The 144,179-nt window shown below is 42.2% G+C and overlaps 2 protein-coding genes across 2 annotated transcripts; both read left to right on the plus strand.

The window, feature by feature from the left end:
- Positions 1–20,654: 20,654 nt before the first annotated feature.
- LOC122897994 (small ubiquitin-related modifier 1-like) lies at positions 20,655–20,925 on the plus strand (the record flags this gene model as incomplete). Its single annotated transcript, XM_044236182.1, is given in 2 exon segments — positions 20,655–20,839; positions 20,841–20,925. Coding segments are annotated over 2 exon segments (270 nt in total), but the record flags the coding sequence as incomplete, so codon positions are not given.
- Positions 20,926–44,286: 23,361 nt separating this feature from the next.
- On the plus strand, positions 44,287–93,469 carry LOC122897995 (X antigen family member 3-like). Its single transcript, XM_044236183.1, has 6 exons — positions 44,287–44,323; positions 47,734–47,813; positions 87,607–87,688; positions 88,333–88,441; positions 90,099–90,224; positions 93,393–93,469. Exons 2-6 carry the CDS (start codon positions 47,806–47,808, stop codon positions 93,413–93,415), a joined length of 348 nt encoding a protein of 115 aa, XP_044092118.1. The 5' UTR covers positions 44,287–44,323; positions 47,734–47,805; the 3' UTR covers positions 93,416–93,469.
- The last annotated feature ends 50,710 nt before the right edge of the window (positions 93,470–144,179 follow it).

The raw sequence follows: 144,179 nt of genomic DNA on the forward strand, positions 1-144,179 counted from the left end.
AGTGAAAAGCAAATGAGATGATCCCAGCAAGAGTTTTCACAGGACCTGACACAGAATAAATATGAGGAAAATACTAGCCAGTATTATTATTGTTTTTGTCATTATTACTGTTTCCAGGGATGCCCTATTTTGACCATCAGTTAACTCTGGTAGTAGTCGTAACATCCTTCGGAGGTGGTTATTATTAATCACCGTTTTACAGGTAAGTAACTGATGTACTATATATTAGCCAACTATCTTACTCAAGTTTACCAGAGGCAGGAGAGGAGATGTCAACACTCACTCCCAGAAATGTCTGACCCCAGAGTTCCTGCCTGTAACCCCTGGCTGTGCCTCTTCCCACAGCAGTGTCAGGGACAGCAGTAGCTGTTGACATTATAGAGGTAGCCAAAGCCGAGCAAAGACCCTGAAACAAATATGGTCCCCATAACCTCAAGTCCCCATAACCTGAACTAGATAAGCAGAGTACTCTCAGTCTCAGTCCATCACTCCTCCCTGTACATGTCCCATGGGCTGGAGAATTCATCTTGTGGGTCTTGTTTTCCAGGGACCTCTTAGCCACTTGCAGGATTATGTCCAAGGCTGATCCAAGGAACACCCGCCACTCCCTCCTATGCTGGGTGGGACATGCTGATGTCCCATGTTCTAGAGAACCTCTGCTCCTGGACCCAGAAGAACCTTCACAATCTACTTCCTGGCACTCTCCCCTCTAAGTGGGTGCAACAGCCACATTCACCCCTGATTCTGTTAATAGACCAGTGGATGAGGAGACTGATGTACCAAGGCATTAGACACGTTGACCAGGGTCCCCCTGCTAGTCCACAGCAAAGCCTGGATTCACACACTGCACATTGTGACGCTAGGTTTACTGACCTAAAACATATTCCCTTCTGCCCTTAGTAATAGCAGATGCTCTTTAATGATGCCCACATGCCATGTTCTTTACACACAATTTTATGACATCCTCATTATCCTAAATAGTGGTCATTGTTAGGAAAGCAACAACTGTTATGCCCTTATACTGACAAAAGTTCAGGAGTTTCCTTGAACTTCTTCATCACAGGTCATGCATGTGCCATATGAAAAAGATAGCCGATCATCTTAACACGGCATCCGAGGATTAAGTCAAGACTGACAGGATTTGGATCTGGCCATGATGGAAAAACAGGTCTGTTTTTATCCTCCCACTTTAAATAATTTTAAAAATTGGAACAGATGGTTCCTAGAGATGGTACAACAGGCAGTTTAGGACCCTGATGCCTGAGAGAAAGGGAGAAATGAGGTAAGTAGTATAATTTCCCACATCTTACTGCCCAGAGAACGTTTTCAGGCATCAGTGCAGGGAGAGGAAACCCAGAGGTCCATGGTCTCCAAGAGTTGAGGAAACAGTTGAAATTTCAGGGAGGCCAAGACAAGCAAAAGTCCTAGAGTCGGGGCACCTGGGTGGCTCAGTGGGTTAAGCCTCTGCCTTCACTCCGGTCATGCTCTCAGGGTCCTGAGATGGAGCCTCGCAGCAGGCTCTCTGCTCGGCAGGGAGCCTGCTTCCCCCTCTTTCTGCTTGCCTCTCTGCCTACTTGTGATCTCTCTCTGTGTGTGTGTCAAATAAATAAATAAAAATCTTTAAAATAAAAGCAAAGTCCTAGAGTAGAAGACCAGAGAAAAGAGCTGCTTAGAGGGCAGAGAAATGCAAAGAGAGAGAGAGCACACGTGCTCTGGAGATCTGCATAGCGTTCCCCTGAAGTCTCCAGCTGAATTCTGATTAGTGCACCTGTGTGAAGAAATTACCCAAGTCAGGGAGAAGTACCACCTAAAAAGAATGGGTGGGACAACTCCAGAGTTCAGAGAGGGATGGAATTCATTCATCTTCTCACCTACTAGAGGTGAGAAAACCTCAAAATATGCAGGGAACTGGGTAGAGCTAATTACCTCAGTCATCAAGAAATTTTACCCTGGACTATAGACTGTTCTGGTTATATCTAACAATGCTAGAAAGCAAGCCTCAAAAGGATAAAACTGTTTCCAAGTAACTTAGCTGCATCCCAGCACATAGCTCAAAATTGCTTAAAGAAATTATTACTATTATAAAAACCAGAACCCAACAGGTAAAATTCAAAATGTCTGGCATCTAATAAAAAACTAAATTATGCAGGGGTTCCTGAGTAACTCAGTCATTTAAATATCCAACTCTTGATTTCTGCACAAGTCATGATGTCATGACGAGCCCCACGTCGGGCTCCATAATCAGCAAGGTGTCTGCGTGAGATTCTCTCTCTCCCTCTGTCCCTCCCCCTCGTAAAATAAACAAATAAATCTTAATAAAAACATTAGTCATTCACAGAAGCAGAAAATGCAACCAACAATGAGTGTAAAAAAAAAAAAAACAATCAATAGAAACGCATCCAGAAATAACACAGGTGATACAGTGAACAGATTAAATCAGCTATTACAAATGTATTCTGTATGTTGAAAAAAATAGAGGAAAGAGTGAGTATGTTAATAGGATACATAAAGTTATTTTTTAAGACTGTATTTGAGAGAGAGAGCTAGGGAGAGCAGGAGTGGGGAGGAGAGGGAGAAGCAGACTCCCCATCTAGCAGGGAGCCTGATGCAGGACTCAGTCCCAGGACCTTGGGATCATGACCTGAACTGAAGACCACGCAGGTGCCCCTAAAGTTATTTTTTTATAAGACTTTATTTATTTATTTGACACAGAGAGAGATCACAAGTAGGCAGAGAGGCAGGCAGAGAGAGAGGAAGCAGGCTCCCCACGGAGCAGAGAGCCCGATGCAGGGCTCGGTCCCAGGACCCTGGGATCATGACCTGAGCCGAAGGCAGAGGCCTTAACCCACTGAGCCACCCAGCACCCCCTAAAGTTATTTTTTTAAAAGGCTCCCATTGAACTGCTAGAAATTAAAAATACATGGACTGAGGTGAAAATTACATTGTATGAGATTAACAGACTAGATATTTCTGATTAGCATTTCAGAAGAAAAAAATTGGTGAACTTGAAGACATAATAAGATAAAAAAAAACTTCCTATGAAGTTTTGTTAAAAATGAATGGAGCAGGGCGCCTGGGTGGCTCAGTGGGTTAAGCCGCTGCCTTCGGCTCAGGTCATGATCTCAGGGTCCTGGGATTGAGTCCTGCATCGGGCTCTCTGCTCAGCAGGGAGCCTGCTTCCCTCTCTCTCTCTCTACCTGCCTCTCTGTCTACTGTGGTCTCTCTCTGTCAAATAAATAAATAAAATCTTTAAAAAAAATGAATGGAGCAATAATGAGCTGTAGAACAACTTCTAGCTGCTTAATATACATATTATTGTAGCTGCCAAAGGGAAGTGGACAGAAAAAATATTTTTAGAAGTAATAGCTGAAAAATTTCCAAATTTAATGCAAACCATAAACCCACACCCAAGATGCTCAAGGAATCCCAAGCACAAGAAACATAAAGAAAACTACACTGAGCTACATTATAATCAAAATGTTTAAAAGCTGTAAGAAAGAGAAAATATTAAAAGATGACAAAGGGGAAAAAAGAGACTCATTATGTAACATGGAACAAAGATGAAATGTAACAGCACATTTCTCTTCAGAAACAATGGGAACCAGAAAAAAGTGGAGCAACATCATTAATGTAGTGAAAGAAAAGAATTGTCAAACTAAAATTGAAAACACACAAAATGATTTTCAATAATGAAGATGAAATAATGCCCTTTTTTAGAGATAAAAATTCTCAAAGAATTCATCAGCAAATATGCAAGATTATAAAAAAAGATTTTAGGGGCACCAGGATGGCTTAGATAGTTAAACATTTGACTCTTGATTTTGGCTCAGGTCATGATCTCAGGGTTGTGAGATCAAACCCGACATCGGGCTCTACCCCAGGCATAGGGTCTGCTTAAGATTATCTCTCTCCCTCTCCCTCTGCCCTCCTCCCCACTCACCCTCTCTCTCTGGGAAAAAAAGGGTTTTAAAGGTCCTTCAGAAATAGCATCAGAAATGAAATATGTGTATAAATATAAGCCACCCATTTAAAAAATTCTATTTTTTTAAAGATTTTATTTATTTGTTTGACAGAGGGAGAGAGATCACAAGTAGGCAGAGAGGCAGGCAGAGAGAGAGGAGGAAGCAGGCTCCCTGCCGAGCAGAGAGCCTGACGTGGGGCTCCATCCCAGGACCCTGGAATCATGACCTGAGCTGAAGGCAGAGGCTTAACCCACTGAGCCACCCAGGTGCCCCCATTTTTTAAATTTTAAAAATAACTTTAAAAATGGACAGTTTATGGCAAGAATAATATTATTTTGGGGGGTTATAACATAAATAAAACCAAAATATATGCCAACAAATGCAAAAAAAAAAGGCTGGAAGAAATAAAACAGGATTATACTGTTATAAAATTCCTATACTCTATTCAAAGTGGGATAATATTACTTGAATACATTGTGGTAAATTGTAGATATATACTATAAACCCTGAACTGACTACCAAAATAAAAGTCTGGCAAATAAGCCAAGAAATTAGCAAAGGAGATAAAATGGAATAAAAAAAAAGCTACTGTGTTTGTCTAAAACAAAGCATAAAAAGGGAATACTGGGAATGAAGAACAGATTGGACAAATAGTAACCAAATAATAATATGCACTATGTAAACCCAAACCAATAATCATTTTAAATGTAAAGAATCTAAATGACTCCATTAAAAGACAATGATTATGGGGTTAAATAAAAGCAGGACTCAGTTATATACTGCTTGAAAGAAACCCAATTTGAATGTAAAGGTACAAATAGGTTAAAAGTGAAAGGACAGGCCATTCAAAGGATTCCACTTCCAGAATAGCAATACAAGGAGTTCTGTGGACTAATAAAACATTTATTAGTCAAAACATTTAAAGTCTCCAGAAATTGTCCTAAGGGAATACAACAAATAAGGACACATTTATTCAAGAAAAGCTATTAAATCTTACAATGATAGTCTGTGGCACTTGAGCCATTCCATCCTCCACCCCCCAACTCAGCTAGATGGAAGGTCCACTTTGGGAGGATGTGGCCACAAAAATGGAGCTCCCTCTCCATTCAGCTCCCAATCAAGGGACACAGTATCACTAGAAGGGGCAGGATACCAACATTTCTCATTCACTCCCACTCCATTGCAGAGGCCAAATTCCTAGTGAGTGTCTAAAAGGTCTGGTATTCCCTTCCTCTATCCATCCCCCCACTCATAGGGTGGAAACCTTGCCCCAGGCACAACAGGCCAAAAATACTAGAGTCTCTGTAGCCTTTGCCCCAGCTCACTCATGAGAAGACGTTTCAGTTGGGAAAGGCAGAAGCTACCACCCCTCACCCAGTGCCTGGAGCAGTGGATCAGAGATTTTGCCCAAGGAGAGAGGCAGTTCACAAGGGAGAACTCCATGTTGTCTTCAAAGGAACTGATTTTAATTGAAACAGAATGTGTAGAAGTTCAAACTTAAGTATTCTCTCAAAAACAATGGAGATCCTGCTGGTGAGCAATTAAGAGAAGGCTGGTAGTTCTCTGAGAGCAACAAGCTAAACTGTCTAGAGGCTCTAGCCAGGGCAGTTAGGGTGGGCCCTAAATTCAGTGACAGGTGTTCTTATAAAAGTAAGGTGGAGAGAGTTTGAGACAAGGAGGGGAAGGCAATGTGAAGACAGAGGCAGAGATTGGAGTAATGGATCTATAAGCCAAGGAATGCCAAGGATTGCTGGCAGCCACCAGAAGCCAATGAAGAGAGGCATGGAATAGATTATTCCTCAGAGTCTCTACAAGGAAACAACCCTGCCTATACCTTGATTTCAGACTTCTGCCCTCCGGAATGTGAGAGAATAAATTTCTATTGTTTTAAGCTATTAAGTTTGTGGTAATTTATTAGGGCAGCCTTAGGAATCTAATACAACCATATTGTGGACCATAAAACAAATCTCCATAAACTTAAAAGATTGAAATCATACAAAGTATTTTCTCTCAGCACAATGGAATTTAATTGGGGGCACCTGGTAGTTCAGTGGGTTAAGCCTCTGCCTTTGGCTTGGATCATGATCCCAGGGTCCTGGGATCGAGCCCCACGTCGGGCTCTCTGCTTAGCGGGGAGCCTGCTTCCCCATCTTTCTCTCTGCCTGCCTCTCTGCCTACCTGTGATATCTCTTTCTCTCAAATAAATAAATAAAATCTTTAAACAAAACAATGGAATTTAATTAGAGATACCTTTTTAAAAGGTGTTTGGGAAATATGCAAATATTTTGAAGCAAAATAACACTTCTAAATATTGTGTCAAGGAAGAAATAAAAAGGGGCAACAGAAAAAAATTCTTCAGCTTTATTGAGGTATGATTGATTGACAAATGGAATTGGGGGAAGATGGGTGGGAGGATGGGTGAAATAGGTGAAAGGAATTAAGCGCAGACTTACTGTGATGAGCACTGAGTAACGTATAGAATTGTTGAATCATTACATTATACACCTGAAACTATGTATGTTAATTATACTTGAATTTAAAAATACGTAAAATTTAAAAAATAAAAATAAAAGAAAAAGTGTACAACATGATAGTTTGATATAAGTTTGCATTGTGGAGGTATTCCGACCATCATGTCCACTGCCTCACATATTAACTTGTGTTTTTTTTGTGTGTGTTTTTTTGTGAGAACATTTAAGTTTCACTCTCTTAGCAGATTTCAATTATATAAAATAGTATTATCAAGTAGAGTAATCACCATGTTTATATATATATATCCTCAGACATTATTTATCTTATAAGTGAACGTTTGTATCCTTTTACCTGCCTCTCCCTATTTTCCCCTGTCACCATTCTACTTTCTATTTCTGTAACTTCAACTTTTTTTTACTAGATTCCACATTTAAGTGATATCCTGCATAATGCCCTTCAAGGTCATCCATGCTGTTGCAAATGGCAAGATTTCCATCTTTTTATAAAGTAGTTTTCTAGAGCATCTAGGGATGAACCTTGGAAGAGGAGGATGGCAGAGCCAGAGCCAGGGGCTGAGGCTGTGACCATTTTGGTGGGAGACAGAAGGCTCCAGGCCCAACATGGAACCCAATGTGGAACTTGAACTCATGATTGTGAAATCAAGACCTGAGCTGAGATCAAGGCTCAGACACTTGACTGACTGAGCCACTCATGCACCCAAAGGGACCACGTTTCAAACTCCTTTACCAATTTGGGACAACCGAAGATTAAGTCTGTAAGATCATTCCCCGACTGGTTAAGCCCTGTCACTAGAAGTAACAGTTGTTCTCATGTGCTACGAAATCCAGACAGGTGAAGTCCTGTTTGTAGTTTTGATTGCTGAAGGACAACAACAAGAGCAACAAAAGTGAGGCGAATAGTACTTGCTGGTATATGCTAAATGAGCCTACTGGAAAGACGAAACTACTTTAAATCAAGTTGGTTTCTGTGTCCGGCTGTGACTACATTCTAACCATAAAAGCTTCTTACTTTGGAAGCTGAAGTTTCAGCAGGCTGCCCTGCTACCATCCTAGTGGCTTGAACTTCTACCCTTTCATAAAGTCCACTTCTTGTTTATCCCTTAACTGAAAGAACTTCAGTTTAAAGTATGTATATACATCTTCACAGCTACTGAAACTCCCTTTCACCTGAACACCTTGTTGAGAACTATTTAGGAGCCTGGCTTCATACTTCCTTTACAATAAAGAACAAAATGCTCCCGGCATAGTTTTCTTTCTTTCTTTCTTTCTTTTTTAAAGATTAATTCACCCATTTTTTAGAGAGAGGAGGAGGGGCAGAGAGAGAGGGAGAGAAAATCTCAAGCAGACTCTGTGCTGAGCATGGAGCCCAGTGTGGGGCTTGATCCCACAGCCTGAGATCACGACCTGATCTGGAACCAAGGGTGGGACACTCAACCGCCTGCACCACCCAAGTGCCCCAAGATTTCCTTCTTCTTTAAGGCTGAATAATGTTCTTTTTTGTGTGTATGTATATATGTTATATATGCATAAATATGCACATATAAAAATATAGATAACCTTTGTATATATGTATGTGTATATATGTATACGTATGATATATGTACATATAACACGCACACACACACACAAACCACATTTCCTTTACTCATTCATCTGTTGATGGACACAGGTTTTTTCTGTGCATTGTCTATTGTGAATAATGCTGTAGTGAACATGGAAGTACAGATATCTTTCTGAGATAGTGGTTTCATTTCCTTTTGATATATACCCAGAAGTGGATTGCTGGATCATATGGTATTTCTATTTTTCATTTCTTGAGAAACCTCCATACTGTTTTCCATAATGGTTGCACCAGTTTACATTCCCACCAACAGTGCACAAGGGTTCCTCTTTCTACACATCCTCACCAGCATGTTACCCCTTGTCTTTTTAAATAACAGACATCAAAACAGGTGTGTGATGATATCTTATTGTGATTTTGATTTGCATTTCCCTGATGATAAATGATGTTGAGCAGCTTTAAAAATCCTACAGCTAAGATCATACTCTATGGAGGAAAGACTGAATGCTTTCTCTTTAAGATCAGCAATAAGGCAAGAATGTCTGACCCTGCTTCTATTCAACATTGTACTGGAGGTTCAAGCCCTTGCAGTATGGTAAGAAAAAGAAGTAAAAAGTATCCAAATGCAAAGAAAGAAGTAAAACAGTCCTTTTCTCATATAACAACACTGTCTATAGAAAATCCTAAAAAGCAGGGGAGGTGAACCATGAGAGACTATGGACTCTGAAAAACAATCTGAGGGGTTTGAAGTGGCGGGGGGGCGGGAGGTTGGGGTACCAGGTGGTGGGTATTATAGAGGGCACAACTTGCATGGAGCACTGGGTGTGGTGAAAAAATAATGAATACTGTTTTTCTGAAAATAAATAAATTGGAAAAAAAATAATTAAAAAATTAAAAAAAAGAAAATCCTAAAAAGCTACAAACAAAAACTAAAAACCTCTACCAAATGAGTTTAGCAAGATTGTAGGATAAAAGCTCAATATTCAAAATAAACTACATGTCTATATACTAGCAATTAACAATTGGAATTTGAAATAAAAATACCATTTATGATAGCATTATAATATACAAAATACTTAGAGATAAATTTGACAAAAATGTGCAAGGCCTATAAGCCAAAAATTACAAAACATTACTAGGAGCAATTAAAGAAGATCTAAATAAATAGAAAGGTATCTTGTGTTCACAGACTGGAAGACCCAATATTACAAAGATGCATAAGTTGACAACCCAATTATAAAATTCATATGAAAATGCAAAGGATCTAGAATAGCCAAAAAAAAATTTTTTAAGGAACAAAGTTAGAGCACTTACACTACCTGATTTCAAGCTGTAGTGATTAAGACAATGTGGTACTGGTGTAAAGATCAGTGAAAAGGAAGAGAGTCAAGAAGTAAATCCATTTCTTATAAATATATATACATATATAAAAATATATACTATATATATGTGTGTGTATATATATATATATATATATATATGGTTAATTAATTTTCCACTAGAGTATGTGATTCAATGAGGATAAGAATATTTTCAGTAAGTGGTGCTGGAACGATTGGACAGAAATATGCAAAAAAAAATGAACTTTGACAGTTATCTCACAACATATAGAAAAATTAATGCAACATAGATCATATAACTTAATGTCAAACCAAAAACTACAAGAAATTATTAAAGAAAACATAGAAGGAAATCTTAGTCACCTTTGGTTTGGCAAATATTTCCTAATTAGGACTCAAAAAGCATAGGTGTAAAATAAACACTGATAACTTGAGTTCATCAAAACTAGAAATTTTTCTTCAAAAAGAGATTGTTAAGAAATTCAAAAGCAGAAAATAAAAAAAAAGAGAGAAAGAGAGAAGAAAAGAATTCAAAAGCAAGCCACAGACTGGGAAAATTTTTTTTTTTTGCAAAGTATGTATGTAATAAAGAACTTGTATCCAGGATATGTAAAGAACTCTGAAAACTCAGTAATAAGAAATCGAACAACCCAATTTTTTAAGTGGACAAAAGATCTGAATAGATACTTATCTAAAGAAAATATACAGATGACAAACATGCATGTGAAAAAATGCTCCTCATCATCAGTCATGAGTCAAATGCAAGTCAAAACCATGATTAAGTAAAACTACACACTTATTAAGATGACTAAAATTTGAAAGACTGATGATAGCAAGTTTTGGCAAAGAACGAAGGAACTGGAAATCTCATACACTGATGATGGGAATGAAATGGTACAGCTGCTTTGGAAAATGGTTTAACTGTTTCTTACAAAATTAAACATACATGTACTATACAATCCAGTCTACTCATTCTTATGTATTTACCCAGGAGAAATGAAATCATATGTCCATACAAAGGTGTGTGCACTAATCTTCATAGCAGCTTTATTTGTAGTAGAGAGAAACTAGAAACAACCCAGATGTCCATCAACAGGTGAATGGATAAAGAAATTGTAGTATATACGTATAATGATATACTACTCAGCACGAAAAGGAATGAACTATTGACACATGCAACCTCAAGTTTGAATGGCAAACTAATTATGCTGAGTGAAAGAAGGAAGGCAGAAAAGAAGAAAATAGATTGTATGATTTCATTTATATGGAATCTAGGAAATGCAAATGAATATGTTAGTAGACTTCAGGATGGACTGGATGTGAGGCGTGAAGGAGAGAGGAGTGAAAAAGAACTCTTAAGAATGTGGCCTGAGCACTGGAAGGGCTGGAATTGCCAACACAGTAAGAAAGGCTGTGAGAGGAACCGGTTTTTAGGGTAAGGTCAGGAGTTCATTGTTGGTTGTGTTGAGTTTGAGAATGCCTATTAAATATTCAAGTGGAGATGTTGAGTGGAAAGTTGGATATGAGAGTCTAGAGATCAAGAGAGAACTGGGCTGAACAAACTCTGGAAGCCTGACTCCAGGACTTTCACTCTTAACAACCAATATGTCTCCTAGCCTCCTGCTCCTCCAATCCTTCATTCCTGCCACGGCCAGAGGGACCCTTCAAAACTGCAAAATAGTCCATATGATGACGCTGCATTAAAAATAATGGGAAAAACATGGGGGCACCTGGCTGGCTCGGTTGGTTAAGCATCTGTCTTCGGCCTGGGTATGATTTCAGGGTCTTGGGATCAAGCCCCATGTGGGGCTCCCTGCTCAGCTCAGAGTCTTCTTTTCCCTCTTCTTCTGTCCCTCCACCCTCTCGTGCTCTCTTTCTCAAATAAATGAATAGAATCTTTTTAAAAATAAAAATAAAAAAATAAATATAAGGAAAAAAATCAATGAGGAGGAGAGAAAACAATCTTTCGGTAGCGTTCAAATCCCCTAAGAGATAAAGTCTCATCTTTATCCTAACACCCTAGAACTTTCATGACACATCTTTTGCCTTACCAACCTTCCCTGCAACTTCAATTCTCCCCTCCACCTCTAAAAGCAGCTCCCTCTGACTCAGACTTCCCCAAAATGCTACCAGGTCCCAGATCTTCACCACGCTCTCCCTCTGTCTGGAAGCTCCCTGTCTCTTTCTGTCTCTTTCTTCCTGTATCTTCTTAGAGAGATCCTATCTTCTCATCCTTTAAAACTTACCTCTGACATCTCAAAGTCCATTTATCCATAACTCCACATGTATAACCCTCATGGAGAGCTTGTTCTGCAACTCTGCCTCACTTGCCTGTCTTACCTTTGGGGCTATGATCTGCAGGTTATTTTTTCTTTCTTTTACAAGCCATGTACACACAACTCAAGTTCCCAACAATGCCAGTGAAGCAGATATTTTAAATTGTGATGTGTTTATACACTGGGATGCTATTCAGCAATAAGAATGAACTATCTTCAGACAACAGAGTGGATAAATCTCACAAACATAATTAAGTAAAAGAAGCACATACTCTTTTAGCTTTCCACTTAAATAGAGAGAAAAGTAAACCATGGTCTTAGAAATCAGACTAGTGGCTGGGAGGGGACAAGGTTGGGGCTTCTGAGGTGCTGGTCATGATCTGTTTCTTGACTTGGGTATATTGGCTTTGTGAAAACTCATCAAGTTGTCAATAATTTTTGTGCACTTTTATGTGTGTGTTATCCTTGAGTAAAGGCAAAACTAAACTAAGGTGGCTAACCATAAAGAAAAGCCAAGAAATTACATGTCAGTTGTAGTTAAACAAAAAAAAAAAAAAAGAAAGAAAAAAGAAAAGCAAGGAAGTACATGCCATAACACTCAGGATGAGAGAGAGGGAGCTGTGATTGACAAAAGTTGCCCAGAGGACTTTTAGGGTGCTGACAATGTCTATTTCTTAACCTATGTGGTGGTTATATAATTATTACTTTAAAAGAATGTATGTTCACTCATATGTGAAATATAAGAAATAGTGCAAGTAAGGGAGGGAAAACTGACTGGAAGTCATTGGAGAGAGAGAAAAACCACGAGACACTCTTAACTATGGGAAACAAACTGAAGCTTACTGGAGGGGAGGTAGGAGGGGGTATGGGGTAATTGGGTATTATGTAACCATCAAAAAATAAAATCTTGTTATTTGCAATCACATGGTTGGAACCAGAGGGTATTATGCTAAGTGAAATAAGTCAATCAGAGAAAGACAATTATGATCGTGCTGATATGTGGCATTTGAGAAACAAAGCAGAAGATTATTATGGAGGAAGAGAGGAAAAAATGAAACAGGACAAAACCAGAGAGGGAGACCCACCATACGAGACTCAATCTCAGGAAACAAACTAAGCGTTGCTGGAGGGGAGGCGGTGGGAGGGATGGGGTGGCTGGGTCATGGACATTGTAGGGGGGGATGTCCTAAGGTGAAGGCTGTGAATTAAGACTGATGAATTACAGACCTGTACCCCTGAGACAAGTAATTCATTATATGTTAATAAAATTAAAAATAAATTAATTGAAAAAAGGAAAATAATAAAAGGACAAATCAGAAAAAAAAGAAAGAAAAGAAATGCTCAGCAAAGTAGGTATAGATGGAAAACCCCTCAGCATCACAAAAGCCATACACAAAAGCCCCACAGCCAATATCATCCTCAATGGGGAAAAACTGAGAGCCTTTCCTCTAGTGTTAGGAATAAGACAGGGATGTCCATTCTCACCATTATTAATTAATACATTACTAGAAGTCTTAGCCTTAGCAATGAGACAACAAAAAGCAATAAAAGGTATCCAAATTCGCATGGAAGAAGTTGAACTTACACCATTTGTAGATAGATGACATGATATTCTGCAGAAAACCTGGGGGTTACCTGGGTGGCTTAGTTGGTTAAACATCTGCCTTTGGATCAGGTCATGATCCCAGGGTCCTGGGATTGAGCACCATATTGTGCTTCTTGCTCAGGAGGGAGCCTGTTTCTCCCTCTGCTTCTGCCTGCCAGTCCCTCTCCTTGTACTCTGTCAAATGAATAAATAAAATAAAAAAATAAAACCTGAAAGACTCTAACAAAAAATTTCTAGAACTAATAAATGAATTCAGCAAATTGCAGGATATAAAGTTGAAAATAGAGCTACCCTACAACCCAGCAATTACACTACTAGGTCTTTACCCCAAATACAGAAATGTAGTGATCTGAAGGGCACCTGTGCCCCAGTTTATAGCAGCAGTGCCTACAATAGCCAAAGTATGGGAAAAGCTCAGATATCCATAGACAGATGAATGGGTAAAGAAGAGTGGTATATATGTACAATAGAATCAAAAAGTGAAATCTTGCATTCACAACAACATGGATGGAACTAGATGGTATTATACTAAGCAAAATAAGTCAATCAGAGAAAGAAAATTATCATATGGTCTCACTCATATGTGGAATTTAAGAAACAAAACTGAGGATCATAGGGAAAGAGGGGAACAATAAAATGACAAAAATCAAAGGAGACAAACCATAAGAGACTCTTATATGTAGGAAATAAGTGAGGGTTGCTGGAGGGGAAAAGCGTGAGGAGATGGGGTAACTGGGTGATGAACATTAAGGAGGGCACGTGATGTGATGAGTCCTGGGTATTATATGAGACTGATGGATCACTGAACTCTACCTCTGAAACTAATACAATATATGTTAATTAATTAAACCTTAAAAAAAGAAAAAAAGAAATATGTTGCATTTCTATATACTAATAATGAAGTAGCAGAAATCAAGGAATCAACCTATTTACAATTGTACAACAAAAAAAGATACCTAGGAATAAGCCTAACCAAAGAGGTAAAATATCTGTACTCTGAAAACTACAGAGCACTTATAAATGAAATTGAAGGGGACACAAAGAAATGGAAAAAATTCCATGTGCATGGATTCGAAGAACACACATTGTTAAAATGTACTACCAAAAGCAATCCCTATCAAAATAACACCAGCAACAACTTGCATTCCCACCAACAGTGTAAGAGGGTTCCCCTTTCTCCACATCCTCTCCAACACATGTTGTTTCCTGTTTTGTTAATTTTGGCCATTCTAACTGGTGTAAGGTGATATTTCAATGTGTTTTTTTTTACATTATTTTTTTTTCCAATTTATTTATTTTCAGAAAAACATTATTCCTTATTTTTTCACCACACCCAGTGCTCCATGCAAGCCGTGCCCTCTATAATACCCACCACCTGGTACCCCAACCTCCCACCCCCCCCAACTTCAAACCCCTCAGATTGTTTTTCAGATGAATGGATAAGGAAGATGTGGTCCATATACACTATGGAGTATTATGCCTCCATCAGAAAGGATGAATACCCACCTTTTGTAGCAACATGGACGGGACTGGAAGAGATTATGCTGAGTGAAATAAGTCAAGCAGAGAGAGTCAATTATCATATGGTTTCACTTATTTGTGGAGCATAACAAATAGCATGGAGGACAAGGGGCATTAGAGAGGAGAAGGGAATTTGGGTAAATAGGAAGGGGAGGTGAACCATGAGAGACTATGGACTCTCAATGTGGTTTTAATTTGAATCTCTCTGAGGGCTAGTGATGATGAACATTTTTTCATGTGTCTGATAGCCATTTGTATGTCTTGATTGGAGAAGTGTCTGTTCATATCTTCTTCCCATTTTTTGATATGTTTGCCTGTTTCGTGTGTGTTGAGTTTGAGGAGTTCAATATAGATCCTGGATATCAACCTTTTGTCTGTACTGTCATTTGCAAATATCTTCTCCCATTCCGTGGGTTGCCTCTTTGTTTTTTTGACTGTTTCCTTTGCTGTGCAGAAGCTTTTGATTTTGATGAAGTTCCAAAAGTTTATTTTTGCTTTTCTTTCATTTGCCTTTGGAGACATATCTTGAGCATTTTTCAGAGAGCTAGTACAAATAATCCTAGAATTTGTATGGAACCACAAAAGACCCTGAAGAGCCAAAGTAATCCTGAAAAAGAGCAAAGCTGGAGGCATCATGATTCGGGACTTCAAGCTATACTTCAAAGCTGTAGTTATCAAGACAGTATAGTAGTGGCACAGAAACAGACCCATAGATCAATGGAACAGGATAGAAAACCCAGAAATGGATCCACAGCTATAGTCAACTAATCTTCAACAAAGCAGGGAAGAATATCCAACAGAAAAAAAAAAAAACAGTCTCTTCAACAAATGGTGTTGGGAAAACACCACAAAAACACACACACACAAAAATCAAAATGGATGAAAGAACTAAATGTGAGACAGGAATCCATCAAAATCCTCAAGGAGAACACACGCAGCAACCTCTTTGACCTTGGCTGTAGTAGCTTCTTACTAGACGCCTCTCTGGAGGCAAGGGAAACAAAAGCAAAAATGAACTATTGGGCATTCATTAAGATAAAAATCTTCTGCACAGCAAAGGAAACAATGAACAAAGTGAAAAGCCAGTCTAAAGAAGGTGGCTGATTCTTGCAGAAGGGAGAAGATTCTTGCAAATGACCTATGTGAGAAAGGGTTAGTGTTCAGAATTTATGAAGGACTTATGAAACTCAACACCCCAAAGATAAATAATCCAGTTAAGAAATGGGTAGAAGACATGAATAGACATTTCTTTTTCCAACCAAGATATCCAGGTGGTTAACAGACACGTGAAAAGATGCTTAACATCATTCATCACCAGGGAAATACAAATCAAAACCACGATGAGATACCACCTCACACCTTTCAGAACGGGTGAAATTAACAACACAAGAAAAAACAGGCGTTGGTGAGGATGTGGAGAAAGGGGAATCCTTTTGCACTGTTGGTGGGAATGCAAACTGGTATAGCCACTCTGGAGAACAGTATGGAGGTTCACAAAAATTTAAAAAGTTGGGATGCAGCAATTGCACTACTAGGTATTTACTGAAAGGATACAAAAATATAGATTTGAAGAGGTATTTGCACTCCAATGTTTTTTTTCCAATTTATTTATTTTCAGAAAAACATTATTCATTATTTTTTCACCACACCCAGTGCTCCATGCAAGCCGTGCCCTCTATAATACCCACCACCTGGTACCCCAACCTCCCACCCCCCCGCCACTTCAAACCCCTCAGACTGTTTTTCAGAGTCCATAGTCTCTCATGGTTCACCTCCCCTTCCAATTTACCCAAATTCCCTACTCCTCTCTAACGCCCCTTGTCTTCTGTTTATATCAGCATTATCAATAGCCAAACTATGGAAAGAGCCAAAATGTCCATCAAGAGATATATGGATAAAGATGATGTGGTATATGTAATTATAATGGAATATGACTCAGCCATCAGAATGAATGAAATCTTTTCATTTGCAATGGTGTGGATGGAGCTAAAGCATTTGATGCTAAGCGAAATAAGTAATTTGGAAAAAGACAAATACTGTATGATTTCACTCATATGTGGAATTTAAGAAACAAAACAGATGAACATATGGGAAGGGTGAAAAAAGAGGGAAACCATAAAAGACTCTTTACTACTGAGAACAAATAGAGTTGACAGAAGGAAGTGGGTGGGGGGTAGGCCAAATGGGTGACAGGTGTTAAGGAGTGTAGTTGTTAGGATGAGCATTATATGTAATTGATGGATCACTAAACTCTACTCCTAAAACCAATATTATACTAAATGCTAACTAACAAAGATTCAAATAAAAATTTGAAAAAGAAAAGCATACTACATCAACCCTTCACAGCAAAAATTAAAAAAAAAATTAACCAAAGTGGCAAAAGACTTTACATTGCAAATCATATCACTGATTAAGGAACTTATAAAGACTAATGTGTTGGCCTTGAATAAGATACTTTCTTTTATTCTGTTATTTCCTTAATAAAATGGAAATAACAGATTGGATAGATTTTTTTTTAATGAAAAGGGGCTATTCTGATTACAGCTGACCTGAGAACATGGGTTTGAACTATGTGGGTTCACTTATATAGCAGATTTTTAAAAAGCATTTATTTATTTGAGAGAGAAAGAGAGAGAGAGAGAGAGCATGAGCAGGAGGCAGAGAGCAGAGGGAGAATCAGACTCCCTGCAGAGCAGGGAGCCCAATGAAGGGTGCAATCCCAGGAAACCTGGGATCATGACCTGAGCCAAATGAAGGGAGAGGCTTAACAAACTGAGCCACCCAGGGACCCCGATTTTTTTTTTAATATTTTTTATTTATTTATTTGACAGAGAGAGATCACAAATAGGCAGAGAGGCAGGCAGAGAGAAAGAGGAGGAAGCAGGCTCCCTGCTGAGCAGGGACCCCGATGTGGGACTCGATCCCAGGACCCTGAGATCATGACCTGAGCCGAAGGCAGCGGCCTAACCCACTGAGCCACCCAGGTGCCCCCCGATTTTTTTGATAATACAGTAATGTGAATATATTTTCTTTACTTTATGATTTCCTTAATAACATTTTCCCTCTAGATTACTTTATTCTAAGAATACAGTATATAATACATAAGAATAAAAAATATGTGTTGACTGTTTTACTAGTTAGGATTCCATAATAATTGACTCTCTCTGCTTGACTGATTTCACTCAGCATAATCTCAGATTCCAGCCAGAGGTAGTCTATTAATAGCTTAACTTTTTAAAATTTCTTTTCAGTGTAACAGTATTCATTGAATAGCTTAATTTTTGAAATAAAAAACAATCTAGAGAAAACTTGTAGAATTAAGTCATATTTAGCAAGGTTGCTGGAAATAATATCAATATACAGATATATTTGTGTTTACTAGTTCAACAGAATATAGAATTTCAAAAAGTAATATTAATTTTAATAGCATCAAGTATTTATAAGTTCAATACAAGATTTACACAATTTTTTTGATGACAGTTTAAAACTTTATTAAGAGAATTTAATTGTCACATATCTAACAAAGAACAGTTTGCAGGGTTTCAGCTTGTCTTTGGTTAAACCTTTGGTGCGCTTCACCTGTAAGACAAAGTAACAGTTGGGAACATTACTTAGTAGAATTTTACTCATATGACATTAATCTTATGCAAAAGACATGACAGTTTTTGTTTTATAAGGTAGACTTCCAAACATATTTTACTGATGTATTTTAAACACACCACTCTTTCTATTGGTATAAGGAAACAAAAATGTTGCTCATGTTCAGAACATATTAAATGAAATGAATCTATCAAAAGGTAGTTATAAATTAGGAGAAGGGAGTTGGGGGAAATTGGAAGGGGAGGTGAACCACGAGAGACTATGGACTCCGAAAAACATTCTGAGGGGTTTGAAGTGGTGGGAGGGTGGGAGGTTGGGGGAACCAGGTGGTGGGTATTGGAGAGGGCACGGATTGCATGGAGCACTGGGTGTGGTACAAAAACAATGAATACTGTTATGCTGAAAATAAATTAAAAAATGATTTAAAAAATGAAGGCAAAAACTGTGTGCACTTTTACTTACAAATCCAAATAACACACAAATCAACTTTGAAATAAAAGAAATTTATAAATCAGTATTATTTAAATAGAACAACTTGAAAAATATTCTGAATATAAGATATTAACACAGTAATGTCACATTTGTTACTGCTTGAGTAAATAGAAATTCCAGTACTATGATTGTTTTTTCTTTATTATGCAGAAGTGTAAAAATATTTCTTTGGTTTACTGTAGTGCTAATGTGAATGGTTAATATAGACCACATTTTCTCTATGCATTTGTCTGTTGAAGGACATCTCAGCTCCTTCCACAATTTGGCTCTTATGGACACTGCTGCTATGAACATTTATATACAATAGAATATCACTCAGCCATCAGAAAGGATGAATACCCATGTTTTGCATCAACATGGTTGGGACTGGAGGAGATATTGCTGAGTGAAGTAAGTCAAGCAGAGAAAGTAAATTATCATGTGGTTTCACTTACTTGTGGAACATAAGAAATAACATGGAGGACAACAGGAGAAGAAAAGGAAAAGTGAATTGAGGCAAATTGGAGGGGGAGATGAACCATGAAAGACTACAGACCCTGAGAAACAATCTGAGGGTTTTAGAGGTGGGGGGGGTAGGGGGATGGGCGAGCCTGGTGGTGGGTATTAAGGAGGGCACGTATTGCATGGAGCACTGGGTGTTGTACATAAACAATGGATCTTGGAACACTGCATCAAAAACTAATGATGCATTTTATGGTGACTAACAACACAATAAAAAAAAAGAAAAAAATAATGTGAGTGGTTAAATAGGATAACCATTTGTCCCCATTTCCACCTATAGCCCTAGTGTGATTATGAATGTCTTTTCTCACACTTGACAGTGTGGTTTGTATAATAAATAATATAATCACACTAGTTTTGAGTCATTGCCTTCATTTCTGATAGGAAAATGTGACACTCATATATACTGTGTCTTAGAACATGGTAAAAAAAAAAAGAAAGGAAGAAATGAACAGAGACAGGGAGGGAGAAGAAAAAGAGAATAAGGGGGATAAAAAGATACCTAGAAAAGTCAGACATTTTTTTCTAAAAGTCCTTTTCAAACCTTTATTAAGGAATAATTCACAAATATGATTGTATATATTTGAAGTGTACAACATGATGATATTTCCACATTTACATTATAGTGTGACTAACAGATAAATGTAAGTAGTTAACACATCTATCACTTCATGTAGTTAATTTTTTTTGTGGTAAGAATTCTTAAGATGTATTCTGATCACCTTTCAAGTACACAATAAAAGTAAATAATTTTGAGGAACAACTCAGACAAATTTCACAACTTTTCCTATGGTCTTTGTGATGTTTACATAATTAGGTGCCACTGGGAATTATTAAATATGTTTTCCTAGTATATCAACCATTTCATCCATATTTTGAAAACATTAGAGTTCAAAAATGTGTTCACTTTCAATTACATAAAATACTCAATATCAATGTCTTGTTCATTTTTAATATTATGTACACTTCAGTGTATATGTTTGGGCTTTTTCCATTTTCCTCAAGATTATGTACACTAGTGGATACTCTTCATAAGTATTTTTAAAAAGAGCAATCTTTCCAATTTATTAGTTGTATTTTTTATTTACTAATGATTCACACCTTTTATTAAGTACCTCTTTCTTTTTCCATTAGGATTATTGTGTTGCTCTTTCTTCCCTTACCTTTTACATTGGATGGTTATGCAATGTATTGTCTATTTAAAAACATGCATTTAGAGAGACGGATTTTTAAACCTTGGAGTGAGGTTCTGACTACCTAAGGCTGCTGCTGTGCAGAGACCCTGAGTGAAGCCACCGTCACCATGTTTGACCAGGAAGCAATACCTAAAACTGAGCACTTGGGGCATAAGAAGGAAGGAGAATACATTAAACTCAAAGTCACTGGACAGGATAGCAGTGAGATTCACTTCAAGGTGAAAATGACAACACATCTCAAGAAACTCAAAGAATCATACTGTTAAAGACGGGGAGTGCCAATGAATATAATATGATAATCACACTCTAAAAGAGGTGGGAATGGAGGAAGAAGATGTGATTGAAGTTTATCAGGAACAAACTGGGGGCCATTCAACGACTGAGATATTACTTTTATTTTTTTTTCTTTACCTTCAATCCTTTTTTATTTTTAAAAATAGATTGGAAAAAAAACTATTAAAATACTCAAAAAAAAAAGGAAAGGACAATATGAAGGGGGCTGAGATTTGATCACCAGAAATCAGCACAATGAAAACAAGTGAAATGAATAATAGGCAGATGTTTTAAAGAGATGGGGTGCCAGTTTTCTTTTTTTTTCAATTTATTTATTTTCAGAAAAACATTATTCATTATTTTTTCACCACACCCAGTGCTCCATGCAAGCCCTCTATAATACCCACCACCTGGTACCCCAACCTCCCAACCCCCGGCATTTCAAACCCCTCAGACTGTTCTTTAGAGTCCATAGTCTCTCATGATTCACCTCCCCTTCCAATTTCCCCCAACTCCCTTCTCCTCTCTAACTCCCCATGTCCTCTATGCTATTTGTTATGCTCCACAAATAAGTGAAACCGTATGATAATTGACTCTCTCTGCTTGACTTATTTCACTCAGCATAATCTCTTCCAGTCCCGTCCATGTTGCTACAAAAGTTGGGTATTCATCCTTTCTGATGGAGGCATAATACTCCATAGTGTATATGGACCACATCTTCCTTATCCATTCATCTGTTGAAGGGCGTCTTGGTTCTTCCACAGTATGGCGACCGTGGAATGGTTTTTTTTCTCATTTATTTATTTTCAGCATAACAGTATCATTATTTTTTCACCACACCCAGTGCTCCATGCAATCCATGCCCTCTATAATACCCACCACCTGGTACCCTGACCTCTTACCCCCCGCCACTTCAAACCCCTCAGATTGTTTTTCAGAGTCCATAGTCTCTTATGATTCACCTCCCCTTCCAATTTACCCCAGCCCCCTTCTCTCTAACTCCCCATGTCCTCCATGCTTTTTGTTATGCTCCACAAATAAGTGAAACCATATAATTGACTCTCTCTGTTTGACTGATTTCACTCAGCATAATCTCTTCCAGTTCCATCCATGTTGTTACAAAAGTTGGGTATTCATCCTTTCTGATGGAGGCATAATACTCCATAGTGTATATGGACCACATCTTCCTTATCCATTCATCTGTTGAAGGACATCTTGGTTCTTTCCACAGTTTGGCGACCGTGGCCATAGCTGCTATAAACATTGGGGTACAGATGGCCCTTCTTTTCACGACATCTGTGTCTTTGGGGTAAATACCCAGGAGTGCAATGGCAGGGTCATAGGGAAGTTCTGTTTTTAATTTCTTGAGGAATCTCCACACTGTTCTCCAAAGAGGCTGCACCAACTTGCATTCCCACCAACAGTGTAAGAGGGTTCCCCTTTCTCCACATCCTCTCCAACACATGTTGTTTCCTGTCTTGCTAATTTTGGCCATTCTAACTGGCGTAAGGTGATATCTCAATGTGGTTTTAATTTGAATTTCCCTGATGGCTAGTGGTGATGAACATTTTTTCATGTGTCTGATAGACATATGTATGTCTTTATTGGAGAAGTGTCTGTTTATATCTTCTGCCCATTTTTTTGTTTTTTTTTTTTGTTTTTTTTCCAATTTATTTATTTTCAGAAAAACAGTATTCATTATTTTTTCACCACACCCAGTGCTCCATGCAAGCTGTGCCCTCTATAATACCCACCACCTGGTACTTTTGATATGATTATCTGTTTTGTGTGTGTTGAGTTTGTAGAGTTCTTTATAGATCCTGGATATCAACCTTTTGTCTGTACTGTCATTTGCAAAAATCTTCTCCCATTCCGTGGGTTGCCTCTTTGTTTTGTTGACTGTTTCCTTTGCTGTACGGAAGCTTTTGATTTTGATGAAGTCCCAAAAGTTTATTTTCTCTTTTGTTTCCTATGCCTTCGGAGATATATCTTGAAAGAAGTTGCTGTGGCTGATATCGTAGAGATTACTGCCTATGTTCTCCTCTAGGATTCTGATGGATTCCTCTCTCATGTTGAGGTCTTTTATCCATTTTGAGTTGATCTTTGTGTACCGTGTAAGAGAATAGTCGAGTTTCATTCTTCTACATATAGCTGCCCAGTTTTCCCAGCACCATTTATTGAAGAGACTGTCTTTTTTCCACTGTATATTTTTTCCCGTTTTGTCGAGGATTATTTGACCATAGAGTTGAGGGTCCATATCTGGGCTCTCTACTCTGTTCCACGGGTCTATGTGTCTGTTTTTATGCCAGTACCATGCTGTCTTGGTGATCACACCAAGGAAGTAGAAACAATCATCAGAAGTTATTATCAACAGTTATATGCCAATAAGCTAAGCAACCTAGATGAAATGGATGCATTCCTGGAAAACTATAAACTCCCAAATTTGAATCAGGAAGAAATTGACCACCTGAATAGACCAATATCTAGTAACGAGATTGAAACGGTGATCAAAAACCTCCCAAAAAACCAGAGCCCAGGACCTGATGGATTCCCCGGAGAATTCTACCAAACTTTCAAAGAAGAAATAACACCTATTCTCCTGAAGCTGTTTCAAAAAATTGAAGCAGAAGGAAAACTGCCAGACTCTTTCTATGAAGCCAGCATTACCCTGATCCCCAAACCAGGCAAAGACCCTACCAAAAAGGAGAATTTCAGACCAGTATCACTGATGAATATGAGTGCTAAGGTTCTCAACAAGATCCTAGCAAACAGGATCCAACAGCACATTATAAAGATTATCCACCATGACCAGATGGGATTCATCCCTGGGCTACAAGGATGGTTCAACATTCGCAAATCAATCAATGTGATAGAACAAATTAATAAGAGAAGAGAGAAGAACCACGTGGAATTGGTTTTAAATGGACATTGTACCAGCTTCTCTAAACGAAACAAAATATTTGTAAAAACCATGAACACACACACACACACACACACACACACATTTAAAGGCTGTGATCCGGCAGGATACAAAATCAATGTACAGAAATCAGTTGCTTTCTTATATACTAACAATGAAAATATAGAAAGGGAAATTAGAGAATCGATTCCATTTACTATAGCACCAAGAACTATGAGATACCTGGGAATAAACCTAACCAAAGAGGTAAAGGATCTTTACTTGAGGAACTGCAGAACACTCATGAAAGAAATTGAAGAAAGCACAAAAAGATGGAAGAACATTCCATGCTCATGGATTGGAAGAATAAACATTGTTAAAATGTCTATGCTGAGTTGGTGCAGCCTCTTTGGAGAACAGTGTGGAGATTCCTCAAGAAATTAAAAATAGAACTTCCCTATGACCCTACAATTTCACTTTTGGCTATTTACCCCAAAGATACAGATGTCGTGAAAAGAAGGGCCATCTGTACCCCAATGTTTATAGCAGCAATGGCCATGGTCGCCAAACTGTAGAAAGAACCAAGATGCCCTTCAATGGACGAATGGATAAGGAAGATGTGGTCCATATACACTATGGAGTATTATGCCTCCATCAGAAAGGACGAATACCCAACTTTTGCAGCAACATGGACAGGACTGGAAGAGATTATGCTGAGTGAAATAAGTCTAGCAGAGAGAGTCAACTATCATATGGTTTCACTTATTTGTGGAGCATAACAAATATCATGGAGGACAAGGGATGTTAGAGAGGAGAAAAGAGTTGGGGTAAATTGGAAGGGGAGGTTAATCATAAGAGACTATGGACTCTGAAAAACAATCTGAGGGGTTTGAAGTGGTGGGGGTGTGGGAGGTTGCGGTACCAGGTGGTGGGTATTATAGAGGGCACGGCTTGCATGGAGCACTGGGTGTGGTGAAAAAATAATGAATACTGTTTTTCTGAAAATAAATAAATTGGGAAAAAAAAGACAACAAACTCATAATTTACAAAAATCAGAAAAAAAAACAAAATAAACTCAAAATGGATAAAAGACCTCAACGTGAGACAGGAATCCATCAGAATCCTAGAGGAGAACATAGGCAGTAATCTCTTTGATATCAGCCACAGCAACTTCTTTCAAGCTATGTCTCCAAAGGCAAAGGAAACAAAAGCGAAGATAAACTTTTGGGACTTCATCAAAATCAAAAGCTTCTGCACAGCAAAGGAAACAGTCAACAAAACAAAGAGGCAACCTACGGAATGGGAGAAGATATTTGCAAATGACAGTACAGACAAAAGGTTGATATCAAGGATCTATAATGAATGAACTCTTCAAACTCAACACACACAAAACATACAATCTATCAAAAAATGGGCAGAAGATAAGGACAGACACTTCTCCAATAAAGACATACAAATGGTTGTCAGACACATGAAAAAATGTTCATCATCACTAGCCATCAGGGAGATTCAAATTTAAACTGAATAGGAGTTTTAATACTACCTCTTCTTATTAAAAAAGCTCAACAAATGGACCGATTGTCAGCACTGTAGACAAGTCATGGTTGGCCAGCAATTCACAATCATACAGCACAGATCAAAACTGTGTAGTTAACAGAGCCATGACCTTTAGCTTTCTGGGTACAGAAGATTAGTAAGAGTTCAATAAGAGTGGAGCAGGTAGCTTTTGGAGTGACAGCATCATTAGAGGTGTCTTGCAGGGAAGATGGGTGGGCACTGCACAGTATTTGAAAGGATGGGAACCTGGAGGGTCTGATTGCAACAGAGATGCAATCCCAACACAGCTGAACATGGCAAGTCTAATTCTATATTACTCACAGCCATTCAGAGCCTTTGGTTCCAGAGAATAGAAAAAGAGGTTTTACAAAATATTACAGGAAAACAATCAGACCTGCGAGAAATCAAGTGAACACTCAGAGAAGTAGGAGAACTCAGATTTATTTTGCACCGGCGGACCCAGATGAGCTCATGCTCAAAGTTCTGGGCCCTGGGTAGTAGGGTTACAGGGTTTTTATAGGGCGTGCAGGGGGCCAGGTCCCAAGGGCTATGCTGGCTGATGGTAGGTGGATTTAAAGTGGGGGAGCTGGGGGGTTGCTTTAGTCTGTTAGGGCAGGGCAGTGGGCTTTTGGTGGGAAGCCTGTTTACAGAAGCAGAAGCGGCTGGTCATCTCTTGCTCCCTAGCAGGCCTTCTGGTTATCTCTTGCTCTTCCTATCTACTGTGGTCTGCTGGTCCAGGCTTACTCTAGGTTAGCCTGCTCTGGGTGATCTTCCTCTTCAAAAACACCTCATTTTATGAAGCTAGTATTGCCCTGATACCAAAATCCAAGACAGTATATAAAAGTGTATGCTAATGACACTCATGGGGATAGCCATTAAAATTATAAGCAAATTATTAATATGTAGATTATTCAGAAAGATAATATATCATGACCATTCCCTCCCCGTAGTGTATGGTTGGTTTAAACATAGGGCAATATGCAATATATCTCATTAACCAATTAATGAAGGGAAAAATCCTATAATCATCAGAATAAAGGCACTCCAAGTATTTGATGGAAGTAAACATATTTTCAATACAAATATTCGTAGTAAAGGAGAATAAAAATGGAAGTTCTGTTACTTCACAGAAATACATTAAAATGTTAAAGATTTTCTAATTTATTAGTAATAAGGCAAGGCTGTCCATTGGGACCAGGTCTTTGCAACATGGTACTGGGTAGGTACGTCCTATGTAAAATGGGGGGGGAGGGAAAATGTTTAAAATGGCAGAAACATTTTCCTTTCACCCCCCATTTTACAAACGTTCCCCAAACTACTAGAACTCATACAGCAATTCAGCAACGTGGCAGGATACAAAGTCAATGTACAGAAATCAGTGGCTTTCTTATACACTAACAATGAAAATACAGAAAGGGAAATTAGAGAATAGATTCCATTTACTATAGCTCCAAGAACCATAAGATACCTGGGAATAAACCTAACCAAAGAGGTAAAGGATCTGTACTCAGGGAACTACAGAAGACTCATGAAAAAAACTGAAGAAGACACAAATAGATGGAAGACCATTCCATGCTCTTGGATCGGAAGAATAAATATTGTTAAAATGTCTATACTGCCGAGAACAATCTATACTTTTAATCCTATTCCGATCAAAATTCCACCGGTATTCTTCAAAGAGCTGGAGCAAATAATCCAAAAATTTGTATGGAATCAGAAGATACCCCGAATCGCTAAGGAAATGTTGAAAAACAAAAATAAAACTGGGGGCATCACGTTACCTGATTTCAAGCTTTACTACAAAGCTGTGATCACCAAGACAGCATGGTACTGGCATGAAAACAGACACATAGACCAGTGGAATAGAGTAGAGAACCCAGATATGGACCCTCAACTCTATGGTCAATTAATCTTCGACAAAGCAGAAAAAAAAATACAGTGGAAAAAAGACAGTCTCTTCAATAAATGGTGCTGGGAAAACTGGACAGCTATATGTAGAAGAATGAAACTCGACCATTCTCTTACACCGTACACAAAGATCAACTCAAAATGGATAAAAGACCTCAACGTGAGACAGGAATCCATCAGAATCCTAGAGGAGAGCATAGGCAGTAATCTCATCGATATCAGCCACAGCAAATTCTTTCAAGCTGTGTCTCCAAAGGCAAAGGAAACAAAAGCGAAGATAAACTTTTGGGACTTCATCAAAATCAAAAGCTTCTGCACAGCCAAGAAACAGTCAACAAAACAAAGAGGCAACCCACGGAATGGGAGAAGATATTTGCAAATGACAGTACAGACAAGAGGTTGATATCCAGGATCTATAATGAACTCCTCAAACTGAACACACACGAAACAGGCAAACATATAAAAAAAATGGGCAGAAGATATGAAGAGACACTTCTCCAATGAAGACATACAAATAGCTATCAGACACATGAAAAAATGTTCATCATCACTAGCCCTCAGGGAGATTCAAATTAAGACCACATTGAGATATCACCTTACACCAGTTTGAATGGCCAAAATGAACAAAACAGGAAACAACATGTGTTGGAGAGGATGTGAAGAAAGGGGAACCCTCTTCCACTGTTGGTGGGAATGCAAGTTGGTGCAGCCTCTTTGGAGAACAGTGTGGAGATTCCTCAAGAAATTAAAAACAGAGCTTCCCTATGACCCTGCCATTGCACTCCTGGGTATTTACCCCAAAGATACAGATGTCGTGAAAAGAAGGGCCATCTGTACCCCAATGTTTATAGCAGCAATGGCCACGGTCGCCAAACTGTGGAAAGAACCAAGATGCCCTTCAATGGACGAATGGATAAGGAAGATGTGGTCCATATACACTATGGAGTATTATGCCTCCAACAGAAAGGACGAATACCCAACTTTTGTAGCAACATGGATGGGACTGGAAGTGATTATGCTGAGTGAAATCAGTCAAGCAGAGAGAGTCAATTATCATATGGTTTCACTTATTTGTGGAGCATACAAATACATAGAGGACAGGGGGTGTTAGGAAAATGGAGTTGGGGTAAATTGGAAGGGGAGGTGAACCATGAGAGACTATGGACTCCGAAAAACAATCTGTGGGGTTTGATGTGGCGGGGGGGTGGGAGGTTTGGGTACCGGGTGGTGGGTATTATGGTGGGCACGGATTGCGTGGAGCACTGGGTGTGGTGAAAAAATAATGAATACTATTTTTCTGAAAATAAATTAATTAATTTATATAAAAAAAAGAAAACAAAGAGGAAACCCACAGAATGGGAGAATATATTCGCAAGTGACAGTACAGACAAAAGGTTGATACCCAGGATCTATAAAGAACTCCACAAACTCAACACACACAAAACAGACAATCATATCAAAAAATGGGCAGAAGATACAAAAAGACACTTCTCCAATGAAGACATACAAATGGCTATCAGACACATGAAAAAATGTTCATCATCACTAGCTCTCAGTGAGATTCAAATTAAAACTACATTGAGATATCACCTTACACCAGTTAGAATGGCCAAAATTAGCAAGACAGGAAACAACATGTTGTGGAGGGGATGTGGAGAAAGGGGAACCCTCTTCCACTGTTTTTGGGAATGCAAGTTGGTGCAGCCTCTTTGGAGAACAGTGTGGAGATTTGTCAAGAAATTAAAAATAGAACTTCCCTATGACCCTGCCATTGCACTCCTGGGTATTTACCTCAAAGATACAGATGTCGTGAAAAGAAGGGCCATCTGTACCCCAATGTTTATAGCAGCAATGGCCACGGTCGCCAAACTCTGGAAAGAACCAAGATGCTCTTCAATGGACGAATGGATAAGGAAGATGTGGTCCATATACACTATGGAGTATTATGCCTCCATCAGAAAGGACGAATACCCCCAACTTTTGCAGCAACATGGACGGGACTGGAAGAGATTATGCTGAGTGAAATAAGTCAAGCAGAGAGAGTCAATTATCACATGGTCTCACTTATTTGTGGAGCATAACAAATAGCATGGAAGACATGGGGAGTTAGAGAGGACAAGGGAGTTGGGGTAAATTGGAAGGGGAGGTGAACCACGAGAGACTATGGACTCTGAAAAACAATCTGAGGGGTTTGAAGTGGCGGGGGGTGGGAGGTTGGGGTACCAGGTGGTGGGTATTAGAGAGGGCATGGATTGCATGGAGCACTGGGTGTGGTGCAAAAATAATGAATACCGTTATGATGAAAATAATAAAAAAAATTAAAAAAAGATGGAATCTAAAAAAAAAAAATAATAAGATGGCCGAAACATGGACTTCTGGAAGGCTTAGTTGGTTAAGTGTCTGCCTTTGACAGTGTCAAAGTGTCTAACAGAAGTTGTAAGTGTCAAAGTTAAGTGTCTTCCTCAGCAGGGAGCCTGCCTCTCCCTCTGCCCGCCACTTCCTTGTTCCTACTCTGTATTTCTTTGAAAAATGAATACAATCTTTAAAACAAATAAAATAAAATAAAGAGGAAGAAACAAACTGATAGCATTCCAAGATCATATAATTGTGCATGTTGAATCTCAAAATGGATGTTTTCGTACGCTTATTAAATCATACGTAGCAAGGATGTTGGCTAGAAATTCAAGTTACAAGTATATCTGCGTATATCATCTGCATCAGAATATAAATTTTCACAAAATGACATAATTTTTGGCAGCACCTACTAGTTAGACTAAGTTTTTCTTTAAAGATTTATTTGTTCATTTTAGAGAGAGAGAGAGGCAGGGAGGGAACAGGGGCAGGGGCAGAATCTTTAAAGCTGACTCCCTGCGGAGCATAGGGCCCATCTTGGGATCCATCCCATGACCAATGGATTATGACCTGAGCTGAAGCCAAGAATCAGTGGCTTAAGTGACTGAGCCACTCAGGCGCCCACTATGTGGAATACGTTTAACAAAGATTTTAAAAGATTTGTTAGACAAAGTTCATAAAACTTTATTGAGAGAATTTCAACAATGAAGTACCCCCACATAAGAGTAGTTTGCATGTTCCAGCTTGTCCTTGTTTAAATCTGGGGCTGCCCTTCACCTGTAAGATAGAACAGTTGGAAACTTTACTCAGGAGACTTGTATTTCCAGTAAATTAATGGTACAGGAAGGACGCCATAGTTTCCCCTTTTTAAAGATAGAAGTCCAAGCATATATTTCACCAAACCTTTTTGAACTTACCACACTTTCTACTGGCACAACAAAACAAAAAGACAGTTCACTTTCACAACACACAAAAGGAAATGAGCCTTTACAGATGTAGTGAAAAAAGGGCCATCTGTACCCCAATGTTCATAGAAGCAATGGCCACGGTCGCCAAACTGTGGAACGAACCAAGATGCCCTTCAACGGACGAATGGATAACGAAGATGTGGTCCATATACACTATGGAGTATTATGCCTCCATCAGAAAGGACGAATACCCAACTTTTGTAGCAACATGGATGGGACTGGAAGAGATTATGCTGAGTGAAATAAGTCAAGCAGAGAGAGTCAATTATCATATGGTTTCACTTATTTGTGGAGCATAACAAATAGCATGGAGGACAAGGGGTGTTAGAGAGGAGTAGGGAATTTGGGTAAATTGGAAGGGGAGGTGAACCATGAGAGACTATGGACTCTGAAAAACAATCTGAGGGGTTTGAAGTGGCGGGGGGGGTGGGAGGTTGGGGTACCAGGTGGTGGATATTATAGAGGGCACGGCTTGCATGGAGCACTGGGTGTGGTGAAAAAATAATGAATACTGTTTTTCTGAAAATAAATAAATTGAAAAAAAAAGAATTATATTTATATTTTAAAATTGTAAAAAAAATAATGAATACTGTTATGCTGAAAATAAATAAATAAATAAATAAATATTTTTAAAAAAAGATCGTTTCAAATAGAAAGCAGAAACTGCATGCAGTTTCACAAAAACTCCTAACAGCTTGCAAGGAATTGAAAAACACAAGAAATTTACATGTAAGTCTCATTTAAAGGCTTCAACTTGAAATAATATTCTAATATATGATGTTGAAGGAATAATGCCAATTTGGTTACTGCTTCAGTGATGTTAGTAGAGAAAGGAGTACCACATGTAGTTTATACTTGGTTATGGTTACGTGGAAAACTGTTTTTGTCAGCTAGTTTATCCCTTATGTCCTGTGTTAAGCAGGGTAATCATTTGCCTTAATGGTGTTTGCCTTAATGGTGTTCCATTTGGTGAAATAGATTATATGGTCACACACTTCACACGTGTCAGAATGGGTGATGTTAACAACACAGGAAACAAGAGATGTAGGCGAGGAGCTGGAGAAAAGGGAACCCTCTTATGCTGTTGATAGGAATGCAAACTGGTACAGACACTGTGGAAATGAGGCTCCTCAAGAAGTTAAAAATAGAAATACAGTGTGACCCAGGAGTTATACCAGGAGGTTTTTACCCAAGGGACCCAACAGATACAGGTCGAAAGGGTACAAGCACCCCAATGCTTATAGCAACATTATCAATAATGGCCAAACTATGGAAAAAGCCCAAATGTCCATCGACTGATGAATGGATAAAGAACAGGTGGGGTGTGTGTGTGTGTGCCGCACACACATACAGTGGAATATGACTCAGGCATCAAAATGAATGAAATCTTGCCATTTGCAATGATACGCATAATCCTAGAGTGTGTTATGCTAACAGAAGTTGTAAGCCTGTCAGAGAAAAAACAAGTAACATGATTTCACTCATATGTAGAATTTAAGAAACAAAACAGATGAACATATGGGACAGGAGAAAAAAAGAGAAAGACAGAAGCAGACCATGGGACTTAGCTGTAGGCCACAAACTGAGTGTCGATGGAGGAAGATGGGTCGACAATGGGCTAAAAGGTTGATGGGTATTAAGGAGGGCACTTGTGGTGATGAGCACTGAGTGTTGTATGTATGTGATGAATTTCTGAATTCTACTCCTGAAACCAATATTACACTATCTGTAAATTAACCAGAATTTAAATAAACATTGGGGGAAAAAAAACGAGAATAGAGATCCAGGTCTCCACAGAAAAACACAAACAGCCACCATTGTGCATTTTTTGTTCAAAGTGGCAAAGGAATCTCAATTCACATGTTAAAATTAGACCAAAGATGTTACCAGATTAAAAAACTCATGCAAAATGGAACATCTCTGTATTCTATGTATGGTACCAACAGACTCACACAATACAAATATCAGGATTAAAAATGATATCTGAAAAAAAATTATATATACATACATACTTACACATACATACACACACTTCTGAATACCCACACACATATGTAAAGACAGGTTCAGAAGTTAAGGGATTCTCAGAGTGTCACACAAGTTACCTTAGAGCGGGTAGTAGAACCTCCCTCAGTGCCTCAGCATATTTCATACTAACTGATATTGAATCCATATATATTTTGTGTTTGATAAAAGCAGAACTTATAGCAGGATCTGAATATTATTAGCTATTCGTTGAAGTATTTACATGCAAAACAAGAAAAACTTTTCATATTTTATGGTATAATAAGGCTTTGACCCAATTTGTATCTCTGTATACTAGGGTATAAGTCAGGCCATCAGGATGTTCGGGTCTTAACTACTTGGGAAAGTATCTTCATATGTAAAGTCTGTTCTTAATTTATCATTAAAGTTATTACAGATAAATATAGGATACTCAGGAAAAGACCCTCATACTTTGCACTGTCCACGGATAACACACGGGCTTCTGGCATTTTAATGGGCTCTAAAAATGGCAGATTTCTCCCCTTGACATCAGGGTGATATCCAGTTACATGCCCAGCCTCTGCCTGAGGCAGCTTCTGGAGATCAGCTTTCAGGTCCAGTCCTTGAAACACAAAGGTACTCAATTGAAGCAGTAAATATGAAATACAAATGAAGCTTATGGTGTAGTGTGATAAAAAAAAATAATGTGATGGAAAAATGCATTTCACACCCTTGTTTTCCACAAGTGTGTTATGCTTTATTTCAAGAGATATTGTAAAGATTAAACCCACTGCACTTCGTTTCCTTTCTATTACCATAGTGTTCTAGGAATAGAGAGCATCAACTAGCTAAGAAATCAAGTCTATGTCATGCGTAAGATTTTATTTAAAAGTACAATGGGGTTTTCTGAAGGATGAGCTGCATGTATTTGTGGGCCTCTAACAAATCCCATCCTGGTGACATCCATTCCCTACTAGAGCAACCTGCAAGGTATTTTGTCAAATTTCCCTAGTCAGATTTCAGGGCAAAGTCCCTCTGTATACCTTAGGATAAAGGAGTCACATATAGAACAAAGTTCCAAAAGTAACAGCAAAACATTAGTGATTAACAGTCCAAATTGTGTCTTACAGTAAGAATAAAAGAAGGAGGGTGGAAAGACTCAATAGACTTTGTTGTCCGTCGCATTGTGGAAACATCTTAATAGTGAATCCCTAAAATAATCCATGCCTGAATGGTGTCAATAATTTACGATGAGTACTTGATGAAAATGCTCTATTTGGAAGACATTCATTTCTTCTTTCACGATCATTGTAAGATACATTTCATTTTCCTAATCATAAAACTATTTACACACCTATCAAAGCAGCTTAATAATCATACTAATATAGTGACCCCAATGCCAGTTTGTTGAATTATACAGCTCTTATGAAACATACCATATCAAATGATGAACGACACAGTGGTTTCCATTCATTGAGCTCTTTTCTGGAGTTCCTGTCTTGCTCCACTGAACTGCATTAATTCCTGAGCCAGTAGTAAGCTACTTTACCTTACAGACACATTTGAGTAGTAAGCATTCTATAGAGAACCACACTCCCTTGTTTGTATAGCAACACAGACAGTAGGAAGAACACAAACCTCTTTTAAAATTCTTCTGTTAAGTAATCTCTACACTAGTATGGGCCTTGAATACTCCACCCCAACATCAAGACTCACATGTTCTACAGACTGAGCCAGCCAGGTTCCCCAAGAATACAAACCTTGTAATGAAATATGCACTGAGTCTCCATGTGTCAAGCAGTCTTTGGGAAGCCACAAACCCTGAGCCTTAGTTTTCTCATTTCTAAAATGCAGCTCCCATCCCTAGGCAAATCGGCATTCTTCCTCATGTTGTAGGGTATGCTGACTTGGCACTCTGCCTGTGCTGCTGAAAACTGCTTGTGCTTTCCATGAAATGAGTGAAAAGGCCCCACAAAAATGTGCTAAGAAGATCAAATTAAACTAGGTAAATGATGTATAGTTTGTAGTTAAACATTTTCCTCCCCTTTAGAAAAGACTGCATTTTCAGGCACACCAATTAATTCCTGAGGGAAAAAGGGAAAGTCATTATGGTGAAGGACTACATGAAACTGCACAATGTACACTCTTCACATTTGCAACCAATCTTCAAGAAATGACTGAGATTCCCTTCACATGTTTTCTTTCCTCCTGTCATGGTTTGTCATAATGCACGATGCACACATATACTCCCTTGCTCCAACATACATCCTTCTTCCCTTTCCCTTCACCTTGAGCCCCAGGTGCTCCTTCCAATTCCTTCCCTGGTTCAGGTTTCATATCTCAGCTCTCAGGCGGTGCCTCCTTTTGTTTTGGTTTCTCTTCCCTGGGTTGTTGTGCCTAGGGGTATGTGTGTATAAGGGCCAATAAAAAGTTGTGTGGTTAAGGGGAGATGAACCGTGAGAGACTATGGACTCTGAAAAATAATCTGAGGGGTTTGCAGTGGCGGGGGGGTGGGAGGTTGGGGTACCAGGTGGTGGGTATTATAGAGGGCACAGCTTGCATGGAGCACTGGGTGTGGTGAAAAAATAATGAATACTGTTTTTCTGAAAATAAATAAATTGGAAAAAAAGAGTAGATATAGCTATGATCTGGAACAGAGACACAGGGAAAAAATAAAATTATGTTCTGTTTGTAAAAAAAATAAATAAAAAAATAAAAGGAGGCATAAAAAAAAAGAAAATGATTAAAGATACACAGCAAAGAATACTACACAGCAATAAAAAGGAACAAACTACCGATACATCCACTAATTTAGATATGTCTCCAATTATGTTGAATTTTAAAAAGAGAGCCAATTTTCCAAAAGTTACGTATTATATAGTCCTATTCCTATATAATATTTTTGGAATCACAGAATTTTAGAAATGGAAGACAGATTAGTGGTTGCCAGTACTTAGGAAGGGGTTGGAGGTAGGAGGGTAGAAGGCGGGGGCTAGTTATAAAAAAGCAACACAAGGGGTCTTTGTGGTGTTGAAACAGATCACTATCTTAACTGTGGTGGTGGATACATGAACCTACACAAGCAATAAAATTGTACAGAACTTACACACACACAAACATGCAGAGACAAATATACAAATAAAACAAGGTATGTACTAAAAAAAAAGTTGTGTGGTTAATACATGCTAACAGTGTAAACAGACATCAGACATTTGGATATCAAATAATAAATAAGCATAAAGACACTCCCACTTCATGATTCTATGTGCTTGTTCTGAAAAATGACTCTTACCGCAGAGAGGCTACTGCAACAGGAGGTAGCCACCAGCACTTTGGAGTCTACTGTAAACTCTGCTGGGATGGATATGCACAATCGGTACTTAATAAGCATGGCAAAGAAGACACAGACTGTATTTCCACAGGCACCAGAAATTTGGAATCCTCCTGGTTCATTGTTTCCCTCCCTTAATCAGCAGAGAAACTTTTATCACTGTATCTGTTTTCGGCTGGTAGCTCAACAAAACGTCCAGAGCAATAAAAGTATGGTAGCCTAAATCATCCAATATGGAAATACACCTGCACGCTGCTTAGACCCTGGGTCATCTTTTCTGTTTAGATTTGGATCTTGATCTGACTCGGCCACTCATAGTTCACGCTGAAAGTAGAATACTGGTATTTGAAAAATGTAATCCAAAGGAGAGGTATATAACTTCCAAGGCCTCGGGTTTAATCTGTCTTATTTTGAGAATATGTCATATTATTGTTATGTCTGCACTAGAAAGGTTCAGGTGTCTGGTCACAAAACAGATTCAGTGGCCGGGTCCTCCTTGACACTGTGCACTGTGCACTGCAAATCTTGGGGACCCAGTTACAAGCCCCCAGTGTTCCGCTCTTCCTTGTTTTCTCTATACCACCTGCTCTACCACCTCGCAGGGTCCGAAAGAGGATCCTGGCCTCTGTGTTCTTCAGGCAGGTGCTCCCGGAGGCAGACACCTCAACTAACACCCCAGCTACCCAGTCCTTGCCCTGTCTTCACCTCCCCTCCTCGGCCCACCTTCCCTGCTTGCCCAGTCCCTACTACAAGGACGAGCCCAATGGCGGCAGAGATGCCTGTAAGGAGAAGGGCTCTAACTCCTTGGTACTTACACCTAGGATGCCACAGTTACACTGTCCCCACCTACCCCAAGGCCACTAACTCCCTCCGTATCCTCGCTCACACTTAAACTCCTGGAAGGACTGACGTGGGGACTTAACAGTTGAATCAGGTAGCGAGAACGCTCATAGCACAGAGAACACGACCACCTCCACCGAACTCAGCTCTGCTCACAAAAAGTGGGCAGCAATGCGCATGTCCAGCAATAGTTGTGCACAGCATTGAGCATGGGCACTCTTTGCTCACAGCAATGAGCATACTCACAGAGTCGGGGGCGTGCAGGGTGGGTTGAGCTTTTCCTGCCTGTGCTGCTGCAGACACTCGCAATCACGGGGTCCACCGAGGAGAAGAAAAGAGGCTTGAGCAGTCTCTTTTTCAAACCACCCAGTCTCTACTATGCATCCAGATACTTTGGGGACACACAGCCCCAGCTTACCCTGAGTGGACAAGGTGTCTCAGAAAAAGTGCTGAGCCGGAAATCAATAGGAAGCATTTTAATCCGAGATTGATGCAGGCTTCAGTAAGTCATTTCCTTCTTTGCTTTTGGGCGTTGTGTCACTTGAACGAACTGGCTCACCTCTGTATGATAAATCATTAACACCGGTTTTCCTTAGGTTTTGTTTGCACTACAGCACCTTGACATCTCTGCACTGGTAGCTCCTTTCTCCCCTTGAAACTGTATTCATTTGGTCCGTGTATGTTTCAGAAATACCCAGATATTGGTCCTGGGATTTAGCCTCAGTCCATGGTCACATGATATACAGCAGTCGTGTCTATGCTCCTCAAATTCTGTACTTCCCAAATCACAGCTTTGCTGAAGAGGGAAACATGTCCCTATAACTGCTGGGTTTTACTCAGATTATTGCCACCTTAAAATGGGAAACAATATAAAAGGATGGCAATATACACCCTTTTATATTGGATATATAAATTTATATTGGATAAATAAATTGGTGTTAAAATGTGGGGTTTTAAAAGCAGTTGTGAGTTGCTCATGAACTCTTGTAAGATCAGATATCTCATGCATACAAAGTCACGATTTGTCAGCCAGGTGTGCATATTGTCGAGTGGGGGCGATTGGATTTCACAAGTGAGAAGATACATGGGGCTCAGGATTGCCTTGCTTGTTTCTTGGACTTGAGGCAGGGTTGTCCATCTTGAAGACTTTTTTGCCCTGCTGCTGCTGCCAAAGAAAAACCTCTGGCTTCTTTGGAGCCCTATGTGCAGAGATCCTAATTCCCTGATGTGACTCTGTGCTGAAGCCTCATGTGCCTGCTGTGGGCGCTCTCAGTCTCAGAAGGAGCAATGCTACACTGAAAGCAGGCACAGGCTGAGTGAACAGGACTGAGGCTCTGGGTCGGTTGCGGATTGAAGACATCCATGCCTGACCCCAAGAACTGGGGGTACATCATGGAAGCTGCTTGGATTGTCCAAGTCACTGCACCAGGAAAAGGGCTGGTTCTCTGAGGGGACCACCTAAAACCGACCTTTACATTAGGCCTACATTTCTGAGGCAGAGGCTAGTTACATTCCTAATTTTTGGTTCCGGCCACAACTACAAGATGAGGGGGGACACATCACTGTGTGGATGACCCTCCATCCACTCGTGACAGATCGGGATATCGCACTGCTCTTTCCACTTTCTAGAGTAATAGAAGTATGCAACAATGGACTGATTAGCCTGACACTACTTCCCTCACCTTTTTTTTTTTTTTTTTGGTGTACACACCTTATAAAGGAAGCTTGTTTATTCAAGGCACATGTTTCCAGCAATGGATTCATCTTTTACAGCCTAATCACTAAGTAAATGCAAGAGACAAGAGGGTCATGAAGTTATGTAACTCGTTCCAATGTGGATTTTTATCTTTATCCATCCCAGAACATGATAGGCCTTTCTAGTTGAATTATAGAAAAAGAATTTTAGGAAAACATTTTTGTCCTCTTTTCCACAACTCTTTCCTTCAAAATGTAGGAGATACTTGAAGAGATGTTGAATATTGATTTCAGGAGAAGACACACCGATTTTCTAACAATAAAGCAAACATAAAGCATGGCAGCTGGGGAGAAGCAACGGCAGAAAACAAGGACATTATAACCTCTGGTTTCCCGAATGATTCTTGGAAACCTCTCTTCCTGAAGACATATTCGCAGTGTAGCCTTTCCAATGTGCTGTGAGTACTTGGAGTGCAAACAGAATGCTGAGTCTCTAGTCCCATCTGACAGAGTTCTGACTATGGGACAAGAGGCATGGCCCCAGCACCCAGACTTGCACACAAAGCACGTTCACATGCCTTCCCCACTCACGAAGTAGAGGGGCTAGTGTCATGGACAGATCAAACTGCTGGAAACTGACTTCTTCCCACAGCCCCTCTGAAACCAAGGGCTCCGAGGAATATTCCAACTTGGCAAGGAGTCCAGGAGGGGCAGGTCCCATGGCTGGAGGCCACACGAGGGCCCCAGTAACCTGTGTTGCCTGCTTCACGTATGCCCAGCTCTTGGCTCCCTATCAATTGTAAACACTGCTTCAGGAGTACCACCTGTGTCCTGTGTGTTTGCCCTGACCAGCCCAATACTGTCCATCCTGAAACCTTTCCTGTCAGCATCCATGTCCTCACCAGAGTATGCTCTGCCCCAATGGGAGATAGGTCCGCTTAAAAAGGTTCATGCAGAAACTTACAGACAAATGTACCTACATTTCTAAGATAGTTTTTCATAATTAATGGGATTTGTTTAGCTGCCTGGGATGGTTACTTTTAGCTATTTGGTTAGGCTGTACTACACAGATAACTGTTCACACTGAATTCTGATGTTGACATGAAACTACTTTTCAGAGGAAATTCACTTGCTCAAGTCATTTTAGAAATTTCCCTTTTATTTTTATTTTTTAATTTATTTTTTATTTATTTTCAGCATCACAGTATTCATTATTTTTGCATCACACCCAGTGCTCCATGCAATCTGTGCCCTCTCTAATACCCACCACCTGGTTCCCCCAACCTCCCACCTCCCCGCCACTTCAAACCCCTCAGATTGTTTTTCAGAGTCCATAGTGTCTCATGGTTCACCTCCCCTTCCAATTTCCCCCAACTCCCTTCTCCTCTCTAACTCCCCATGTCCTCCATGCTATTTGTTATTCACAAATAAGTGAGACCATGTGATAATTGACTCTCTCTGCTTGACTTATTTCGCTCAGAAATTTCTCTTTTAAATCCCAATTTTATTTTTAAAAAGATTTTATTTATTTATTTATTTGTCAGAGAGCGAGAGAGAGAACACAAGCAGGCAGAGGCGGAGGGAGAAGCAGGCTCCCCACTGAGCAAGGAGCCCGATGCAGGACTCCATCCCAGGACATAGGATCATGACCTGAGCCAAAGGCAGTGGCTTAACCAACTGAGCTACCCAGGCATCCCTAAACCCCAATTTTATTTTTTTAAGATTTTATTTATTTATTTGACAGAGGGAGAGATCACAAGTAGGCAGAGAGTCAGGCAGAGTGAAGGGGAAACACCTCCCTGCTGAGCAGAGAGCTCAATGCAGGGCTTGAACCCAGGACCCTGAGACCATGACCTGAGCCGAAGGCAGAGGCTTAACCCACTGAGCCACCCAGGCGCCCCTAAATCCCAATTTTAAATATACATATATTAACACACATATACGGATGCAGAAGCGCGCACGTGCACACACACACACACACACACACACATATTCATAATGATATTCAACTCCTCTTGGTGACCCTTCTCTGGAGAATCCTGAGTAATATACCGGATCACTCCAAGACTTAAAGGGCATGCCTGAGATCGATAATACCACAGTGTGGGCTGGTCTCACCCCGTCGCATGGGTCCTAAGACACAGTGACCAGTGGCATTTCCCTCTCATCCTCTGCAGACTGTCGACCATTCGGCTCACTATTATGACACAGGGTTTGGTCATCTCACTTTTGAGACTTTACTTTAATTCCACAAAGGTGGACTGGCCTCCTGCCATGCATCAGGTCCTCTACTCTGTCCTGAGGACACCAGGAGGAGCTGTGTGTTTCCAACCCTCCAGGAAGGAGTTAAGAGTCTGGGGAGGGAAAGAAACATGGAAACAAAACTTCAGTGCACTAAGGCAATGAGCGTGGCTGGCTTTGCTAACTCACTGATGACAGAAGGTTACTAAGAATATCTCACCCTTAATTTTCCCCATCGGCTGACAGTACAGCCTCAAGAAAATCTATAGGGTAGGTATACTTTCATTTCCCTCATTGTGTTTCCGCCAGGCCTGCACAATGACAAACATCTTCCGATGTGTGTGTCATATCAGACACAAGGCCCAAAAAGAATTGATTTCACTGAGGTGTTTTGCAAAACAGTCGTGTGTTCTCTCTACGTTTCCATCCAGACAAAGGAATATGCCAGCTTCCCTCAATGTACAGGGGAGTTACATGCCTAGGAATCCAGATGATTTAAATCTCTGCAAGGAAAGGTTTGAATCCCGTGCTCAGCTTCCAAAGACCAGTAACCCCTCCAACCCTTTCATCGACCAAAACTGTGCTCTGACTCCCGCATATAAACCACTTCCATTTGATGAGGGTATGTTGCTGTGCACACCCGAGTTTATGGATCAGTCAGCCAGATGACACCCAGTTCATGATGGACAGCTCAGGTTGTGTGGTAGCTGGGTGGCCTATGGTCAAGTTTTCAGTCTCTATAAAGGCCCAATGGCAGGCCTAGAGCAGCTTCTCCAAAGAAGAGCAGTTATCAGAATGCTGCAGGGCCTTGATCCAAAAGCTCAAGGGCCTGCACTGTGATCGCCCTAGAGGAGCCTGCGTGCAAGGGCTTCAAACGGCATCCCTACCTGCCACTTCCACTTCAGATACCATTGGATCTGCAGGATCATGTGGCCCAAGTGGCAGAGCTGATTGTATGCAAGCCTGAATCAGCTGCAGAACCTTCTCCTGTTCTGGCCCCAACGGAACCTAGCAGCCTTTTGGGTCACTCGGTAAATGGGAAGGAGTAACATACCCAAGCAAGGAATAGGATGTCTGCAAAAGTCCACGATGCCTGCTAGGCATCGTCCTTCTGGCTCGCCTTAGGAGAACTCATTGTAGCAATTTCTTCTTCAGCTTGGAAGGGATGGCACGTTTCCTGCACACTACAAAGTTCCCAGAAGTAGAAAACCTCTGAAGTTTTGTCAGATTGAATTCACAGCCCCTGACACACAAATAGCTTATCCAAGATTCTGGAGTGACTGAGGACATCTCACTTACCAGGCCAAGTACCATCATATCATCGGCATAATGAACCAGTGTGCTATACTGGGGAAGAGAAAGGCAATCAAGTACCGGTGAACTAAATGATGACAGGAGGGCAGGCAATGATACAGCATGAGTTAAGCCTTTGAGGGTGTATCGTGAGTCTTGGCAGCTGGAAGCCCACTGTGTCTGGTGGGACTTATGGACAGAAGCGGAGACAAAGCCTTTTCCAGATCAATAGCTGCCAACCAGGGACCAGGCCATGTGTGAATCTGCTTGAGCAATGAAACCACATCTGGTACAACAGCTAAAATTGGGTTCAGTACCCGCCCAAGTTTACAGCAACACACTGTCATTCTTCAAGATCCATCTGTCTTCGGTGGAGGCCAAGTAGAAGACCAGTACCAGGATATGGGAAAAGTCACCAAACCTGCATTTTTCAGGTCCTTGATGGAGGCATTCATCTCTCTAATCCCCCCTGGGATGAAACACTACTTTAGTTTTACTCTATTCCTAGGGAGAACCAGATATAATGGCTTCCATTCAGCCTTTCCCACCATAATAGGTCTCACTCTACAGGTCAGGAAATCAATTACAAACCAAGAGCTGAGCATGCTTATTCCAATTGTGAATTCCAGACTGGGAAAATATACACAAGATGCGTTCAGGAGCTCACTGGGCCTGCTGTTTAATGGAACTGAGCCAGAACCCTCTAGGTCACCTGACCTCAGTGAGCCCCTGCTCTGCCTGGAGAACCACAGAAGCACTTTACTTCTCCTGGAGTCAAGTGGCACTTCAGAACCTGTGTCCGATAGTCCCTAAAAGTTGTGATTATTTCCTTTTTCCCAATGTATAGTCACGCTAGTAAAAAGTCTCTTTGGGAAGACTAGAAGAATGATTTAGAGTCTCGATTTTAAGGAGTGTATGTAGACCTTAAGAAACAAAAGAACCAGCTTTTTTTTAACCTGCAAGGTGACCTCAGTCAGGACAAAGCAGGGAACTTGCAGTTCTGGACAAGGAAGCCAGGGAACACCTAAGTAAGAGGTAGAGAACATAGGAGAGAGTCTTGCTTTTACAGGGGAGAAGAGGAAGCTGGGAGGCATTTCTCCAGCTTGCCATTGGCTGAGTATGGTGGTTTTCATGGAAGGGCTTGACACAGGGCTCCTGCTTCACATGAGAGACTCCATTTTGCTCTCTACATCAACATAAATTCAGTAATGCAGCAAGGCCTTGCCTAAGAACAGAAGAATCGCTAATAGCTTTCTTTTTCATTCTCGAAACTACTTGAAAAACCCCTTACCTCATCAATCAGTAATGTGAAAGGACATTTTTCCACTGCAACATTGAACTTTCGGTCTTAAAATTCTTGCCTTATGGGGCACCTGGGTGGCTCAGATGGTTAAGGGTCTGCCTTAAGGTCAGGTCATGATCTCCAGGTCAGGGATACAGCCTCAGGTCAGGCTCCCAGCACAGTGGGGAGTCGCTTCTCCCTCTCCCTCTGCCTCTCCCCCTGCTTGTACTCTTTTTCTCTTTCTCAAATAAATAACTTAAAGTGTTTACGAAGGATTTTCACTCGTGTCTTAAACCATTCTATCAAGATCCTCACCCAGTCTTAGTCACACCCTCCTCCAACATTGAAAGATCTGCTGCATACCTGACTTCCAACTCTGAAATATAAATACCTCTCCTGTCCTGCCACCTCCAAAAATCTGTTAAGGCTCTGTCTGGGCAGTGCTCTCCCTTTATGAGATTAAGCCAGCTTTGCTTAGAAGTGGCCTGGCTGTAATCTGGGAAGTACAGAATTTGAGGAGGATAGGCACTACTACTGCATGCCATGTGACCATGGACTGAGCCTAAATCTTACCAGGACCAATATGTGGATATTTCTGAAGCATACACGGACCAAATGAATACAGTTCCAGGGGGAGAAAAGAGCCACCAGTGCAGAGATGACAATGTGCTCTATTGCAAACAAAATCGTAAAGAGAACAGGTGTTAATGAATTTATCATACAGGGGTGAGCCAGTTCGTTCAACTGTGACACAACACCCAAAGCGAAGAAGGAAATGATTTATTGAAGCCTGTAGATTTCCGGCTCAGTGCTTTTTCTGAGACACCTGTCCACTCAGGGTAAGCTGGGGCTAGATACTCTGTCCCCAGAGTATCTAGATGCATAGGAGAGATTGGGTGGTTTGAAAAAGAGACTGCTCAACCCTCTTTCCTTCTCCTCAGTGGACCCCATGGTTACAAGTGTCTGCAGCAGCACAGGCAGGAAAAGCTCAACCCACCCTGCACGCCCCCGACTCTCTGCGCATGCTCATTGCTGTGAGCAAAGAGTGCCCATGCTCAATGCTGTGCGCAACTATTGCTGGGCATGCGCATTGCTGCCCATTTTTTGCGAGCAGAGCTGAGTTTGATGGAGGCAGTCGTGTTCTCTGTGCTGTGAGTATTCTCGCTACATGAATTTAACTGTTAAGTCCCCACGTCAGTCCTTCCAGGAGTTTATATGTGAACGAGGATGGAGAGGGAGCCAGTGGGCCTCGGGTAGGTGGGGACAGTAGAGCTGTGGCGTTCTAGGTGGAAGTGCCAAGGAGCTACAGCCCTTCTCCTCACAGACATTGTGGCTGCCGTTATGCTTTGCCTCGTGGTGCGGATAATCAAGCTAGGTTGGTGGGCTGAGGTGGGGAGGTGAAGGCGGGGCGAGGACTGGTGGCGGGTGTTAGTTGAGGTGTCTGAGTCTGCGAGCACCTGCAACTGTACGAAGAGCACAGAGGCCAGGATCCTCTGTGGGACCCTGGGCAGAGGGTAGACTAGGCGGTATAGAAAAGACCAGAAAGAGGAGAACCCTGGGGGCTTGTAACTGAGTCCCTGAGATTTGTAGTGCAGTGTGCAGTGTCAAGACAGCAGCTAGCCCTTTAGTCTGTTTTGACTAGATACCTGAACACTTGTAGTGCAGGGACAGCCATAGGCAGTATGCAAAGGATTGTTTCTTTCTCTGCATTCCAACAAAACATTATTAAAGGTAGTAAAATGAGACTTGTAAAGGGAAATGTGACCATAGCAATAGTGAGTCAGGTTTAAATGTCCAGTACTATTTTCTCAAATGCCTTTTGTACTGGGGAATCTAGCTGGGAGACGAAGCCTTGTGTTGTAGCCTGTGCCTAAGGTGATTTCAGGGCCAGCCTGAAGTAAATGATCTTGCAGCCCATGTGTTTGGTGTGAACATAGGGTGTACACTATACTGATACTAGGTTGGCTTTCAACATATTTTCAAAGTAAGAAACAATTAAACCCATGGCCTTGGAAGTAGTATACCTCTCCATTAGAGTACATTTAACAAATATAAATATCCACATTCAGTGTGAACTATGTGGCCAAGTCAGATCAAGATCCAAATCTAAACATAGAAAAGATGACCAAGGGTCTAAGCAGCATGTGGGTGTGAGTACTTACTTCCATATTGGATGATTAGGACTACCATACATTTATTGCTCTGGGCCTTTTGTTGAGCTACCAACAGAATACAGATACAGTGAGGAAAGCTTCTCTGCTGATAAAGGGAGGGAAACAGTGAACCAGGAGGATTCCAAATTTCTGGTGCCTGTGGAAATACAGTCTGTGTCTTCTTTGCTTATTAAGCACCGATTGTGCATATCCATCCCAGCAGAGTTTACAGTAGACTCCAAAGTGTTGGTGGCTACCTCTTGTTGCAGCAGCCGCTCTGTGGGTGAGTCACTTTTAGGAATAAGCACATAGAATCATGAAGTGGGAGTGTCTTTATGCTTATTCATTGTTTGATACCCAAATGTCTTATGTTTATTTATAGTTAGCATGTATTAACCACACAACTTTTTATTGGCCCACATACACACACACACCCCTAGGTGCAGTAATCCAGGGATGAGAAACCAAAACAAAAGGAGGCACCACCTGAGAGCTGAGATATGAAACTTGAGCCAGGGAAGGACGTGGAAGGAGCACCTGGGCTCAAGGTGAAGGGAAAGGGAAGGAGAACGACAGTGGGGGGGCAGGGGGGATGTATGTGTGCATTGTGCATTATGACAAACCATGACAAGAGGAAAGAAAACATGCGAAGAGAATCTCAGTCATTTCCTGAAGATGGGTTGAAAATGTGAAGAGTGTACAGTGTGCAACTTCATGTAGTCCTTCACCATAATGACTTTCCCCTTTTCCCTCAGGAATCAATCGGTGTGCCTGAAAATGCAGTCTTTTTACTAAGTTGGAGGTTAACTTCAATACTATACATCATCTCCCTAGTTCAATTTGTTCTTCTTAGCACGTTTTTGTGGGGCCTTTTCACTCATTTCATGGAAAGCACAAGCAGTTCTCAGCAGCACTGGCAGAGTGTCAAGTCAGCATACCCTACAACATGTGCAATAAGACCGATTTTCCTAGGGATGGGAGCCCCATTTTAGAGATGAGAAAACTAAGGCTCTGGGATTGTGGTTTGCCAAAGACTGCTTGACACATGGAGATGCAATTCATATTTCATAACAAGGTTTGTGTTCTGGGGGACCTGACTGGCTCAGCTGGTAGAGCATGTGACTCTTGATGTTGGGGTGGAGTGTTCAAGGCCCATACTGAGAGCAGAGGTTACTTAAAATAAAAATTTAAAGGGGCGCGTGGGTGGCTCAGTGGTTTAAGCCTCTGCCTTTGGCTAGGGTCAGAGTCCCGGGCTCCTGGGATCAAGACCTGCATTGGGCTCTCTGCTCAGCAGGGAGCCTGCTTCCTCTCTGTCTCTCTCTCTGCCTGCCTCTCTGCCTGCTTGTGATCTCTGTCTGTCAAATAAATAAATAAAATTTGAAAAAAATAATTTAAGGAGGTTTGTGTTCTTCCTACTGTCTGTGTTGCTGTACGAACAGGGGAGCGTGGTTCTCTAGAATGCTTACTACTCAAATGTGTCTGTACAGTAACGTAGCTTATTGCTGCACAGGAATCAATCCAGTTCAGTGGAGCAGGACAGGGGCTCCAGGAAAGAGCTCAATGAATGGTCGACACTGTCTGATTCATTATTTGATATGGTACGTTTTGTAAGAGCTGTGTAATTCAGGAAACTGGCTGTAGGGTCACTGTATTGGTATGACTTTTAAGCGGCTTTCAAAGGTGTGTAAAATGCTTTTAGGAATAGGAAAATCAAAAGTATCTTAAAATATCATGAAACAAGAAATGAATGTCTTCCAAATAGGGCATTTTCATCAAATACTTGTTGTGAATTAATGACACCTTCAGGCCATAGATTATTACAGGAATTTGCTGTTCAGAGGTTTCCACAGCACGACTGACAACAAAGTCCATTAATTTCTTTACACTCTCCTTTTTTCCCACTGTAAGACACAAGGTGGACTGTTAATCACTAATGTTTTGCTGTTACTTTTGGAACTCTGTTCTATACATGACTCCTTTATCCAAAGTTACACAGAGGGACTTCGTCCTGAACTCTAACTACTAAAATTTGACAGAATAACTTGCAGGTTGCCCTAGTAGGGAATGGGTGTCACCAGGATGGGATTTGTTAGAGGCCCACAAATAAACGCAGCTCATCCTTCAGAAAACTCCATTGTACATTTAAATAAAAAGTCTTACGCATGGTGTAGACTTGATTTCTCTGCTAGTTGATGCTCTCTGTTCTTAGAACACTATGGTATAAGAAAGGAAATGAAGTGCAGTGGGCTTGATCTTTGGAATGTCTCTTGAAATAAAGCGTATCATACTACAGGAAAATAAGGGTGTGAAATGCATTTTTCCATCACATTTTTTTAAATCACACTAACCTATAGGCTTTATTTATAGTTCATATTTAGTGCCTCAAAGGAATACCTTTGTGTTTTAAGGACCGGACCTGAAAGCTGATCTCCAGAAGCTGCCTTAGGCAAAGGCTGGGCATGTAACTGGATATCACCCTGATGTCAAGGTGAGAAATCTGCCCTTTTTAGAGTCCATTAAAAGGCTGGAAGCAGGTATGTTATCCATTGATGGTGAAAAGTATGAGGGTCTTTTCCTGAATATTATATATTTATTTATGTATATATAACCTTAATGATATATTAATAACCGAGTTTACATATGAAGATATTTTCCCAAGTAGTTCAAACCCGAACATCCTGATGGCCAGACTTATACACTGCTAGATAGAGAAACAAATTGGGTCAAAGCCTTATTAAATCAAGGCACAAGTTGGTCTGTTAATCCACTAATGTTTTACTGTTACTTTTGGTACTCTGTTCTATATATGACTCCATTATCCTAAGTTACATAGAAGGACTTTGTACTGAAAATCTAACTAGTAAAATTTGACAAAATAACTTGAAGGTTGCCCTAATAGGGAATGGGTGTCATCACTATCAGATTTCTTAGAGGTGCACAAATACATGCAGCTCATCCTTTAGAAAACTCCATTGTACTTTTAAATAAAATCTTATGCATGGTGTATACTTGATTTCTTAGCTACCTGATGCTCTCTATTCTTTTTTTCATTAACATATAATGTATTGTTTGTATACATATAATGTATTATACATATACATATATACATATACATGTATATATGTATACATATATACATATACATATAGTATACATATAATGTATATACATTATATATAATGTATTTTCACCACTGGGTGTGGTGAAAAAATAATGAATACTGTTTTTCTGAAAATAAATAAATTGGAAAAAAAGAAAACATATAAAGAAATTAAAAAAAACTAAACAAAAAAACTAAAAAAAAAATTTATTTTCAACATAACAGTATTCATTTTTTTTGTACCACACCCAGTGCTCCATGCAAGCCGTGCCCTCTATAATACCCGCCACCTGGTACCCCAAACTCCCACCCCCCCCCGCCACTTCAAACCCCTCAGAATGTTTTTCAGAGTCCATAGTCTCTCATGGTTCACCTCCCCTTCCAATTTCTCCCAACTCCCTTCTCTCTAACTCTCCATGTCTTCCATGCTATTTGTTATGCTCCACAAATATGTGAAACCATATGATAATTGAATCTCTCTTCTTGACTTATTTCACTCAGCATAATCTCTTCCAGTCCCGTCCATGTTGCTACAAAAGTAGGGTATTCATCCTTTCTGATGGAGGCATAATACTCCATAGTGTATATGGACCACATTTTCCTTATCCATTCGTCCGTTGAAGGGCATCTTGGTTCTTTCCACAGTTTGGTGACTGCAGCCATTGATGCTATAAACATTGGGATACAGATGGCCCTTCTTTTCACTACACCTGTATCTTTGGGGTAAATACCCAGGAGTGCAATGGCAGGGTCATAGGGAAGCTCTATTTTTAATTTCTTGAGGAATCTCCACACTGTTCTCCAAAGAGGCTGCGCCAACTTGCATTCCCACCAACAGTGGAAGAGGGTTCCCCTTTCTTCACATCCTCTCCAACACATGTTGTTTCCTGTTTTGTTAATTTTGGCTATTCTAACTGGTGTAAAGTGGTATCTCAATGTAGTTTTAATTTGAATCTCCCTGATGGCTAGTGATGATGAACATTTTTTCATGTGTCTGAGAGCCATTTGTATGTCCTCATTGGAGAAGTGTCTGTTCATATCTTCTGCCCATTTTGTTGATATGATTGTCTGTTTTGTGTGTGTTGAGTTTGAGGAGTTCTTTATAGATCCTGGATATTAACCTTTTGTCTGTACTGTCGTTTGCAAATATCTTCTCCCATTCCGTGGGTTGCCTCTTTGTTTTGTTGACTGTTTCCTTTGCTGTGCAGAAGCTTTTGATTTTGATGAAGTCCCAGCAGTTTATTTTTGCTTTTGTTTCCTTTGCCTTTGGAGACATATCTTGAAAGAAGTTGCTGTGGCTGATATCAAAGAGATTACTGCCTATGTGCTCCTCTAAGATTCTGATGGATTCCTGTCTCATATTGAGGTATTTTATCCATTTTGAGTTTATCTTTGTGTATGGTGTAAGAGAATGGTCAAGTTTCATTCTTCTACATATAGCTGCCCAGTTTTCCCAGCACCATTATTGAAGAGACTGTCTTTTTTCCACTGTATCATGTGGTTTTTGATGCAAGTGTAAATGGGATTGATTCCTTAATTTCTATTTCTATTGCTTCATGATTGGTGTATAGAAATGAAAAACATTTCTGTACCTTGACGTTATATCCTTTGACTTTACTGAATGCACATAACAGTTTCAGCAATATTTTGGTGGATTCGTTTGGGTTTTCTATAAAGAGTATCATGCCATCTGTGAACAGTGAACGTTGGACTCTTTCCTTGCCTATGTGGATGCCCTTGTTTCTTTTTGTTATCTGATTGCAGTGGCTAGGACTTCCAGTATTTTTTTTACTTAAATGCAATTAATGAACATAGAGTGTATCATGGTGATCAGAGATAGAATTTAGTGATTCATCAGTTTCAGTGCTCTTTACATCAAGAGTCCTCCTTAATGCCCCTCACGTAGATACATTACACCTACATATCCCCGCCTACAACCCACAGTTTCTTTGCTATGGTTAAGGGTCTTTTGTGGTGTTTCTCCCTCAGTGATTTCATTTCATTTTATTTGTTCTTCCCTTCCCCTATAATCCTGTTTTCTTTCTGTACACGGTGAAAGAAAATAGTCAGTTTCATTCCTTTGCATGCTGCTGTCCAGGCTTCCAAACATCATTTGATGAAGACACTATGTTTTTCCTATTGGTTATTCTTTTTCTTTTCTAATATTTTGTTTATTTATTTCACAGACAGAGATCACAAGTAGGCAGAGAGGCAGGCAGAGAGAGAGGAGGAAGCAGGCTCCCCATAGAGCAGAGAGCCCGATGCGGGACTCGATCCCAGGACCCTGGGATCATCACCTGAGCCGAAGGTAGAGGCTTTAACCCACTGAGCCACCCAGGCACCCCTGGTTATTCTTTTTTAAAAAAGATGTTATTTAGGGGCAAATGGGTGGCTCAGTTTGTTAAATGTCTGCCTTGGGCTTTGTTCATGGTCCCAGGGTTCTGGGATCCAGACCAGCATTACACTTTCTGCTCAGCAGGGAGCCTCCTTCTCCCTTTCCCTCAACCTCTGCCTGCCACTCTGCCTACTTGTGATATCTATCTCTCTCTCATAATAAATAAATAAATAGAATTTTAAAATTTTAAAAAAGATTTCATTTCTTTATTCTAGAGAGACAGAGAGCTTGCCCAAGTTGAGTGATGGGCAGAAGGAGAGGCAGAAGACCTGAAGCAGACTCTATGCTGAGTGCAGAGCCTGTTACTTTGCTTGATCTCAAGACCCTGAGGTCATAACCTGAGCCATAATTATGAGTCAGACACTTAACCAACTCAGCCACTGGAGCACCCACCATTGGATACTCTTCGTAACAGCTTCTTGAGGTAGAGGTTGAAATCATTCCTATCAACCCATTCTTCTCTTATTTATGCAGTTTTTTCCCAATTTATTTATTTTCAGAAAAACAGTATTCATTATTTTTTCACCACACCCAGTGCTCCATGCAAGCCGTGCCCTCTATAATATCCACCACCTGGTACCCCAACCTCCCACCCCCCCCCGCCACTTCAAACCCCTCAGATTGTTTTTCAGAGTCCATAGTCTCTCATGGTTCACCTCCCCTTCCAATTTACCCAAATTCCCTACTCCTCTCTAACACCCCTTGTCCTCCATGCTATTTGTTATGCTCCACAAATAAGTGAAACCATATGATAATTGACTCTCTCTGCTTGACTTATTTCACTCAGCATAATCTCTTCCAGTCCCGTCCATGTTGCTACAAAATTTGGGTATTCATCCTTTCTGATGGAGGCATAATACTCCATAGTGTATATGGACCACATCTTCCTTATCCATTCATCCGTTGAAGGGCATCTTGGTTCTTTCCATAGTTTGGTGACTGTGGCCATTGCTGCTATAAACATTGGGGTACAGATGGCCCTTCTTTTCACGACATCTGTGTCTTTGGGGTAAATACCCAGGAGTGCAATGGCAGGGTCATAGGGAAGCTCTATTTTTAATTTCTTGAGGAATCTCCACACTGTTCTCCAAAGAGGCTGCGCCAACTTGCATTCCCACCAACAGTGTAAGAGGGTTCCCCTTTCTCCACATCCTATCCTACACATGTTGTTTCCTGTTTTGTTAATTTTGGCCATTCTAACTGGTGTAAGGTGATATCTCAATGTGGTTTTAATTTGAATCTCCCTGAGGGCTAATGATGATGAGCATTTTTTCATGTGTCTGATAGCCATTTGTATGTCTTGATTGGAGAAGTGTCTGTTCATATCTTCTGCCCATTTTTTGATGTGTTTGTCTGTTTCGTGTGGGTTGAGTTTGAGGAGTTCATTATAGATCCTGGATATCAACCTTTTGTCTGTACTGTCATTTGCAAATATCTTCTCCCATTCCGTGGGTTGCCTCTTTATTTTTTTGACTGTTTCCTTTGCTGTGCAGAAGCTTTTGATTTTGATGAAGTCCCAGAAGTTTATTTTCGCTTTTGTTTCCTTTGCCTTTGGAGACGTATCTTGAAAGAAGTTGCTGTGGCTGATATCAAAGAGATTTCTGCCTATGTTCTCCTCTAAGATTCTTTTGGATTCCTGTCTCACGTTGAGGTCTTTTATCCATTTTGAGTTGATCTTTGTGTACGGTGTAAGAGAATGGTCGAGTTTCATGCTTCTACATATAGCTGTCCAGTTTTCCCAGCACCATTTATTGAAGAGACTGTCTTTTTTCCACTGTCTATTTTTTCCTCTTTTGTCAAAGATTAATTGACCATAGAGTTGAGGGTCCATATCAGGGCTCTGTACTCTGTTCCACTGGTCTATGTGTCTGTTTTTATGCCAGTACCATGCTGTCTTGGTGATCACAGCTTTGTCATAAAGCTTGAAATCAGGTAAGGTGATGCTGCCAGCTTTATTTTTGTTTTTCAACATTTCCTTAGCGATTCGGGGTCTCTTCTGATTCCATACAAATTTTTTTCCAATTTATTTATTTTCAGAAAAACAGTATTCATTATTTTTTCACCACACCCAGTGCTCCATGCAAGCTGTGCCCTCTATAATACCCACCACCTGGTACCCCAACCTCCCACCCCCCCCCCCCGCCACTTCAAACCCCACAGATTGTTTTTCAGAGTCCATAGTCTCTCATGGTTCATCTCCCCTTCTAATTTACCCAAAAGCACATACCCTCCCCAATGTCCATAACCCTACCCCCCTTCTCCCAACCCCCCTCTCCCCAGCAACCCACAGTTTGTTTCGTGAGATTAAGAGTCACTTATGGTTTGTCTCCCTCCCTATCCCATCTTGTTTCATGGATTCTTAAGTGGGTAGGAGAAGAATCCATGATTCCATACAAATTTTAGGATTATTTGCTCCAGCTCTTTGAAGAATGCCGGTGGAATTTTGATCGGAATGGCATTAAAAGTATAGATTGCTCTAGGCAGTATAGACATTTTAACAATGTTTATTCTTCCGATCCAAGAGCATGGAATGGTCTTCCATCTATTTGTGTCTTCTTCAATTTCTTTCATGAGTGTTCTATAGTTCCTCAAGTACAGATCCTTTACCTCTTTAGGTTTATTCCACGGTATCTTATGGTTCTTGGTGCTATAGTAAATGGAATCGATTCTCTAATTTCCCTTTCTGTATTTTCATTGTTAGTGTATAAGAAAGCCACCGATTTCTGCACATTGACTTTGTATCCTGCCACGTTGCTGAATTGCTGTATGAGTTCTAGTAGTTTGGGGGTGGAGTCTTTTGGGTTTTCCATATAAAGAATCATGTCATCTGCGGAGAGAGAGTTTGACTTCTTCATTACCAATTTGGATACCTTTTATTTCTCTCTGTTGTCTGATTGCTGTTGCTAGGACTTCTAATACTATGTTGAACAAGAGTGGTGAAAGTGGGCACCCTTGTCTTGTTCTTGATCTCAATGGGAAGGCTGCAAGCTTTTTCCCATTGAGGATGATATTTGCTGTGGGTCTTTCATAGATAGATTTGATGAGGTTCAGGAATGTTCCCTCTATCCCTATACTTTGAAATGTTTTAATCAGGAAAGGATGCTGGATTTTGTCAGATGCTTTTTCTTCATCAATTGAGAGGACCATGTGGTTCTTCTCTCTTCTCATATTAATTTGTTGTATCACATTGATTGATTTTCGAATGTTGAACCATCCTTGTAGCCCAGGGATGAATCCCACCTGATCATGGTGGATAATCTTTTTAATGTGCTGTTGGATCCTGTTGGCTAAGATCTTGTTGAGAATCTTAGCATCCATATTCATCAGTGATATTGGTCTGAAATTCTTCTTTTTGGTAGGGTCCTTGCCTGGTTTGGGGATCAGGGTAATGCTGGCTTCATAGAAAGAGTCTGGAAGTTTTCCTTCTGCTTCAATTTTTTGAAACAGCTTCAGGAGAATAGGTGTTATTTCTTCTTGGAAGGTTTGGTAGAATTCCCCAGGGAATCCGTCAGGTCCTGGGCTCTTGTTTTTGGGGAGGTTTTTGATCACTGATTTAATCTCGTTATTAGATATCGGTCTATTCAGGTTGTCGATTTCTTCCTGGTTCAAATTTGGTAGTTTATATTTTTCCAGGAATGCATCTATTTCATCTAGGTTGCTAAGCTTATTGGCTTATAACTGTTTGTAATAACTTCTGATGATTGTTTCTACTTCCTTGGTGTTAGTTGTGATCTCTCCCTTTTCATTCATAATTTTATGAATTTGGGCTTTCTCTCTTTTCTTTTGGATTAGTGTAGCCAGTGGCTTATCGATCTTATTGATTCTTTCAAAAAACCAGCTTCTAGTTTCATTGATACGTTCTTCTGTATCTCTGGTTTCTCCCTCATTGATCTCAGCTCTAATCTTGATGATTTCCCTTCTTATGTGTGGAGTTGGTTTGATTTGTTGTTGATCCTCCAGTTCTTTTTTTTTTTTTTCCCAATTTATTTATTTTCAGAAAAACAGTATTCATTATTTTTTCACCACACCCAGTGCTCCATGCAAGCTGTGCCCTCTATAATACCCACCACCTGGTACCCCAACCTCCCACCCCCCCGCCACTTCAAACCCCTCAGACTGTTTTTCAGAGTCCATAGTCTCTCATGGTTCACCTCCCCTTCCAATTTACCCAAATTCCCTACTACTCTCTAACGCCCCTTGTCCTCCATGCTATTGGTTATGCTCCACAAATGAGTGAAACCATATGATAATTGACTCTCTCTGCTTGACTGATTTCACTCAGCATAATCTCTTCCAGTCCCGTCCATGTTGCTACAAAAGTTGGATATTCGTCCTTTCTGATGGAGGCATAATACTCCATAGTGTATATGGACCACATCTTCCTTATCCATTCATCCGTTGAAGGGCATCTTGGTTCTTTCCATAGTTTGGCGACTGTGGCCATTGCTGCTATAAACATTGGGGTACAGATGGCCCTTCTTTTCACGACATCTGTATCTTTGGGGTAAATACCCAGGAGTGCAATTGCAGGGTCGTAGGGAAGCTCTATTTTTAATTTCTTGAGGAATCTCCACACTGTTCTCCAAAGAGGCTGCACCAACTTGCATTCCCACCAACAGTGTAAGAGGATTCCCCTTTCTCCACATCCTCTCCAACACATGTTGTTTCCTGTTTTGTTAATTTTGGCCATTCTAACTGGTGTAAGGTGATATCTCAATGTGGTTTTAATTTGAATCTCCCTGAGGGCTAATGATGATGAGCATTTTTTCATGTGTCTGATAGCCATTTGTATTTCTTGATTGGAGAAGTGTCTGTTCATATCTTCTGCCCATTTTTTGATGTGTTTGTCTGTTTCGTGTGGGTTGAGTTTGAGGAGTTCATTATAGATCCTGGATATCAACCTTTTGTCTGTACTGTCATTTGCAAATATCTTCTCCCATTCCGTGGGTTGCCTCTTTGTTTTTTTGACTGTTTCCTTTGCTGTGCAGAAGCTTTTGATTTTGATGAAGTCCCAGAAGTCTATTTTCGCTTTTGTTTCCTTTGCCTTTGGAGACGTATCTTGAAAGAAGTTGCTGTGGCTGATATCGAAGAGATTACTGCCTATGTTCTCCTCTAAGATTCTGATAGATTCCTGTCTCACGTTGAGGTCTTTTATCCATTTTGAGTTGATCTTTGTGTACGGTGTAAGAGAATGATCGAGTTTCATTCTTCTACATATAGCTGTCCAGTTTTCCCAGCACCATTTATTGAAGAGACTGTCTTTTTTCCACTGTATATTTTTTCCTGTTTTGTCGAAGATTAATTGACCATAGAGTTGAGGGTCCATATCAGGGCTCTCTACTCTGTTCCACTGGTCTATGTGTCTGTTTTTATGCCAGTACCATGCTGTCTTGGTGATCACAGCTTTGTAATAAAGCTTGAAATCAGGTAAGGTGATGCCGCCAGCTTTATTTTTGTTTTTCAACGTTTCCTTAGCGATTCGGGGTCTCTTCTGATTCCATACAAATTTTTGGATTATTTGCTCCAGCTCTTTGAAGAATGCCGGTGGAATTTTGATCGGAATGGCATTAAAAGTATAGATTGCTCTAGGCAGTATAGACATTTTAACGATGTTTATTCTTCCGATCCAAGAGCATGGAATGGTCTTCCATCTTTTTGTGTCTTCTTCAATTTCTTTCATGAGTGTTCTATAGTTCCTCAAGTATAGATCCTTTACCTCTTTAGTTAGGTTTATTCCCAGGTATCTTATGGTTCTTGGTGCTATAGTAAATGGAATCGATTCTCTAATTTCCCTTTCTGTATTTTCCTTGTTAGTGTATAAGAAAGCCACTGATTTCTGCACATTGACTTTGTATCCTGCCACGCTGCTGAATTGCTGTATGAGTTCTAGTAGTTTGGGGGTGGAGTCTTTTGGGTTTTCCATATAAAGAATCATGTCATCTGCGAAGAGAGAGAGTTTGACTTCTTCATTACCAATTTGGATACCTTTTATTTCTCTCTGTTGTCTGATTGCTGTTGCTAGGACTTCTAATACTATGTTGAACAAGAGTGGTGAAAGTGGGCATCCTTGTCTTGTTCTTGATCTCAATGGGAAGGCTGCAAGCTTTTTCCCATTGAGGATGATATTTGCTGTGGGTCTTTCATAGATAGATTTGATGAGGTTCAGGAATGTTCCCTCTATCCCTATACTTTGAAGCGTTTTAATCAGGAACGGATGTTGGATTTTGTCAAATGCTTTTTCTTCATCAATTGAGAGGACCATGTGGTTCTTCTCTCTTCTCCTATTAATTTGTTGTATCACATTGATTGATTTACGAATGTTGAACCATCCTTGTAGCCCAGGGATGAATCCCACCTGATCATGGTGGATAATCTTTTTAATGTGTTGTTGGATCCTGTTGGCTAGGATCTTGTTGAGAATCTTAGCATCCATATTCATCAGTGATATTGGTCTGAAATTCTCCTTTTTGGTATGGTCCTTGCCTGGTTTGGGGATCAGGGTAATGCTGGCTTCATAGAAAGAGTCTGGAAGTTTTCCTTCTGCTTCAATTTTTTGAAACAGCTTCAGGAGAATAGGTGTTATTTCTTCTTGGAAGGTTTGGTAGAATTCCCCAGGGAATCCGTCAGGTCCTGGGCTCTTGTTTTTTGGGAGATTTTTGATCACTGCTTCAATCTCGTTATTAGATATCGGTCTATTCAGGTTGTCGATTTCTTCCTGGTTCAATTTTGGTAGTTTATATTTTTCCAGGAATGCATCCATTTCATCAAGGTTGCTAAGCTTATTGGCATATAACTGTTCGTAGTAACTTCTGATGATTGTTTCTACTTCCTTGGTGTTAGTTGTGATCTCTCCCCTTTCATTCATAATTTTATGAATTTGGGATTTCTCTCTTTTCTTTTGGATTAGTGTAGCCAGTGGCTTATCAATCTTATTGATTCTTTCAAAAAACCAGCTTCTAGTTTCATTGATACGTTCTACTGTATCTCTGGTTTCTCCCTCATTGATCTCAGCTCTAATCTTGATGATTTCCCTTCTTATGTGTGGAGTTGGTTTGATTTGTTGTTGATCCTCCAGTTCTTTAAGGTGTAGAGACAGCTGGTGTGTTCTGGATTTTTCAATTTTTTTGAGCAAGGCTTGGATGGCTATATATTTTCCCCTTAGGACCGCCTTTGCTGTATCCCATAGGTTTTGGACCGAAGTGTCTTCATTCTCATTGGTTTCCATGAATTGTTTCAGTTCTTCTTTGATCTCCTGGTTGATCCAAGCATTCTTAAGCAAGGTGGTCTTTAGCTTCCAGGTGTTTGAGTTCCTTCGGAACTTTTCCTTGTGATTGAGCTCCAGTTTCAAAGCATTGTGATCTGAGAATATGCAGGGAATAATCTCAGTCTTTTGGTATCGGCTGAGTCCTGATTTGTGACCCAGTATGTGGTCTATTCTGGAGAAGGTTCCGTGTGCACTTGAGAAGAATGAGTATTCTGCTGTTTTAGGGTGGAATGTTCTGTATATATCTATGAGGTCCATCTGGTCCAATGTGTCGTTCAATGCTCTTGTTTCTTTATTGATTTTCTGCTTCGACGATCTGTCTAATTCTGAAAGAGGCGTGTTAAGATCACCTACGATTAGTGTATTCATATCAATATGACTCTTTATCTTGATTAACAGTTTTCTTAAGTAATTGGCTGCTCCCATATTGGGAGCATAGATATTTACAATTGTTAGATCATCTTGGTGGATAGTCCCTTTAAGGATTATGTAGTGTCCTTCTGTATCTCTGACTACAGTCTTTAGTTTGAAGTCTAATTTATCTGATATGAGAATCGCTACCCCAGCCTTCTTTTGAGTCCCATTGGCATGAAAGATGCTTCTCCACCCCTTCACTTTCAGTCTGGGTGTATCTGTAGGTTAAAAATGGGTCTCTTGTAGACAGCATATGGATGGGTCCTGTCGTTTTATCCAATCTGCAACCCTGTGCCGTTTTATGGGTGCATTTAGGCCATTCACATTGAGAGTGATTATTGATAGATACGTTTTTATTGACATCGAGTTACCTTTGAAGTCTTTCTTTCTGTAGACTGTCTCTATATTTCTGTTCAATGCTATTCTTGGGATTTTTCCTCTTTTATAGACCCCCCCCTTAATATTTCCTGCAGTGTAGGCTTGGTGGTTGCATAGTCTTTTAAGCCTTGCCGGTCTTGGAAACTCTTTATCTCTCCATCCATTTTGAATGTCAGTCTTGCTGGATACAGTATTCTTGGCTGCATGTTCTTCTCATTTAGTGCCCTGAATATATCTTGCCAGCCTCTTCTGGCTTGCCAGGTCTCTGTGGACAGGTCTGACGTTATTCTGATGGGCTTCCCTCTGTAAGTAAGGAGCCTCTTTGCCCTGGCGGCTTTCAAGAGATTATACCTACAATTATAATTCCTCAATTTGACTATCAGGTGTCGTGGTGTTTTTTTGGAGTGTATCATCTTGGGTGGAGACCGTTCAGCCTCTAGTACATGAATGCTGGGTTCATTTGCGAGATTCGGAAAGTTTTCTTGAAGGACTTGTTCCACGATATCTTCTAGACTTCTTTCTTTCTCCTCCCCTTCAGGGATTCCAATAATTCTGACGTTGGAACGCTTCATGGCATCATTTATTTCCCTGATTCTGCTTTCGTGGGATCTAAGCTTTTTGTTCCAGGCTTCCTTCTGATCCTTTCTCTCTGTTTGTCTTCGAGATCACTAATTCTATCTTCTGTCTCAGTTACCCTAGCTTTGAGAGTGTTTAGATTAGATTGGAACTCATTGAGAACATTGTGGACCTCCTCCCTGGTAGCTTTAAGCTCCGCCCTAACATTGTGACCATCCTGTCTGGTTGCTTTCAGTTCGGCCCTAATCAATTCTGTTTGGTCATCCATGGCTTTCTCCAACCTAGCTATTGCCTGGATAATTGTTAGCCTGAATTCTCTTTCTGACATATTGTCTATGTTGATAGCTATTAGCTCTGTTGCAGAAGGTCCATTCTCTTTATTTTTCTTCTGTTGGGCATTCCTCCTCCTAGTCATTTTGGTGGGAGAAGACTGAACAGATGTAGCTGGATGTATCAACTCTGGTGCAGTCAAGGTGCACCCTGGAACACTTCTGAGCAATCAGGATTCCCCACCTAAACGAGAGACAAAAGAAAAGAAAAAGAAAAAGAAAAAAAGGAAAAGAAGAAAAACAAAAACAAAAAAGAAAAAGGAGAGAGAGAGAGACAGGAAAGAAAGGGAAGATGAAAGAGAAGGTTCAGCCCAGATGGGCCCCAAGGTAAGATTTATGAAGTAGACAAACAAAAAGAGATAAAAAGACTGATACAAATATATGGCAAGAGAAAGAAAAAATATATATATATATGCAAATAAAGAAAGAACCTCATCAAAAAGAACCACAAGTGTAATATTTATATGCTATCAGTACAAACACAAAAAACACAGAAACACTGGTGGAAGAAGATGGGAGAGTTCTTATAAATTCTTAGTGTGTGCGAGGAAGGTTGTTTTGATTCTTCCTGGATGTATCTTGATATCTTTGTTAAAGGACTCAACTTTCCTAAGATAAAGGGGATTAAAAATTGGTTTACCTATAGGGGTAGTATTGATTGGGGAAAGGGGATTACTTTGAAGTTAACTCTATATGAATATTAGAGGATAAAAATAAAAAGGAATATACTAGACTAAACTAAACTAAAATTTTTAAAAAAAAGGAATTCAAAAAATAAAAATGCAAAAGAAAAACATAGGTGTATGTATCAAAAAGTTCAGGTTAGAAAGGTATTATGGAATTTGATGTACTGTACAGCTCGCTGTGATGGTAAATAGGTTAAAAAAATTACCTATGTGTAAAAAAAAAAAATATGAACCGGAATAGTGGAAATGAGTGAACAATACAAGTTTTCCTATGAAGTAGTGGTGGTTCTCTTGTCCTTTTTTTTTTCTTTCTTGGTTTTTTTTCTGGGGGAGGGGCCTGCCACGTGGGTTGTCAGTCAATGATGTTTCCTGAGTTGAGTCCCCCCACCCCCCTCAAGGGGGTGGGCTCTGGGGAAACTGGTTTTTTTCAGGCTTTTGTTCTCTGGCGGTTTTTTTGCTCGTTCACTTTTTTCCCTCTCACCTTGACCGCCTTTGATGGTTTTTATAGTATTAGAAGAAATCAAACCGCACCCTGATCTCCGTCTCAGAGAGAAGCCTCAGTCTGGGTGCAGAAGCTGAATAAATTCTCCCTTGGCTGCTGGCGGCGCAGGTTCCAAGTTGCAGACCCTGGGGGCGCAGGATCTTTTGCTTGTCCCCAAAGCCAAGGCAGTGGCGGCTGTCTGGGAGCTCCCGACCGCCAGAGAGGTTCCAAGCAGCGATCGCACACTGAGGTTTTGCCGCCGGCCCGGGCTGGGAGTGCCCGGCTTGCGTGCACCTCTTTTCAGAGGCGGCTATGGGTCGGGCGCGCGTCTGGGGCACTGAGAACGGGGCGCGGGTCAGTGAGCCCCAGCCTGGGCTTTTGCGTGCCTCTGTCTGGGGAAGAGTTTCGCGCGCGTGTGCCTGCGGCTTAGGCTTTGAAACAATGGCGCGGGTCAAGGAGCGCCGGCCAGGGCTCAGTAATTCAGGGGAGCGTGAGGGACGTGCGCGCGTATCTCGAGCTTTGTGGTAGGGCTAGCGCGCGTTCCGCAGACCAGCGCGGCTCCCATCCCCTCACAGGAGCCGGAACCCACGTGCTCTGGGGCGCGCTGGCGGCTTAGGGACCAGGAGCTGGTTTCTCCGCCGCACTCTCTCTGCCTCTGCGCTGGGGAGGTGGTCTGGGACCGGGGACTTAAGCCCCTCTCCCTAGCCACCCCGATTCCCACAATTTCCCCCCGCGATCCTTTGCTCTTTTGGAGTGCTTTCAACCAGTCTCCGAGTTACTGCTGGTCCCCAGACGCAGGGCGCTCTCGCTCGGATTGCGGTATTACTTTCCCACGGGTCGCCACTGGTGGCTCCCTCCCCCTTTGGTTTATCTTCTGATATCAGTCCGCCCTTCCCATTCCACTTTACCTGCTCACTGGCGTCTTCTGCCCCTGTAGAGATCCAGATGTGTATAATTCTGATCTCAGGCTGATTTCATGGGTGATCGGAGTTCTTTGGTAGGTAATCAGCTCACTTTGGGGTACCAGCTGAAAAGACGCCTCTTCCTACTACCCCGCCATCTTGTCCCCCATGCAGTTTTGACTATAGTTTTTTCTCAAGCGTGTCTTCATCTCCACCCCATACAAGTTATGGGCCACATTCATTAACATTGGATTAAAAATATTTTCTATTTTGTGTATGATTCCCTTGAGTCATAAGGGAGTTACCAGAGTGTTCCTTGGTCAGAGGTTTTGCTGTTCTTTTTAATACTGAATTCTACATTAACTTTCCTCTTGTCAGATAACCTATTCCTATATGCTTTGAAACCCGTTAAGCCTTGTTTAAGTGAGTAATTTTTTTCTTAACTGTCAGTTGACATTACGCGTATACATCAAACAAAATGTGTATTCTGTCGTCATTGTGTTTCAGGCCATGGTGTTGCTTCCCTATTCCAGGAACTTCCTGTGTGTAATCTAAACCTCACAGCGCATCTCCTCCCCATAAGAGGAGGGCAAGGATAAAAGCAAGAAAGAGGTGGACCACCTCAGATTGGTGGGTGGCAGTTTAAGAAGCAAAGAAATTTATTTCCGAGTCTTGTGTAGGGTGTCCAAAAGACTAGTAGATATCCACACCTGCCCATCAAATCTGAGATGTTTAGACAGAGGATTTCAGTGGGTTCAGAGCATCCAAATAGTCTTTTCACCACATTTCTATTTCAAGGCTGTATCCTTAAGGTGTCTTCTAAGAACAGGAAATAACAGCAGTATGCACATTTCAAGAACAGGGCCCTAGAAGGGGGTACCTAGGTGGCTCAGTCAGTTAAGCACCTGATTCTTGATCTCAGCTCAGGTCTTGATCTCAGTGTCATGAGTTCAAGACCCATGTCGGGCTCCACATTGGGCGTGGAGCCAACCTCAAAAAACCAAAGCTAAACGGGACCGGGTGGATGCATATATTTATGCATTTATGTGTTTTTTTCACACACTTATAATTTATACTCTGACCCATTTAAAACCGGTTTTATATGTGGTATAAAAATCAACAGAGCCACATAGGGGAAGTGAGGGACAAGTAAACTAAGACAATATCAGAGAGGGAGACAAACCATAAAAGACACTTAACTATAGGAAACACAGGAAGAATTGCTGGAGGGGATGTGGGAGGTGTCATGGGGTATGTGGAGATGGGCATTAAGGAGGCACTTGATGTAATGAGCACTGAGGTTTATATGCAACTGATGAATCACTGAACTCTATCTGAAGGTAATAATACACTATGTGTGAATTACTTGAATTTAAACAAATAGTACTTAGATCCAACCGCATTGTAACATGGAGTACAATACTTGTTGCCATCTTATCTTTTGATTCATACTTCTTACAGCTCTTTTTCTCTTTATAGAAACATTCCAATATTTTTTGTGTTTCCACTTTTCTCTGTGAGGTTGTTAAGTTTGTACTTCCTCTGACTATCACACACCTTACAATATGCGTGCCTGGGTTGTTACAGTCTTAAGAATTACTAACAACAAGGGGTGCCTGGGTGGCTCAGTGGATTAAGCCTCTGCCTTTGGCTCAGGTCGTGATCTCAGGGTCCTGGGACCAAGCCCCACACTGGGCTTTCTGCTTAGCAGGGAGCCTGCTTCCCCCGCCCCCATCTGCCTCTCTGCCTACTTGTGATCTCTCTCTCTCTGTCAAATAAATAAATAAAATCTTTCAATTAGCCATAATCGCGCCTCGGATAAACCTCATTGGCTACGATACTGCCAAATTACTAACAGTGAATGCAAAGGATTAATTTTACAACTTCCCTTATAATGCTTGATTTGTGGAATACTTAAACACATTTCTCCCCTTGAGCTTCCACCCTATGTTTACATTGTTATTTTACTATACTTGAAACTCTATAAAATATTATTTTTGTTTCTACAGTGTTTATGCCATCAATATTCTTTTTTTAAAAGATTTTATTTATTTCTTTGACAGACAGAGGTCACAAATAGGCAGAGAGGCAGGCAGAGAGAGAAAGGGGTGGGAAGCAGGCTTCCCACCGAGCAGAGATTCCAACACGGGGCTCAATCCCAGGACTCAGGGATCATGATCTGAGCCAAAGGCAGAGGCTTTAACCCACTGAGCCACCCAGGAACCTCTGTAGTCAATATTATTTTATATTTTCTCACATAATGACCTTTCTTCTCTCGTCCTTATTTCCTATAATATTGTTTCACTTTGGGGTTCTATTTTTTCTGCCTAAAGAACCTTTAATATTTTTTCTCTTCTTTTGCGTCCACTGGTGAAGAATTTCATCTGTGTGTGTGTGTGAGAGAGAGAGAGAACACTTTTAGTTCATCTTTATGAAGAATATTTCTACTTTTTATAGAATCCAGTATTGACACCTGTTTTCTTGGACTATGAAAGATACCATTTCATTTTCTCCTAGATTTTATTATTCTATCATATCGCTCAACTTTAAAAGTAAAGTATATTTTTTTCCTGCTTACTTTTATGAATTTCTATTTGGTTATCATCACTCTTTCAATTTGATGCTATGCAGTGACTATCTTTGTCATTATTTTTGGAGGGTCTACAGAGCTTGTGATATGTATGGATGCCTTTCATCAGTTGTAAACAATCTGGGCTATTGTTTGTTCAAACGGCTTCTGCACTCTTTTTTTTTCTCTCATTTCATGTCTTCACTTAAACCTATGTTAGATCTCTACCCTTATCTTTATTTCTCTCTAACTTCAAGTTGAAATATTCAGTGCCCTAATCATGCTGTCTGCCTTGGTCCTGACCTTCCTTGTATGCAGTTTTCTGCTACCCACTATAGTGGATTCAGAGTTTTACTCCAAAGGCAAAGGAAACAAAAGCGAAAATAAACTTCTGGGACTTCATCAAAATCAAAAGCTTCTGCACAGCAAAGGAAACAGTCAAAAAAAAAAAAAACAAAGAGGCAACCCACGGAATGGGAGAAGATATTTGCAAATGACAGTACAGACAAAAGGTTGATATCCAAGATCTATAATGAACTCAAACTCAACACACACGAAACAGGCAAACACATCAAAAAATGGGCAGAAGATAGTTCTCTTTCTCCACTTGACTTATTTCGCTAAGCATGATACGCTCTAGTTCCATCCATGTTGTCGCAAATGGCAAGATTTCGTTTCTTTTGATGGCTGCATAGTATTCCATTGTGTATGTATACCACAAGCGGAGAAAGAGAACTATCATATGATCTCCCTGATATGAGGAAGTAGTGATGCAACATGGGGGCTTAAGTGGGTAGGAGAAGAATCCATGAAACAAGATGGGCTAGGGAGGGAGACAAACCATAAGTGACTCTTAATCTCACGAAACAAACTGTGGGTTGCTGGGGAGAGGGGGGTTGGGAGAAGGGGGGTAGAGTTATGGACATTGGGGAGGGTATGTGCTTTTGGGTAAATTGGAAGGGGTGGTGAACCATGAGAGACTATGGACTCTGAAAAACAATCTGAGGGGTTTGAAGTGGCGGAGGGGTGGGAGGTTGGGGTACCAGGTGGTGGGTATTATAGAGGGCACGGCTTGCATGGAGCACTGGGTGTGGTGAAAAAATAATGAATACTGTTTTTCTGAAAATAAATAAATTGGAAAAAAAATGGGCAGAAGATATGAACAGACACTTCTCCAATCAAGACATACAAATGGCTATCAGACACATGAAAAAATGTTCATCATTATTAGCCCTCAGGGAGATTCAAATTAAAACCACATTGGGATTCAGAGTTTTAAAAGTTGGTTTTTCACTATTTGAAAATGTCCATTTGAATCATTTAAAGATAGTTTAGTTTTCTGATGAAATTATTCTCCTTGCAGAATGAGAATTGTATGCAGGGATTCCTAAGAAGTGCCATTGCTAGAAGTATAGGCAACAATTTTCTTTAGCTGAAAACCATCCATCTAATATATGGACAGGTACATTTCTATTTATATTTATACTTAGTGGAACAATAAGATTTCTGTATGTTAAAGAAAAAGTTTTGATACACACTATGCCTATTCAAAAATAACATGAAAAATCAAAGTGATGCAGAATATAGCATGGAAAAACCTGGAACTTGAGAAAATTCCTATTATACAGTCTCCTGCATGATTCAGAGAGTAGTAGAGTTTTAATAGCTGTTGGTTACATACTGATGAAGTATCAGTGTGTGTTAAATTGGGAGAAATGGGTAAGTTCTTGGTGCTGAAAGCACGAATCCAACTGTCATTAATCAGCACATTGAGAAAATAAGAATTAGACCAAAGCTTTTATTTTGGAGATGTGCCAAAACTTATGAAAGAAATGGAACTCTGTACAAACAAGAAATGACCTTTGGTCTGGATAGAATGACAGAGATTCATTTCTTCTTGCTCTTCTCTACAAAGTAAAACTATAGATCTTGAAATTAACACAAGGGGCACCCAAAGGAACACTCTGAAAGAATGAAATCTTGCTATTTGCAGTAGCATGGATGGAGGTAAACTTTTATATGCTAAGCTCGAGAAGTCCATCAGAGAAAGAAAAAGACCCTATGATTTCACTCATGTGTATAATATAAGAAAGAAAAGAGGTGAACATGGGGCAGGAGGAAGAAAGGTAAACCAAGAAACAGACTCAAGCATACAGAACAAACTGTAGTGATGTTAGTGCAGGGGAAGTGGGTAGGGGGAATGCATTTAATAGAGGATAAGGATTTATGAGGAAGTATGATGAGCACTGGACATTGTATGTAAGTGATGAATTACTAAGTCCTACACCTGAAACTAATATTACACTCTATGTATGCTAACTGGAATTTTGTAAAACCTTTGGAAAGAACATCTGAATACTAGTAAGGTAAAAGCAAATCATACGGGGACTCAAGAACTGGAGGAACAACACAGTGGCTGAATAACTTACTGTTTGAGCTGATAGTACAGGTCCAATCCAAAGACAGTATGAAGGCAGAATTCTTTCTTCCTTAGGGGACATCAGCCCTGTTTTCCTTTAAGGCCTTCATCTGATTGAATGAATCCCAGCCCCATTATAGAAGGTGATGGGAATTACACATAGATTACTGATTTAAATGTTAACGTTATCAAGAAATTAGCTTCCCAGCAATGTCCACTCTGGTATTTGACCAAACATCTGAATACTGTGTCCTAGCCAAGTTAACACATAAACTTAACCATCATCTGTTCTTTCCCTGGGAACCTTCTCTGGAAGGCATGGTATTTGAAAATACTAGCATATGGTGGTGGGGCATCAGTCTCAACTTAGAGTTTAATGGAATCACTGTCCTTTTTCCTCCCATTGAAACTGTGACCTCTAGGTCAGCAAGGCATAAAGCCACAGAGGCAGAAAATAGAAATTGTGCTAGTGCATCACTAGGGGCTAATAGTGAGTGGTGCCACTCCCATTTTCCATCCCTTGATGGCGGGTGCCATGAATCCTGCACATGGGAAAAATAGCTCTGTATGTTGGATGCTGATTCAGATATACAGGCTCTGGGAGAACCTCCCCCCCACCACCACCCCTTCATCTACCTGCACCATATACCTGGTGCTACAAACAGACTCTTCAAAAGGAGCTTCCAGCATTGCATCAACCAGCAGATTTGGAATAGTGGAGAGCATGATAGCACCTGTGAATTCCATGTCTCTGGGTTTATGGCATCACACCATTTGCAGTGAATTTAGTTCCTTCATCAGCATTGGGCTGCATGGAATACAATGATGAGACCAGGCATTCTCTAAGTCACTGCTGTTAGTTTAGACAGAAGCATGGCATGCAGGGAAGGCAAATTCATGTCCATGGTAACAACAAAATGCTGCTTTTCCATGATGGAAGAGTTCCAATGTCATAAACCTGCCACCACCTAGCTGGCTGATCACCTGGGGGGATGGTATCTTATCAAAGACGTGGGGATCATTTCTCTTGCTAGCAGATTGGGCCCTCAGCAGTGTACATAGCCTCGTCAACTCTGGTGAGCTGAAGTCCATGTGCTGAAGCAATACAGAACATCCTTCCATGACTCGTGGCCAATTCATTCAGGAGCCGACTGGGCAGTGACAAAGATGGCTGAAGAAAGAGGCTGACTAATATCCATACAGCAGTTCATCTTATAGCTGTGATTATTAAAATTCATCTCTGGTGAGACAGAGACAACCAGAAAACAGACTCTTAACTATAGAGATCAAACTGACGGTTACCAGAGGACAGAGGGGTGGGGGGTAGTGGGTGAAATAGACAGTAGGGGTTAAGGAGTGCACTTGTCCTGATGAGCACTGGGTGATGTCTGGAATTATTGAATCCTGGTAGGATACACCTGAAACTAATATAACGCTCTAGGGTAACAATACTGGAATTTAAAAGGAAAGAGAATGGAAAAAAAGAAAAAGGAAATTCCTCTCTGCTGAGGTAGGTCATCCTTTAGTGAGCATTCCCATAAGAAACAAATGTCTTCACGTTTTTCACCGACTCAGGGAGGTCTATGCACATACTTCTTCCCTAGGATTTCATCACCTATTTTTATTCATACCTCTTCCAATTCCCTGACCTCTCTGCCAAACAATTGGGCACAGTCCATGAAGTGGAATATAATCAGAATGCTGTCCATTTCTCTTTTCCTTAGAGAAAGGGAGAGGGGCAGAAGGAGAGGGAGAAAGAATCTGAAGCAGGCTCCACGCACAGCACAGAGCCCAACAGGGAGCTCAATCCCACAACCCTGAGATCATGACCTGAGCCAAAATCAAGAGTCAGACGCTTAACCAACTGAGCCACCCTAGTGCCCCTGTCCATGGATCTTTTGAGAAAAGTAAACCACCAGGTGTGCTGCTCAATGTTCTGCCTGCTGGAAGGTTGACCCTTCCCCCATTGTCCTCCATGGATGACTGATTACTGGATGGTATTACTGGATGAGTTCTGTGAGAAACCTCTATTCTGTATTCCAAGCAGTTATGCCACTTGCCTTTCTACCAGCAACGAATGGGAGGTCCAGTTGCTGCACATGTTCACAAACATTTGATGCTCTCAGTGTGCAGTGATACCTCATTGTTGTTTAATTTGCAATTTCATAATCATGTATGATGTAGAGCATCTTTTCATATGCTTATTTCTCCTCTGTGTCTCTTTGGTGAGTTCCCTGTTTGTGTCCTTGCCTAGGTTTAAATTAGGTTGTTCATTTTCATAGTTTGGGGTTTAAGAATTCATTCTAAATTTTAGATAACAGTCTTTAATTAAATATGCCTCTTCATATATTTTTCTCCCCGTCTGTCAAAGAGCAGAAGTTTTTCTCTTTTTTTCTCAATTTATTTATTTTCAGAAAACAGTATTCATTATTTTTTCACCACACCCAGTGCTCCATGCAATCCATGCCCTCTATAATACCCACCACCTGGTACCCCAACCTCCCACACCCCTGCCACTTCAAACCCCTCAGATTGTTTTTCAGAGAGAAGTTTTTCATTTTAATGAAGTCTGCCATATCTATTGTTTCTTTCACAGATCATGCCTTTATGTGGTATCCAAAGAAGTATTCCCTGTATGCATCATCGTCCAGATGTTCTGCTACATTTTGGAACACTTCTGCAGATGCATCTCCCATGCAGCTTTATAGATTTGCATTTTACATTTAGGTGTATGATTAACTCAAAAGAGTTAATTTTTTGTGAAGGGCATAAGGTTTGTGTCTAAATTCATTTTTTCCCATATGTCTGTCCAGATATCCCAGCATCATTTGTTGAAAAGACTTCTTTGCTCCAGTCTATTACTTTTGGACCCTTGCATAAATCTGTTGGCTCTATATATGGAGGTCTATCTCTGGGCTCTCTCGTTTGTTCTGTTGATCTCTTGGTCTGTTCTTTCTCCGATACCATACTGCCTGGATTGCTTTAAGTTTATACTAAGTCTTGAAGTAGGATAGTGTCAGCCTACCAGCCTTTTCTCCTCCTTCAGTATTGTGTTGGCTGTTTTGTGTCTTTGGCCTCTCCACATATGGTTTATAATCAGCTTGTCAGTAGCCACAAAATAACCTGCTGGGTTTGAGGAGGATGCATTGAATCTATAGAACAAAGTGGGAAGAATTGACATGTCGACAACATTGAGTTCCCTATCCATGAGCATGAACTATCTCTCCACTTATTTCATTCTTCTTTGAGTCATTCATCAGAGTGTTGTAATTTTCCTCATATAGAATTGTACGTATTTTCTTAGACTTACGCCAGAGATTTCATTCTGTGGAGTGCTAACGTAAATGGTAATGGGTCTTTAATTTCGGAGTCCAGTTCCTTGTTGCCAATATATAAGAAAGCAGTGGACTTTGATGCAGTAACCTTGTATCCTCAAACTTGGTATAATTGCTGATTTGTTCCACCAGTCTTTTTATTCTTTTAAGTCTCTTTACAGAGAAAATCATGATCTCTGCAAGCAGAGACAGTTTATTTCTTCCTTCTCACTCAGAGTAGATACAATTTCCTCACATGTTAGCTGGGAGTTCGAGTAGGATGTTGAAAGTGAATAGCAAGAGGGGACGTCCTTGCCTTTTCCTGACCTTAGAGGCCAAGATAAAGTGTTAGCTGAAGGTTTCTTATAGATGTTCTTTATCAAGCTGAGGAAGTTCCTCTTTTATTTCTGTTTTCTGAGTTTTAATCATGAATGGATATTGGATTGTGTCAAATGCTTTTTCTGCATCTATTGCTATAATCGAGGGATTATTTTTTTGTAGCCTATTTCCTCACTGAAATTTTTGGAAAGCAAAATTGAATTGGAAGTGGTATCAAGTCATTGGTCTGAGTGCAATACATTTTGTTTGAAACTATATGTCACCAAAATGATGACTGTGATCATTTCTAGTTAATAAGTCTTTTGAAGTATAATGAGGGTTCCACAGAACACCTGAAAATACGAGCCATGATAGAAATGCAGAAGACAGTACAATCTGTATCTTACAGATGTAAAGTGATGACTAAAGCAAACTTAAAACCAGACATAGACCAGACATCCTGTTAGAGCCTGGCAGATGGTATACGCTCCTGCAGTGCTCCCTTCCTCCCCACAGTAGTGAACACAGGCAGATTAATGCTTCTGCCCTTAGGTTGAGATACTTAAGATGCCAGGCCTCATGTACAGGTGTTCCCTTTTGGGATGACATGAATACCATTCTCATCCCTGCTCCACATGAAATAGAGCATCCTTAAGTTATGGGCAAAGTAGGTTAAGGATTCCATGTCTACCTTTCCTGCTCATTATGAAAAATGTTTTACATCGACTCACTGACTCCCTGTACAGTCCTCAGATTGGGCATTCAGCCAGGGACATAATACACTGATGGAACCATAAGTTTCCTGAAGGGTCAATATCCTTTTTGTTATAGTCCCCAGAACATTGTTCTAGTAAATCACAATGATTACTACTCTGCCCTATAAATAATGATAAAAACATGTCACCTACTATGGATTATTATTTACCCTCATAGTCTTGTCAGAGACACAGGGAGCTAAGAAAACCTTGTCAGATCTGAACCCTCTTATCAAGAAGAGAAGTGGAGGGGCACCTGGGTAGCTCAGTGGGTTAAAGCCTCTGCCTTCTGCTCAGGTCATGGTCCCAGGGTCCTGGGATTGAGCCCCGCATCAGGCTCTCTGCTTGGCAGGGAGCCTGCTTCTTCCTCTCTCTCTGCCTGCCTCTCTGCCTACTTGTGATCTCTCTCTCTCTCTAAAATAAATAAGTAAATAAATCTTTAAAAAAAAGAAGAGAAGTGGAAGTATTGGGTTAACTACTTGATAGGCTATTTCCTCTGCTGTGGCAGTGGAATCTCTTTGGCATTCAAAGGTTTTAGATTAAATTTTCTCCCTGTCTTTCATGTCTCATCTCATTCTCACTGTCTCTTGTTGGGGGTGTTGTCTTCCTAATCTTCCTCTACTTGTTCTTCCTCAGTACTAGGGCCAGGTTTCAGATCTCATGGAAGCCCCTGAACTTTGTTCTCGGCTCTCAGCCCTCACCCATCTGTCCCCCATTCACATACTATAACCCCTCCACTTCCCATTCTGGATGTCTGTGGACCAGGGTGAGTCCACTCTAATGATGAACTTTCTGCTAAGTCAAAGAGGCCTTTTTTTCATTCAGGGAAGCCTCAGTGAAACTTTGGGTTCATGGTGAGGTCTTGCTGTCACCAGGCCATGGACTGTCCACCTTAGAATCTTTATTGGTAGAGGGCAAGTCATACCCAAGACCAGGAAGGCCTCAGAGAAGACAGAGGATAAACATACACTGAAACAATCACACCTGAGAGGGTCACAGGCCTCTGGATGCATGAGCTCTTGACCCTCCCTCTCTGTGTGTGGATAGCTGGGGCAGCCTAGGGCCATCACTGACTCTTCCTCCTGGAGGACCCTGGTGTTAGTCACTGCTGTTCAGCATCTTCTGCTGATGGTCTTCCACTTCCTCCCATTCTTTTTTCTCCTGCCAGAAGCACAGTTCTGTGGTTAATAGGAAGTTCTGATATTGTTAGTCATCCTTTTCACATTGACAGTTAGCATCTAAAGCTTTCTCAACAAGACTATCTTACTCTGTAGCCTGGACTCCAAGAGAGATTGGACTACCAGCTTGGCGTCTCCTGACATGCACAGCCCAGGATCCTCAAGGCACTGATGCATCCCCAGCAGAGTCTGGGTTTAGAAAAACACCTCTGAGTCCCCATTTAGATCCTGACTGGCTGCCAACTCTGCCTTTACTCGGTCTCCTCCCAAAGCCTGAGTGCTGGCACTACAACTCCTAGGTGGGGCAAGTAGATGCCCTGGGGCTGCGGGTCTTGAGGAGACAGGAGCCTGAGGAGGAGGCAGCAGAAAAGCTCTGGACAGCCTGGAGGTATATACGGCTGTGGGGTGAGGAATGACCCATCCACAACCTTCCCCCTGACCAGCTGCTGGGCCAGAGACCAAGCGCCTGCCCTCCATGGGTCTCAGTCTCTTCACCTGCCCAACGGGCATGATTACACTCCACACACACAGGGCATGCTCATGAGGGGAAGGGCTCTGGGGTGACGAGAAAGCTGATTTGGCCCCAGAAGAGGAAGAGCTGGTCAGATTTAGATGGGAAGGTGTGATTTGGGCCTCCTCAGGCACAACAAGGGACTGCCTCCCTGGAAGCACTCAGCACAGTCAGGCAGGTAGGAAGCTCTGAACTTAGAATCATGGGCCAGGTGAGGTCCTCTCTGTACTGCTCTGTGGTGGCCAGCCATCTGTGTCACAGGCCCCTTCCTGTTTCTTCTCAACTCTGCCCACGGGGAACCCTGACGGGGGCTCAGAGAGCTCACTGCTTCTTTGGTAACTGGACCCAACTGCCTTTAATACAGTCGTGTGTCATCTTCACAGCATCCCCCAGTTAACGCTAGTGTTACTGATCAAAACCATGGGTTCGCATGTTCTGAAATGATTTTGATGATGTCCCATGATTTATTACAGCCATAGCTTATTCCGTGCTCTTCCACTGGATGGATAAATTGTGTGCAGTTCAGGTTTTTGCCATCTTATGTTAGTTGCGGTGCGCTTTCTTGGACATACAACAATGCTCCCATATAAACTCCATTTGTAGGAGATGAAAATTGGGACTGATTCATACACCGACAGGACAACACATCAATAAACTGTGCCAGATTCCCAGCATGGAATGCTGCACAGCTGTGAAAAAGAAGGAACTAAATCCCACAGAGACATAATGCTGAGAGAGAAAGAAACCAGATACAAAACAAGACACACAAGGGAAGCCACTTTATGTATAGTTCCAAAGCTAACAAATTAGTTTTTAGGCATTCATGGAGCTGTGTTAAAGCAGTCTTACCCAAAAGCAAGGATTCCCTCCTGCCTAACAGGCAACTTCCTGTTGTTAATTACATAGTAAAACTCACATTTTTGCATACAGTTCTATGAATTTCAACACAGGTACACATTCATATAATCAGTGCTACAGTCAGTATGCAGAAGTTTGATTTCACCCTTCAGACCTTCCCGAGTTCTTTATGCTGCTCTTGTATTCTCTTACCCCAGCCCTGGCCCCTGATGACCACCTATTCGTACTCCAATACTAGACTTTTGTTATTTCGACAATATCATATGAATGGAATAATAGAGCCCAAAATCTTTTGAGACTCCTTCTCTCAGCATAATGCAATTGAGTTCCACCCACGGTGTTAAATGTGGTTTTCCAGAATGCAGACCAGGCAAGTATTTTGTTAGATATGGGGATGGCTCTATTATAAATGGTATGGGGAGGGATTTTTTTTTAAGTTTTGCCTCCAGTATTTCATTGCTAGTTTATAGAAATGTGAAGGTGCTTGTTTTTTTGTTTGTGGAACTCATATCTTGCAATGTTCATGAACTTACTTGTTACTGCTATGAGTATTTTTTATACAGTCTCTAAAATATTTCTGTGTGGACAATCATATGATCTGTGAGTTGGAGTTTGTTTTTTCTCTTCACCAACTGGTAAGCCCTTTCCTTCTCTGTCTTGCCTCAGCAAATTGGCTACAACTTCCAGTAGAATGCTGATAGCAGGGGTGAAAGGGGGCATCCTTGTTTGGTTCTCCCCCGACCCAGATTTTCTGCGATGTAAGTAACATACAACGTGGAGCAATTTTAAGGAGTACAAAATATGACTGTATGGACAGAGAGTGTTAGATGTAAAACAGACAGATAGACAGTCTGACAAACATAGATACATGAAACAATGGCCAGCATCATATTATCTAACTCCTTGGCTGATCACATAATTAAAATTTCTTTTTGTGGTGAGAACAGGTACGTCTCCTCCCTTAGGGGCACCTGGGTGGCTCAGTCAGTTCACTGTGTGCCTTTGTCTCAGATCATGATCTCAGGGTCCTGGTATCTAGCCTGGCATCCAGTTACACGCTCTTCAAGGAGTCTGCTTCTCCCTCTCCCTCTGCCCCTCACTCCTGCTCTTGACTTCTGTGTGTGTGTGTGTGTGTGTGTGTGTTTCTCTCTCCCTCTGTGACTCTAGCTCTCTACCCGACTCAAATAAAGTCAGTCTTTAAAAAAAAAACCCAAGATGTACACTCTTAGCAACTTCCAAGTCTATAATACAATAAAACTGACTATAATCACCATGGTGTACATCAGATCCCCAGGACTTACTCATCTTATAACTGGGGTAACCACCAGTCTACTCTGTTTCTACAAGTTCAGCTTTCCTGGAGTCCACAGTAGTCACCTTTCTCATCCGACTTGTTTCACTTAGCATAATGCCCGAATAGGTGGTCATCAGGGGCCAGGGCTGGGGTAAGAGAAAACATCCATGTTTTCACAAATGGCGGGATTTCCTTCCTTCTCATGGCTGAATGATTTTCCATTAGATATGTATGCTCCATCATGTTTATCCATTCCCTTGTTTGGACACTTAGGTTGTTTTCATATCCTGGCTATTGTGAGTAATGCTGCAGTGAATATGGGAGTGCATATACCTCTTTGATATCCTGATTTCACTTTCTTTGGCAAGGTACCCAGAGGTTGGTTGCCGGGTACTCTATTCTATTTCTAATTTTCTCCATACTGCTTTCCACAGTGGCTGTACCAGTTTACATTCTTGCCAACAGTGCACAAGAGTTTCCTTTACTCCACATCCTCACCAAGTCTTGTTGACTTTTGTCTGATGATAGCCATCCTAAGAGGTGTGAAGTGAACCTGGTTGTAGTTTTGGTTTGCGTTTTCCTGATGATTAGTGAGGTCAAGTACCTTTTCGTGATCTCTTGGCCATTGGCATGTCTTCTTTGGAGAACTGTCTATTTAGTTCCTTGGACCCTTCTAAAAAACAGAACTGTTTATTTTATGCTACTGAACTGTACGTGTTCCTTCTATATTTTGGATATTAACCCTGTATCAGGCAGAATATTTATCAATATTTTCTCCTGTTCTGTAGGTTGGCTTTTCCTTTTGTTCATTGTTCCTTTGGCCGTGCAGAAGCTTTTTAGCTCGATGTAGTCCCCCTTATTAAATTTGTTCTTTGATTGCTAGCGCTTGAGGTGTCATACTCAGTCTCTGGACTGAAATTTGGATCACAAAGAGTGACTGATTTTATATAGGATAATGCTGGAACACTCTCACTTGGGAAGTGCCAATGTGTCCAATGTCAACATTCTCTTTCTCTACATTGTCCTCTAGGAGTTTTGCAATTTCAGATCTTTTGCTTACAAGCCATTCCATTTCAAGTTAATTTTTGCAAGTGGAATAAGATAGGGCTCCACTTTCATCACTCTGCCTATAGTTATCCAGTTTCCTCAGTACCATTTATTAAATGGTATTCATTCCCCACGAATACTTTTGACTCCTTTGTCAAATATTGGTTGGATGTATATGCATATGTAGGTTCATTTCTGGGCTCTTCATTCTATTCCTTTGGTATATGTGTCTATTTCTTTAGCTGGTACCATAGTAGTTGGGTTACTAGAGCTTTACAATACTAGTTTGAAGTACTACTAGAAGTAGGATGCCTCCATCTTTATTCTTCTTTCTAAGGGTGTCTTTGGCAGTTGGGGTCGTTGTGGCTCCATACTAAGCTCAGGATTGTCTTAGTCTATCTGTGAAAAATGCCACCCAAATGTCAATAGGGATTGCATTTATTCCATAGATGTGTATTGGAGTGTAAACAGTTTAGCATCATTAACTCTTTTTTTTAAATTTATTTATTTTCAGAAAAACATTATTCATTATTTTTTCACCACACCCAGTGCTCCATGCAAGCCGTGCCCTCTATAATACCCACCAGCTGGTAACCCAACCTCCCACCCCCCCCACCACTTCAAACCCCTCAGATTGCTTTTCAGAGTCCATAGTCTCTCATGATTCACCTCCCCTTCCAATTTACCCAAATTCCCTACTACTCTCTAACGCCCCTTGTCCTCCATGCTATTTGTTATGCTCCACAAATAAGTGAAACCATATGATAATTGACTCTCTCTGATTGACTTATTTCACTCAGCATAATCTCTTCCAGTCCCGTCCATGTTGCTACAAAATTTGGGTATTCATCCTTTCTGATGGAGGCATAATACTCCATAGTGTATATGGACCACATCTTCCTTATCCATTCATCCACTGAAGGGCATCTTGGTTCTTTCCATAGTTTGGCGACCGTGGCCATTGCTGCTATAAACATTGGATACAGATGGCCCTTCTTTTCACGACATCTGTGTCTTTGGGGTAAATACCCAGAAGTGCAATTGCAGGGTCATAGGAAAGCTCTATTTTTAATTTCTTGAGGAATCTCCACACTGTTCTCCAAAGAGCCTCACCAACTTGCATTCCCACCAACAGTGTAAGAGGGTTCCCCTTTCTCCACATCCTCTCCAACACATGGTGTTTCTTGTCTTGCTAATTTTGGCCATTCTAACTGGTGTAAGGTGATATCTCAATGTGGTTTTAATTTGAATCTCCCTGATGGTTAGTGATGATGAACATTTTTTCATGTGTCTGATAGCCATTTGTATGTCTTGATTGGAGAAGTGTCTGTTCATATCTTCTGCCCATTTTTGATGTGTTTGCCTGTTTCGTGTGGGTTGAGTTTGAGGAGTTCATTATAGATCCTGGATATTAACCTTTTGTCTGTACTGTCATTTGCAAATATCTTCTCCCATTCCGTGGGTTGCCTCTTTGTTTTGTTGACTGTTTCCTTCGCTGTGCAGAAGCTTTTGATTTTGATGAAGTCCCAGAAGTTTATTTTCGCTTTTGTTTCCTTTGCCTTTGGAGACGTATCTTGAAAGAAGTTGCTGTGGCTGATATCAAAGAGATTACTGCCTATGTTCTCCTCTAGGATTCTGATGGATTCCTGTCTCACGTTGAGGTCTTTTATCCATTTTGAGTTTATCTTTGTGTATGGTGTAAGAGAATGGTCGAGTTTCATTCTTCTACATATAGCTGTCCAGTTTTCCCAGCACCATTTATTGAAGAGACTGTCTTTTTTCCACTGTCTATTTTTTCCTGTTTTGTCAAAGATTAATTGACCATAGAGTTGAGGGTCCATATCTGGGCTCTCTACTCTGTTCCACTGGTCTATGTGTCTGTTTTTATGCCAGTACCATGCTGTCTTGGTGATCACAGCTTTGTCATAAAGCTTGAAATCAGGTAAGGTGATGCTGCCAGCTTTATTTTTGTTTTTCAACATTTCCTTAGCGATTCGGGGTCTCTTCTGATTCCATACAAATTTTAGGATTATTTGCTCCAGCTCTTTGAAGAATGCCGGTGGAATTTTGATCGGAATGGCATTAAAAGTATAGATTGCTCTAGGCAGTATAGACATTTTAACAATGTTTATTCTTCCGATCCAAGAGCATGGAATGGTCTTCCATCTATTTGTGTCTTCTTCAATTTCTTTCATGAGTGTTCTATAGTTCCTCAAGTACAGATCCTTTACCTCTTTAGTTAGGTTTATTCCCAGGTATCTTATGGTTCTTGGTGCTATAGTAAATGGAATCGAGTCTCTAATTTCCCTTTCTGTATTTTCATTGTTAGTGTATAAGAAAGCCACCGATTTCTGCACATTGACTTTGTATCCTGCCACATTGCTGAATTGCTGTATGAGTTCTAGTAGTTTGGGGGTGGAGTCTTTTGGGTTTTCCATATAAAGAATCATGTCATCTGCGAAGAGAGAGAGTTTGACTTCTTCATTACCAATTTGGATACCTTTTATTTCTCTCTGTTGTCTGATTGCTGTTGCTAGGACTTCTAATACTATGTTGAACAAGAGTGGTGAAAGTGGGCATCCTTGTCTTGTTCTTGATCTCAATGGGAAGGCTGCAAGCTTTTTCCCATTGAGGATGATATTTGCTGTGGGTCTTTCATAGATAGATTTGATGAGGTTCAGGAATGTTCCCTCTATCCCTATATTTTGAAGCGTTTTAATCAGGAACGGATGCTGGATTTTTTCAAATGCTTTTTCTGCATCAATTGAGAGGTCCATGTGGTTCTTCTCTCTTCTCATATTAATTTGTTGTATCACATTGATTGATTTTCGAATGTTGAACCATCCTTGTAGCCCAGGGATGAATCCCACCTGATCATGGTGGATAATCTTTTTAATGTGCTGTTGGATCCTGTTGGCTAGGATCTTGTTGAGAATCTTAGCATCTATATTCATCAGTGATACTGGTCTGAAATTCTTCTTTTTGGTAGGGTCCTTGCCTGGTTTGGGGATCAGGGTAATGCTGGCTTCATAGAAAGAGTCTGGAAGTTTTCCTTCTGCTTCAATTTTTTGAAACAGCTTCAGGAGAATAGGTGTTATTTCTTCTTGGAAGGTTTGGTAGAATTCCCCAGGGAATCCGTCAGGTCCTGGGCTCTTGTTTTTGGGGAGGTTTTTGATCACTGATTCAATCTCGTTATTAGATATCGGTCTATTCAGGTTGTCGATTTCTTTCTGGTTCAAATTTGGTAGTTTATATTTTTCCAGGAATGCATCTATTTCATCTAGGTTGCTAAGCTTATTGGCATATAACTGTTCGTAATAACTTCTGATGATCGTTTCTACTTCCTTGGTGTTAGTTGTGATCTCTCCCTTTTCATTCATAATTTTATGAATTTGGGCTTTCTCTCTTTTCTGTTGGATTAGTGTAGCCAGTGGCTTATCAATCTTATTGATTCTTTCAAAAAACCAGCTTCTATTCTTAAAAACAGTCTGAGGGGTTTGAAGTGGCGGGGGGGTGGGAGGTTGGGGTACCAGGTGGTGGGTATTATAGAGGGCACAGCTTGCATGGAGTACTGGGTGTGGTGAAAAAATAATGAATACTGTTTTTCTGAAAATAAATAAATTGGGGGAAAAAAATAAAAAAGTACCAGTAAAAAAAAAAAAAAAACCAGCTTCTAGTTTCATTGATACATTCTACTGTATCTCTGGTTTCTCCCTCATTGATCTCAGCTCTAATCTTGATGATTTCCCTTCCTATGTGTGGAGTTGGTTTGATTTGTTGTTGATCCTCTAGTTCTTTAAGGTGTAGAGACAGCTGGTGTGTTCTAGATTTTTCAATTTTTTTGAGCGAGGCTTGGATGGCTATATATTTTCCCCTTAGGACCGCCTTTGCTGTATCCCATAGGTTTTGGACCGAAGTGTCTTCATTCTCATTGGTTTCCATGAATTGTTTCAGTTCTTCTTTGATCTCCTGGTTGATCCAAGCATTCTTAAGCAAGGTGGTCTCTAGCTTCCAGGTGTTTGAGTTCCTTCGGAACTTGTCCTTGTGATTGAGCTCCAGGTTCAAAGCATTGTGATCTGAGAATATGCAGGGAATAATCTCAGTCTTTTGGTATCAGTTGAGTCCTGATTTGTGACCCAGTATGTGGTCTATTCTGGAGAAGGTTCCGTGTGCACTTGAGAAGAATGAGTTTTCTGTTGTTTTAGGGTGGAATGTTCTGTATATATCTATGAGGTCCATCTGGTCCAATGTGTCATTCAATGCTCTTGTTTCTTTATTGATTTTCTGCTTCGATGATCTGTCTAATTCTGAAAGAGGCGTGTTAAGATCTCCTACGATTAGTGTATTCATATCAATATGACTCTTTATCCTGATTAACAGTTTTCTTAAGTAATTGGCTGCTCCCATATTGGGAGCATAGATATTTACAATTGTTAGATCATCTTGGTGGATAGTCCCTTTAAGGATTATGTAGTGTTCTTCTGTATCTCTGACTACAGTCTTTAGTTTGAAGTCTAATTTATCTGATATGAGAATCGCTACCCCAGCCTTCTTTTGAGTCCCATTGGCATGAAAGATGCTTCTCCACCCCTTCACTTTCAGTCTGGGTGTATCTGTAGGTTCAAAATGGGTCTCTTGTAGACAGCATATGGATGGGTCCTGTCGTTTTATCCAATCTGCAACCCTGTGCCGTTTTATGGGTGCATTTAGGCCATTCACATTGAGAGTGATTATTGATAGATACGTTTTTATTGACATCGAGTTACCTTTGAAGTCTTTCTTTCTGTAGACTGTCTCTATATTTCTGTTCAATGCTATTCTTGGGATTTTTCCTCTTTTATAGAACCCCCTTAATATTTCCTGCAGTGTAGGCTTGGTGGTTGCATAGTCTTTTAAGCCTTGCCGGTCTTGGAAACTCTTTATCTCTCCATCCATTTTGAATGTCAGTCTTGCTGGATACAGTATTCTTGGCTGCATGTTCTTCTCATTTAGTGCCCTGAATATATCTTGCCAGCCTCTTCTGGCTTGCCAGGTCTCTGTGGACAGGTCTGACGTTATCTGATGGGCTTCCCTCTCTAAGTAAGGAGCGTCTTTGCCCTGGCGGCTTTCAAGAGATTATACCTACAATTAAAATTCCTCAATTTGACTATCAGGTGTGGTGATGTTTTTTTGGAGTGTATAATCTTGGGTGGAGACCGTTCAGCCTCTAGTACATGAACGCTGGTTTCATTCGCGAGATTCAGAAAATTTTCATGAAGGACTTGTTCCACGATATCTTCTAGATTTCTTTCTTTCTCCTCCCCTTCAGGGATTCCAATATTTCTGACGTTGGAACGCTTCATGGCATCATTTAATTCCCTGATTCTTTTTTCGTGGTTCTAAGCTGTTTGTTCTAGGCTTCCTCCTGTTCCTTTCTCTCTATCTGTTTGTCTTCCAGATCACTAATTCTATCTTCTGTCTCAGTTACCCTAGCTTTGAGAGAGTTTAGATTAGATTGGAACTCATTGAGAGCATTGTGGACCTCCTCCCTGGTAGCTTTAAGCTCCGCCCTAACATTGTGAACATCCTGTCTGGTCGCTTTCAGTTCGGCCCTAATCAATTCTGTTTGGTCATCCATGGCTTTCTCCAACCTAGCTATTGCCTGGATAATTGTTAGCCTGAATTCTCTTTCTGACATATTGTTTATGTTGATAGCCGTTAGCTCTGTTGCAGAAGGTCCATCCTCTGTATTTTTCTTCTGTTGGGCATTCCTCCTCCTAGTCATTTTGGTGGGAGAAGACTGAACAGATGTAGCTGGATGTATCAACTCTGGTGCAGTCAAGGTGCACCCTGGAACACTTCTGAGCAATCAGGATTCCCCACCCAAACGAGAGACAAAAGAAAAGAAAAAGAAAAAGAAAAAGAAAGGAAAAGAAGAATAAGAAAAAGAAAAAGAATAAAAAGAAAAGAGAGAGAGAGAGAGACAGGAAAGGGAAGATGAAAGAGAAGGTTCAGCCCAGATGGGCCCCAAGGTAAGATTTATGAAGTAGACAAACAAGAAGAGATAAAAAGACTGATACAATTATATGGCAAGGGAAAGAAAAAAATATATATATATATGCAAATAAAGAAAGAATCTCGTCAAAAAGAACCACAAGTGTAAAATTTATATGCTATCAGGACAAACACACACACAAAAAAAAAACACAGAAACACTGGTGGAAGAAGATGGGAAAGTTCTTATAAATTCTCAGTGTGTGCGAGGAATGTTGTTTTGATTCTTCCTGGATGTATCTTTATATCTTTGTTAAAGGACTCAACTTTCCTAAGATAAAGGGGATTAAAAATTGGTTTATCAAAATCAAAAGCTTCTGCACAGCAAAGGAAACAGTCAAAAAAACAAAGAGGCAACCCACGGAATGGGAGAAGATATTTGCAAATGACAGTACAGACAAAAGGTTGATATCCAGGATCTATAATGAACTCCTCAAACTCAACCCACACGAAACAGACAAACACATCAAAAAATGGGCAGAAGATATGAACAGACACTTCTCCAATCAAGAAATACAAATGGCTATCAGACACATGAAAAAATGCTCATCATCATTAGCCCTCAGGGAGATTCAAATTAAAACCACATTGAGATATCACCTTACACCAGTTAGAATGGCCAAAATTAACAAAACAGGAAACAACATGTGTTGGAGAGGATGTGGAGAAAGGGGAACCCTCTTACACTGTTGGTGGGAATGCAAGTTGGTGCAGCCTCTTTGGAGAACAGTGTGGAGATTCCTCAAGAAATTAAAAATAGAGCTTCCCTACGACCCTGCAATTGCACTCCTGGGTATTTACCCCAAAGATACAGATGTCGTGAAAAGAAGGGCCATCTGTACCCCAATGTTTATAGCAGCAATGGCCACGGTCGCCAAACTATGGAAAGAACCAAGATGCCCTTCAACGGATGAATGGATAAGGAAGATGTGGTCCATATACACTATGGAGTATTATGCCTCCATCAGAAAGGACGAATATCCAACTTTTGTAGCAACATGGACGGGACTGGAAGAGATTATGCTGAGTGAAATCAGTCAAGCAGAGAGAGTCAATTATCATATGGTTTCACTCATTTGTGGAGCATAACCAATAGCATGGAGGACAAGGGGCGTTAGAGAGTAGTAGGGAATTTGGGTAAATTGGAAGGGGAGGTGAACCATGAGAGACTATGGACTCTGAAAAACAGTCTGAGGGGTTTGAAGTGGCGGGGGGGTGGGAGGTTGGGGTACCAGGTGGTGGGTATTATAGAGGGCACAGCTTGCATGGAGCACTGGGTGTGGTGAAAAAATAATGAATACTGTTTTTCTGAAAATAAATAAATTGGAAAAAAAAATAAGTAACAGAAAGATAAAAAAAAATTGGTTTATCTATAGGGGTAGTATTGATTAGGGAAAGGGGATTACTTTGAAGTTAACTCTATATGAATATTAGAGGATAAAAATAAAAAGGAATATACTAGACTAAACTAAACTAAAATTTTTAAAAAAGGAATTCAAAAAATAAAAATGCAAAAGAAAAACATAGGTGTATGTATCAAAAAGTTCACGTTAGAAAGGTATTATGGTATTTGATGTACTGTACAGCTCGCTGTGATGGTAAATAGGTTAAAAAAGTTACCTATGTGTAAAAAAGAAAAAAATATGAACCGGAATAGTGGAAACGAGTGAACAATACAAGTTTTCCTATGAAGTAGTGGTGGTTCTCTTGTAGTCCTTTTTTTTTTTCTTTCTTGGTTTGTTTTCTGGGGGAGGGGCCTGCCACGTGGGTTGTCAGTCAATGATGTTTCCTGAGTTGAGTCCCCCCACCCCCCTCAAGGGGGTGGGCTCTGGGGAAACTGGTTTTTTTCAGGCTTTTGTTCTCTGGCGGTTTTTTTGCTCGTTCACTTTTTTCCCTCTCACCTTGACCGCCTTTGATGGTTTTTATAGTATTAGAAGAAATCAAACCGCACCCTGATCTCTGTCTCAGAGAGAAGCCTCAGTCTGGGTGCAGAAGCTGAATAAATTCTCCCTTGGCTGCTGGCAGTGCAGGTTCCAAGTTGCAGACCCTGGGGGCGCAGGATCTTTTGCTTGTCCCCAAAGCCAAGGCAGTGGCGGCTGTCTGGGAGCTCCCGACCGCCAGAGAGGTTCCAAGCAGCGATCGCACACTGAGGTTTTGCCGCCGGCCCGGGCTGGGAGTGCCCGGCTTGCGTGCACCTCTTTTCAGAGGCGGCTATGGGTCGGGCGCGCGTCTGGGGCACTGAGAATGGGGCGCTGGTCCGTAAGCCCCAGGCTGGCTTTTTGCGTGCCTCTGTCAGGGGAAGAGTTTTGCGCACGCAGCTTAGGCTTTGAAACAATGGCACGGGTCAAGGAGCGCCGGCCGGGCCTCTGTAACTCAGGGGAGCTTAGGGACGTGTGCGCGTATCTCGAGTTTTGTGGTAGGGCTAGCGCGCGTTCTGCAGACCAGCGCGGCTCCCATCCCCTCACAGGAGCCGGAACCCACGCGCTGGTTTCTCTGCCGCACTCTCTCTGCCTCAGCGCCAGGGAGGCGGTCTGGGACCGGGGACTTAAGCCCCTGTCCCTAGCCTCCCCGATTCCCACAATTTCCCCCCGCGATCCTTTGCTCTTTTGGAGTGCTTTCAACCAGTGTCCAAGTTAATGCTGGTCCCCAGACGCAGGGCACTCTTGCTCGGATTGGGGTATTACTTTCCCACCGGTCGCCACTGGTGGCTCCCTCCCCCTTTTGTTTATCTTCCGATATCAGTCCGCTGTTCCCATTCCCCTTTACCTTCCCACTGGCGTCTTCTGCCCCTGTAGAGATCCAGACGTGTATATTTCTGATCTCAGGCTGATTTCATGGGTGATCGGAGTTCTTTGGTAGGTAATCAGCTCACTTTGGGGTACCAGCTGAAAAGGCGCCTCTTCCTATTCCCCCACCATCTTGTCCGCTCCTCATTAACTCTTTCAATTCATGAACACAAGATACCCTTTGCTTAATTTAAATTCCAGTGTAGTTAACATAGAGTGCTATGTTAGTTTCAAGAGTACAATATAGCCATCAGCATTTCCATATATGACCCAGGGTTCATCACAGTGCATTCCTTAATCCCCATTGCCTATTTCACGCATCCTCCCACCCACCTCCTCTCTGGTAACCAAGGGTTTGTTCTCCATTGTTAAGAGTTTGTTTCCTTGGTTTCTCTCTCTCTCTTTCTCCATTACCTGTTTGTTCTCTTTCTTAAATTCCATATATCAGTGAAATGCATAGTATTTGTCTTTCTATGACTGACTTATTTCACATGCTAACATACACTTTACATCTACCCCATTTTGTGCCAAGTGGCAGGATTTCATTCCTTTATATGGCCGAGTAATATTCCATTGTGTATATCTGCAGCATCCCCTTTATTCTTCTATGAATGGGCCCTTGGCTTGCTTCCATACTCTGGCTGTTCTAAGTAGTGCAGCTGTAAACATAAGGCTACAAGTATCCCTCTGTATTTGTGTTTTTGTATTTGGGGATAAATGTCTATCAGTCCAATTACTAGATTGTAGGGTAGTTCTATTTTTAACTTTTTGGGAAACCTCTATGCTCCTCTCCACAGTGGCTACACTAGTTTCTTGCTTGTATCTTGATGTTAGAGAAAAGCAGGTAGTCTTTCTCTATTAAGTATGATGTAAGATGTAGGATTTTTCATGGTTTCTCTTTATCAAGGTTAGAGCTCTTCCTTCTGCTCCTCCTGGTTTGCCCAATGCTTTTGTCAGGAATGGTGTAAATCTTGTTAAAATTCTCCTGAAGGGAGAAAAACAGCATAGCCAGGTGACAAATTTCTTTTTCTTCCCTTCTCCAGGGAGAGATGTACATCCAGGATACTCCCAGCTGTCTTAATGTTAATGCCTTGCTAAGGAGAAAACCTGGGTTTGACAGTAGCAGGGCCTCAGGTTTCCTAGGAATCATCTTTAGCATATGAAAATCCTTTTGAATCTTCCCTTTTCTTTACTTCCCAACCCCAAGGTCTATAATCGGTTACTCTTTCCAATCCCAGGGCAGCAGCTCTTGGTTCCCACTAGACCTGTGCCCTTGCTTTGATAAAAACACTTTTTTTTGGCACCAAAGACATCTCAAGAATTCTTTTTGTCCCTCAGCTTTGGACCCCAGAGCACACTACTCCAAACCTCTTCAGTGTCATATGCAGAGTCACATAACTCCTTGCTTCTTCTAAGTGACTGTTTAGGAGTATCAAATGCACATATTTTGTGTATCTCTATAAACAACAATTCACGGACTATCAGTGCTGTTTTTACTACTAGGAAATGAGTTATTAGCTTCCTTAATGTAATGAGATTAGACACTCAATTCCACAAAACCAAGAACCAATTCAGAAAACCCACCCTGAACATTCAGTTCCTCTAGAAACACGCTCTGCGCGAAAACCTTCATTAGTCACCATTCTCCAGAGAAATGGCACCGACAGGATTACATATAGATGTGCAGGTATATATAAGAGGATATTCATTACAGGAGTTGGCTTATGTGATTATGAGGGTGAGAGATCCCACAACTTGCTCTCTGCAATCTAGACAACAACAAGGGAAGTGGGTGGCGAACTTCAGTCCCTGTCTAAAGGCCTGGTTACATGGGGTGGGGCAGGTGGGGACAGTAGAGCTGTGGCGTCCTGGGTGGAAGTGCCGAGGAGCTACAGCCTTTCTCCTCACCGACCCCATGGCCGCCATTGCGCTTGTCCTCCTCTCCTCATCCTGGTGGTGGGGACAGGGCAAGCTATGTTGGTGGGCTGAGGAGGGAAGGTGAAGATGGGGTGTGGACTGGGTGAGGAGGTCCTGGGGGTTTAGTTGAGGTGCCTGAGTCCTGGAGCGCCTGCAACTGCCGGCAGAGCACATAGGCCTGGATCTTCTATGGGACCCTGTGCAGGGGCCAGACCAGGTGGTATAGAAAAGACCAGGAAAAAGGGAATGTTGGGGCCTTGTAACTAGTGCCCCGAGATTTGTAGTGCACGGTGCACAGTGTCAAGGGAGGAGATGGCCTGTTTAATGACCAGACACCTGAACCGTTGTAGTGCAGACACAGCCATAGGGAGTATGCAGAGGATTCTTTCTTTCTCTATGTTGCAACAAAACCTGATTTAAGTCAGTAAAAGCATCATAAATGGCAACGTGGCTACACTGATAGTGAGTGCAGTTTAATGTACAGCACTATTTTCTCAAATGCCTTTTGTACTGGGGAATCTAGCTGGGAGACTAAGCCTCATGTTTTAGCCTGTGCCTAAGGTGATTTCACTGCCAGCCTGAAGTAGATGATCTTGCAGCCCATGTATTTGGTGTGAACACAGCGTGTACACTATACTGATACTAGGTTGGCTTTCAACGTATTTTCAAAGTAAGAAATAATTAAACCTGTGGCCTTAGAAGTGATATACCTCTTCTTTAGAGTACATTTTCTAAATACCAGTATTCTACTTTCAAGGAGGACTATGAGTGGCCGAGCCAGATCAAGATCCAAACCCAAACACAAAGAAGATGACCCAGGGTCTACTCAGCGTGTGGGTGTGAGTATTTCCATACTGGATTATTTAGATTACCGTACGTTTATTGCTCTGGACATTTTGTTGAGCTACCAACCGACATACAGACACTGATAAAAACTACTCTGCTGATAAAAGGGGGGAAACAGTGAAACAGGAGGATTCCATATTCCTGGTGCCTGTGGAAATACAGTCTATGTCTTCTTTTTCATGATAATTAAGCACCAATTGCGCATATCCATCCCAGCAGAGCTTTCAGTAGACTCCAAAGTGCTGGTGGCTACCTCTTCTTGCACCAGCTACACTGTGGGAAGAGTCACTATTAAGAATAAGCACATAGGGGTCGCCTGGGTGGCTCAGTGGGTTAAAACCTCTGCCTTCGGCTTGGGTAATGATTCTGGGGTCCTGGGATCGAGCCCCACGTTGGGCTCTCTGTTCAGCAGGGAGCCTGCTTCCCTTCCTCTCTCTCTGCCTGCCTCTCTGCCTACTTGTGATCTCTGTCTGTCAAATAAATAAATAAAATATTTTTTTAAAAAAAGAGTAAGCACATAGAATCATGATGTGGGAGTATCTTTATGCTTATTCATTGTTTGATATTCAAATGTCTGATGTGTATTTACACTGTTAGCATGTATTAACCACACAACTTTTTATTGGCCCACCCCTAGACACAGAAACCCAGGGATGAGAAACCAAAACAAAAGGAGGCACCACCTGAGAGCCAGGATATGAAACCTGAACCTGGGAAGGAAGTGGAAGCACCACCTGCAGCTCAAGGTGATGAAAAGGGAAGAAGAATGTCTGTGGGGGCAGAGGGTCTATGTGTGCATTGTGCATTCTGACAAACCCATGACAGGAGGAAAGAAAAGATGAGAAGAGAATCTCAGTCATTTCCTGGAGATGGGTTGAAAATGTGAAGAGTGTACAGTGTGCAGCTTTACATAGTCCTTCACCATAATGAATTCCTCCCTTTTCCTCAGGAATTAATTGGTGTGCTTGAAAATGCAGTCCTTTCTAAATTGGAGGACAGTGTTTAACTACAACATATACATCATTTCCCTAGTTTAATTTGTTCTTAGCACATTTTTGTGGGGCCTTTTCACTCATTTCATGGAAAGCGCAAGCAGTTTTCAGCAGCACAGGCTGAGTGCCAAGTCAGCATACCCTACAAGATGTGGAATAAGGCCTGTTTGCATAGGGATGGGAGCCACATTTTAGAAATGAGAAAACTAAGGCTCAGGGATTGTGGCTTCCCAACTACTGCTTGACACATGGAGACACAATGCATATTTCATTACAAGGTTTATGTTCTTGGGGAACCTGGCTTGCTCAGTCAGTAGAGCATGTGAGTCTTGATGTCTGGGTGGAATATTCAAGGCCCATACTGAGTGTAGAGATTATTTAACATAAGAGTTTAAAAAGAGGTTTGTGTTCTTCCTACCATCTGTGTTGCTATACAAAAAAGGGAGTGTGGTTCTCTATAGAATGCTTACTACTCAAATGTGTCTATATGGTAACATAGCTTACTACTGGCACAGGAATCAATTCAGTTCAGTGGAGCAGGACAGGAACTCCAGAAAAGAGCTCAATGAATGATAGCCACTGTCTTTTTCATCATTTGATATGGTATGTTTCGTAAGAGCTGTGTAATTCAGGAAACTGGCGTTAGGGTCACTATATAGTATAATTATTAAGCGTCTTTGAAAGGTGTTTAAATACTTTTATGATTAGGTAAGTCAAATGTGTCTAAAAAATGATCATGAAAGAAGAAATGAATGTCTTCCAAATAGAGCATTTTCATCAAGTACTTGTTGTGAATTATTGACACCATTCAGGCATGGATTATTTTAGGGATTCACTGTTAACATGTTTCCATAAGATGACTGACAACAAAGTCCATTGAGTCTTTCCACCCTCCTCCTTTTATTCTTACTGTAAGACACAATTTGGACTGTTAATCACTAATGTTTTGCTGTTACTTTTGGAGCTTTGTTCTATATGTGACTCCCTAAGGTATACAGAGGGACTTTGCCCTGAAATCTGACTAGGGAAATTTGACAAAATACCTTGCAGGTTGCTTTAGGAGGGAAAGGATGTCACCAGGATGGGATTTGTTAGAGGCCCTCAAATACACGCAGCTCATCCTTCAGAAAACTCCATTGTACATTTAAATAAAATCTTATGCATGATATAGGCTTGATTTCTTAGCTAGTTGATGCTCTCTATTCCTAGAACACTATGATAATAGAAAGGAAACGAAGTGCAGTGGGCTTGATCTTTGGAATGTCTCTTGAAATAAAGCATAACACACTTGTGGAAAACAAGGGTGTGAAATGCATTTTTCCATTACATTATTTTTTTTATCACACTAGCCTATAGGCTTTCATTTATATTTCATATTTACTACTTCAATTGAGTACCTTTGTATTTTAAGGACCAGACCTGAAAGCTGATCTCCAGAAGCTGCCTCAGGCAGAGGCTGGGCATGTAACTGGATATCACCCTGATGTCAAGGGGAGAAATCTGCCATTTTTAGAGCCCATTAAAATGCCAAGAGCAGGTATGTTATCCATTGACAATGCAAAGTATGAGGGTCTTTTCCTGAATATCTTATATTTATCTATGTAGATATAACTTTAATGATACATTAATAACAGACTTTACATATGAAGATACTTTCCCAAGTAGTTCAAACTGGAACATATTGATGACCTGACTCATATACAAGTAGACAGAGAAAGAAATTGGGTCAAAGCCTTCTTAAATCATAAAATATGAAAACATTTTCTTGTTCTGAGTATAGATACTTCAACATACAGCTAATAATACTCAGATCCTTCTGTAAGTTCTGCTTTTATCAAACGCAAAATATATTTGGATTCAATATCAGTATGATATATGCTGAGGCACTGAGGGAGTTTCTACTACCTGCTCTAAGGTAACTTGTGTGACTCTCTGAGAATCCCTTAACTTCTGAACCCAACTTTACTCACATACACACACACACACACACACACATATAGATATATAAAATTCAACTCATATACCATTTTCTTTCTTTTTTTATTTGTTTATTTTCAGCATAACAGTATCATTTTCTTTTCACCACACCCAGTGCTCCATGTAATCCGTGCCCTCTATAATACCCATCACCTGGTACCCTGACCTCCCACCCCCCACCCTGCCACTTCAAACCCCTCAGATTGTTTTTCAGAGTCCATAGTCTCTCATGGTTCACCTCCCCTTCCAATTTACCCCAACCCCCTTCTCTCTAACTCCCCCTGTCCTCCATGCTTTTTGTTATATTCCACAAATAAGTGAAACCATATGCTAATTGACTCTCTCTGCTTGACTTATTTCACTCAGCATAATCTCTTCCAGTCCCGTCCATGTTGCTACAAAAGTTGGGTATTCATCCTTTCTGGTGGATGCATAACACTCCATAGTGTATATGGACCACATCTTCCTTATCCATTCATCCGTTGAAGGGCATCTTGGTTCTTTCCACAGTTTGGTGACTGTGGCCATTGCTGCTATAAACATTGGGGTACAGATGGCCCTTCTTTTCACGACATCTGTGTCTTTGGGGTAAATACCCAGGAGTGCAATGGCAGGGTCATAGGGAAGATTCAGATTAAAACTACATTGAGATATCACCTTACACCAGTTAGAATGGCCAAAATTAGCAAGACAGGAAACAACATGTGTTGGAGAGGATGTGGAGAAAGGGGAACCCTCTTACACTGTTGGTGGGAATGCAAGTTGGTGCAGCTTCTTTGGAGAACAGTGTGGAGATTCCTCAAGAAATTAAAAATAGAACTTCCCTATGACCCTGCCATTTTCTTTTTTTTTAAGATTTTATTTATTTATTTGACAGAGATCACAGGTAGGCAGAGAGTCAGGCAGAGAGAAAGGAGGAAGCAGGATTTCTGCAGAGCCGAGAGCCTGATGTGGGGCTCAATCCCAGGACCCTGAGATCATGACCTGAGCTAAAGGCAGAGGCTTTAATCCACTGAGCCACCCAGGCGCCCCACATATACCATTTTCAATGCTGATATTTGTATTCTGTGGTTCTGTTGGTACCATACATGGAATACAGAGATATTCCATTTTGCATGAGTTTTTTTAATCTGGTAACATCTTTGGTCTAATTTTAACATGTGAATTGAGATGCCACTGCCATTGTGAACAGAAAAAGCCCAGTGGTTGCTGTTTGTATTTCTCTGTGGAGACTTGGATTCCTATTCTTGTTTTTTTTTTCCCAATGTTTATTTAAATGCTAGTTAATTAACAGGTAGTGTAATATTTGTTTCAGGGGTAGCATTCAGAGATTCTTCACACATATATAACACTCAGTGCTCATCACCGCAAGGGCTCTCCTTAATACCCATCAACATTTTAGCCCATTATCAACCCATCTTCCTCCATCGACACTCAGTTTGTTCTCTATAGTTAAGTCCCATGGTCTGCTTCCCTGTCTTATTCTCCTGCCCCATATGTTCATCTGTTTTGTTTCTTAAATTCTACATATGAGTGAAATCACGTTATTTGTTTTTCTCTAGATGGCTTATTTCCCTTAATGTAATACACTCTAGGTACACTCATACCCTTCCAAGTGGCAAGATTTTATTCATTTTGATGGCTGAGTCATATTCCACTGTGTGTATGAAAGATATACATATATGTGTACATATACATATACCTCTTTATCCATTAATTAGTTGATGTTCATTTGGACTCCTTCCATAGTTTGGTTTTTGTTGATAATGCTGCTATAAACATTGGGGTGCTTGTACCCTTTCGACCTGTAACTTTGTGTCCTTGGGTAGAAACCTCCTGGTATAACTTCTGGGTCACAAGGTAGTTCTATTTTTAACTTCTTGAAGAACCTCCATACTTGTTTGCACAGTGTCTGTACAGTTTGCATTCCCATCAACAGTGTAATAGGGTTCCCTTTTTTTCCCCCTCCTCGCCTACATCTCTTGTTTCCTGTGTTGTTAATTTAACCCATTCTGACACGTGTGAAGTGTGTGACTATATAATCTATTTGACCAACCAGAACACTATTAAGGCAAACACCGTTAAGGCAAATGGTTACCCTGCTTAACCCAGGACATAAGGGATAAACTAGCTGACAAAAACAGTTTTCCACATAACCACAACCAAGAATAAATTATATGTGGTACTCGTTTCTCTACTGACATCACTGAAGCAGTAACCAACTTGGCATTATTCCTTCAGCATCATATATTGGTATATTATTTCAAATTGAAACCTTTAAATGATATTTACATGTAAATTTCTTGTGTTTTTCAGTTCCTTGCATGCTATTGGGAATTTTTGTGAAACTGAACTGTCTTTTTGTTTTGTTGTGCCAGTAGAAAGTGTGGTGTGTTCAAAAAGCTTTGGTAAAATACATGCTTGGAATTCTCTCTTAAAAAAATGAAAACAGGGGCACCTGGGTGGCTCAGTGGGTTAAAGCCCCTGCCTTCGTCTCAGGTCATGGTCCCGGGGTCCTGGGATCGAGCCCCGCATCGGGCTCTCTGCTCAGTGGGGAGCCTGCTTTCCTTCCTCTCTCTCTGCCTGCCTCTCTGCCTACTTGTGATCTCTGTCAAGTAAATAAATAAAATCTTTTTAAAAAATGAAAACAATAGCATCCTTCCTGTACCATTAATTTACTGGAAATACAATTCTCCTGAGTAAAGTTTCCAACTGTTCTTTCTTACAGGTGAAGGACAGCCCCAGATTTAAACAAGGACAAGCTGGAACATGCAAACTACTCTTATGTGGGGTACTTCACTGTTGAAATTCTCTCAATAAAGTTTTATGAACTTTCTCCAACAAGTCTTTTGAAATCTGTGTTAAACTTATTCCAAGTAGGAGGTGCCTGGGTGGCTCAGTCACTTAAACAGCTGACTCCTGGCTTCAGCTCAGGTCATAATTCATTGGTCATGGGATGGCCCCTGCGTCAGACTCTATGCTCCATGGGGGGTCAGCTTGAAATGTTCTGTCCCTGTGCCCCTGTTTCCTCCCTGCCTCTCTCCCTCTCTCAAATGAATAAATGAATCTTTAAAGAAAAACTTACTCTAAGTAGTAGATGCTATAAAAAATAATACCATATTCTGGGTCACCTGGGAGGCTTAGTGGGTTGGCTTAGGTCATGGTCTCAGAGTTCTGGGATCAAGGCCGGCATCGGGCTCTTTGCTCAGTGGGGAGCCTGCTGCCCCCCCTCCCCCGCTGCCTACTTGTGATATCTCTCTCTCTCTCTCTTTCTCTTAAATAAAATTTTTAAAAATGTCATCATTTGAAATGTTATATTTTGATAGGGCTGATACACACAGATATATCTGTACATTGAATTTCTGTCCAGCAACCATGCTACCTATGATTTAAAAACTGTATGTCCATACCCATTTTCAGCTTCAACAGGCACAATGCCATCATCTTGGAACACTACCAGTTTGTTTCTTCCATTTTATTTTATTTTAACGATTTTCTTTCTTTTTCTTAGAAAGAGAGTAGAAGAAGGGGAGAGGCAGGCTCAGAGCAGAGCAAGGAGCCCTATGAGGGACTCGATCCCAGTACCCTGGGATCATGACCAGAGCCAAAGGCAGACACTTAACCGACTGAGCCATCCAAAAGTCCCTGTTTAGGCTATTTTAAACATTTTCCCTTCCTTTTTTTTTTTCATTTTACATAGGACAGACCCACCCAGTACCATGTTACAAAGAACTGGTCCCAATGGACACCCTTGTCTCATTCTTGATGAATTAAAAAATCTTTAACATTTTACTATATTTACTGTGACATCAGTAAGTTCCGTTCTTCTTCTGTACTACAAATATTAGAATTGAGTATATGTGGACTTCCATCAAACACTTGGAGTACCTTTATTCCGATGATTGTAGGATTTCCCCCTTCATTAATTGGTTAACGTGATTTAATACATATTGTCCTATGTTTAAACCAACCATACATTACTGGTGGGAATGGTCATGATATTTTATCTTTCTGCTTTGGAACAATGTCTATTCATCATCTTCTGCCTATTTTTTAAGTGCACTCCTCATTATGGGGGTTTTGAGTTTTATAAGTACTTTATATGTTTTGGATACTAACCTCTTATCAAATATGTCATTTTTTATTTTTTTTCATTTATCTCAAATCAGAATATTTTTTTTCAATTTATTTATTTTCAGAAAAACAGGATTCATTATTTTTTTTCCTTTTTTTCAATTTATTTATTTTCAGAAAAACATTATTCATTATTTTTTTCCAATTTATTTATTTTCAGAAAAACAGTATTCATTATTTTTTCACCACATCCAGTGCTCCATGCAAGCCATGCCCTCTATAATACCCATCACCTGGTACCCCAGCCTCCCACCCCCCCGCCACTTCAAACCCCTCAGAGTGTTTTTCAGAGTCCATAGTCTCTCATGGTTCACCTCCCCTTCCAATTTACCCAAATTCCCTACTCCTCTCTAACGCCCCTTGTCCTCCATGCTATTTGTTATGCTCCACAAATAAGTGAAACCATATGATAATTGACTCTCTCTCTGCTTGACTTATTTCACTCAGCATAATCTCTTCCAGTCCCGTCCATATTGCTACAAAAGTTGGGTATTCATCCTTTCTGATGGAGGCATAATACTCCATAGTGTATATGGACCACATCTTCCTTATCCATTCATCCGTTGAAGGGCATCTTGGTTCTTTCCATAGTTTGGCGACTGTGGCCATTGCTGCTATAAACATTGGGGTACAGATGGCCCTTCTTTTCATGACATCTGTGTCTTTGGGGTAAATACCCAGGAGTGCAATTGCAGGGTCATAGGGAAGCTCTATTTTTAATTTCTTGAGGAATCTCCACACTGTTCTCCAAAGAGGCTGCACGAACTTGCATTCCCACCAACAGTGTAAGAGGGTTCCCCTTTCTCCACATCCTCTCCAACACATGTTGTTTCCTGTTTTGTTAATTTTGGCCATTCTAACTGGTGTAAGGTGATATCTCAATGTGGTTTTAATTTGAATCACCCTGAAGGCTAATGATGATGAGCATTTTTTCATGTGTCTGATAGCCATTTGTATGTCTTGATTGGAGAAGTGTCTGTTCATATCTTCTGCCCATTTTTGATGTGTTTGCCTGTTTCGTGTGTGTTGAGTTTGGGGAGTTCATTATAGATCCTGGATATCAACCTTTTGTCTGTACTGTCATTTGCAAATATCTTCTCCCGTTCCGTGGGTTGCCTCTTTGTTTTTTTTTTTTTTGACTGTTTCCTTTGCTGTGCAGAAGCTTTTGATTTTGATGAAGTCCCAAAAGTTTATTTTCGCTTTTGTTTCCTTTGCCTTTGGAGACATATCTTGAAAGAAGTTGCTGTGGCTGATATCAAAGAGATTACTGCCTATGTTCTCCTCTAGGATTCTGATGGATTCCTGTCTCACGTTGAGGTCTTTTATCCATTTTGAGTTTATCTTTGTGTATGGTGTAAGAGAATAGTCGAGTTTCATTCTTCTACATATAGCTGTCCAGTTTTCCCAGCACCATTTATTGAAGAGACTGTCTTTATTCCACTGTATATTTTTTCTTGTTTTGTCAAAAATTAACTGACCATAGAGTTAAGGGTCCATATCTGGGCTCTCTACTGTGTTCCACTGGTCTATGCGTCTGTTTTTATGCCAGTACCATGCTGTCTTGGTGATCACAGCTTTGTCATAAAGCTTGAAATCAGGTAAGGTGATGCTGCCAGCTTTATTTTTGTTTTTCAACATTTCCTTAGCGATTCGGGGTCTCTTCTGATTCCATACAAATTTTAGGATTATTTGCTCCAGCTCTTTGAAGAATGCCGGTGGAATTTTGATCGGAATGGCATTAAAAGTATAGATTGCTCTAGGCAGTATAGACATTTTAACAGTGTTTATTCTTCCAATCCAAGAGCATGGAATGGTCTTCCATCTATTTGTGTCTTCTTCAATTTCTTTCATGAGTGTTCTATAGTTCCTCAAGTACAGATCCTTTACCTCTTTAGTTAGGTTTATTCCCAGGTATCTTATGGTTCTTGGTGCTATAGTAAATGGAATCGAGTCTCTAATTTCCCTTTCTGTATTTTCATTGTTAGTGTATAAGAAAGCCACTGATTTCTGCACATTGACTTTGTATCCTGCCACGTTGCTGAATTGCTGTATGAGTTCTAGTAGTTTGAGGGTGGAGTCTTTTGGGTTTTCCATATAAAGAATCATGTCATCTGCGAAGAGAGAGAGTTTGACTTCTTCATTACCAATTTGGATACCTTTTATTTCTCTCTGTTGTCTGATTGCTGTTGCTAGGACTTCTAATACTATGTTGAACAAGAGTGGTGAAAGTGGGCATCCTTGTCTTGTTCCTGATCTCAACGGGAAGGCTACAAGCTTTTTCCCATAAAGGATGATATTTGCTGTGGGTCTTTCATAGATAGATTTGATGAGGTTCAGGAATGTTCCCTCTATCCCTATACTTTGGAGCGTTTTAATCAGGAACGGATGTTGGATTTTGTCAAATGCTTTTTCTGCATCAATTGAGAGGACCATGTGGTTCTTCTCTCTTCTCATATTAATTTGTTGTATCACATTGATTGATTTGCGAATGGTGAACCATCCTTGTAGCCCAGGCATGAATCCCACCTGATCATGGTGGCTAATCTTTTTTTTTTAAAGATTTTATTTATTTGTCAGAGAGAGAGAGGGAGAGAGAGCGAGCACAGGCAGACAGAATGGCAGGCAGAGACAGAGGGAGAAGCAGGCTCCCTGCCGAGCAAGGAGCCCGATGTGGGACTCGATCCCAGGACGCTGGGATCATGACCTGAGCCGAAGGCAACCGCTTAACCAACTGAGCCACCCAGGCGTCCCTGGATAATCTTTTTAATGTGCTGATGGATCCTGTTGGCTAGGATCTTGTTGAGAATCTAAGCATCCATATTCATCAGTGATATTGGTCTGAAATTCTCCTTTTTGGTAGGGTCCTTGCCTGGTTTTTGGATCAGGGTAATGCTGGCTTCATAGAAAGAGTCTGGAAGTTTTCCTTCTGCTTCAATTTTTTGAAACAGCTTCAGGAGAATAGGTGTTATTTCTTCTTTGAAGGTTTGGTAGAATTCCCCAGGGAATCCGTCAGGTCCTGGGCTCTTGTTCTTTGGGAGGTTTTTGATCACTGATTCAATCTCGTTATTAGATATCGGTCTATTCAGGTTGTCGATTTCTTCCTGGTTCAATTTTGGTAGTTTATATTTTTCCAGGAATGCATCCATTTTATCTAGGTTGCTAAGCTTATTGGCATATAACTGTTTGTAATAACTTCTGATGATTGTTTCTACTTCCATGGCGTTAGTTGTGATCTCTCCCTTTTCATTCATAATTTTATGAATTTGGGATTTCTCTCTTTTCTTTCAGATTAGTGTAGCCAGTGGCTTATCGATCTTTTTGATTCTTTCAAAAAACCAGCTTCTAGTTTCATTGATACGTTCTACTGTATCTCTGGTTTCTCTGTCATTGATCTCAGCTCTAATCTTGATGATTTCCCTTCTTATGTGTGGAGTTGGTTTGATTTGTTGTTGATCCTCCAGTTCTTTAAGGTGTAGTGACAGCTGGTGTGTTCTAGATTTTTCAATTTTTTTGAGCGAGGCTTGGATGGCTATATATTTTCCCCTTAGGACAGCCTTTGCTGTATCCCATAGGTTTTGGACCGAAGTGTCTTCATTCTCATTGGTTTCCATGAATTGTTTCAGTTCTTCTTTGATCTCCTGGTTGATCCAAGCGTTCTTAAGCAAGGTGGTCTTTAGCTTCCAGGTGTTTGAGTTCCTTCGGAACTTTTCCTTGTGATTGAGCTCCAGTTTCAAAGCATTGTGATCTGAGAATATGCAGGGAATAATCTCAGTCTTTTGGTATCGGTTGAGTCTTGATTTGTGACCCAGTATGTGGTCTATTCTGGAGAAGGTTCCGTGTGCACTTGAGAAGAATGAGTATTCTATTGTTTTAGGGTGGAATGTTCTGTATATATCTATGAGGTCCATCTGGTCCAATGTGTCATTCAATGCTCTTGTTTCTTTATTGATTTTCTGCTTCGATGATCTGTCTAATTCTGAAAGAGGCGTGTTAAGATCTCCTAGTATTAGTGTATTCATATCAATATGACTCTTTATCTTCATTAACAGTTTTCTTAAGTAATTGGCTGCTCCCATATTCGGAGCATAGATATTTACAATTGTTAGATTATTTTGGTGGATATTCCCTTTAAGGATTATGTAGTGTCCTTCTGTATCTCTGACTACAGTCTTTAGTTTGAAGTCTAATTTATCTGATATGAGAATCACTACCCCAGCCTTCTTTTGAGGCCCATTGGCATGAGATGCTTCTCCACCCCTTCACTTTCAGTCTGCGTGTATCTTTAGGTTCAAAATGGGTCTCTTGTAGACAGCATATGGATGGGTCCTGTCGTTTTATCCAATCTGCAACCCTGTGCCATTTTATGGGTGCATTTAAGCCATTTACATTGAGAGTGATTATTGATAGATACGTTTTTATTGACATCGAGTTACCTTTGAAGTCTTTCTTTCTGTAGACTGTCTCTATATTTCTGTTCAATGCTATTCTTGGGATTTTCCCTCTTTTTATAGAACCCCCCTTAATATTTCCTGCAGTGTCGGCTTGGTGGTTGCATAGTCTTTTTAGCCTTGCCGGTCTTGAAAACTCTTTATCTCTCCATCCATTTTGAATGTCAGTCTTGCTGGATACAGTATTCTTGGCTGCATGTTCTTCTCATTTAGTGCCCTGAATATATCTTGCCAGCCTCTTCTGGCTTGCCAGGTCTCTGTGGACAGGTCTGATGTTATTCTGATGGGCTTCCCTCTGTAAGTAAGGAGCCTCTTTTCCCTGGCGGCTTTCAAGAGATTATACCTACAATTAAAATTCCTCAATTTGACTATCAGGTGTCGTGATGTTTTTTGGAATGTATAATCTTGGGTGGAGACTGTTCAGCCTCTAGTACATGAACGCTGGTTCCATTCACGAGACTGGGAAAATTTTCATGAAGGACTTGTTCCACGATATCTTCTAGATTTCTTTCTTTCTCCTCCCCTTCAGGAATTCCAATAATTCTGACGTTGGAACGCTTCATGGCATCATTTAATTCCCTGATTCTTTTTTTGTGGTTTCTAAGCTGTTTGTTCTAGGCTTCCTCCTGATCCTTTCTCTCTATCTGTTTGTCTTCCACATCACTAATTCTATCTTCTGTCTCAGTTACCCTAGCTTTGAGAGAGTTTTGATTAGATTGGAACTCACTGAGAGCATTGTGAACCTCCTCCCTGGTAGCTTTAAGCTCCGCCCTAACATTGTGAACATCCTGTCTGGTCGCTTTCAGTTCGGCCCTAATCAATTCTGTTTGGTCATCCATGGCTTTCTCCAACCTAGCTATTGTCTGGATAATTGTTAGCCTGAATTCTCTTTCTGACGTATTGTCTATGTTGATAGCCATTAGCTATGTTGCAGATGGTCCTCTGTATTTTCTGTATACAGAAAATCCTGTATTTTTCTTCTTTTGGGCATTCCTTCTTCTAGTCATTTTGGTGGGAGATGACTGAACAGATGTAGCTGGATATATCAACTCCGGTGCAGTCAAGGTGCACCCTGGAACACTTCTGAGCAATCAGGATTCCCCACCCAAACGAGAGACAAAAGAAAAGAAAAAGAAAAAGAAAGAAAAGAAGAAGAAAAAGAAAAAGAAAAAAAAGAAAAAAGAGAGAGAGAGAGAGAGAGAGAGACAGGAAAGAAAGGGAAGATGAAAAAGAAGGTTCAGCCCAGATGGGCCCCAAGGTAAGATTTATGAAGTAGACAAACAAAAAGAGATAAAAAGACTGATACAAGTATATGGCAAGAGAAAAAAATATATATATGCAAATAAAGAAAGAACCTCGTCAAAAAGAACTACAAGTGTAAAATTTATATGCTATCAGGACAAACACAAAAAACACAGAAACACTGGTGGAAGAAGATGGGAGAGTTCTTATAAATTCTCAGTGTGTGCGAGGAAGGTTTGTTTGATTCTTCCTGTTTGTATCTTGATATCTTTGTTAAAGGACTCAACTTTCTTAAGATAAAGGGGATTAAAAATTAGTTTACCTATAGGGGTAGTATTGGTTGGGGAAAGGGGATTACTTTGAAGTTTAACTCTATATGAATATTAGAGGATAAAAATAAAAAGGAATAAACTAGACTAAACTAAAATTTTAAAAAAGGAATTCAAAAAGTAAAAATGCAAAAGAAAAACATAGGTGTATGTATCAAAAAGTTCAGGTTAGAAAGGTATTATGGAATTTGATGTACTGTACAACTCGCTGTGATGGTAAATAGGTTAAAAAAATTACCTATGTGTAAAAAAAATATATATGAACCGGAATAGTGGGAATGAGTGAACAATACAAGTTTTCCTATGAAGTAGTGGTGGTTCTCTTGTAGTTTTTTTTTTCTTTCTTGGTTTGTTTTCTGGGGGAGGGGCCTGCCACGTGGGTTGTCAGTCAATGATGTTTCCTGAGTTAAGTCCTCCCAACCCCCTCAAGGGGGTGGGCTCTGAGGAAACTGGTTTTTTTCAGGCTTTTGTTCTCTGGCGGTTTTTATGCTTGTTCATTTTTTTTTCTCTCACCTTGACCGCCTTTGATGGTTTTTGTAGTATTAGAGGAAATCAAACCACACCCTGATCTCCGTCTCAGAGAGAAGCCTCAGTCTGGGTGCAGGACCTGAATAAGTTCCCCCTTGGCCGCTGGCAAGGAAGGTTCCAAGTTGCAGACCCTGGGGGCGCAGGAACTTTTGCTCGTCCCCAAAGCCAAGGCAGTGGCGGCTGTCTGGGAGCTCCAGACCACCATAGAGGTTCAAAGCAGCAGTTGCACACTGAGATTTTGCCGCTGGCCCGGGCTGGGAGTGCCCGGCTTGCGTGCACCTCTTTTCAGAGGTGGCTATGGGTCGGGCGCGCCTCTCCGGCACTGAGAGCCCAGGCTGGGCTTTTGCGCACTTCTGTCAGGGAAAGAGTTTCAGGTGCGCGGCTTAGGCTTTGAAACAATGGCGCAGGTCAAAGAGCGCCGGACAGGACTTTGTAACTCAGGGGAGCAGTAGGGACGTGCGCGCGTATCCCAAGCCTTGTGGTAGGGCTAGCACGCGTTCTGCCAACCGGCGCGGCTCCCATCCCCTCACAGGAACTAGAACCCATGCATTCTCGGGCATGCTGGCCGCTTAGGGACCAGGAGCTGGTTTCTCCGCTGCACTCTCTCTACCTCAGCGCTGGGGAGGCTGTCCTGGGGCCAGGGACTTAAGTCCCTGACCCTAGCCACCCCGATTCCCACAATTCCCCCCCCCCGCGATCCTTTGCTCTTTTGGAGTGCTTTTAACCAGTCTCCAAGTTAATGCTAGTCCGCAGACGCAGGGCACTCTCGATGTATTGGGGTATTACTTTCCCACCGGTCGCCTCTGGTGGTTCCCTCCCCCTTTTGTTTACCTTCCAATATCAGTCCGCCGTTCCCATTCTGCTTTACCTGCCCACTGGCACCTTCTGACCCTATAGAGATCCTGACGTGTATAATTCAGATGTCAGGCTGATTTCATGGGTGATCGGAGTTCTTTGGTAGGTAATCAGCTCACTTAGGGGTACCGGCTGAAAAGGAGCCTCTTCCTCCTCCCCCGCCAACTTGTCCCCCCCTCTGATTCTCAATTCTGACAGTGTCGGTCCAGTGGAGGAAAGAAGATAGAACAAGGATGGACATAGGACAGGTTGCATACTGTGAGAGAAGGGCAGGGTGAGGCACTTAGGCCTCTAAGACACATGCCGCAAGTACAGCACCTGTGATGTTCCTCAGTGTCTACCTCTCCTCAAAACACTTGATATGTCGTGAGGAAACTGTGGTATAGAACATACGACAGGGTTGAATCGGTGTAACCTCTCTTTGTTGAAATCAAGAAGTGACGCAACTGGGCCCTAACAGGTGATTCATATGAGGGGATCTGTTCAGGGAAACTACTTCAGGTGGATACCCATTCATAACAGTGTCTTCCTCGTTGAGAAATGAAGATAGAACAAGGACCGACTATGGGCTTTTTAGGTACTGTGAGTGAAGTGCAGGTTATGGCACTTAGGCATCCAAAACACATATTGGAGGAGCACGACCTGTGGACATCCACACTGTCTTTCTGTGTCGAAAACACTTCAAACATTGTGAGGGAAGTGTGCTTTAGGAGGGATTTGTGGCAGTGGCAGTGTGTCAAAAAAGGAAGCTGTTGGGACTGACTGTGTGGTAAACTGGAATAGGAGAGAATAGGAGTCTAGTCTCAGACATCCATCCCCTTGACCAGACGACGTTCTGATTCAGGGAAACTGCTTCAGGCAGATACTCATTTCCGACAGTGTCTTTCCAGTGGAGGAAAGAAGATAGAATAAAGATGGACATAGGGCAGGTTGCATACTGTGAGTGAGGGCGGGGTGAGGCACATTGGCGTTTAAGACACATACTCCAAGTACAGCACCTGTGATGTTCAACAGCATCTCCCTTGCTCAAAACACTTCATATGTCGTGAGGAAACTGAGCTATAGAACATACTCACGACAGGGTTGAACCTGTAAAAAGGTGGAATCTATGCATCCTGTCAGTGTGGAAATTAAGAAGTGTCGCAACTGGGCCCTAACAAGTAATTCATACAAGGGGATCTGTTCAGGGAAACTACTTCAGGTGGATACTCATTCATAACAGTGCCTTCCTCGTTGAGAAATGAAGATAGAACAAGGACCAACTCTGGGCAATTTAGGTACTGTGAGTGAAGTGCAGGTTACGGTGCTTTGGCATCCAAAACACATATTGGATGAGCACGACTTGTGGACATCCATACTGTTATTCTGTGTGGAAAATGCTTCAAACATTGTGATGGAAGTGTGCGTTAGGAGGGATTCGTGGAAGTGTTGAGTCTGTCAAAGAAGGAGGCTGTTGGGATGCACTCTGTGGTAAACGGCAATAGGCATGTCTCATATGTCCATTCCCATGAACAGAGGAAGTTCTGTTTCAGGGATACTCATGCCGGCGTATTCTCAATTCTGACAAGTTGTGTCCAGTGGAGGAAAGAAGATAGAACAAGGACGGACATAGGGCAGGTTGCATACTGTGAGTGAAGTTCAGGGTGAGGCACGTAGGCCTTTAAGACACATACTGCAAGAACCGACCATGTGAGTGTCACAGCTTCTCCCTCAGCTCAAAAGACTTCATATGTCATGAGGAAACTGTGCTATAGAACATACAACAGGGTTGAGTCTGTGGAATGTTGGATTCTGTGCCACCTGTCTTTTTTGTAATCAAGAAAAGACGCCACTGGCCCCTAACAGGTGATTCCTACAAGGGGATCAGTTCATGGAAACTACTTCCGGTGTGTACTCATCCATAACAGTGTCTTCCTACTTGAGAAATGAAGATAGAACAAGGACAGACTATGGGCATTTTAGTTCCTGTTAGGGAAATGCAGCTTATGGAGCTTAGGCTTCCAAAACACATATTGGAAGATCAGGACCTGTGCTTATCCACACTGTCTTTCCAAGTCGAAAACGCTTCAAACATTGTGAGGGAAGTGTGCGTTAGGAGGGATTCAGGGTAGTGTTGGATGTGTCAAGGAAGGAGGCTCTTGGGGCTCACTGTGTGGTAAACTGGAATGGGCGCATATAGGAGTCTAGTCACATACGTTGATGCCCTTGAACAGAGGAAGTTCTGTTTCAGGGAAAGTCATTCCGGCGTATTCTCAATTCTGACAGTGTGTGTCCAGTGGAGGAAAGAAGATAGACCTGGGAAGGACATAGGGCAGGTTGCATACTGTGAGTGAAGAGCAGGGTGAGGCACTTAGGCCTCTAAGACACATAATGCAAGTACAGCACCTGTGAGTCTCACAGCGTCTCCCTCAGCTCAAAGGACTTCTTATGTCGTGAGGAAACTGTGCTATAGAACATACTCACGACAGGGTTGAGTCTGTGGAATGTTTGATTCTGTGCCACTTGTCTTTTTTGAAATCAAGAAGTAACACAACAGAGCACTAAAAGGAGATTCCTACAAGGGGTTTTGTTCAGGGAAACTCTTCAGGTGGAAACCCATTCATAACAGTGTCTTCTCCATTGAGGAATGAAGATAGAAGAAGGACGGACTATGGGTTCTTTAGGTATTGTAAGTGAAGTGCAGGATATGGCGCTAAGGCATCCAAAACACATATTGGATGAGCACTTCCTGTGGTCATCCACTGTCTTTCTGTGTGGAAAACGCTTCAAACATTGTGAGGCAACTGTGTGTAAGGAGGGATTCGTGGCAGTATTGAGTCTGTCAAAGAAGGAGGCTGTTGGGACGCCCTGTGTGGTAAATTTCAATAGGAACGTATAGGAGTCTAGTCTCATACGTCCATGCCTTTGTACAGAGGAAGTTCTGTTTCAGGGAAACTCATTCCGGCATATCCTCAATTCTGACAGTGTGTGTCCAGTGGAGGAAAGAAGATAGACCTGGGACGGACATAGGGCCGGTTGCATACTGTGAGTGAAGGGAAGGGTGAGGCACTTAGGCCTCTAAGACACATAATGCAAGTACAGCCCCTCTGAGTCTCACAGCGTCTCCCTCAGCTCAAAAGACTTCTTATGTCGTGGGGAAACTGTGCTATGGAACATATTCACGACAGGGTTGAATCTGTGGAATGTTGGATTCTGTGCCACCTGTCTTTGTTGAAATCAAGAAGTAACACAACAGAGCACTAACAGGAGATTCATACAAAGGGATCTGTTCAGGGAAACTACTTCAGGTGGATACTCATTCATAACAGTGTCTTCCTATTTGAGAAATGAAGATAGAAGAAGGACCGACTATGGACGTTCCTGTGAGTGAAGTGCAGCTTATGGCGTGTAGGGTTCCATAACACGTATTGAAGATACCTTCCTGTGCTCATCCACACTCTCTTTCTGTGTCCAAAACGCTTCAAACATTGTGATGGAAGTGTGCGTTAGGAGGGATTCGTGGCAGTATTGAGTCTGTCAAAGAAGAAGGCTCTTGGAACGCACTGTGTGGTAAACGCAAAGGGACGTATAGGAGTCTAGTCAAGTCTAGTCCTTGACCAGAGCAAGTTCGGTTTAGGGAACCTCCTTCAGGCGGATTCTCAATTCTGACACTATCAGTCCAGTGGTGGAAAGAAGATAGAAGAAGGACGGACATAGGGCAGGATGCATACTGTGAGTTTTGTGCAGGGTGAGGCCCTCTGGCCAAAGAGGAACATACAGCATGTATAGCCCTGTGATGTTCCTCAGTGTCTACGTCTGCTCAATACACTTCATATGTCACGAGGAAACTGTGCTATAGAACATACTCATGACAGGGTAGAGTCTGTGGAATGTTGGATTCAGTGCCACTGTCTTTGTTGAAATAAAGAAGTAACACAACAGAGCACTAACAGGAGATTCCTACAAGGGGTTCTGTTCAGGGAAATTAATTCAGGTGGAAATCCATTCATAACAGTGCCTTCTCCATTGAGGAATGAAGATACAAGAAGGACGTACTATGGGTTCTTTTGGTAATGTAAGTGAAGTGCAGGATATTGCGCTAAGGCTTCCAAAACACATATTGGATGAGCACGTCCTGTGGTCATCCACTGTCTTTCTGTGTTGAAAATACTTCCAACGTTGTGAGGGAAGTGTGAGTTAGGAGGTATTCGTGGCAGTATTGAGTCTGGCAAAGAAGGAGGCTGTTGGGACGCATTGTGTGGTAAATTTCAATAGGAACATATAGGAGTCTAGTCTCATACGTCCATGCCTTTGTACAGAGGAAGTTCTGTTTCAGGGAAACTCATTCCGGCGTATTCTCAATTCTGACAGTGTGTGTCCAGTGGAGGAAAGAAGATAGACCTGGGAAGGACATAGGGCAGGTTGCATACTGTGAGTGAAGGGCAGGTTGAGGCACTTAGGCCTCAAGGACACATAATGCAAGTACAGCCCCTGTGAGTCTCACAGCGTCTCCCTCAGCTCAAAAGACTTCTTATGTCATGAGGAAACTGTGCTATAGAACATACTCACGACAGGGTTGAGTCTGTGGAATGTTGGATTCTGTGCCACCTGTCTTTGTTGAAATCAAGAAGTAACACAACAGAGCACTAACAGGAGATTCATACAAAGGGATCTGTTCAGGGAAACTACTTCAGGTGGATACTCATTCAAAACAGGGTCTTCCTATTTGAGAAATGAAGATAGAAGAACGACTGTCTATGGACGTTCCTGTGAGTGAAGTGCATCTTATGGCGCGTAGGCTTCCATAAAACGTATTGAAGATCCCTTCCTGTGCTCATCCACACTCTCTTTGTGTCCAAAACGCTTCAAACATTGTGATGGAAATGTGCGTTAGGAGGGATTCGTGGCAGTATTGAGTCTGTCAAAGAAGGAGGCTCTTGGGATGCACTGTGTGGTAAACTGCAAAGGGACGTATAGGAGTCTAGTCTCAGACGTCCATCCCCTTGACCAGAGCAAGTTCGGTTTAGGGAACCTCCTTCAGGCGGATTCTAAATTCTGACACTGTCAGTCCAGTGGTGGAAAGAAGATAGAAGAAGGGCGGACATAGGGCAGGATGCATACGGTGAGTTTTGGCAGGGTGAGGCCCTCTGGCCTCTAAGGAACATACAGCATGGATAGCCCTGTGTAGTTCCTCAGTGTCTACGTCTGCTCAATACACTTCATATGTCACGAGGAAACTGTGCTATAGAACATACTCACGACAGGGTTGAGTCTGTGGAATGTTGGATTCTGTGCCACCTGTCTTTGTAATCCAGAAGGGACGCCCCGGTCCCCTAACAGGTGATTCCTACTAGGGGATCTGTTCAGGTACACTACATCCGTTGGATACTCATCCATAACAGTGTCTTCCTTCTTCAGAAATGAAGATAGAACATGGACCGACTATGGGCACTTTAGTTCCTCTGAGGTAAGTGCAGCTTATGGAGCTTAGGCTTCCAACACGCATATTGAAAGATCAGGACCGGTGCTCAACCACACTGTCTTTCTAAGTCGAAAACGTTACAAACATTGTGAGGGAAGTGTGCGTTTGGAGGGATTCGTGGCAGTGTTGAGTCTGTCAAGGAAGGAGGCTCTTGGGGCTCACTATGTGATAAACTATAATGGGTGCGTATATGATTCTAGTCTCATAAGTCGATGCCCTTGAACAGAGGAAGTTCTATTTCAGGGAAACTCATTCCGGCGTCTTCTCAATTCTGACAGTGTGTGTCCAGTGGAGGAAAGAAGATAGAACAGGGACAGACATAGGGCATTTTGCATACTGTGAGTGAAGGGCAGGGTGAGGCACTTAGGACTATAAGACACATAATAAAGTACAGCCCTTGTGAGTCTCACAGCGTCTCCATCAGCTCAAAAGACTTCTTATGTCTTGAGGAAACTGTGCTATGGAACATACCCACGACAGGGTTGAGTCTGTGGAATGTTGGATTCTGTGCCACCTGTCTTTTTGAAATCAAGAAGAAGCACAACAGAGCACTAACAGGAGATTCCTACAAGGGGTTCGCTTCAGGGAAACTACTTCATGTGGAAACCCATTCATAACAGTGCCTTCTCTATTGAGGAATGAAGATAGAAGAAGGACTGACTATGGGTTCTTTTGGTACTGTAAGTGAAGTGCAGGATATGGCGCTAAGGCATCCAAAACACATATTGGATGAGCACGTCCTGTGGTCATCCACTGTCTTTCTGTGTAGAAAATGCTTCCAACGTTGTGAGGGAAGTGTGAGTTAGGAGGGATTCGTGGCAGTATTGAGTCTGGCAAAGAAGGAGGCTGTTGGGACGCACTATGTGTTAAATTTCAGTAGGAACATAAAGGATTCTAGTCTCATACGTCCATGCCATTATACAGAGGAAGTTCTGATTCAGGGAAACTCATTCCGGCGTATTCTCAATTCTGACAGTGTGTGTCCAGTGGAGGAAAGAAGATAGAACACGGACGTACATAGGGCATTTTGCATATTGTGAGTGAAGGGCAGGGTGAGGCACTTAGGCCTCTAAGACACATAATGCAAGTACAGCCCCTCTGAGTCTCACAGCGTCTCCCTCAGCTCAAAAGACTTCTTATGTCGTGAGGAAAATGTGCTATAGAACATACTCACGACAGGGTTGAGTCTGTGGAATGTCAGATTCTGTGCCACCTGTCTTTGTTGAAATCAAGAAGTAACACAACAGAGCACTAACAGGAGAGTCATACAAAGGGATCTGTTCAGGGAAACTACTTCAGGTGGATACTCATTCATAACAGTGACTTCCTATTTGAGAAATGAAGCTAGAAGAAGGACCTACTATGGACGTTCCTGTGAGTGAAGGTCAGCTTATGGCGTGTAGGCTTCCATAACACGTATTGAAGATCCCTTCCTGTGCTCACCCACACTGTCTTTCTGTGTCCAAAACGCTTCAAACATTGTGATGGAAGTGTGCGTTAGGAGGGATTCGTGCAGTATTGAGTCTGTCAACGAAGGAGGCTCTTGGAACGCGCTATGTGGTAAACTGCAAAAGGACTTATAGGATTTTAGTCTTAGACGTCCATCCCCTTGACTAGAGCAAGTTCGGTTTAGGGAAACTCCTTCAGGCGGATTCTCAATTCTGACACTGTCAGTCCAGTGGTGGAAAGAAGATAGAAGAAGGACGGACATAGGGCAGGATGCATACTGTGAGTTATGTGCATGGTGAGGCCCTCTGGCCTCTTAGGAACATACAGCATGGATAGCCCTGTGATGTTCCTCAGTGTCTAAGTCTGCTCATTACACTTCATATGTCACGAGGAAACTGGGCTATAGAACATACTCACGACAGGGTTGAGTCTGTGGAATGTTGGATTCTGTGCCACCTGTCTTTCTTGTAATCCAGAAGGGACGCCCCTGGTCCCTAACAGGTGATTCCTACAAGGGGATCTGTTCAGGTACATTACTTCTTGGATACTCATCCATAACAGTGTCTTCCTACTTCAGAAATGAAGATAGAACAAGGACCGACTGTGGGCACTTTAGTTCCTGCGAAGAAATGCAGCTTATGGAGCTTAGGCTTCCATCACACATATTGAAAGATCAGGACCTGTGCTCATCCACACTGTCTTTTTACGTCGAAAACGCTACAAACATTCTGAGGGAAGTGTGCGTTTGGAGGGATTCGTGGCAATGTTGAGTTGTCAAGGAAGGAGGCTCTTGGGGCTCACTATGTGATAAACTAGAATGGGCGCGTATAGGAGTGTAGTCTCATACGTGGATGCCCTTGTACAGAGGAAGTTCTGTTTCAGGGAAACTCATTCCGGCGTATTCTCAATTCTGACAGTGTGTGTCCAGTGGAGGAAAGAAGATAGAACAGGGACGGACATAGGGCATTTTGCATACTGTGAGTGAAGGGCAGGATGAGGCACTTAGGACTCTAAGACACATAATGCAAGTACAGCCCCTGTGAGTCTCACAGCGTCTCCCTCAGCTCAAAAGACTTTTTATGTCGTGAGGAAACTGTGCTATAGAACATACTCACGACAGGGTTGAGACTGTGGAATGTTGGATTCTGTGCCACCTGTCTTTGTTGAAATCAAGAATTAACACAACAGAGCACTAACAGGAGATTCCTACAAGGGGTTCTGTTCACGGAAACTACTTCAGGTGGAAATCCATTCATAACAGTGCCTTCTCCATTGAGGAATGAAGATACAAGAAGGAGGGACTATGGGTTCTTTTGGTACTGTAAGAGAATGCAGGATATGGCGCTAAGGCATCCAAAACACATATTGGATGAGCACGTCCTGTGGTCATCCACTGTCTTTCTGTGTCGAAAACGCTTCACACGTTGTGAGGGAAGTGTGAGTGAGGAGGGATTCGTGGCAGTATTGAGTCAGCCAAAGAAGGAGGCCGTTGGGACGCACTGTGTGGTAAATTTCAATAGGAACCTATAGGAGTCTAGTCTCATACGTCCATGCCTTTGTTCCGAGGAAGTTCTGTTTCAGGGAAACTCATTCCGGCGTATTCTCAATTCTGACAATGTGTGTCCAGTGGAGGAAAGAAGATAGACCTGGGAAGGACATAGGGCAGGTTGCATACTGTGAGTGAAGGGCAGGGTGAGGCACTTAGGCCTCTAAGACACATAATGCAAGTACAGACCCTGTGAGTCTCACAGCGTCTCCCTCAGCTCAAAAGACTTCTTATATCGTGAGGAAACTGTGCAATGGAACATACTCACGGCAGGGTTGAGTCTGTGGAATGTTGGATTCTGTGCCACTTGTCTTTTTTGAAATAAAGTAGTAAACCAACAGAGCACTAACAGGAGATTCTTACAAGGGGTTTTGTTCAGGGAAACTACTTCATGTGGAAACCCATTCATAACAGTACCTTCTCCATTGAGGAATGAAGATAGAAGAAGGACTCACTATGGGTTCTTTAGGTATTGTAAGTGAAGTGCAGGATATGGCGCTAAGGCATCCAAAACACATACTGGATGAGCACGTCCTGTGGTCATCCACTGTCTTTCTGTGTTGAAAATGCTTCCAACATTGTGAGGCAAGTGAGAGTTAGGAGGGATTCGTGGCACTATTGAGTCTGTCAAAGAAGGAAGCTGTTGGGACGCACTGTGTGGTAAATTTCAATAGGAACATATAGGAGTCTAGTCTCATACGCCCATGCCTTTGTACAGAGGAAGTTCTGTTTCAGGGAAACTCATTCCGGCGTATTCTCAATTCTGACAGTGTGTGTCCAGTGGAGGAAAGAAGATAGACCTGGGAAGGACATAGGGCAGGTTGCATACTGTGAGTGAAGGGCAGGGTGAAGCACTTAGGCCTCTAAGACACATAATGCAAGTACAGCCCCTCTGAGTCTCACAGCGTCTCCCTCAGCTCAAAAGAATTCTTCTGTCGCGAGGAAACTGTGCTATAGAGCATACTCACGACAGGGTTGAGTCTATGGAATGTTGGATTCTGTATCACCTGTCTTTGTGGAAATAAAGAAGTAACACAACAGAGCACTAACAGGAGATTCATACAAAGGCATCTGTTCAGGGAAACTACTTCAGTTGGATACTCATTCATAACAGTGTCTTCCTATTTGAGAAATGAAGCTAGAAGAAGGACCGACTATGGACGTTCCTGTGAGTGAAGTGCAGCTTATGGCGTGTAGGCTTCCATAACACGTATTGAAGATCCCTTCCTGTGCTCATCCACACTGTCTTCCTGTGTCCAAAACGCTTCAAACTTTGTGATGGAAGTGTGCGTTAGGAGGGATTCGTGGCAGTATTGAGTCTGTCAAAGAAGGAGGCGCTTGGGACGCACTGCGTGGTAAACTGCAAAGGAACGTATAGGAGACTAGTCTTAGACGTCCATCCCCTTGACCAGAGCAAGTTCGGTTTAGGGAAACTCCTACAGGCGGATTCTCAATTCTGACACTGTCAGTCCAGTGGTGGAAAGAAGATAGAAGAAGGACGGACATAGGGCAGGATGCATACTGTGAGTTTTGTGCACGGTGAGGCCCTCTGGCCTCTAAGGAACAAACAGCATGGATAGCCCTGTGACGTTCCTCAGTGTCTACATCTGCTCAATACACTTCATATGTCACGAGGAAACTGGGCTATAGAACATACTCACGACAGGGTTGAGTCTGTGGAATGTTGGATTCTGTGCCACCTGTCTTTCTTGTAATCCAGAAGGGACGCCCCTGGCCCCTAACAGGTGATTCCTACAAGGGGATCTGTTCAGGGACACTACTTCCATTGGAAACTCATCCATAACAGTGTCTTCCTACTTCAGAAATGAAGTTAGAACAGGACCGACTATGGGCACTTTAGTTCCTCTGAGGTAAGTGCAGCTTATGGAGCTTAGGCTTCCAACACACATATTGAAAGATCAGGACCTATGCTCATACACACTCTCTTTCTAAATCGAAAACGCTACAAACATTGTGAGGGAAGTGTGCGTTTGGAGGGATTCGTGGCAGTGTTGAGTCTGTCAAGGAAGGAAGCTCTTGGGGCTCACTATGTGATAAACTAGAATGGGCGCGTATAGGAGTCTAATCTCATTCGTCGATGCCCTTGAACAGAGGAAGTTCTGTTTCAGGGAAACTCATTCCGGCGTCTTCTCAATTCTGACAGTGTGTGTCCAGTGGAGGAAAGAAGATAGAACAGGGACGGACATAGGGCATTTTGCATACTGTGAGTGAAGGGCAGGATGAGGCACTTAGGACTCTAAGACACATAATGCAAGTACAGCCCCTGTGAGTCTCACAGCGTCTCCCTCAGCTCAAAAGACTTCTTATGTCGTGAGGAATCTGTGCTAAGGAACATACTCAAGACAGGGTTGAGTCTGTGGAATGTTGGATTCTTTGCCACCTGTCTTTGTTGAAATCAAGAAGTAACACAACGGAGCACTAACAGGAGATTCCTACAAGGGGTTCTGTTCACGGAAACTACTTCAGGTGGAAATCCATTCATAACAGTGCCTTCTTCATTGAGGAATGAAGATACAAGAAGGAGGGACTATGGGTTCTTTTGGTACTGTAAGTGAAGTGCAGGTTATGGCGCTAAGGCATCCAAAACACATATTGGATGAGCACGTCCTGTGGTCATCCACTGTCTTTTTGTGTCGAAAATGCTTCAAACGTTGTGAGGGAAGTGTGTTAGGAGTGATTCGTGGCACTATTGAGTCAGCCAAAGAAGGAGGCTGTTGGGACGCACTGTGTGGTAAATTATTGAAATAGGAACCTATAGGAGTCTAGTATCATACGTCCATGCCATTGTACAGAGGAAGTTCTGTTTCAGGGAAACTCATTCCGTTGTATTCTCAATTCTGACAATGTGTGTCCAGTGGAGGAAAGAAGATAGACCTGGGAAGGACATAGGGCAGTTTGCATACTGTGAGTGAAGGGCAGGGTGAGGCACTTAGGCCTCTAAGAAGCATAATGCAAGTACCGCCCCTGTGAGTCTCACAGCGTCTCCCTCAGCTCAAAAGACTTCTTATGTCGTGAGGAAACTGTGCTATAGAACAAACTCACGACAGTGTTGAGTCGGTGGAATGTTGGATTCTGTGCCACCTGTCTTTGTTGAAATCAAGAAGTAACACAACAGAGCACTAACAGGAGATTCATACAAAGGGATATGTTCAGGGAAACTACGTCAGGTGGATACTCATTCATAACAGTGTCTTCCTATTTGAGAAATGAAGCTAGAAGAAGGACCGACTATGGACGTTCCTGTGAGTGAAGTGCAGCTTATGGCGTGTAGGCTTCCATAACACGTATTGAAGATCCCTTCCTGTGCTCATCCACACTGGCTTTCTGTGTCCAAAACGCTTCAAACATTGTGATGGAAGTCTGTGTTAGGAGGGATTCATGGCAGTATTGAGTCTGTCAAAAAAGGAGGCTCTTGAGACGCACTGTGTGGTAAACTGCAAAGGGACGTATAGGAGTCTAGTCTTAGACGTCCATCCCCTTGACCAGAGCAAGTTCGGTTTAGGGAAACTCCTTCAGGCGGATTCTCAATTCTGACACTGTCAGTCCAGTGGTGGAAAGAAGATAGAAGAAGGACGGACATAGGGCAGGATGCATACTGTGAGTTTTGTGCACGGTGAGGCCCTCTGGCCTCTAAGGAACATACAGCATGGATAGCCCTGTGAAGTTCCTCAGTGTCTAAGTCTGCTCAATACACTTCATATGTCACGAGGAAACTGTGCTATAGAACATACTCACGACAGGTTTGAGTCTGTGGAATGTTGGATTCTGTGCCACCTGTCTTTCTTGTAATCCAGAAGGGACGCCTCTGGTCCCAACAGGTGATTCCTACAAGGGGATCTGTTCAGGGACACTACTTTCGTTGGATACTCATCCATAACACTGTCTTCCTACTTCAGAAATGAAGATAGAACAAGGACCGACTATGGGCACTTTAGTTCCTGTGAGGTAAGTGCAGCTTATGGAGCTTAGGCTTCCAACACACATATTGAAAGATCAGGACCTATGCTCATCCACACTGTCTTTCTAAGTCGAAAACGCTACAAACATTGTGAGGGAAGTGTGCGTTTGGAGGGATTCGTGGCAGTGTTGAGTCTGTCAAGGAAGGAAGCTCTTGGGGCTCACTATGTGATAAACTAGAATGGGCGCGTATAGGAGTCTAATCTCATTCGTCGATGCCCTTGAACAGAGGAAGTTCTATTTCAGGGAAACTCATTCCGGCGTCTTCTCAATTCTGACAGTGTGTGTCCAGTGGAGGAAAGAAGATAGACCTGGGAAGGACATAGGGCAGGTTGCATACTGTGAGTGAAGGGCAGGGTGAGGCACTTAGGCCTCTAAGACACATAATGCAAGTACAGCCCCTGTGAGTCTCACAGCGTCTCCCTCAGCTCAAAAGACTTCTTATGTCGTGAGGAAACTGTGCTATAGAACATACTCACGACAGGGTTGAGACTGTGGAATGTTGGATTCTGTGCCACCTGTCTTTGTTGAAATCAAGAGGTAACATAACAGAGCACTAACAGGAGATTCCTACAAGGGGTTCTGTTCACGGAAACTACTTCAGGTGGAAATCCATTCATAACAGTGCCTTCTCCATTGAGGAATGAAGATACAAGAAGGAGGGACTATGGGTTCTTTTGGTACTGTAAGTGAAATGCAGGATATGGCGCTAAGGCATCCAAAACACATATTGGATGAGCACGTCCTTGGTCATCCACTGTCTTTCTGTGTCAAAAACGCTTCAAACGTTGTGAGGGAAGTGTGAGTTAGGAGGGATTCGTGGCACTATTGAGTCTGCCAAAGAAGGAGGCTGTTGGGACGCACTGTGTGGAAAATTATAGAAATAGGAACATATAGGAGTCTAGTCTCATACGTCCATGCCATTGTACAGAGGAAGTTCTGTTTCAGGGAAATTCATTCCGGCGTCTTCTCAATTCTGAGAGTGTGTGTCCAGTGGAGGAATGAAGATAGAACAGGGACGGACATAGGGAATTTTGCATACTGTGAGTGAAGGACAGGGTGAGGCACTTAGGACTCTAAGACACATAATGCAGGTACAGCCCCTGTGAGTCTCACAGCGTCTCCCTCAGCTCAAAAGACTTTTTATGTCGTGAGGAAACTGTGCTATAGAACATACGGCAGGGTTGAGACTTGGAATGTTGGATTCCGTGCCACCTGTCTTTGTTGAAATCAAGATGTAAAACAACAGAGCACTAACAGGAGATTCTTACAAGGGGTTCTGTTCAGGGAAACTACTTCAGGTGTAAATCCATTCATAACAGTGCCTTCTCCATTGAGGAATGAAGATACAAGAAGGAGGGACTATGGGTTCTTTTGGTACTGTAAGTGAAATGCAGGATATGGCGCTAAGGCATCCAAAACACATATTGGATGAGCACGTCCTGTGGTCATCCACTGTCTTTCTGTGTCAAAAACGCTTCAAACGTTGTGAGGGAAGTGTGAGTTAGGAGGGATTCATGGCACTATTGAGTCTGCCAAAGAAGGAGGCTGTTGGGACGCACTGTGTGGTAAATTATAGAAATAGGAACATATAGGAGTCTAGTCTCATACGTCCATGCCATTGTAGAGAGGAGGCTCTTTTTCAGGGAAACTCATTCCAGCGTATTCTCAATTCTGAGAGTGTGTGTCCAGTGGAGGAAAGAAGATAGACCTGGGAAGGACATAGGGCAGGTTGCATACTGTGAGTGAATGGCAGGGTGAGGCACTTAGGCCTCTAAGACACATAATGCAAGTACAGCCCTGTGAGTCTCACAGCGTCTCCCTCAGCTCAAAAGACTTCTTATGTCTTGAGGAAACTGTGCTATGGAACATACTCACGACAGGGTTGAGTCTGTGGAATGTTGGATTCTGTGCCACTTGTCTTTTTTGAAATAAAGAAGTAAACCAACAGAGCACTAAAGGAGATTCTTACAAGGGGTTTTGTTCAGGGAAACTACTTCATGTGGAAACCCATTCATAAGAGTGCCTTCCCCATTGAGGAATGAAGATAGAAGAAGGACGGACTATGGGTTCTTTAGGTATTGTAAGTGATGTGCAGGATATGGCGTTAAGGCATCCAAAACACATATTGGATGAGCACGTCCTGTGGTCATCCACTGTCTTTCTGTGTTGAAAATGCTTCCAACATTGTGAGGCAAGTGAGAGTTAGGAGGGATTCGTGGCAATATTGAGTCTGTCAAAGAAGGAGGCTGTTGGGACGCACTGTGTGGTAAATGTCAATAGGAACATATAGGAGTCTAGTCTCATACGTCCATGCCTTTGTACAGAGGAAGTTCTGTTTCAGGGAAACTCATTCCGGCGTATTCTCAATTCTGACAGTGTGTGTCCAGTGGAGGAAAGAAGATAGACCTGGGAAGGACATAGGGCAGGTTGCATACTGTGAGTGAAGGGCAGGGTGAGGCACTTAGGCCTCTAAGACACATAATGCAAGTACAGCCACTGTGAGTCTCACAGCGTCTCCCTCAGCTCAAAAGACTTCTTATGTCGTGAGGAAACTGTGCTATAGAACATACTCACGACAGGGTTGAGACTGTGGAATGTTGGATTCTGTGCCACCTGTCTTTGTTGAAATCAAGAAGTAACACAACAGAGCACTAACAGGAGATTCCTACAAGGGGTTCTGTTCACGGAAACTACTTCAGGTGCAAATCCATTCATAACAGTGCCTTCTCCATTGAGGAATGAAGATACAAGAAGGAGGGACTATGGGTTCTTTTGGTACTGTAAGTGAAGTGCAGGATATAGCGCTAAGGCATCCAAAACACATATTGGATGAGCACGTCCTGTGGTCATCCACTGTCTTTCTGTGTTGAAAATGCTTCCAACATTGTGAGGCAAGTGTGAGTTAGGAGGTTTCGTGGCAATATTGAGTCTGTCAAAGAAGGAGGCTGTTGGGACGCACTGTGTGGTAAATGTCAATAGGAACATATAGGAGTCTAGTCTCAGACGTCCATGCCTTTGTACAGAGGAAGTTCTGTTTCAGGGAAACTCATTCCGGCGTATTCTCAATTCTGACAGGGTTTGTCCAGTGGAGGAAAGAAGATAGAACTGGGAAGGACATAGGGCAGGTTGCATAGTGTGAGTGAAGGGCAGGGTGAAGCACTTAGGCCTCTAAGACACATAATGCAAGTACAGCCCCTCTGAGTCTCACAGCGTCTCCCTCAGCTCAAAAGAATTCTTATGTCGCAAGGAAACTGTCCTATAGAACATACTCACGACACGGTTGAGTCTTCGGAATGTTGGATTCTGTGCCACCTGTCTTTGTTGAAATCAAGAAGTAACACAACAGAGCACTAATAGGAGATTCATACAAAGGGATCTTTTCAGGGAAACTACTTCAGCTGGAATCTCATTCATAACAGTGTCTTCCTATTTGAGAAATGAAGCTAGAAGAAGGACCGACTATGGACGTTCCTGTGAGTGAAGTGCAGCTTATGGCGTGTAGGCTTCCATAACACGTATTGAAGATCCCTTCCTGTGCTCATCCACACTGGCTTTCTGTGTCCAAAACGCTTCAAACATTGTGATGGAAGTCTGTGTTAGGAGGGATTCATGGCAGTATTGAGTCTGTCAAAAAAGGAGGCTCTTGAGACGCACTGTGTGGTAAACTGCAAAGGGACGTATAGGAGTCTAGTCTTAGACGTCCATCCCCTTGACCAGAGCAAGTTCGGTTTAGGGAAACTCCTTCAGGCGGATTCTCAATTCTGACACTGTCAGTCCAGTGGTGGAAAGAAGATAGAAGAAGGACGGACATAGGGCAGGATGCATACTGTGAGTTTTGTGCACGGTGAGGCCCTCTGGCCTCTAAGGAACATACAGCATGGATAGCCCTGTGAAGTTCCTCAGTGTCTAAGTCTGCTCAATACACTTCATATGTCACGAGGAAACTGTGCTATAGAACATACTCACGACAGGTTTGAGTCTGTGGAATGTTGGATTCTGTGCCACCTGTCTTTGTTGAAATCAAGAAGTAACACAACAGAGCACTAACAGGAGATTCCTACAAGGGGTTCTGTTCACGGAAACTACTTCAGGTGGAAATCCATTCATAACAGTGCCTTCTCCATTGAGGAATGAAGATACAAGAAGGAGGGACTATGGGTTCTTTTGGTACTGTAAGTGAAATGCAGGATATGACGCTAAGGCATCCAAAACACATATTGGATGAGAACGTCCTGTGGTCATCCACTGTCTTTCTGTGTCAAAAACGCTTCAAACGTTGTGAGGGAAGTGTGAGTTAGGAGGGATTCGTGGCACTATTGAGTCTGCCAAAGAAGGAGGCTGTTGGGACGCACTGTGTGGTAAATTATAGAAATAGGAACAAATAGGAGTCTAGTCTCATACGTCCATGCCATTGTAGAGAGGAGGTTCTTTTTCAGGGAAACTCATTCCAGCGTATTCTCAATTCTGAGAGTGTGTGTCCAGTGGAGGAAAGAAGATAGACCTGGGAAGGACATAGGGCAGGTTGCATTCTGTGAATGAAGGACAGGGTGAAGCACTTAGGCCTCTAAGACACATAATGCAAGTACAGCCCCTCTGAGTCTCACAGCGTCTCCCTCAGCTCAAAAGAATTCTTATGTCGCGAGGAAACTCTGCTATAGAACATACTCACGACAGGGTTGAGTCTTCGGAATGTTGGAATCTTTGCCTCCTGTCTTTGTTGAAATCAAGAAGTAACACAACAGAGAACTAACAGGAGATTCCTACAAGGGGTTCTGTTCACGGAAACTACTTCAGGTGGAAATCCATTCATAACAGTGCCTTCTCCATTGAAGAATGAAGATACAAGAAGGAGGGACTATGGGTTCTTTAGGTACTGTAAGTGAAATGCAGGATATGGCGCTAAGGCATCCAAAACACATATTGGATGAGCACGTCCTGTGGTCATCCACTGTCTTTCTGTGTCGAAAACGCTTCAAACCTTGTGAGGGAAGTGTGAGTTAGGAGGGATTCGTGGCACTATTGAGTCTGCCAAAGAAGGAGGCTGTTGGGACGCAATGTGTGGAAAATTATAGAAATAGGAACATATAGGAGTCTAGTCTCATACGTCCATGCCATTGTACAACGGAAGTTCTGTTTCAGGGAAACTCATTCCGGCGTCTTCTCAATTCTGAGAGTGTGTGTCCAGTGGAGGAATGAAGATAGAACAGAGACGGACATAGGGCATTTTGCATACTGTGAGTGAAGGGCAGAGTGAGGCACTTAGGACTCTAAGACACATAATGCAGGTACAGCCCCTCTGAGTCTCACAGCGTCTGCCTCAGCTCAAAAGAATTCTTATGTCGCAAGGAAACTGTCCTATAGAACATACTCACGACAGGGTTGAGTCTTCGGAATGTTGGATTCTGTGCCACCTGTCTTTGTTGAAATCAAGAAGTAACACAACAGAGCACTAACAGGAGATTCATACAAAGGGATCTTTTCAGGGAAACTACTTCAGCTGGAATCTCATTCATAACAGTGTCTTCCTATTTGAGAAATGAAGCTAGAAGGAGGACCGACTATGGACGTTCCTGTGAGTGAAGTGCAGCTTATGGCGTGTAGGCTTCCATAACACGTATTGAAGATCCCTTCCTGTGCTCATCCACACTGGCTTTCTGTGTCCAAAACGCTTCAAACATTGTGATGGAAGTCTGTGTTAGGAGGGATTCATGGCAGTATTGAGTCTGTCAAAAAAGGAGGCTCTTGAGACGCACTGTGTGGTAAACTGCAAAGGGACGTATAGGAGTCTAGTCTTAGACGTCCATCCCCTTGACCAGAGCAAGTTCGGTTTAGGGAAACTCCTTCAGGCGGATTCTCAATTCTGACACTGTCAGTCCAGTGGTGGAAAGAAGATAGAAGAAGGACGGACATAGGGCAGGATGCATACTGTGAGTTTTGTGCACGGTGAGGCCCTCTGGCCTCTAAGGAACATACAGCATGGATAGCCCTGTGAAGTTCCTCAGTGTCTACGTCTGCTCAATACACTTCATATGTCACGAGGAAACTGTGCTATAGAACATACTCACGACAGGTTTGAGTCTGTGGAATGTTGGATTCTGTGCCACCTGTCTTTCTTGTAATCCAGAAGGGACGCCTCTGGTCCCAACAGGTGATTCCTACAAGGGGATCTGTTCAGGGACACTACTTTCGTTGGATACTCATCCATAACAGTGTCTTCCTACTTCAGAAATGAAGATAGAACAAGGACCGACTATGGGCACTTTAGTTCCTGTGAGGTAAGTGCAGCTTATGGAGCTTAGGCTTCCAACACACATATTGAAAGATCAGGACCTATGCTCATCCACACTGTCTTTCTAAGTCGAAAACGCTACAAACATTGTGAGGGAAGTGTGCGTTTGGAGGGATTCGTGGCAGTGTTGAGTCTGTCAAGGAAGGAAGCTCTTGGGGCTCACTATGTGATAAACTAGAATGGGCGCGTATAGGAGTCTAATCTCATTCGTCGATGCCCTTGAACAGAGGAAGTTCTGTTTCAGGGAAACTCATTCCGGCGTCTTCTCAATTCTGACAGTGTGTGTCCAGTGGAGGAAAGAAGATAGACCTGGGAAGGACATAGGGCAGGTTGCATACTGTGAGTGAAGGGCAGGGTGAGGCACTTAGGCCTCTAAGACACATAATGCAAGTACAGCCCCTGTGAGTCTCACAGCGTCTCCCTCAGCTCAAAAGACTTCTTATGTCGTGAGGAAACTGTGCTATAGAACATACTCACGACAGGGTTGAGACTGTGGAATGTTGGATTCTGTGCCACCTGTCTTTGTTGAAATCAAGAGGTAACATAACAGAGCACTAACAGGAGATTCCTACAAGGGGTTCTGTTCACGGAAACTACTTCAGGTGGAAATCCATTCATAACAGTGCCTTCTCCATTGAGGAATGAAGATACAAGAAGGAGGGACTATGGGTTCTTTTGGTACTGTAAGTGAAATGCAGGATATGGCGCTAAGGCATCCAAAACACATATTGGATGAGCACGTCCTGTGGTCATCCACTGTCTTTCTGTGTCAAAAACGCTTCAAACGTTGTGAGGGAAGTGTGAGTTAGGAGGGATTCGTGGCACTATTGAGTCTGCCAAAGAAGGAGGCTGTTGGGACGCACTGTGTGAAAATTATAGAAATAGGAACATATAGGAGTCTAGTCTCATACGTCCATGCCATTGTACAGAGGAAGTTCTGTTTCAGGGAAATTCATTCCGGCGTCTTCTCAATTCTGAGAGTGTGTGTCCAGTGGAGGAATGAAGATAGAACAGGGACGGACATAGGGAATTTTGCATACTGTGAGTGAAGGACAGGGTGAGGCACTTAGGACTCTAAGACACATAATGCAGGTACAGCCCCTGTGAGTCTCACAGCGTCTCCCTCAGCTCAAAAGACTTTTTATGTCGTGAGGAAACTGTGCTATAGAACATACGGCAGGGTTGAGACTTGGAATGTTGGATTCCGTGCCACCTGTCTTTGTTGAAATCAAGATGTAAAACAACAGAGCACTAACAGGAGATTCTTACAAGGGGTTCTTTTTTTTTTTTTTTTTTTTTTTTTTTTTTTTTTCCCAATTTATTTATTTTCAGAAAAACAGTATTCATTATTTTTTCACCACACCCAGTGCTCCATGCAAGCTGTGCCCTCTATAATACCCACCACCTGGTACCCCAACCTCCCACCCCCCCGCCACTTCAAACCCCTCAGACTGTTTTTCAGAGTCCATAGTCTCTCATGGTTCACCTCCCCTTCCAATTTACCCAAATTCCCTACTCCTCTCTAACGCCCCTTGTCCTCCATGCTATTGGTTATGCTCCACAAATGAGTGAAACCATATGATAATTGACTCTCTCTGCTTGACTTATTTCACTCAGCATAATCTCTTCCAGTCCCGTCCATGTTGCTACAAAAGTTGGATATTCGTCCTTTCTGATGGAGGCATAATACTCCATAGTGTATATGGACCACATCTTCCTTATCCATTCATCCGTTGAAGGGCATCTTGGTTCTTTCCATAGTTTGGCGACTGTGGCCATTGCTGCTATAAACATTGGGGTACAGATGGCCCTTCTTTTCACGACATCTGTATCTTTGGGGTAAATACCCAGGAGTGCAATTGCAGGGTCGTAGGGAAGCTCTATTTTTAATTTCTTGAGGAATCTCCACACTGTTCTCCAAAGAGGCTGCACCAACTTGCATTCCCACCAACAGTGTAAGAGGGTTCCCCTTTCTCCACATCCTCTCCAACACATGTTGTTTCCTGTTTTGTTAATTTTGGCCATTCTAACTGGTGTAAGGTGATATCTCAATGTGGTTTTAATTTGAATCTCCCTGAGGGCTAATGATGATGAGCATTTTTTCATGTGTCTGATAGCCATTTGTATGTCTTGATTGGAGAAGTGTCTGTTCATATCTTCTGCCCATTTTTTGATGTGTTTGTCTGTTTCGTGTGGGTTGAATTTGAGGAGTTCATTATAGATCCTGGATATTAACCTTTTGTCTGTACTGTCATTTGCAAATATCTTCTCCCATTCCGTGGGTTGCCTCTTTGTTTTTTTGACTGTTTCCTTTGCTGTGCAGAAGCTTTTGATTTTGATGAAGTCCCAGAAGTCTATTTTCGCTTTTGTTTCCTTTGCCTTTGGAGACGTATCTTGAAAGAAGTTGCTGTGGCTGATATCGAAGAGATTACTGCCTATGTTCTCCTCTAAGATTCTGATAGATTCCTGTCTCACGTTGAGGTCTTTTATCCATTTTGAGTTGATCTTTGTGTACGGTGTAAGAGAATGGTCGAGTTTCATTCTTCTACATATAGCTGTCCAGTTTTCCCAGCACCATTTATTGAAGAGACTGTCTTTTTTCCACTGTATATTTTTTCCTGTTTTGTCGAAGATTAATTGACCATAGAGTTGAGGGTCCATATCAGGGCTCTCTACTCTGTTCCACTGGTCTATGTGTCTGTTTTTATGCCAGTACCATGCTGTCTTGGTGATCACAGCTTTGTAATAAAGCTTGAAATCAGGTAAGGTGATGCCGCCAGCTTTATTTTTGTTTTTCAACGTTTCCTTAGCGATTCGGGGTCTCTTCTGATTCCATACAAATTTTTGGATTATTTGCTCCAGCTCTTTGAAGAATGCCGGTGGAATTTTGATCGGAATGGCATTAAAAGTATAGATTGCTCTAGGCAGTATAGACATTTTAACGATGTTTATTCTTCCGATCCAAGAGCATGGAATGGTCTTCCATCTTTTTGTGTCTTCTAAAATTTCTTTCATGAGTGTTCTATAGTTCCTCAAGTATAGATCCTTTACCTCTTTAGTTAGGTTTATTCCCAGGTATCTTATGGTTCTTGGTGCTATAGTAAATGGAATCGATTCTCTAATTTCCCTTTCTGTATTTTCCTTGTTAGTGTATAAGAAAGCCACTGATTTCTGCACATTGACTTTGTATCCTGCCACGCTGCTGAATTGCTGTATGAGTTCTAGTAGTTTGGGGGTGGAGTCTTTTGGGTTTTCCATATAAAGAATCATGTCATCTGCGAAGAGAGAGAGTTTGACTTCTTCATTACCAATTTGGATACCTTTTATTTCTCTCTGTTGTCTGATTGCTGTTGCTAGGACTTCTAATACTATGTTGAACAAGAGTGGTGAAAGTGGGCATCCTTGTCTTGTTCCTGATCTCAACGGGAAGGCTGCAAGCTTTTTCCCATTGAGGATGATATTTGCTGTGGGTCTTTCATAGATAGATTTGATGAGGTTCAGGAATGTTCCCTCTATCCCTATACTTTGAAGCGTTTTAATCAGGAACGGATGTTGGATTTTGTCAAATGCTTTTTCTGCATCAATTGAGAGGACCATGTGGTTCTTCTCTCTTCTCCTATTAATTTGTTGTATCACATTGATTGATTTACGAATGTTGAACCATCCTTGTAGCCCAGGGATGAATCCCACCTGATCATGGTGGATAATCTTTTTAATGTGTTGTTGGATCCTGTTGGCTAGGATCTTGTTGAGAATCTTAGCATCCATATTCATCAGTGATATTGGTCTGAAATTCTCCTTTTTGGTATGGTCCTTGCCTGGTTTGGGGATCAGGGTAATGCTGGCTTCATAGAAAGAGTCTGGAAGTTTTCCTTCTGCTTCAATTTTTTGAAACAGCTTCAGGAGAATAGGTGTTATTTCTTCTTGGAAGGTTTGGTAGGATTCCCCAGGGAATCCGTCAGGTCCTGGGCTCTTGTTTTTTGGGAGATTTTTGATCACTGCTTCAATCTCGTTATTAGATATCGGTCTATTCAGGTTGTTGATTTCTTCCTGGTTCAATTTTGGTAGTTTATATTTTTCCAGGAATGCATCCATTTCATCAAGGTTGCTAAGCTTATTGGCATATAACTGTTCGTAGTAACTTCTGATGATTGTTTCTACTTCCTTGGTGTTAGTTGTGATCTCTCCCCTTTCATTCATAATTTTATGAATTTGGGATTTCTCTCTTTTCTTTTGGATTAGTGTAGCCAGTGGCTTATCGATCTTATTGATTCTTTCAAAAAACCAGCTTCTAGTTTCATTGATACGTTCTACTGTATCTCTGGTTTCTCCCTCATTGATCTCAGCTCTAATCTTGATGATTTCCCTTCTTATGTGTGGAGTTGGTTTGATTTGTTGTTGATCCTCCAGTTCTTTAAGGTGTAGAGACAGCTGGTGTGGTCTGGATTTTTCAATTTTTTTGAGCAAGGCTTGGATGGCTATATATTTTCCCCTTAGGACCGCCTTTGCTGTATCCCATAGGTTTTGGACCGAAGTGTCTTCATTCTCATTGGTTTCCATGAATTGTTTCAGTTCTTCTTTGATCTCCTGGTTGATCCAAGCATTCTTAAGCAAGGTGGTCTTTAGCTTCCAGGTGTTTGAGTTCCTTCGGAACTTTTCCTTGTGATTGAGCTCCAGTTTCAAAGCATTGTGATCTGAGAATATGCAGGGAATAATATCAGTCTTTTGGTATCGGCTGAGTCCTGATTTGTGACCCAGTATGTGGTCTATTCTGGAGAAGGTTCCGTGTGCACTTGAGAAGAATGAGTATTCTGCTGTTTTAGGGTGGAATGTTCTGTATATATCTATGAGGTCCATCTGGTCCAATGTGTCGTTCAATGCTCTTGTTTCTTTATTGATTTTCTGCTTCGATGATCTGTCTAATTCTGAAAGAGGCGTGTTAAGATCTCCTACGATTAGTGTATTCATATCAATATGACTCTTTATCTTGATTAACAGTTTTCTTAAGTAATTGGCTGCTCCCATATTGGGAGCATAGATATTTACAATTGTTAGATCATCTTGGTGGATAGTCCCTTTAAGGATTATGTAGTGTCCTTCTGTATCTCTGACTACAGTCTTTAGTTTGAAGTCTAATTTATCTGATATGAGAATCGCTACCCCAGCCTTCTTTTGAGTCCCATTGGCATGAAAGATGCTTCTCCACCCCTTCACTTTCAGTCTGCGTGTATCTTTAGGTTCAAAATGGGTCTCTTGTAGACAGCATATGGATGGGTCCTGTCGTTTTATCCAATCTGCAACCCTGTGCCGTTTTATGGGTGCATTGAGGCCATTCACATTGAGAGTGATTATTGATAGATACGTTTTTATTGACATCGAGTTACCTTTGAAGTCTTTCTTTCTGTAGACTGTCTCTATATTTCTGTTCAATGCTATTCTTGGGATTTTTCCTCTTTTATAGAACCCCCCTTAATATTTCCTGCAGTATCGGCTTGGTGGTTGCATAGTCTTTTAAGTCTTGCCGGTCTTGGAAACTCTTTATCTCTCCATCCATTTTGAATGTCAGTCTTGCTGGATAAAGTATTCTTGGCTGCATGTTCTTCTCATTTAGTGCCCTGAATATATCTTGCCAGCCTCTTCTGGCTTGCCAGGTCTCTGTGGACAGGTCTGACGTTATTCTGATGGGCTTCCCTCTGTAAGTAAGGAGCCTCTTTGCCCTGGCAGCTTTCAAGAGATTATACCTACAATTATAATTTCTCAATTTGACTATCAGGTGTCGTGATGTTTTTTTGGAGTGTATAATCTTGGGTGGAGACCGTTCAGCCTCTAGTACATGAACGCTGGTTTCATTCGCGAGATTCGGAAAGTTTTCATGAAGGACTTGTTCCACGACATCTTCTAGACTTCTTTCTTTCTCCTCCCCTTCAGGAATTCCAATAATTCTGACGTTGGAACGCTTCATGGCATCGCTTATTTCCCTAATTCTGCTTTCGTGGGATCTAAGCTGTTTGTTCCAGGCTTCCTCCTGATCCTTTCTCTCTATCTGTTTGTCTTCCAGATCACTAATTCTATCTTCTGTCTCAGTTACCCTAGCTTTGAGAGAGTTTAGATTGGATTGGAACTCATTGAGAGCATTGTGGACCTCCTCCCTGGTAGCTTTAAGCTCCGCCCTAACATTGTGAACATCCTGTCTGGTCGCTTTCAGTTCGGCTCTAATCAATTCTGTTTGGTCATCCATGGCTTTCTCCAACCTAGCTATTGCCTGGATAATTGTTAGCCTGAATTCTCTTTCCGACATATTGTCTATGTTGATAGCCGTTAGCTCTGTTGCGGAAGGTCCATCCTCTGTATTTTTCTTCTGTTGGGCATTCCTCCTCCTAGTCATTTTGGTGGGAGAAGACTGAACAGATGTAGCTGGATGTATCAACTCTGGTGCAGTCAAGGTGCACCCTGGAACACTTCCTGATCTCCGTCTCAGAAGCCTCAGTCTGGGTGCAGAAGCTGAATAAATTCCCCCTTGGATGCTGGCAGTGCAGGTTCCAAGTTAAAGACCCTGGGGGCGCAGGATCTTTTGCTCGTCCCCAAAGCCAAGGCAGTGGCGGCTGTCTGGGAGCTCCTGACCGCCAGAGAGGTTCCAAGCAGAGATCGCACACTGAGATTTTGCCGCTGGCCCGGGCTGGGAGTGCCCGGCTTGCGCGCACCTCTTTTCAGAGGCGGCTGTGGGTCGGGCGCGCGTCTGGGGCACTGAGAACGGGGCGCTGGTCCGTAAGCCGCAGGCTGGGCTTTTGCGCGCCTCTGTCCGGGGAAGAGTTTCGCGGGCGTGCGGCTTAGACTTTGAAACAATGGCCCGGGTCTAGAAGCGCCCCAGGGCCTTAGAAACCCAGGAGAGCTGGAGCGACGTGCACGCGCATCTCAAGCTTTGTGGTAGGGCTAGCGCGCGTTCTGCAGACCGGCTCCCATCCCCTCACAGGAGCCGGAACCCCGCGCTCTGGGGCACGCTGGCGGCTTAGGGACCAGGAGCCGGTTTCTCCGCCGCACTCTCTCTGCCTCCGCGCCGGGGAGGCCGTCTGGGACCGGGGACTCAAGCCCCTGTCCCTAGCCGCCCCGATTCCCACAGTTTGCCCCCGCGATCCTTTGCTCTTTTGGAGTGCTTTCAACCAGTCTCCGAGTTAATGCTGGTCCCCAGACGCAGGGCACTCTCGCTCGTATCGGGGTATTACTTTCCCACCGGTCGCCTCTGGTGGCTCCCTCCCCCTTTTGTTTATCTTCAGATCTCAGTCCACTGTTCCCATTCCGCTTTACCTGCTCACTGGCGTCTTCTGCCCCTGTAGAGATCCAGACGTGTATAATTCTGATCTCAGGCTGATTTCATGGGTGATCAGAGTTCTTTGGTAGGTAATCAGCTCACTTTGGGGTACCAGCTGAAAAGACGCCTCTTCCTAGTACCCCGCCATCTTGTCCCCCCTTACAAGGGGTTCTGTTCAGGGAAACTACTTCAGGTGTAAATCCATTCATAACAGTGCCTTCTCCATTGAGGAATGAAGATACAAGAAGGAGGGACTATGGGTTCTTTTGGTACTGTAAGTGAAATGCAGGATATGGCGCTAAGGCATCCAAAACACATATTGGATGAGCACGTCCTGTGGTCATCCACTGTCTTTCTGTGTCAAAAACGCTTCAAACGTTGTGAGGGAAGTGTGAGTTAGGAGGGATTCATGGCACTATTGAGTCTGCCAAAGAAGGAGGCTGTTGGGACGCACTGTGTGGTAAATTATAGAAATAGGAACATATAGGAGTCTAGTCTCATACGTCCATGCCATTGTAGAGAGGAGGCTCTTTTTCAGGGAAACTCATTCCAGCGTATTCTCAATTCTGAGAGTGTGTGTCCAGTGGAGGAAAGAAGATAGACCTGGGAAGGACATAGGGCAGGTTGCATACTGTGAGTGAATGGCAGGGTGAGGCACTTAGGCCTCTAAGACACATAATGCAAGTACAGCCCTGTGAGTCTCACAGCGTCTCCCTCAGCTCAAAAGACTTCTTATGTCTTGAGGAAACTGTGCTATGGAACATACTCACGACAGGGTTGAGTCTGTGGAATGTTGGATTCTGTGCCACTTGTCTTTTTTGAAATAAAGAAGTAAACCAACAGAGCACTAAAGGAGATTCTTACAAGGGGTTTTGTTCAGGGAAACTACTTCATGTGGAAACCCATTCATAAGAGTGCCTTCCCCATTGAGGAATGAAGATAGAAGAAGGACGGACTATGGGTTCTTTAGGTATTGTAAGTGATGTGCAGGATATGGCGTTAAGGCATCCAAAACACATATTGGATGAGCACGTCCTGTGGTCATCCACTGTCTTTCTGTGTTGAAAATGCTTCCAACATTGTGAGGCAAGTGAGAGTTAGGAGGGATTCGTGGCAATATTGAGTCTGTCAAAGAAGGAGGCTGTTGGGACGCACTGTGTGGTAAATGTCAATAGGAACATATAGGAGTCTAGTCTCATACGTCCATGCCTTTGTACAGAGGAAGTTCTGTTTCAGGGAAACTCATTCCGGCGTATTCTCAATTCTGACAGTGTGTGTCCAGTGGAGGAAAGAAGATAGACCTGGGAAGGACATAGGGCAGGTTGCATACTGTGAGTGAAGGGCAGGGTGAGGCACTTAGGCCTCTAAGACACATAATGCAAGTACAGCCACTGTGAGTCTCACAGCGTCTCCCTCAGCTCAAAAGACTTCTTATGTCGTGAGGAAACTGTGCTATAGAACATACTCACGACAGGGTTGAGACTGTGGAATGTTGGATTCTGTGCCACCTGTCTTTGTTGAAATCAAGAAGTAACACAACAGAGCACTAACAGGAGATTCCTACAAGGGGTTCTGTTCACGGAAACTACTTCAGGTGCAAATCCATTCATAACAGTGCCTTCTCCATTGAGGAATGAAGATACAAGAAGGAGGGACTATGGGTTCTTTTGGTACTGTAAGTGAAGTGCAGGATATAGCGCTAAGGCATCCAAAACACATATTGGATGAGCACGTCCTGTGGTCATCCACTGTCTTTCTGTGTAGAAAATGCTTCCAACATTGTGAGGCAAGTGTGAGTTAGGAGGTTTCGTGGCAATATTGAGTCTGTCAAAGAAGGAGGCTGTTGGGACGCACTGTGTGGTAAATGTCAATAGGAACATATAGGAGTCTAGTCTCAGACGTCCATGCCTTTGTACAGAGGAAGTTCTGTTTCAGGGAAACTCATTCCGGCGTATTCTCAATTCTGACAGGGTTTGTCCAGTGGAGGAAAGAAGATAGAACTGGGAAGGACATAGGGCAGGTTGCATAGTGTGAGTGAAGGGCAGGGTGAAGCACTTAGGCCTCTAAGACACATAATGCAAGTACAGCCCCTCTGAGTCTCACAGCGTCTCCCTCAGCTCAAAAGAATTCTTATGTCGCAAGGAAACTGTCCTATAGAACATACTCACGACACGGTTGAGTCTTCGGAATGTTGGATTCTGTGCCACCTGTCTTTGTTGAAATCAAGAAGTAACACAACAGAGCACTAATAGGAGATTCATACAAAGGGATCTTTTCAGGGAAACTACTTCAGCTGGAATCTCATTCATAACAGTGTCTTCCTATTTGAGAAATGAAGCTAGAAGAAGGACCGACTATGGACGTTCCTGTGAGTGAAGTGCAGCTTATGGCGTGTAGGCTTCCATAACACGTATTGAAGATCCCTTCCTGTGCTCATCCACACTGGCTTTCTGTGTCCAAAACGCTTCAAACATTGTGATGGAAGTCTGTGTTAGGAGGGATTCATGGCAGTATTGAGTCTGTCAAAAAAGGAGGCTCTTGAGACGCACTGTGTGGTAAACTGCAAAGGGACGTATAGGAGTCTAGTCTTAGACGTCCATCCCCTTGACCAGAGCAAGTTCGGTTTAGGGAAACTCCTTCAGGCGGATTCTCAATTCTGACACTGTCAGTCCAGTGGTGGAAAGAAGATAGAAGAAGGACGGACATAGGGCAGGATGCATACTGTGAGTTTTGTGCACGGTGAGGCCCTCTGGCCTCTAAGGAACATACAGCAGGGATAGCCCTGTGAAGTTCCTCAGTGTCTACGTCTGCTCAATACACTTCATATGTCACGAGGAAACTGTGCTATAGAACATACTCACGACAGGTTTGGGTCTGTGGAATGTTGGATTCTGTGCCACCTGTCTTTGTTGAAATCAAGAAGTAACACAACAGAGCACTAACAGGAGATTCCTACAAGGGGTTCTGTTCACGGAAACTACTTCAGGTGGAAATCCATTCATAACAGTGCCTTCTCCATTGAGGAATGAAGATACAAGAAGGAGGGACTATGGGTTCTTTTGGTACTGTAAGTGAAATGCAGGATATGACGCTAAGGCATCCAAAACACATATTGGATGAGAACGTCCTGTGGTCATCCACTGTCTTTCTGTGTCAAAAACGCTTCAAACGTTGTGAGGGAAGTGTGAGTTAGGAGGGATTCGTGGCACTATTGAGTCTGCCAAAGAAGGAGGCTGTTGGGACGCACTGTGTGGTAAATTATAGAAATAGGAACATATAGGAGTCTAGTCTCATACGTCCATGCCATTGTAGAGAGGAGTTTCTTTTTCAGGGAAACTCATTCCAGCGTATTCTCAATTCTGAGAGTGTGTGTCCAGTGGAGGAAAGAAGATAGACCTGGGAAGGACATAGGGCAGGTTGCATTCTGTGAATGAAGGACAGGGTGAAGCACTTAGGCCTCTAAGACACATAATGCAAGTACAGCCCCTCTGAGTCTCACAGCGTCTCCCTCAGCTCAAAAGAATTCTTATGTCGCGAGGAAACTCTGCTATAGAACATACTCACGACAGGGTTGAGTCTTCGGAATGTTGGAATCTTTGCCTCCTGTCTTTGTTGAAATCAAGAAGTAACACAACAGAGAACTAACAGGAGATTCCTACAAGGGGTTCTGTTCACGGAAACTACTTCAGGTGGAAATCCATTCATAACAGTGCCTTCTCCATTGAAGAATGAAGATACAAGAAGGAGGGACTATGGGTTCTTTAGGTACTGTAAGTGAAATGCAGGATATGGCGCTAAGGCATCCAAAACACATATTGGATGAGCACGTCCTGTGGTCATCCACTGTCTTTCTGTGTCGAAAACGCTTCAAACCTTGTGAGGGAAGTGTGAGTTAGGAGGGATTCGTGGCACTATTGAGTCTGCCAAAGAAGGAGGCTGTTGGGATGCACTGTGTGGAAAATTATAGAAATAGGAACATATAGGAGTCTAGTCTCATACGTCCATGCCATTGTACAACGGAAGTTCTGTTTCAGGGAAACTCATTCCGGCGTCTTCTCAATTCTGAGAGTGTGTGTCCAGTGGAGGAATGAAGATAGAACAGGGACGGACATAGGGCATTTTGCATACTGTGAGTGAAGGGCAGAGTGAGGCACTTAGGACTCTAAGACACATAATGCAGGTACAGCCCCTCTGAGTCTCACAGCGTCTCCCGCAGCTCAAAAGAATTCTTATGTCGCAAGGAAACTGTCCTATAGAACATACTCACGACAGGGTTGAGTCTTCGGAATGTTGGATTCTGTGCCACCTGTCTTTGTTGAAATCAAGAAGTAACACAACAGAGCACTAACAGGAGATTCATACAAAGGGATCTTTTCAGGGAAACTACTTCAGCTGGAATCTCATTCATAAGAGTGTCTTCCTATTTGAGAAATGAAGCTAGAAGGAGGACCGACTATGGACGTTCCTGTGAGTGAAGTGCAGCTTATGGCGTGTAGGCTTCCATAACACGTATTGAAGATCCCTTCCTGTGCTCATCCACACTGGCTTTCTGTGTCCAAAACGCTTCAAACATTGTGATGGAAGTCTGTGTTAGGAGGGATTCATGGCAGTATTGAGTCTGTCAAAAAAGGAGGCTCTTGAGACGCACTGTGTGGTAAACTGCAAAGGGACGTATAGGAGTCTAGTCTTAGACGTCCATCCCCTTGACCAGAGCAAGTTCGGTTTAGGGAAACTCCTTCAGGCGGATTCTGAATTCTGACACTGTCAGTCCAGTGGTGGAAAGAAGATAGAAGAAGGACGGACATAGGGCAGGATGCATACTGTGAGTTTTGTGCACGGTGAGGCCCTCTGGCCTCTAAGGAACATACAGCATGGATAGCCCTGTGACGTTCCTCAGTGTCTACCTCTGCTCAATACACTTCATATGTCACGAGGACACTGTGCTATAGAACATACTCACGACAGGGTTGAGTCTGTGGAATGTTGGATTCTGTGCCACCTGTCTTTCTTGTAATCCAGAAGGGACGCCTCTGGTCCCAACAGGTGATTCCTACAAGGGGATCTGTTCAGGGACACTACTTTCGTTGGATACTCATCCATAACAGTGTCTTCCTACTTCAGAAATGAAGATAGAACAAGGACCGACTATGGGCACGTTAGTTCCTGTGAGGTAAGTGCAGCTTATGGAGCTTAGGCTTCCAACACACATATTGAAAGATCAGGACCTGTGCTCATCCACACTGTCTTTCTAAGTCGAAAACGCTACAAACATTGTGAGGGAAGTGTGCGTTTGGAGGGATTCGTGGCAGTGTTGAGTCTGTCAAGGAAGGAAGCTCTTGGGGCTCACTATGTGATAAACTAGAATGGGCGCGTATAGGAGTCTAATCTCATTCGTCGATGCCCTTGAACAGAGGAAGTTCTGTTTCAGGGAAACTCATTCCGGCGTATTCTCAATTCTGACAGTGTGTGTCCAGTGGAGGAAAGAAGATAGACCTGGGAAGGACATAGGGCAGGTTGCATACTGTGAGTGAAGGGCAGGGTGAGGCACTTAGGCCTTTAAGACACATAATGCAAGTACAGCCCCTGTGAGTCTCACAGCGTCTCCCTCAGCTCAAAAGACTTCTTATGTCGTGAGGAAACTGTGCTATAGAACATACTCACGACAGGGTTGAGACTGTGGAATGTTGGATTCTGTGCCACCTGTCTTTGTTGAAATCAAGAAGTAACATAACAGAGCACTAACAGGAGATTCCTACAAGGGGTTCTGTTCACGGAAACTACTTCAGGTGGAAATCCATTCATAACAGTGCCTTCTCCATTGAGGAATGAAGATACAAGAAGGAGGGACTATGGGTTCTTTTGGTACTGTAAGTGAAATGCAGGATATGGCGCTAAGGCATCCAAAACACATATTGGATGAGCACGTCCTGTGGTCATCCACTGTCTTTCTGTGTCAAAAACGCTTCAAACGTTGTGAGGAAAGTGTGAGTTAGGAGGGATTCGTGGCACTATTGAATCTGCCAAAGAAGTAGGCTGTTGGGACGCACTGTGTGGAAAATTATAGAAATAGGAACATATAGGAGTCTAGTCTCATACGTCCATGCCATTGTACAGAGGAAGTTCTGTTTCAGGGAAATTCATTCCGGCGTCTTCTCAATTCTGAGAGTGTGTGTCCAGTGGAGGAATGAAGATAGAACAGGGACGGACATAGGGAATTTTGCATACTGTGAGTGAAGGACAGGGTGAGGCACTTAGGACTCTAAGACACATAATGCAGGTACAGCCCCTGTGAGTCTCACAGTGTCTCCCTCAGCTCAAAAGACTTTTTATGTCGTGAGGAAACTGTGCTATAGAACATACGGCAGGGTTGAGACTGTGGAATGTTGGATTCCGTGCCACCTGTCTTTGTTGAAATCAAGATGTAAAATAACAGAGCACTAACAGGAGATTCTTACAAGGGGTTCTGTTCAGGGAAACTACTTCAGGTGTAAATCCATTCATAACAGTGCCTTCTCCATTGAGGAATGAAGATACAAGAAGGAGGGACTATGGGTTCTTTTGGTACTGTTAGTGAAATGCAGGATATGGCGCTAAGGCATCCAAAACACATATTGGATGAGCACGTCCTGTGGTCATCCACTGTCTTTCTGTGTCAAAAACGCTTCAAACGTTGTGAGGGAAGTGTGAGTTAGGAGGGATTCGTGGCACTATTGAGTCTGCCAAAGAAGGAGGCTGTTGGGACGCACTGTGTGGTAAAATATAGAAATAGGAACATATAGGAGTCTAGTCTCATACGTCCATGCCATTGTAGAGAGGAGGCTCTTTTTCAGGGAAACTCATTCCAGCGTATTCTCAATTCTGAGAGTGTGTGTCCAGTGGAGGAAAGAAGATAGACCTGGGAAGGACATAGGGCAGGTTGCATACTGTGAGTGAAGGGCAGGGTGAGGCACTTAGGCCTCTAAGACACATAATGCAAGTACAGCCCTGTGAGTCTCACAGCGTCTCCCTCAGCTCAAAAGACTTCTTATGTCTTGAGGAAATTGTGCTATGGAACATACTCACGACAGGGTTGAGTCTGTGGAAAGTTGGATTCTGTGCCACTTGTCTTTTTTGAAATAAAGAAGTAAACCAAAAGAGCACTAAAGGAGATTCTTACAAGGGGTTTTGTTCAGGGAAACTACTTCATGTGGAAACCCATTCATAAGAGTGCCTTCCCCATTGAGGAATGAAGATAGAAGAAGGACGGACTATGGGTTCTTTATGTATTGTAAGTGATGTGCAGGATATGGCGTTAAGGCATCCAAAACACATATTGGATGAGCACGTCCTGTGGTCATCCACTGTCTTTCTGTGTTGAAAATGCTTCCAACATTGTGAGGCAAGTGAGAGTTAGGAGGGATTCGTGGCAATATTGAGTCTGTCAAAGAAGGAGGCTGTTGGGACGCACTGTGTGGTAAATGTCAATAGGAACATATAGGAGTCTAGTCTCAGACGTCCATGCCTTTGTACAGAGGAAGTTCTGTTTCAGGGAAACTCATTCCGGCGTATTCTCAATTCTGACAGGGTGTGTCCAGTGGAGGAAAGTAGATAGACCTGGAAAGGACATAGGGCAGGTTGCATACTGTGAGTGAAGGGCAGGTTGAGGCACTTAGGCCTCAAGGACACATAATGCAAGTACAGCCCCTCTGAGTCTCACAGCGTCTCCCTCAGCTCAAAAGACTTCTTATGTCATGAGGAAGCTGTGCTATAGAACATACTCACGACAGGGTTGAGTCTGTGGAATGTTGGATTCTGTGCCACCTGTCTTTGTTGAAATCAAGAAGTAACACAACAGAGCACTAACAGGAGATTCATACAAAGGGATCTGTTCAGGGAAACTACTTCAGGTGGATACTCATTCAAAACAGGGTCTTCCTATTTGAGAAATGAAGATAGAAGAACGACTGTCTATGGACGTTCCTGTGAGTGAAGTGCATCTTATGGCGCATAGGCTTCCATAAAACGTATTGAAGATCCCTTCCTGTGCTCATCCACACTCTCTTTGTGTCCAAAACGCTTCAAACATTGTGATGGAAATGTGCGTTAGGAGGGATTCGTGGCAGTATTGAGTCTGTCAAAGAAGGAGGCTCTTGGGATGCACTGTGTGGTAAACTGCCAAGGGACGTATAGGAGTCTAGTCTCAGACGTCCATCCCCTTGACCAGAGCAAGTTCGGTTTAGGGAAACTCCTTCAGGCGGATTCTCAATTCTGAGACTGTCAGTCCAGTGGTGGAAAGAAGATAGAAGAAGGGCGGACATAGGGCAGGATGCATACGGTGAATTTTGGCAGGGTGAGGCCCTCTGGCCTCTAAGGAACATACAGCATGGATAGCCCTGTGACGTTCCTCAGTGTCTACGTCTGCTCAATACACTTCATATGTCACGAGGAAACTGTGCTATAGAACATACTCACGACAGGGTTGAGTCTGTGGAATGTTGGATTCTGTGCCACCTGTCTTTGTAATCCAGAAGGGACGCCCCGGTCCCCTAACAGGTGATTCCTACTAGGGGATCTGTTCAGGTACACTACATCCGTTGGATACTCATCCATAACAGTGTCTTCCTTCTTCAGAAATGAAGATAGAACATGGACCGACTATGGGCACTTTAGTTCCTCTGAGGTAAGTGCAGCTTATGGAGCTTAGGCTTCCAACACGCATATTGAAAGATCAGGACCGGTGCTCATCCACACTGTCTTTCTAAGTCGAAAACGTTACAAACATTGTGAGGGAAGTGTGCGTTTGGAGGGATTCGTGGCAGTGTTGAGTCTGTCAAGGAAGGAGGCTCTTGGGGCTCACTATGTGATAAACTATAATGGGCGCGTATATGATTCTAGTCTCATAAGTCGATGCCCTTGAACAGAGGAAGTTCTATTTCAGGGAAACTCATTCCGGCGTCTTCTCAAATCTGACAGTGTGTGTCCAATGGAGGAAAGAAGATAGAACAGGGACAGACATAGGGCATTTTGCATACTGTGAGTGAAGGGCAGGGTGAGGCACTTAGGACTATAAGACACATAATAAAGTACAGCCCTTGTGAGTCTCACAGCGTCTCCATCAGCTCAAAAGACTTCTTATGTCTTGAGGAAACTGTGCTATGGAACATACCCACGACAGGGTTGAGTCTGTGGAATGTTGGATTCTGTGCCACCTGTCTTTTTGAAATCAAGAAGAAACACAACAGAGCACTAACAGGAGATTCCTACAAGGGGTTCGTTTCAGGGAAACTACTTCATGTGGAAACCCATTCATAACAGTGCCTTCTCTATTGAGGAATGAAGATAGAAGAAGGACTGACTATGGGTTCTTTTGGTACTGTAAGTGAAGTGCAGGATATGGCGCTAAGGCATCCAAAACACATATTGGATGAGCACGTCCTGTGGTCATCCACTGTCTTTCTGTGTAGAAAATGCTTCCAACGATGTGAGGGAAGTGTGAGTTAGGAGGGATTCGTGGCAGTATTGAGTCTGGCAAAGAAGGAGGCTGTTGGGACGCACTATGTGTTAAATTTCAGTAGGAACATAAAGGATTCTAGTCTCATACGTCCATGCCATTATACAGAGGAAGTTCTGATTCAGGGAAACTCATTCCGGCGTATTCTCAATTCTGACAGTGTGTGTCCAGTGGAGGAAAGAAGATAGAACACGGACGTACATAGGGCATTTTGCATATTGTGAGTGAAGGGCAGGGTGAGGCACTTAGGCCTCTAAGACACATAATGCAAGTACAGCCCCTCTGAGTCTCACAGCGTCTCCCTCAGCTCAAAAGACTTCTTATGTCGTGAGAAAAATGTGCTATAGAACATACTCACGACAGGGTTGAGTCTGTGGAATGTCAGATTCTGTGCCACCTGTCTTTGTTGAAATCAAGAAGTAACACAACAGAGCACTAACAGGAGAGTCATACAAAGGGATCTGTTCAGGGAAACTACTTCAGGTGGATACTCATTCATAACAGTGACTTCCTATTTGAGAAATGAAGCTAGAAGAAGGACCTACTATGGACGTTCCTGTGAGTGAAGGTCAGCTTATGGCGTGTAGGCTTCCATAACACGTATTGAAGATCCCTTCCTGTGCTCATCCACACTGTCTTTCTGTGTCCAAAACGCTTCAAACATTGTGATGGAAGTGTGCGTTAGGAGGGATTCGTGCAGTATTGAGTCTGTCAACGAAGGAGGCTCTTGGAACGCGCTATGTGGTAAACTGCAAAAGGACTTATAGGATTTTAGTCTTAGACGTCCATCCCCTTGACTAGAGCAAGTTCGGTTTAGGGAAACTCCTTCAGGCGGATTCTCAATTCTGACACTGTCAGTCCAGTGGTGGAAAGAAGATAGAAGAAGGACGGACATAGGGCAGGATGCATACTGTGAGTTATGTGCATGGTGAGGCCCTCTGGCCTCTTAGGAACATACAGCATGGATAGCCCTGTGATGTTCCTCAGTGTCTAAGTCTGCTCATTACACTTCATATGTCACGAGGAAACTGGGCTATAGAACATACTCACGACAGGGTTGAGTCTGTGGAATGTTGGATTCTGTGCCACCTGTCTTTCTTGTAATCCAGAAGAGACGCCCCTGGTCCCTAACAGGTGATTCCTACAAGGGGATCTGTTCAGGTACATTACTTCTTGGATACTCATCCATAACAGTGTCTTCCTACTTCAGAAATGAAGATAGAACAAGGACCGACTGTGGGCACTTTAGTTCCTGCGAAGGAAATGCAGCTTATGGAGCTTAGGCTTCCATCACACATATTGAAAGATCAGGACCTGTGCTCATCCACACTGTCTTTTTACGTCGAAAACGCTACAAACATTCTGAGGGAAGTGTGCGTTTGGAGGGATTCGTGGCAATGTTGAGTTGTCAAGGAAGGAGGCTCTTGGGGCTCACTATGGGATAAACTAGAATGGGCGCGTATAGGAGTGTAGTCTCATACGTGGATGCCCTTGTACAGAGGAAGTTCTGTTTCAGGGAAACTCATTCCGGCGTATTCTCAATTCTGACAGTGTGTGTCCAGTGGAGGAAAGAAGATAGAACAGGGACGGACATAGGGCATTTTGCATACTGTGAGTGAAGGGCAGGATGAGGCACTTAGGACTCTAAGACACATAATGCAAGTACAGCCCCTGTGAGTCTCACAGCGTCTCCCACAGCTCAAAAGACTTTTTATGTCGTGAGGAAACTGTGCTATAGAACATACTCACGACAGGGTTGAGACTGTGGAATGTTGGATTCTGTGCCACCTGTCTTTGTTGAAATCAAGAATTAACACAACAGAGCACTAACAGGAGATTCCTACAAGGGGTTCTGTTCACGGAAACTACTTCAGGTGGAAATCCATTCATAACAGTGCCTTCTCCATTGAGGAATGAAGATACAAGAAGGAGGGACTATGGGTTCTTTTGGTACTGTAAGAGAATGCAGGATATGGCGCTAAGGCATCCAAAACACATATTGGATGAGCACGTCCTGTGGTCATCCACTGTCTTTCTGTGTCGAAAACGCTTCACACGTTGTGAGGGAAGTGTGAGTTAGGAGGGATTCGTGGCAGTATTGAGTCAGCCAAAGAAGGAGGCCGTTGGGACGCACTGTGTGGTAAATTTCAATAGGAACCTATAGGAGTCTAGTCTCATACGTCCATGCCTTTGTTCCGAGGAAGTTCTGTTTCAGGGAAACTCATTCCGGCGTATTCTCAATTCTGACAATGTGTGTCCAGTGGAGGAAAGAAGATAGACCTGGGAAGGACGTAGGGCAGGTTGCATACTGTGAGTGAAGGGCAGGGTGAGGCACTTAGGCCTCTAAGACACATAATGCAAGTACAGACCCTGTGAGTCTCACAGCGTCTCCCTCAGCTCAAAAGACTTCTTATGTCGTGAGGAAACTGTGCAATGGAACATACTCACGGCAGGGTTGAGTCTGTGGAATGTTGGATTCTGTGCCACTTGTCTTTTTTGAAATAAAGTAGTAAACCAACAGAGCACTAACAGGAGATTCTTATAAGGGGTTTTGTTCAGGGAAACTACTTCATGTGGAAACCCATTCATAACAGTACCTTCTCCATTGAGGAATGAAGATAGAAGAAGGACTCACTATGGGTTCTTTAGGTATTGTAAGTGAAGTGCAGGATATGGCGCTAAGGCATCCAAAACACATACTGGATGAGCACGTCCTGTGGTCATCCACTGTCTTTCTGTGTTGAAAATGCTTCCAACATTGTGAGGCAAGTGAGAGTTAGGAGGGATTCGTGGCACTATTGAGTCTGTCAAAGAAGGAGGCTGTTGGGACGCACTGTGTGGTAAATTTCAATAGGAACATATAGGAGTCTAGTCTCATACGTCCATGCCTTTGTACAGAGGAAGTTCTGTTTCAGGGAAACTCATTCCGGCGTATTCTCAATTCTGACAGTGTGTGTCCAGTGGAGGAAAGAAGATAGACCTGGGAAGGACATAGGGCAGGTTGCATACTGTGAGTGAAGGGCAGGGTGAAGCACTTAGGCCTCTAAGACACATAATGCAAGTACAGCCCCTCTGAGTCTCACAGCGTCTCCCTCAGCTCAAAAGAATTCTTCTGTCGCGAGGAAACTGTGCTATAGAGCATACTCACGACAGGGTTGAGTCTATGGAATGTTGGATTCTGTATCACCTGTCTTTGTGGAAATAAAGAAGTAACACAACAGAGCACTAACAGGAGATTCATACAAAGGCATCTGTTCAGGGAAACTACTTCAGTTGGATACTCATTCATAACAGTGTCTTCCTATTTGAGAAATGAAGCTAGAAGAAGGACCGACTATGGACGTTCCTGTGAGTGAAGTGCAGCTTATGGCGTGTAGGCTTCCATAACACGTATTGAAGATCCCTTCCTGTGCTCATCCACACTGTCTTCCTGTGTCCAAAACGCTTCAAACTTTGTGATGGAAGTGTGCGTTAGGAGGGATTCGTGGCAGTATTGAGTCTGTCAAAGAAGGAGGCGCTTGGGACGCACTGCGTGGTAAACTGCAAAGGAACGTATAGGAGACTAGTCTTAGACGTCCATCCCCTTGACCAGAGCAAGTTTGGTTTAGGGAAACTCCTACAGGCGGATTCTCAATTCTGACACTGTCAGTCCAGTGGTGGAAAGAAGATAGAAGAAGGACGGACATAGGGCAGGATGCATACTGTGAGTTTTGTGCACGGTGAGGCCCTCTGGCCTCTAAGGAACAAACAGCATGGATAGCCCTGTGACGTTCCTCAGTGTCTACATCTGCTCAATACACTTCATATGTCTCGAGGAAACTGGGCTATAGAACATACTCACGACAGGGTTGAGTCTGTGGAATGTTGGATTCTGTGCCACCTGTCTTTCTTGTAATCCAGAAGGGACGCCCCTGGCCCCTAACAGGTGATTCCTACAAGGGGATCTGTTCAGGGACACTACTTCCGTTGGAAACTCATCCATAACAGTGTCTTCCTACTTCAGAAATGAAGTTAGAACAAGGACCGACTATGGGCACTTTAGTTCCTCTGAGGTAAGTGCAGCTTATGGAGCTTAGGCTTCCAACACACATATTGAAAGATCAGGACCTATGCTCATACACACTCTCTTTCTAAATCGAAAACGCTACAAACATTGTGAGGGAAGTGTGCGTTTGGAGGGATTCGTGGCAGTGTTGAGTCTGTCAAGGAAGGAAGCTCTTGGGGCTCACTATGTGATAAACTAGAATGGGCGCGTATAGGAGTCTAATCTCATTCGTCGATGCCCTTGAACAGAGGAAGTTCTGTTTCAGGGAAACTCATTCCGGCGTCTTCTCAATTCTGACAGTGTGTGTCCAGTGGAGGAAAGAAGATAGAACAGGGACGGACATAGGGCATTTTGCATACTGTGAGTGAAGGGCAGGATGAGGCACTTAGGACTCTAAGACACATAATGCAAGTACAGCCCCTGTGAGTCTCACAGCGTCTCCCTAAGCTCAAAAGACTTCTTATGTCGTGAGGAAACTGTGCTAAGGAACATACTCAAGACAGGGTTGAGTCTGTGGAATGTTGGATTCTTTGCCACCTGTCTTTGTTGAAATCAAGAAGTAACACAACGGAGCACTAACAGGAGATTCCTACAAGGGGTTCTGTTCACAGAAACTACTTCAGGTGGAAATCCATTCATAACAGTGCCTTCTCCATTGAGGAATGAAGATACAAGAAGGAGGGACTATGGGTTCTTTTGGTACTGTAAGTGAAGTGCAGGTTATGGCGCTAAGGCATCCAAAACACATATTGGACGAGCACGTCCTGTGGTCATCCACTGTCTTTTTGTGTCGAAAATGCTTCAAACGTTGTGAGGGAAGTGTGTTAGGAGTGATTCGTGGCACTATTGAGTCAGCCAAAGAAGTAGGCTGTTGGGACGCACTGTGTGGTAAATTATTGAAATAGGAACCTATAGGAGTCTAGTCTCATACGTCCATGCCATTGTACAGAGGAAGTTCTGTTTCAGGGAAACTCATTCCGTTGTATTCTCAATTCTGACAATGTGTGTCCAGTGGAGGAAAGAAGATAGACCTGGGAAGGACATAGGGCAGGTTGCATACTGTGAGTGAAGGGCAGGGTGAGGCACTTAGGCCTCTAAGACACATAATGCAAGTACCGCCCCTGTGAGTCTCACAGCGTCTCCCTCAGCTCAAAAGACTTCTTATGTCGTGAGGAAACTGTGCTATAGAACAAACTCACGACAGTGTTGAGTCTGTGGAATGTTGGATTCTGTGCCACCTGTCTTTGTTGAAATCAAGAAGTAACACAACAGAGCACTAACAGGAGATTCATACAAAGGGATATGTTCAGGGAAACTACGTCAGGTGGATACTCATTCATAACAGTGTCTTCCTATTTGAGAAATGAAGCTAGAAGAAGGACCGACTATGGACGTTCCTGTGAGTGAAGTGCAGCTTATGGCGTGTAGGCTTCCATAACACGTATTGAAGATCCCTTCCTGTGCTCATCCACACTGGCTTTCTGTGTCCAAAACGCTTCAAACATTGTGATGGAAGTCTGTGTTAGGAGGGATTCATGGCAGTATTGAGTCTGTCAAAAAAGGAGGCTCTTGAGACGCACTGTGTGGTAAACTGCAAAGGGACGTATAGGAGTCTAGTCTTAGACGTCCATCCCCTTGACCAGAGCAAGTTCGGTTTAGGGAAACTCCTTCAGGCGGATTCTCAATTCTGACACTGTCAGTCCAGTGGTGGAAAGAAGATAGAAGAAGGACGGACATAGGGCAGGATGCATACTGTGAGTTTTGTGCACGGTGAGGCCCTCTGGCCTCTAAGGAACATACAGCATGGATAGCCCTGTGAAGTTCCTCAGTGTCTAAGTCTGCTCAATACACTTCATATGTCACGAGGAAACTGTGCTATAGAACATACTCACGACAGGTTTGAGTCTGTGGAATGTTGGATTCTGTGCCACCTGTCTTTCTTGTAATCCAGAAGGGACGCCTCTGGTCCCAACAGGTGATTCCTACAAGGGGATCTGTTCAGGGACACTACTTTCGTTGGATACTCATCCATAACAGTGTCTTCCTACTTCAGAAATGAAGATAGAACAAGGACCGACTATGGGCACTTTAGTTCCTGTGAGGTAAGTGCAGCTTATGGAGCTTAGGCTTCCAACACACATATTGAAAGATCAGGACCTATGCTCATCCACACTGTCTTTCTAAGTCGAAAACGCTACAAACATTGTGAGGGAAGTGTGCGTTTGGAGGGATTCGTGGCAGTGTTGAGTCTGTCAAGGAAGGAAGCTCTTGGGGCTCACTATGTGATAAACTAGAATGGGCGCGTATAGGAGTCTAATCTCATTCGTCGATGCCCTTGAACAGAGGAAGTTCTGTTTCAGGGAAACTCATTCCGGCGTCTTCTCAATTCTGACAGTGTGTGTCCAGTGGAGG

This window comes from Neovison vison, unplaced genomic scaffold (genome assembly GCF_020171115.1).
Source record: "Neovison vison isolate M4711 unplaced genomic scaffold, ASM_NN_V1 Scaffold_065, whole genome shotgun sequence".
Classification (NCBI taxonomy): domain Eukaryota; kingdom Metazoa; phylum Chordata; class Mammalia; order Carnivora; family Mustelidae; genus Neogale; species Neogale vison.

Excerpts from the sequence above, each read along its gene's own strand:
- LOC122897995 (XM_044236183.1), top strand. Across the intron at positions 87,689-88,332 it reads GGTCTACTCAGCGTGTGGGT|ACACAGAAACCCAGGGATGA; the intron begins GTGAGTATTTCC and ends GCCCACCCCTAG. Across the intron at positions 88,442-90,098 it reads AGCACCACCTGCAGCTCAAG|GACCAGACCTGAAAGCTGAT; the intron begins GTGATGAAAAGG and ends TTGTATTTTAAG.